Below are 141,986 nucleotides of genomic sequence, written 5' to 3'. Positions count from 1 at the left end.
AAACCCACCATACAAAAGGCTAACGATGCACCTATGGCCCCGTCTTTTCACCTTTGTCGTAAACTTTCGCACGACTTCGCACAGCACTCAAGCTAGCAATAAATCAATAAGCATTCTTTTGATATTCACCCTGCACGCTCGTATCTTCATTTCACCCACACGGGGCTTTTGTCTCGCACCTTTATCAAGCATATCCGAAAGAAACCGTGCACTTCCTGCATCCTGAGCAGCTTCCCGTTCCCGATGCACAACGGTTGCATTGAAGTCCAATTGGTATTGGTCTTTGTCTTACAGTGCCCTTTGATGGTGATGAGAGTGGCTTGGGAACCGTTTCGTGCTTTTTTGTACCGAACTAAAGAATAGCCGTACGTCTCGAAGCCAATGGACCAACAATGGGCCACCACTGCTCATGCACTACTCATGCTCACACCCAACGCATTCTTACCTGTTCCCGGAATGCTAAAGAATACCGAAGAATGCTTCCACACAAAAACAGTCACAAGCATTGGCTCATTGAACGAAGTGTGCAGCACTTCGATCGAGGACCCTTCTTTCTTATTGGCTATTTTTGCACAGTGAAACCCAAAATCTCACACCGTCGTACGACCGTCCAGGGTGGCAGAACGCTTCCGTGAAGCATGTATTTACGGTTTCCGGCGACGGGGCGTACGCTTCCACCGTTTGTTTGAGCTCCCTTTCTTTCATCGATCCCAAACCCAACCCAAAACTCGAACGGAAATGAAGTGCGCTCGGCATTGTGAACGTTGTGAAGCCGAATCAATACACTTATCCCTATTGTGTCGCGGGCACTAAACTGCATCGAGCGCACTCAGCTGTGGCAGGAAAAAATGTTTTTTGTATTGTTGTGGGGGTTTTGAAATGTAAAACAAAATGAAAAATGGAGCTAGCATAATGAACGAAATCCTCAGATGCTAGGGATTCACCAAGCGAAAGCAGTCACAGCCAGTAGTGCGCGGTATGTCTTACTCCACTCAACACGATAGGGAGCGATGTAGCAGCATGTTCTGTTAACATCGCAACAATTAAAACGGAATGAAGTGCTTCCACCGTCCAGCGAACGCTATCAGCACAGGAAACGGATCCATCGCGGAGACTAGGGTCGAAATGATGGAAGGGAATCTAATTCCTTTTCCATTTTAGCGCTACCATCTTCTTCGTGTCGCTCCTTCTTTCCATCCAGCAAAGTGTTTAGAGAGAGGGCGAAATTTGTGCCAGTAATTAAAAACCTCATTTCCCGCTGCCGTTTCGTGCCACTTCGCCCGGAACAGAACGGTGAATGTTTTTTTTCTATTTATATCAACTACCTCCTGCAAGCCACCTTCACGAGTGGATTATTTTCTGCAATTTTCTTTGCCCACCCTAGCCAACCCGATCGGTACGATTTGGAGTTTTAATCCATCCGTGGGCGCACGCCTTTCCGAAGCGTCCCAAGTGCAGTGGAAATGAGCCCAATGCATGCACTTTTCGCCTCACTTTCAAATGAATTGCAATCGGTTGAATGAAAATTAGTGGAACTTTGCTAACGAAACACGGAGCTTTTTTTCTTTCTGCGACGCAATTTTGCGCTTCATCGGTGGCATAACATTCCCCCAAATCAACTAGCAAGTCCTTGACAACCTTCACATAGCTAACCATCAGTCAAGTGCTTCCTGACACCCCCTCATTCCTTTGGACGCTTTCCCATCACCCATCAGAAGCACGAGAGCGGAAGGAAACCAAATTAAAATTTATATTATAAACAACAAACGGAAATATTTAAACTTTTTCCCCGTTTTCGGCCACAGCAATGCGCGAAGCGAAGCCCCGTTCGTTGCCTGCAGGACTGCGGCAGGGTTAGAGCAGAAGGTGTTAAATCCCGTGCTAAGGGTGGATGAAGAACGAACGAAAAAACAAAAAAAACTCCCGCGCGCCACTTTAACATTCTTTTGACCCGGTTTTGTTGTGCTGTTTTGCTTTCTACCTCTTTCGCGCTGGCGTAAGGGAACGGAAGCCGGGCACATCGATGGTAACTTTTTCTCATTAAAAACATTATTAAAGTTAGATCGTTTCGTGCGCGAATTTTGTGTCCGATTCTGTTTACCTTGTATTTTTATGCGCTCGATGGAGGAAGCGAAGCAGCAGTTGTCGCACACTTGTTATGAAAACGGTGTCCTGATTTTGTAAAGGAGCAGGGAAAATGAGGGAAAATGAATAGTGCAAATGCGGGAATATTTTAACATTACAGTGAGTTTGTTGAAACAAAATGAATTTTATGGAAATGTTAAGCCAAATCTTTCTTCTTCGTTCAGTCAAACCACTTTGTGGCATCAACAATCGTTTAAAAGCAATTTACAGTAAAAAGGAGTAAAACAAGGGGAAAAGCCGGTCAAATTGAGCATGCGGAACAAAATGGACACCCTATATTTGAGTTTTATCTCACAGGAGGGATACATTCCAATGCTCAAAGTGTATTTAGCGAAGGGTTTTACAGTCGTTGTCACTAAATTTTGGATTTGACTTACCTATCTTTGTTTTAAAAGCCAACGTTAGAGCCACAGTGAATTGATAATTAATTGAAATAATGATTAGCGAGAAATCACAAGGAAAAGTATTTAATTGATTAATTCTGTATGTTTTATATTCTAAATAGTTGGAAAATTTAATATCCTTACTTTTGGTGAACTATAAGCCATATTTTGATAAATATTAAATGAATAATAGCAAAAAAAGCCGAAAATTTCAAGTTCGCTTTCTCGCAAGGTCTAAGGCAACCCTAAGGCATTTTTTTTAGGGCGTATCACAATTTTTGCCTCAAATGCATAGTATTTTTTTTATTATTTTTGAACAATTTTCCATGGTGCGCATTATTATTAACTTTAAGGCATCAATTTTCGACAGTAAGTCAATCGTTTTTTTTTTACAAATTTTGAGTACCGACAGTTAACACCATTAAAAGCACTTGGGATGGATTTTCAATTAATTGGGAATTTATGATTTATTATTTATTTCACAAAAATCATCATCAAAATCAAATTACATGGTTTTTGGTAGTGTTTTTATAATGTTAAACTTACTTACTTACTTATTCGGCGTTACAACCGATTTGCGGTCTTGGTCTGCCTCAGGAATGTCCGACACCGCTCACGGTCTTGCGCCTTCGTCTGCCAGTTTGTAATTCCGGTCTTAATGGCGGACGAATCCGGTCTTGCCATCTCAGTTTGGGCCTACCATGCTTCCTCGATCCTTGTCCGTTTCCATGCGTACAATATGGCCAGCCCACCGGATTTAGGCAAAAGAACTCCGCAGGAGTCAAAGCCTCTCTAAACTATACTAACAACAACAGCCCACCGGAGCCTAGCGAGCTTGATACGCTGCACGACAGCTAAAGTCGCCGTACATGTCGTATAGCTCGTCATTACAGTGGCTTCTCCATTTTCCTTCCACACATGCGGGGTCAAGTATCCTTCTGAGAATCTTCCTCTCGAATGTGACTGACAGGGTTTAGTCAGATTTCGATAGTGTCCACGTCTCAGAGGCGTATGTGAGTACCGGTACTATATAGGTACTTTATAGTCCCTGCTTCGTAAGACGCGATAGGTTCTTTGAGGTGAACTGATTTTTCTGAACTGAAACAACTGGTTGATTGGCAATAAAATGAGTAACAACATGCTGTGTTTCTATAAATAAGAACAATTAAACTTCAACAACTATGCCAAAGCAAAACTCGTACCCTTAAGAACATTAGAAAGGAATAAAAAGTGTTGAAGGGTCCTACTCTTCCCCTTTCCAGCTGATGAGCAACGATTGTGCCAACATAATACACCCTGGTCGGGAAATCTCTTTTAGTCTGTTTTAATGTGGCAAGAAGGAAAAAAGCGCAACCCTGTGACGGGTGCGCTCAATGGTTCATGGCAAAATAAATGGACACTTTTAATTGAAAAGAACACTAGCGCCACAATGATAGGGGAGGAAGCAAGCAAAATCACTGTAAAAAAACACAACGACTGTTGTAGCAAAGCGGGCGGCAAACTCCCTGCAAGAGAGGTTGCAATGATGCAATGAAAACCGCATCCGAGGGCAGCAGTGACGACGACGACGCGTAGCGATAGCAACCACCATTAAAAGCACGTGGGTTTTATTGCTTTGCATTGCACGCTTGGGCCCGCCCGGCGGCCATTGGGATTTTTATTTCCTTTCTCCATGCTCCGCTCGGCTCGTACACTACTGTTTCTCTTCATTATCCCGCGCGCAAAGGTCTCGCAGAAACATGACTTTCTGTCCGGACGCAAATCCTTCTCCGATCGTATGTCCAGATCCTTCTGCAACCACTGCGCTTTGCGCAACAAACAGCATCAGCGGAAAATAGAAAGAAAAGCAGCTACAATAAAGACAGAGAGAGAAAGAGAGAAAGAGAGAAACGGAGGGAGAGCATTACTTCCATCGGGACAGGTAAGCAGTGTGCGGTAAAGCACAAAAGGAAACAGTGGATAAGACTAATGAGCAATTAAAATTATCAATAGCACCACTCGATTATTTCAAACATGAACAATGGCCGTAAATTTACCCACAAAGCAAAGAGGAACAACACGGCAAAAACAAAACAAAACAAAACAACAAAAAAAACGTCGACAACAACATCCCGGAAGACTGATAAACGTTCACAACATGATTCCACTTCCGCACGCACAGCTGTTCCTTGCGCTGGGAAAGCCTCGTGCCGGGCACTGCCCATCCCCCTCGTCCCAGCAAAAAGGAAGCTAGATGACATTCGCTGAAGTAATGACCCGGCGTCCTGAACATTAACCTTACTTCCTCCCTTGCTCCCGTTCCACATCCGCTCAGTGTGCTTTTCCCGGGACGCTTTTCCATCACAAAAGAAGCAATCGCACCCATTTGCGAGCCGGGCGGGCGATTGCAAGGAAAGATACAATTGTACAGCCTTCCGCTTCCGGTCGGCCGGCGAATCATAAACCAGCGGATCTTGATAATCGCCACATAAAGCACGGCCGGCGGGATAATCCATTGTTCCGTGTTCAGGGCTCCACCCGGCATAGCCCACCCGGATGCCCGTTGATTAACTGCCCATTGTGAGCTGCGCTTGGAGTTGTGTGGGAAAGAAACGGGAGGAGGTCGTTGATGGCGCGCTGCAGTGCGCAACCCGGGGAGACACTTTCGTCAATTGAGTCGAATAAATTAACAACGGGCCTGCACTGTGTGGGCGCACTGTTGCCCGGGCTGGCTTATTTGGGTGGTGGTGCAAGATGTTGCATTAAGCTGTGCAATTTGGGAAATGTTGCAGCGAAGGTTATGGTTTTTGATTTTACGAAACAAAGAACGCTCAACACTGCCGGGTTGATTTAAAGGGTAGTTGCAGTGTAGCATGTTGCTTACAAGGTTTGGAATTGTGATGTATCAATTACAGCTCCAGCATGATTATTTTGTGGTGAAAGTTGCTATTTTGGCGTCACACATCGAATAACATTGGTATGATTGTTGATAAACTAAAGGTACAGCCCCTGCATGTACTTGGCTGTAGTAAGAGATCAACGAAGCCAAGCGTAGAACGGTTATGGTTTGAACCAGCATTCGAAAGGTTTAATGGAACCAGCTTCAAACCGTAAATTATCATCATCTTCATCCCTAGACAAATTGAGCTATTTCTTTCTCTAATTCCTACGCTATTCCCATGCTGCGCATGAACTGCCGAGTATGGGCTGTCGTACAACAGAATCAGTTACTCGATTGGCATTAAAACTGTACCGCCTCAAGTTTGGTTCCGAGTCCGGAAATAATCCAGAATTACCTTGAGGGCTATTTTAGGGCAGATAAAGCTTCAGTATTAGTTCTAGGTCCGGTATGGGTTCATGATCATTATTAGTACCGTTATGGGTTACAGATTTTTTTCCATGACCCGTAAGGCATTCTTTTCCATGAGCGGTTCCAGGACTGGTATGAGTTCAGAACTGTTTCGGATTCGTAGTAAGTTTTAAGTTCGGTGTTAATTCATATGGGTTCATGATCGGTATGATTGAGGACCGATATGGGATCGTTAACGGATTGGTAGCAGTTCAGAATTGGTTCCTGAATCGGTATAAGTTCATTATCTGGTAAAAGACTGGCATGAGTCCTTTATTAGCTCGTGGAGAAGTATGGGTACTACATCAATTTTAAGACCAGTAAAACAAAAGACAAACGTAACTTACTTACAATAACTTTCCAACATACAACTCAGAACCAAATGTGCGAAACCCATCACATCTTTTGAGTAAAAATAAAACCAACTCCGACCATGGCAAGTCAGATTCGTTTGGACTGTCAGCATAGGACTATGCCCTTCCTACATCAATCAACTTCTCATTTAAAGAGTTTAGCTATGTCCCTCCAGCCAAGGTAAGGCTTCTAAACTCCAGCGTTTCTAGTAAGGAAAGCCCCTTCCAGGTTTCTATGATCATCTGGGCGTGCTAGTTTTGCGACGGTAACCGACGTCCAGTTGTGACGTATGTACGATCATCACATTACACAGCAACGGTTCATGATCAGTTCCATACTCGGTTCTTAGACTGTAATGGATTTTATGATCAGTTCCAGGACTAGTATGAATTTAGTATGAGCTGCAGGAAAAGTTTGGATTCATATGAAGTTTCAGGATCGTTATGAGTTCTAGATCGATCCAGAACCAGTATAGATTCATGATCAGTTCCGGAACCGGTATCGGTTCATCATCAGTTCCTTATTTGAATCTGCGTACATCTCAGAGAATGTGGAATCCTTAAAAATTCGTTTCATAACCCTGTAACCGGGACATAATAACAAATAATGCAGCAATACTTAGATTGATTGAAACCTAGGATGATATTAACATGTTCATTCTTGAGCGAGATTTTTTCAGTCGTAAAATGTTCAAATCTTTATGAAAAAGTATACATTCGTTGCTAATCCTTGTTCATCAAAAGATGATGTTGAACTTATATGCATACACATTTCAGAAGTTGTTTAATTATGCAACGTTAGCGGCCAAAACTGACTCCCACCCATCACTACGTTGATGGACAAATAACCGGAAATGCGTTGCTGAAAATAGCCCGACCATCCTACGTATTCTAGATGTACCCAAGCAGCAGTCCCTTTGCACTGGCCGTAAAATTTCCATAAATTTTATTCCTACGCATCAAAACCGAAACGAAATCTTCCTCCACCAGAGCGCAGCATCGCGAAAACCTCCACGAAAAACCTATTCCCCCACCCGATTGATGTGTTGATAAACGGGCAGCGCATAAATAACTTCCCATCACCGTGTTCAGGCGAAGGGAGGGGTTCGTTCGGCGCACGCTTCTAGGCTGCCGCTTGTTAATTCAAATAGTCAAAAGATACTCATCACACGCTGCTGACCGTAAAATGGCGTGTGTGCTTCAACTGGTGTGCACCAACTGAGCGGCTCCGCTTTTTTCCCCGATGATAAACCTGATTTCCACGGATATATTCGGGGTGAAATTGCATGGTTTTACTACAGCTTCAAGCGCCACTCTTTCCCTCTTTCTTCTTCGCCCCTCGATACGTCAACTAATAAAGTCAAAGGCACGCAAGGGTTTGCCTGTGATTGAAGTCAACCCACCGGTGCATTCAACTGTTGCGACAGCACATCCACACACACACACACAAAACCACCGCAACGCTGATGAGGTCATTTTGGAGGAAGATTAAAATTTATGCCATCACACGAACGTGCATTCATGGCAGCGGAAAATTGCACCACCAAATTTATTGGACATTTAGGGCATAGCGGCGGTTGGAAAAGGCTGGCTGGTGGTGAACACGATTCCACTCTGTGTTGTGATAAGCCATGATGGACAGGGTGGATCGTGCGGGAAGGTGATCAACCTCAGAGCTAAAATGACCAACGGCTGTACAAAGAAGACTGTGTCATTGGTACGGCGTAAACTAACCAACCAACAAACTGTACTACGATATCTTTGCGTTCAATACCGTTTGCCAGCCGCCTTTGCTGCTGAACGTTTCAATGGTAAAACTTTGCGAAACCCTATTTGTAAATCGCATTATAACACTCGCAAGTGACCTGTGCTTTTTGGACCGAGCCTGCACGAGCAGCTACTGTCAACAGTACATCCAAACAAATGAGCTTATGAATCACCTTTTTGTGCAAACATTTGCCAATCAACTTTACCAGAAACGAACAATCCTTTCGGAACTGACTGCCGTTTCCCGGAAGCTCGATTGCGCTCCGTTGCACTCAGTGTCTTTGCATCCATCAATGGACCATTCAAGTAGACGTAGTGACATCAACGTCCTTCTTATACGTCCTTGCTGCTGCTGCCGGCAACCCTCTCCGGATCTGGATGGTCAATGTTTCGGTCAATTCGTTTCATTTCAAGCTACCAACTATAATTCTCTCTCACACACATACATGCTGCTTCAATAATCAAATGCAAAAGTTATACCACCACCTTCCACAGTCACAGTCACACATACATCCTTCTCATCTCGTAAGAAGTGTCGTGCACAAGACGGAACCGAAAGGAGGTAAAAGAAAATGCTCCTCCATACCACAACGGTACAACGGTGCGAATGAGGGTTGAATGAGGTTCTGTTTACTTAACACACCGCCACCACCACCTTCGCTTACCCACACCGGCACTGGTTCCGGTGTAGTTTCTTTGCACTAACCGATACGATACTAGCATGTTCGGTTGTCTACCATTGCTTCTGTGTCCGTTTCGACAAGCCTCCATTGCTTTTATGGCCAACCAACCTAGCTTACTTTGGTAAAACTCTTCCACCTTCTAGCTTCTAACGAGGTGGAGCGGCTGGTACAACTGCCTTATCCTTATCGTGTTCACACTTGAGCTAAGCATCGGGCTCAGTTCTTTCCACCCATCCCAACCCACCCACCCAGAATTATTCGAACGCCTCGTTTGCTGATGACTTCTGTTGAACTTGCCGCTCGTGAAACGAAATAATTAAATAAGATCACACTTCCTAATGACATCTTGTCCATCGGTCGACTTGCTCGTCCGACACTCTATCAAAATCTTTTGCTTGCGCAACTGTAGTCATATCAGGTCTTGCTGCTCTCCCTCTTCCTCAAGCGTTCAGGAGTTTGTCGAGATTCTTTCCGGTTTTGTTTGTGGGTGTGCCTGTGTGCTCAGTCTTTCACTTCGTCTATTGACAGTGTCCAGAAGTTGAGCTGGAAGCCGGTAGACAAAACATCGAGCAGGGTCTAATAGCGGTCAAGTATTTACGATTCAAATAAGACCGATAGGCGTCATAGTCATAGTCACCCCCATGAGCTGCTTCAGAGAATTGTGATCTCGAGCCCGGACCAGTGCCGGTGCTGTTTGTAATCTTGGAGTTGGTTGGGAGTTTCTTCCATTTGGACATTAACGCACGATCGCTCTCGCTGTGGCTGAGTTTGCCGCTCATCGAGTGCGAATGATTCGATTAATTTGACGAGTGTTTTGCACCTCCGGATGTGAGTGTGTGTGTGCGTGAGCGGTACGGTTTTGGGTAAATACGGCTCACCCTCATCCTCCGGACACCTCGCAAAGCGATACGATAGCGTTTCGCCCCACACTCTGTAAGGGTTTGGATGATTGTATCGGCCGCAAAGAGCCGCAGCAACAGTGTGAGACTACAGGCTCTCAGTAACGCGCACGGTCGCACGAAGCGTTCGAATGCTTTACGCCTCGTTACCGGACCGACGTTTCCGGCGAATGCTCGTGGAAAAGCAATGACCATACCCCGGGAATCCGGGTGCTATTAGGGCGGGTTAAAGTGGTCATTCGGATTCGACATCCGAGACGTAACACTTCAAGGGAGAGTGCAGAGTGGTTGAGCCGATTGAACGCTTGCACACAATCTGTCTATTATCGGCGGTTGAGTGAACTTGATGGATGTGTAAGCCTATCGAGGTGACGGAAGGCACTGTAAAGACCAAGAGGTATGCTTTGTAGCTAGCCGATAACACGATGATTTAATGTCTTTAATCGTTCGAATTAAATAATCTAATAACAATCAGCAACATTACGAGAATTGGTATTTATTGCGACCATCAACCTGTTCGAAGTTTAATGAAACCAACTCTTGCGGCAAGAATGTCTGCACTATTTATTGATTTGAGTTTATTCCATTGACAGCATAAGAAATGTTAGACCAAGCTTTAAAAATAACTAGTGCTATTAGTTTTCCTCCTTATTTTTATTCTCATTTTACTTGTCTGACTCACAACATGTTGAGCTTTTCAGCACTGTTTTACTTTCACTTTAACCATTGATTATCTACTTGCTTTTGTTAGCATATTATTTATTGCTGTTCGATTCAATGGGCTTATGTTCAATTCAACAATAACTTATTTTAATTCAATTTTATTCTTTATGTCCATAGTTTACATATAGTTTACTCAAACCTATAGAGTACCAATGATGAGCAGATAGCTCTTAAGCGAAGTGGATCACTGAAGACTTTAGTATGAATCTTTAGTATGAATTTACGATTGGCCTTGTCTATGTACGAGTTGCGTTCCAAGGTCCCGGATGACATATTTACGAGCTAGCTGATGGTGGTTTAGGTAATAGGCGTAAACGATTGAATTATGTTTGAGCTTGAAGAACTCTACATTCATCTCATATAAAGATAATTAATTAAACGAACACCAGAGATCTTCCAGAGATCCTGTTAAACACAGGTTTTGTAGTTAATTACATATACTTGTGGTTATACTTTTAATTTCAATGAAAGTTTATAGGTTTCTTAATGCAAATACTTTTAAGTACCTTAATCTAAATATTGAACGTCAAACAAACCCAACTATGTTTTCGGTTGATCGACTACGTCGCTTCATAGGCCTTTCATAGACCCAATGCATTGCGATCATAGCAAACATTACAGCGCACAAATGACAACTTTCCGCGAACAGAAGCGCAAACCACCCATCCATACTATCCAATGGAATGCTCTCATCCACTCGAAATACACACTCAAAATCAATAGCATCGCAGCAGAGGCTGAGCACAACACAACAGGAAGCTTTCTGCACAAGGTTAAGTGCATTCATTGCTAATTTCGATACCATTCTACGCCCATAATCGATGGGTGTATTGAAAGCGTATGTAAATGACACGCGATTCCGCGAACCCGCTGTTACAATTCGCATGTACGTGTTGCCGTTGCCAATCTGTCTGTGTCTGTCTGTCGGTCGGCATGAACGTTCAAGCTACAACACCGCCCGACACGCCCGACTGAGAGACGTGACATTAACACTTGCCTGTGATGAAATCACGGACTGGTGGCCATGCCATGCTGATGATGTCGCTGATTTCAGGCCGCCCCAGAGCGTGGCGGATGTTTACGAAAACGAGATGATAGTTCCGTCGGCCCATAACGAACCCCGGAACCGAGGCAATAAAGATATCATTCCCGAACCGCAACAGACGCAAGCCACATTTTCCCTTTTCCTCCATAGCTTGCTAGGCGTATTTGGGCTTCTGCTGAGGCCATTCTTTCCACTCCTTTCGGTATGGAAGGGACTGCGATGGGGAGAAATTATCGACACCAGTGTGCCGTTTTACATTCGAACCCGGCTTCAATCAGCCCGCGTACACACACTTCCTTTTGATTGGTAAGCGAATCGACACGGTACCACCGCACCGTCGTTACTGTGGATGGGTTTTACCTCAGCATCATTATCGTCAGACCACCACCACCACCACCACCACCACCACCACCACCACCACCACCACCCGAAACGTATCGGTGAATATTATGCCAATTATGCTAGCAAACTTGCCTGTTTACCGCAATGAAATTGTTACGCTTCTTTCCTTCCTTGCTACTCCGCTCTCCGGCACTCCGGTGTTGTCTCGTTGAACGCGTCGAGCCATATGATTGGCTACGTTGGCGGCACTTGTCGTGTCGTTTCTTGCGGCCTGCCGTGCCTAAGTTTCGTTTCGCCTGGAGGGTGTATTTAAATTGTAAATGAAATGTATGCTAAATAAACCACCCAGCCCAGCTGGAAGAACAACGATCTCTTTTAGCGAAATGGCACAACTCACCACGTCGAGTGGTTGATTGCTAATCAAGAAGTTCCGGGCAAATTTTAATTCAATTGAGCGGAGGACGAGCGCAAATCAGAAATTCCCGCTCAAACCGACAATCAATAAGTCAACTAGACAATGTTTTCTACTGAAAATGGAGTTGTGGTTGTGAGCGGGAACGGAAGTGGAGCTTATTTTGCATCTAGGACACTTCAAAATCCGATAAAAAAACCGAGGACAAAAATGTCCAAATTTTAACTAAATAAATACAACGGTAGACTAAAGATTAAAATTTAATTAGTTCAACGTATGAAATATCTAGTTCTGTCTCGAAGTCCAGTAATTGTTATTCGGTTGCGACACGCGGAACAGAGCCAAACCAAATCATACACACTCGAAAACCAGTAAACAATTGAATTTACATGAAAAGGCCCACTTCTTGTTCTACAAACGGGAAGCATTGTTTGCACACAAAGTGTTCGATCTGAAATGACCTGCGGTTCTACCACAGTGCCGGATTATGGCAGCTGACGTTTTGTCATTCTTGTGGGTCTAGGGAGCTACCGCTGTGAAAGGGGAACCGCCTTTTTGTGGCACTTGTCACGAGCCGAAGAAAAGCGAAGCACACATAAATGGTGTGTGAATAAAGAAGTGAACTTACTTGCCAACAAAGAACAACCGACTGATTATTTCGTGTAAAAAAAAGTAAAAATATCACAACGTAGGGACTTTCACGGAACATTTTGGTGCCGTGACCAGGATAAGTGCCTGATTATCGGTTCAATTGTGGTAATCATAATTAGTGCAAAAGTTCTCGCTTGTTCTTTGCTGTGTGCGTGTGAGTGTGTGCTTGGAGCTGGCTAGGATTTTGTGTGCGTGTGCGCGTGTGCAACGTATTAAACAGTGTGTTTAACGCAAGTGTAACAATGGCGACGGCGCGAGAAGACAAAATTCGTGGCAAAGAGCAAAAAAGAAAAAACATTATAGATTCGATGCGGCGAATCGATTTATTCGTACAAACGTACACTGTGGACAAGATTCATGAGGTGACCACAAGGCTCGAGAGGCTCGAGAAAGTGTGGTATGGTTTTGAAGAAGTTCAAGAAGAGTTAGACAAGCTAACCCTTGAGGGAGACAACGCTGAAAATGAAAAGACGCGTGCAGAAATGGAGGAGCTATACATGAGTGTTAGATCCAATCTGCTACGGCTGAAGCCATCGTCTAATCCAATAGTCAGCGACGTTAAACCGGTACCCATTGTGTCCCAAATGAAATTACCAGTAATACAATTGCCTGAGTTTGGAGGTGATTTTAATGATTGGTTACCATTTCATGACACGTTTGTGTCCCTGATTGATAAATCAGATGAGCTTTCTGGTGTGCAAAAGCTACATTATTTGAAAGCTGCGCTCAAAGGTGAGGCAGCACGGCTAATTGAGCCAATTCTCACTACAGATGAGAATTACAAAATTGCATGGCAAATGTTGGTAGACCGCTATGGCAATAAACATTTGCTTAAGAAACGTCATATCCAAGCCATTTTGAGGCTACCGAAGATTATCAATAGCAATCTAGATTTATTGCGACGCACTGTAGATGATTTCCAGCGACACACATTGGTGTTAGAACAACTCGGTGAACCAATAAAACATCTTAGCTCATTCCTTGTTGAGCTTCTTAGTGAGAAATTGGATAGTGCTTCTCTTGCGGCGTGGGAAGAAGCACAAGCGGATAAAAGTTACACATACAGTGACATGGTTGAGTTTCTGCGTAAGCGTGTGCGTTTGTTGGAAACGCTTGCTAACGATACGGGTGAAACGAGTAAGCGACAACCGCGTGTAAAAGTGAGTGTGAACACTGCTGCAGCGGCCGAGAAAAAAGTGGATATGTGTGTTGTGTGTGTGGAAAGCAGGGGCATACAATAGTGAATTGTCGGCGTTTCAATGAATTCGATGCAAAGAAGCGCCAGCAAGTTGTGAGGCAGCACAAATTGTGTTGGAATTGCTTGCAGGGCAGCCATTTTGTAACCAGTTGTACGTCAAGGTATGGGTGTCAAACGTGTGGCAAACGGCATCATACCTTGCTGCATGCTGAACGAAGCGATAGTGTAATAGCAGATGATTCGGTGGGTTCTGTTAGTACGATGGTGCTTGCTAATATTCCAATGCAGTGCAACTCTACTGACCGAAGCTCATATTCTAATGTTATGCTGACAACGGTGGTGTTGTTTGTAGTTGACGCAAATGGTACGCAACATCCAGTACGTGCGTTGTTGGATAACGGTGCGCAGCCCAATGCGATAAGTGAGCGATTGAGTCAGCTTTTGTGCTTGCCGCGTATGCGTACCCATGTACCCATTACAGGTGTGGATGGAACGACGACTCAGGCGTCATGTGAAATGAAGGTGGAAATCCGTTCCAGATTTAGTGAATTTGCTCTGAAACTAAATTTCTTGGTTTTGAGCAAGGTAACAGCAAACACTCCAGCCACATCTTTCTCCACTTCATGTTGGAAATTACCTGCTGGGTTGGCGCTCGCAGACCCAGAATTCCATCAGTCTGGACGAGTGGATATGCTAATCGGTGCATCGCATTTCTACACGTTTCTGAGGGAAGGCCGGCTCAAACTTAGTGAACATGGTCCATTGTTAGTTGAAACAGTGTTCGGTTGGGTGGTAACAGGTGAAGTGCTCCGAGAAGAAGCTATAATTCAGCAACAAGCAGCTCAGTGTCATGTTATGTTATCGTCGGAAAACATTAGCGATCAACTTGAGCGGTTTTGGAAGATCGAAGAGCTGCATTTTTCGCATTTCTCGGCGGATGAGCAGAGATGCGAAGCTTATTATGAGCAAACGGTATCACGAGACGAAACAGGCAGATATATCGTGAAACTGCCTAAACATCAGCAACATTCTACCATGATTGGAAAATCAGAAACGACATCACTTAAGAGGTTTGCTGGATTAGAACGTAAGTTATTTGCTAACTCACAACTTCGTCAGCAGTACAATGAGTTTATGTTGGAGTACATACAACTCGGTCATATGGTTCCTGTGTCGCCTGACAACCTGGATGCAGCAACCTGCTGCTACCTTCCACATCACCCTGTGTTTAAGGAGACAAGTTCCACGACTAAAATGAGAGTGGTATTTGATGGGTCAGCACCAACTAGCACAGGACACTCTCTGAATGATGCGCTATTGGTTGGACCAGTCATCCAAGATGATCTTTTGAGCTTAATAATCCGTTTTCGTAAATTTCAGGTCGCGCTAGTTGCGGACTTGGAAAAAATGTATCGTCAGGTACTTGTGCATCCGGAGGATCGACCGTTACAGAGAATATGGTGGAGGTTTGACGATAACCAGCCCATTCAGGCGTATGAGTTGCGCACAGTAACATACGGTTTGGCTCCTTCATCTTTCTTAGCTACAAGAACACTTCAGCAGTTGGCTGAAGATGAGGGTGACGCGTTTCCTACTGCCAAGGATACGCTGAAAAAACAACTGTACGTGGATGACCTTATTGCTGGGTCAAATAGTGTTGATGGAGCTATACAGCTACGTGAGGAATTGAGTGCACTGGCGCAGAGAGGCGGTTTTACTTTTCGAAAATGGTGTTCGAATTCATTAGCCGTTTTATCTGACGTTCCCGCTGAACAATTGGCAACAAAATCATCGTTAAGGTTCGACGACAAGGAGACAATTAGTACGCTTGGTATATGTTGGGAACCAGAAATTGATACGTTCCAGTTCAACATTTCTATTACTACGAAATCAGAGAGAGACACCATGCGTAGCATACTATCAATGATTGCTCAACTGTATGATCCATTGGGATTGATTTCACCTGTAATTATTACAGCCAAAGTTTTGATGCAATCGCTCTGGCGTTTGAAGTTGAGTTGGGATGATACGGTGCCTGAGGACATTCAAAGGAATTGGATTAGATTTCGAGCAGAATTACCAGAACTTAAAGATTTTCGTATCCCTAGATTCGCTTTCGCTCATCAATATCGGCAAGCAGAAATACATTGTTTCACAGACGCGTCAGAGCTTGCATATGGCGCGTGCATCTATATTCGGTCTGAGGCTGAGGATGGAAGCATTCATGTTAATTTGCTAGCATCAAAATCGAGAGTGGCTCCACTGAAGGCATTGACGATTCCTAGACTTGAACTTTGCGGTGCATTATTAGGAGCTCGATTGCATGAGAAGGTAATGGCTGCAATGGAGATTAAGTTCGTTGCTCATCGATTTTGGACCGATTCTACCGTGGTGCTAGATTGGCTAAATGCTGAATCAAAGACTTGGAAAACATTCGTAGCAAACCGAGTTGCTGAGATCCAAGCAATTCGAGATGCTGTTTGGCAACATGTATCTGGACAAGAAAATCCAGCTGACCTTATTTCACGCGGAGTTTTACCGCATCAGCTCATCAACAATCAATTGTGGAAACAAGGTCCACAATGGTTATCAGAGAGAAAGGAGAATTGGCCCCAACAAAAAGAGAGAACAGGTCAAATTACAACAGACGAAATAAGATCGAATATCGTTTTAACAACGCAAATACAAGAAAAAAATGAAATATTTACAAGATATGGGTCATACCAGAAGCTAATCGACGTGGTTGCATATTGTTTTCGTTTTGTTCATAATGCTCGTCGTCTGCAACCAAGAATAAGCAATAGTGCATTGACGGTAAAGGAACTTGCTGATGCTAAAAAGCGACTTGTAAAACTTGTGCAAGCTGAAGAATTTACCAACGATCTTCATAAAATCCACAAAGGGATTCCTGTTGCACGAAGTTCAACGTTGAAGCTTTTAAACCCGTTTATAGATAATGAGGGAATAATCCGCGTTGGTGGCCGGCTCAGAAATTCTGATTTGAATTATAATATTAAGCATCAAATAGTTCTTCCTGGATTCCATCCATTTACTCAACTCCTCATCATGGACAAACATGTAAAAGCAATGCATGGAGGAATATCATCAACTCTTAACGCAGTTCGAGATGAGATTTGGCCAATCAATGGAAAAAGAGCTGTACGTAAGGTCATACGAAATTGTTTTCGATGTTGTAGAGCAAATCCAAAACCTATAATTCAACCTGAAGGGCAACTACCAGCAGAACGTGTTACAGTTAACGAGGTGTTCAGTTGTACGGGTCTAGATTATTGTGGACCTTTGTATTTGAGGCCAACACACCGCAAGGCCGCACCAAATAAGTGCTACATTTGTGTATTTGTCTGCATGAGTACGAAAGCAGTACATTTGGAATTAGTCGGAGATTTGAGCACAAATTCGTTTCTGATGGCACTTGATCGCTTTGTTTATCGGCGGGGTAAACCAAAGCACATTTATTCAGACAATGGTACCAATTTTATTGGTGCCAAAAATGAACTTCATCAGATCTACAAAATGCTGTTCAACGATTCTGCAGATAGCAAAATAGCAAAACATTTGGCAAAAGAAGAGATACAATGGCATTTGATACCCCCACGCGCCCCAAATTTCGGAGGCCTTTGGGAAGCGGCGGTGAAGGTAGCCAAAACCCATTTGATTCGTCAACTAGGATCATCGCGTTTATCATCGGAGGAAATGACTACTGTTTTAGTAAAAATAGAAGGTTGCATGAACTCGCGACCATTAGTTCCGCTTTCTGAAGATCCCAATGATTTGACGGCATTAACTCCAGCGCACTTTCTCATTACAAACAATTTGAAGGTTATTCTCGAACCTGACTTGAAAGAGGTGCCTATGAATCGTCTGGGAAGATACCAACTCCTTCAGCGGTACACGCAAAACTTCTGGATACACTGGAAACAGGATTATCTGAAAAATCTTACTGTTTTGCATCGGTCAGCTAAGCAATCTAAGCAATTATCTGTCGGAGATATAGTTATTCTGAAGGATGAGCAGCTTCCAGCAGTTCAATGGCCATTGGCACGTGTCGTCGAAATACACCCTGGAGCTGATGGAATTTCCCGAGTTGCAACACTTCGTACGGCATCCGGTATTGTGAAGCGAGCAGTATCTAAAATCTGTCCGTTAGAATGCAGTAATCAAAGAATGGATTGAAAACTGAGTGTTTCAAGGTGGCCGGTATGTTCGATCTGAAATGACCTGCGGTTCTACCACAGTGCCGGATTATGGCAGCTGACGTTTTGTCATTCTTGTGGGTCTAGGGAGCTACCGCTGTGAAAGGGGAACCGCCTTTTTGTGGCACTTGTCACGAGCCGAAGAAAAGCGAAGCACACATAAATGGTGTGTGAATAAAGAAGTGAACTTACTTGCCAACAAAGAACAACCGACTGATTATTTCGTGTAAAAAAAAGTAAAAATATCACAACGTAGGGACTTTCACGGAACACAAAGCTACCTTTAAAAGCACTCAACTTCAAACACAGTATCACTCGGTGACTTTGTGTACTTTGTGTGAGTGTGTGTGTGGATTGGAATGAACAAATTTATGTATTCATTTATTCTTCTATCTCTATTCCCCTTGTACCATCGGTCCTGCTCACTGTATCCAGCAGTCGAATAAGCCACTCGTATTCCATTTATCCGATGCTGATGGTAGAAAACTGTACTCTCTCCACCAAAACACAGCCCATCGCTCGAACATCGAGCCAGCGAGGCGAAAATGTGCGAACATTAAAACCGAACCCAGCACGGCCGGCCAACGGGCACACAGCCTTTCAACGCCTAATTTACAAACGATTTCAACTGCGAGCCCATAACTCACCCTAAATAGCCTAGAAAGTAGAGGGTAATTTATCACCGCTCTGCAAATGATGTTACTACCCCAATCGGTGAAGGCTTTTTCGTGTGCACTGTTGTGAGGAGAGGCGAACTGTGAATCGTGCACCGAATGGGCAGGGGAGAAGAAGACACAACTCTAGCAGAGCGTGTGCAGCCTCTAAAAGAGGCCTACCAGCAAAAGAAGGCCTTCCAGCAGAAAGAGCCCTGGCCAGCTTTTATCTAAATGCAAGCATACCGTTCCGATCCGGCAGCGTAACCGGGTAGCGTCCCGTAATGGAAAGCGATACAAAACCACCAAACAGCGCCAATGAATGGTGAAATGTAACATTTGGCCGGGTTTTGCCGGAAGCATTTATTACCTGGTTGCTATTAATTTAAAACACCCAATTTGGGGATTTTTCGAAGCCCATCCATCTGTCTAGGTGTACCGTTTGGGTACCGTTTTGTTGCACGCAGTAATAGATATCAATCGTTTCGCTTATTATTGTACAACTTTTTTTGGGGGTTTCTTGGCTTCGTGTACATCAAGATGGCATAATTAAAAGGCTGAACAAAAACAACGATGAGTCGGAATTTTATAAGAAAAAAAAGAGAAAAACACTCAGTTCTTTTTCAGACTGTATGCTGGAACAATATATTTGCATCGCTGTTCGCTATCTGTTTTGATTTTTCTTTCGTTTTGCGTTACATTAATAAACATAATAGAAAACTAAATATGTAACAAGTTTTGGCTGGTTATACAAAACACTTCTTTTTCGTCGATATAGATTTATTCTACGGTTAGATTATCCAATTAGATTCTTTATATTTTACTTTGATTTCTATTCCTTTTTACCATTTATTTATATACACATTAAATAAACAAATCATAAATTTAATGAAATAAGTGAGGAATAAAATATTTTTTATTTAATTAATTATCATTGAATGTAATAATTTAATTTATTTATTTATTCAGTTCTTAATTAAGGTTTAAGTTATCTGGCAAGTTACTGCCTACCTAACAAATGAAATTTTACACCTAAATAAAAGAAAACTTTGACACATTACAGTTTAATAAAACTAAACAAATAAATATAAAATATCAGAACAAGAACTAACAATTTTCCGCAGAAGACTATGGAACGAAATTCTGAAAAATAAACAATATTAAGGATAGAGATAGAGCAGAGCATAAGGAGGAAAGGACAAAAAGAAACAGCTAAAATGCTTGGACAGAACTCTGAACACTGAATAGTCATTGACGATCGGAAGGACTTTGAAATCATTACCTTGCGTATAATTCTTATTTCACTGACTGAAATCAGTTTCCTCTTTTTTATTACATTTCTTTGGTATTTCATTCTCCGCGTCTTATTTCAAAATCATAAATTATGGGAAACGCTTACAAAAACACAGCTAAACATACTTAAACTACATAAAACATCCATGTAATTCAATTACATTCTCTTGCCATAAGGATCTCGCCGTTGACTTGTGTAACGTGTAACCAACAGCGGTTCCGCAACATGATCTCACAAATTTCCTTCCCCACCCAGCCCAATGGAAATAAAGAACGTGTGAAAACATAAATTACTATTTTGATTGTGTTGTACGTGTGCCGCGATACTACATATCACCGTCTTACAGCACGCCGACAGTAATGCCCTCTCCGCCCCGACCCAGCAGGCACCAGCACAGCTCCCAAAACAATCGGCCCCCTGATAACAACTACATCCGCTGCATGAAACGCATTATCGTTCGCTCTCCTTTCCGCTTCGAACCGTTTATCGTTTGGGTTAGCGAACGATTATGGGGAAGGAAAGGCGTCGCTGTCCAACGTCCTCGTTCGAACAGCGGACAATTCCAATTTCTTAAACGACAGCATACAGATAACACACTACAAACACACACACACGCGATGTCCTGTCACTGTGCGAGGCGATAAACCGACCGAACCGAAATAAACCACCGGAAGCACCGCATCACTTTATTATTAGCGGCCACGTACAGTGATAAAAATAAACTTTCTCCAACCGACCGCGCGTCCGTCTGGCCATCGCGGGAAGAAACCATTTCACTACTTCTATTGTTTCCCCCTCACAGCACGGAATGTGTTGTACGGTGGTGTCATTTTTTGTTGTTGTGCTGCTCGCGTGGACAATATTCTATTCGGTCGATTGCCTGGTGACAGATAGATTGCTTCATTATTTCCTATTTCCGGCCAAAATAATTGAAATTTCTGTCGTTCTGTGTCGGCTGGCAAGAAGACCGTACAGTGAGTTTGCCAATCCACCAGTCGAAGGTCACGCTTTCAATGGCGTTCGGAGGAGGAGGAGGAGGAGAGGAAGAAATAAGAATCATATCGTTGCTTCAGTTTACCATCTCGTTTGTCTCCCTTTATGGAGCACTAGCTCAAACGAACGATGATATCAAACGATAAAGAACTTCAAGTGATATCATTTAATTTCATCGTTGTTGATTTTTGTTGTGGCTTCCCAGTGAAATTACTTTGGCTTGCAATGGATGAATGTACTTCGGTTCGCTCTGTCCCGTGGGCCGTGGCATTGCGAACTGCCAACGCAAGTTTGAGCTATCATAGTGGCTCGCTTCTTTGTACGTTTTTTTGCGCTGCATAACGAAACGTTGGCCACCGGACAGAACCTTGCCCGTTCTGTACCTTATTATGCCGATGCAACGAATAAATACATATTCAGCTTAACTTCAAAACCAACCAACATGAATGTCCGTCGGGGCAGCAATGCAAGAAGAGGAACAAGGCACAACACAGCGGTTTGGCAGTGTGGGGTTGGTAACCCCAAAACGAAACTGCATCTCATAAAATGCAATGCGCCGGCCATTATTCGCATCTCGTTTAACCTTCACCAAACCGGAACTTCCGCACTAATCGAGTGCGACCACGTCGTACAGGATGCGCCCGTAGCTTTCTGTGCAAACCGCTTCCTCCCCCCAGTGACCAGCCTCACAAACAGCGGCGGAATAAAACGGGAAAAATGTGGTTTTTTCTCTTTGTAAGCCTTTTTCCCGACGCTCGGTGCTGCACGACCACCACTGCTTAAACGAAACGGTAGACGTTCCGGTATCCTACTGTGATGCGATATTTACGTTTATGTCTTCCTTTTCCTCTCGAGCAAACCATCGACAGAACAAAAACGGATAAAAAATGGCACACGCCCCGTGCTCTGGCTCCCCCCCTTCGTTCCTTAAGGAAGCCCGGCCCAGGAAAACCTCCGAAACGCGCCTGTAACCCCGGAGAAATAGACGCCCGGAGGAAAAGTTGTTTCTTCAAACCACTTTGCAATTCATGACGCTGTGCAGAAAATTGTACACGAATACAGGCACACCAATAGGAGCAGCAGCAGCAGCAGGAGCATAACAAAAAATGGCAGAGCTGTGCGGTGCATTTCTTTTGACCGCGACGACACCAACCACCGGGCGTCTCCATCGCACGCAGCGCACACACACACCGTGCGCCTCCACCCGGTCATTAGTTTTGATCGTCGACCGCAAATTTTCGTTCGCTGACCACCCTGCACGATGTTTGAGGATGAGCATGGCTCAAACAGAAAATGGACAAACTATTGCACCACCACCACACCTTGCCAAATGGTCGGGAGTACCGTTTTGTACGGAATGGAAATGTGAAAGTTTTTTTTTTTTTAGTTTTTCGTTTGCTGTCTTGGTTTTGCTATTTTACGCTCCATTCATTCAATCAGCAAAATTATTCATGCCCCATCTGCAAGAGACCCTTTCATAAAGGTGATATTCATTTGCCCTACTGCGTTGCTAGCAATGATGAGATAAGGTAAATCAAGCGTGTTTGTTTTGGAAGGAGAAAAGGAAACGTCTGTTCATAGCATGTATGCTGAGAGTGATGATTTCTTATCGTCAGCTCGCGAAAAATACTGCAAAGCCACCAACAAAAATTAGAACATGATGAGTGAGCTGAAATATACAAAGAAATGTTAAATTAATGCAGGTACACACTCATTACCGTCCTACCTACGGAGGGTGTTCCCGCCTGCCGTAAGCTCTTGAAATGAATAATATGCTTCATGTAGGCCGTGCCGGAACATGGCTCTCGTGGTGATTAGTAAGCACTTTTTATTCTTTGGGAGAGTGAACCACAAGAGTACATGATTGGTCTTCTTATGCTATACTGACAAGCGGTCAGGTGAGTACGGTAAGGGATAAGGGTGCATGCCTTTTTTTGTGGGGCCACCGGACACTTGTTGTGGCTAAAGTTTATTTAGGGTAGCGAAAGGGCACATGGTATGGTTCTCCACATCAGCGTGCTTTCATCCACAATTTAGCTAAACAAGGGTTTTTGTGCGCATGGTATGTAATTTTTCATAAAGGAACTTTTGTTACTTCTAGTCAGCTTGAATGCGTTACCTTGTTACAAAAAATTTTAGGCAATGCTACATGCACGTGCTAAACAACCACTGTTTTCTCTATAGATATACCATAAGTTCATTTAGAAATAATCTTTTACTAAGCTTTAAACTTTCAATCATACTTTTTCGACGAACAAAACATTTGTAAAGCTTTAAATTGCAACAAATTTGAATTTTTAGGCACTTAAATCATGATGAGCATGCTTTTTGTTACGTTTACCTTTGACTACTATACTACCTATTTTGTGAAACATCTGTTCTAAGACGTTATCCGTAGAGTGATAATTTTCACGAAAATAAAGATTAAAGCTTAGGCATCATCCATCAATTACGTAACGCTGATAGGGGAGGGAGCTTGTGTCGGTAAACGTTACAATTTTTTACATGAGGAAGAGGATGAGTTAAACTTTTGTAACGCAACGCAAAATAACATGTGTGAAGTGTTCTTTATTTATGTTTTTTTAATTACAAATGAGCGATTTATATTATTCATGACTTCACAACCTTCGCGGTTATGTTGACCTAAAATGGATCCCAGACATTATGTATCACACAGCCCAATAGTCCGTCATTGCTAGGGACCGGTACATTCGAGGATTGAACCTGTCACTGAAGTTACCATAGACGGATGGAGGGAAAAACTTACCAAAGGATCGTTGCAGTAACGTCGCATTTTGTTACTGCCGCATTCGAGAGTAGAGGTACGCATTTCAAAGCAAATGGCACAAGATTCAACTGTATAGCTGGAAACAGGTGTTAAACTAATCCCAATTGCAATTACTCAATTCGTGCAAACTCAATTCGTTACAAACAAACTGTACGTGGAGTTAATGCTGATCATTGGCTGATCATTTAATGGATTCATCAAACATGTAGCCGAAACTAAAACAAACAGTACCGATTTTGTTCGTAAGACATGCATAACATATCAGACATCGCATGTGATGTGAAATAAAATAATCAAATTGATCACTTGTCGCTAGTAGTTTGATTTACTCATCAATAATGTGATGCTCTTATTCAGATGGCTTTAATACTGCTGAATTGTTCAGTGTTTTTCAAACATTTTATACCGTCGTTAAATGCTTGCCTTTCAGCAATTCTTTAAGGATCTCAACTTTAAACATTAACATTTAGAACAACAACATTAACATTTTAGAAATTTATTTTCAAAACACCTTCATGAGTCCATTTGCATTTCCATGTCCAAATGCCTTACATATACCCAGTCTCCAGTCTGTAACGCACTCATCAGCACTTTCTGCCGTGCGCCTGCACAGCACGTGTGCCGGAACCCCCGATGCTAAGCCACCGTGCTAACACCTCACTACCGCACAGCAATCCACCGGCAACCTGCAACCAGTGGCAATGGAAGCCCGGCAGACTCGTGCAGAATACCGTACCCGAGCATTATTGCACGCCTGCCTGCACGTTTCTAATAATTGAAGTTTAATTCCTTGAGTAAATTTATTATGCCAACATTGCCCAGTTTGGTCAGTGCAATCAGAAGAGTGCATTCACGCATCGCATCTCCACTTGCGCCGCCATCGCCGCCATCCCTCATCGACCGCCGTCCCGTTCGGCTGGCCACTTCGCCATTGTTTCCCAGCCCTCGATCGGTACAGGCCGATCGGTAAGCATGCGCTACATTGTTTTCCTAATGAATTTATAGCCGGTACGTATTTAATCCTGCACGAGCGCGTACAAGCCCGCTCCAGCAGCTCCGATTCGATTAGAGTGCAGTTTCGATGGGAATTTATCTGGAAGCGTACCCGATACCCGGCCCTGGCCAGCCTTCGTGTTACCACCTTTTCGTAGTCAAACCGGGGGTCCGCTCATACGGGACCCGCAGTTGGCCGATGTAATTGAAGGTCCCCAGTGCAGGGTTGTCCAAAGTGTGTGTGGCTGCGAAGCTTCCGGTGGGACAGGTTTTATAAAATTTGCCCATTTTCCAGTGTCAACCTGGTCGTTTACCACACACACACACATACACGCACATTCCCACGGGTGCGTTGATCACCGTATGTGGTCGATTCATATTTACCACCAGACATCGTAATTTAGTTGACTTTCGTTTTGTAATGCCATAAATGTGTCCATGTATCTGATTCTGACGGTTCGTACCATGGAGGATTGTAAATTGCAACTATTTTATCGTCCAGCCATAGTGCAGCTCCGTGCAGTTGCATGTTTAGATTATTTTTGTTATCCAGGAGAAGCGGTCCAAAAAGGCCGTATTGCTACGTGCGTAGATTATACAACTTACACGTTTCAATGCCTATTATTTGAATAGAAGCGGCAAAAACTTGCATAGGATAAAGATAATTTATTATTTCTAAAATGTTCAATACAACTTGAAGCAGGTTTTTACGTACGAATTAAATAAATTACCTCTTCCATAGTTTAATCCAAAGAGCCGAAATTTCAGCACACATCTGAAAATCGAAAGTACATAATTAGGTAAAGTGTTCGTCTCTTATAGTTGTAAATTAATGTGAAAAAATATTGTTGATTTTTTCTCTAAGACTTGTAAACAACCAGTTTTGCATGCTGTAAATTAAACTGAATCCGTTTAACACATGTCGTCAAATACTTGCTTGAATCCGCAACACTGTAATTGTGATATTGTGTATCGCTCTGGTAGTATCAAGTGCGAAGGTTGTCTTAAGCATGATGACGTTCCGAAAACAACTGTTGCCGTTGTCCTGTTGAATGTTGCGGTTGCATTAAACATTGCTAAGTCTGCGAAATCAAGTTAAAACCACTGTAAAATCTCCGTCAATTAATAATCTCCGTCGTTTATAAGAAGAAGCAGTAAGTTTCAATCAAAACATGAATTAACAAAAGCTCATTATAATCACTTCAATTTTATTTTATTTTTTCATAATGAACGTTGTTGTTAAACTTTTTTGTTTATTTATTTGAACACGAGTGCTAAGTTTTATGTTCCTTTTACTTTTTGACTAAAAAAGAATCTTTCTAACCTATGTAACTAAACTTGATATTTTATTCTAAAATTCTAAAATTAGTTCTATACAGAAATGTCAATATGTCAATTATAAAGCCTGTCTTCAGCAAAGTCAAGGGTTAAGTTTCATTAAGCTTTAATTACTTGAGTTTCTAGGTATTTTCACATTTTACTTAAAGTGTATGTCACGTTATTTGAATATGAATTCAACTTAATTTACTAATACTGAAAGGTTTTTACCATATTGTGTGGTACAATACAGCGAGGGTATTCTTTTCAATTCGAAAAGCTCCTCTCCCACTAAATTGTGCATTGTTGCTTTTCTAAGGCAAAAGGCAAAACTTGTCTGAGCATATACAACCCCCTTACATCCCCTTCCGCCTCCACCACCCACCCACCCATGTTACTTTCACCCATGATGGATGGTTTGCGAACAACAGGTAAGACTTCTTCAAACACAACTTTCGCACAATCCCTTCGTCTAAGAAATGCCACAACCAGTCAGCATAGCTACCTCGCCACAGCAACCAACACCGACAGCTCAAACGATTCCTTTTATTCCATTCCATTCTAGTGAAGTGCGTTTTCTGTGCTCATTATAGCGAGCAAAATTTCTGCGCTACATCCGCCGCCCACCCGCGTTCCCGCGGCAAAGCGGTTCGGTTCCCCAAGGCGCTACGGTAAATATTAGCCGCGCTGCACCATTTCCCTTTTTCGGGGTGGAAGCGAACCCACAGCTTGTTAGGCATATTATCACCCTGCCGCAATGCATAATACGCACGGAACCGCCAGAAAACTCCGGAAGCTGCCACGGTAACGCAGCACGGTGCTTTCCCTGAACAGGGGTACGGCGCGGACGGGGTGAGGCGAAACCTCCCGGACCCTCTGTTCGGTGCTGCGGGTTCCTTGCCTTTATTTGCCCCAGTACCGCCGGAAAACGCTGGTTGCTTGAGTAAATATCTGGTATTTGCATTAAATCAACACTCCTCGACGTGCTCACGGAACACGCGGTACCTTTTAGTTGGCATTATGCGGACGGAAGGATTTATCCGCAACATCCTTCACGTCTTGTACTGCGTAGGGGCGGGTTTTTGCCCTTCCGGTGAGCGCCGCTCCAAAAGGTACAAAAGCTACACTGCTACCTGCGATGCTAACTGCAAGGGAAGGGCGGGAAAGCTTCTTTAACGGTGGAGGCTACCCCTTTACAGACAAGCTCCTACGGTCGAGCGGGACGCAAGTCAGGCGATAAACATATTTATGAGGTTTTTACGTCAACTGTACATGATATATGCTGCCGGAATGTAAATTAGCGCTGAACGGTTTTGTATACTAGTTCGCGCACACTAGCGCGGCCACCACGCGAGCTAGAAGGCGGGCGTTTCGATAAGCGCACCACAAGAGAACGGTGTAAACGAAGCAATGTTCCACCTTTCAACGGGCGAAACCGACCAACGGTTGAGCGCTGGCAGTATTGGCAGTTGGGAGGTTGTTTGCACCCACCGGTATTCGAAAGTCTAACAAATGGATTTAGATTGCACCTGGCATCAGTTGTTGCACTGACGGGCGCGACTTAAAGTGCAATTTAGAGGTATGAAGGAGGTTCGTGCTCGTTATTGCAGAAGCTTATCTAAAAGTGTTAAACAAAAAATGAGAAATATCATTTTTGTACTACTTCTACTCCCAAAAAAGCTAAATGTTATGTGAAAAGGTTCCACGAATGAGTCACAATCTAGGAGCGTCCATTAAGTAACATAAAAATAATAACGATTAAGTTCCGTAGCGTTGTAAAGCATGGCCAACACAAGAATCAGACCATAATAGTGGTAAGAGTATTTATTAAATCGATCTAGTTCTAGCAAGACTTAATATCACGTCCGTCGTAGGATTAAGCTCTGAATGAGACCATGTCCCTCCATACGTAAAACTGACCATCCAGCTATTGCTAAACAAGAAGTCACTGATATTCAAGCCGTACAAGCAAGTATTGACTGCCAACAACCAATTATAATGATCATTTTATTTATTTATTTGTACCCATATTCGTCTTGCTTAATTTTTCTGAGACAACTGAAATATAATATTGATTCTACCCTATCTCTAACTCTATCGGGTTGTGCCGTCACCAGAGTTAAAAATTAAAAGCAAGTTTCGTTTGAAAGTATCAGTAGTTATGTTACAGTCGAAATGTTCAGACCATAGATTAAATTGTCGAGCCGAGGCAAGGAGCGGTTCATTAGCACCATGTAGTGTCCATCTAGTCTCGTTTTGCAATAAGTTTCTGGAACAGAGTAATCTCCGAATCTGACAGCTGTGCAATCGAAAGCGAAAATTGTGTCCACTTTAATAGGACGGAGTAGCTTACACCGTCTGACGTGTGAGCAAGTGATAAAAAGCGGTGTCTATTCAAAACGACTACTGTTATAAACAAGTGGACAGTTGTTTATTGGACTGGTAAATCCTGTAAATTGTAAAATGTTTCCTTTTGTACCCAGAAGGAGCCAGACTTTTATAAAATAATTGTTAAAATAATCAGGGTTACGTTTCATTCTCAATTCATACAAGTACTACGCATGTTTCCTATTGATCAAAAGTTATTGTGTTCGTTCCCTTTTCAAAAACTAAGAAAGTAGAGCTACGCTTAAATGCCACGGAACATCTAAATCATACTCGTTCACTACAATTGGAACATACACATATCATTGACCACTGACCACGTTAATATATCAAAACGCACTGTTTGTGAATTTAATGGCAACGCCAAATTAAGGCAAAAGTTATCATAAAATCTTCACACACACGCGCTTCTTTATAATCGACATAAACACGATTTTGTGTTCTAGAACATTCCATGAACGCATACAAAGGTTTAATGTTCTTCAACCATTGATATGCGTTAAATAAAATTTAGTTTTAATAGCATTAATTTCATACAATTTAACCTAATTAAAATTGAATATTTCATGTTGAAGTAGAGAAAGCGTTATTTACGTTTGTTCCACAAACCATAAATCTCACCTGTACATGCCAAAGGCATAATTTTACAACCAAAAACTCCGCTTCAATTAAGCCCTTTGGAAAGCAAAAACAAAAAAACTAAAAATGCACCAACATTTTCAAACTCATAAAACATTCCCCCAGTAAAGTTCGACCGGTTGTTGAACAACAAAAGACATGATTTTTTTCCGAGCGCCGCTGTTTTTACTTCTCAGAACTCAGCAGCATTTTCAGAACGCTCGCATTCCAGAACCTGCAGCACAGCAATCATCATCGATGTAAGAGTTTCGAGAGCGTGCTGTTCGGCCCCCAAACTGCTGTTCCACAAAATTCTAGCCCCACTACCGGCACGCGCACACACACACCCTACCACGCACCTTCCAAATCGCTTTCCACACCCCTATCAAATCGAAGCTGCTGGCCAGCGAGAGCGAGAGAAATAAGCTCACCGTGCCAAACATTAAATTCCCAAAATCAGGCCATCAGTTTTGCGTCACCATTCCCGCTTCACCATCCACCCCGTACACTGACTCCCAGCAAGCTCAGAGTGAGTAAGAGAAGAAGAAGAAAAAAATGGCATCATTGTGGGTGGAGAAAAACAATTCCACCTTCAGCGCTGGGCTGCCAGTGCCCGAGGACGGTACGCGCCTTGGATAAAGTGAATTATGCTGATTGCATTTGTTTAGTACCTTTTTACGGAGAAGCGGGCCGGCCCCAAAAACTAGGCCAAAGGAAGTCGGAGGCGGTTGGATGGGAAGGAGGAACAGCCTTTACGCCCCAGCAGCGAGCAAGAAAAACTTCGTCAATGGACAACTTCTCATCCGTCTGCAGCACAGCTCACACACACACACAGCACACGACGGGTAGAAAAACTGTTTTTCCAGATTTCCCCATGGAGCAAAACAGTGGAATAGCGGGGAGTGCTCAACCCGGACACATCGGAAATGAAAGCGAGCGAATGTCCTAAAACGGCGCGGCAGCACTGAAACGAAAGCGAGAACCGTAAATTTCATTAACAACATCATTTTCACGCCCCTTTTGGCGAGGGCCGTGCTCTCCGGTTCAGTTGCTCAGATCGTGGGAAACCTAAGGGGGGGGGGGGGGACCAAAACCACCTCTCCCCGCAGAAGGGCCGTGTTAATCGCTTGCCCGATGACCAAATCGAATACTTGACAAATTTCTCACCGCTAAACGGCCACCAACGGGGGAAACCACGCTCGGCCGGCCGGTGAAGAGATTTAACGGTTTTAATGATACGACTTAATGACTAATTAATACGAAATTTTACACTTTTAAACATCGCGCCTTTTGTGTTGGCGGGTGTGGCAAAGGAACCACACAGTGGCCAGTGGCATTGAGAAAATCATTTTCTCAAACGCAAACGATGATACGGACGCCGGCGCCCGGCGGAACCACCACCACCTCCAAGTGGCAATTAAAAGCTAAAGGATCGTACAGCATCGTTTGGGAGCAAAATTTATGGTAAGACAATCGAGTGAAATGCAGAGACAAGAAGGGGGAAGGGTCGAAGAAAAAAACACATCAAAGTGAAATGAATCCCATGGTGGCAGAGAGAAAGGAGCATAACCATGTTTTTTTACTTTCAAAGTTATAAAATTCCGCTCGCCAAGTAATTGGGTGATTTTATATCGCCCAAGTGGCGGAAAGTGAACCCCTAGAGTGGAAGAATATTAAAAATGATTCTTAAGGTTGGTTCGGATTTATGGATATGATGATAACACGCTGATTTATGGGATTGATTTATGAGTGGTGTAATGGGTTTGCTTTTGATTGAAACATTTGTCGAACAAAGGATTATGTTTAGTGTTCTTTTGAAGATCAGTTTCTTCTGTTTGCTCAAACCTTTCTTATTGCTCTTTGTTTGGCGAATGATTTTGATATTAATGCAAACAATGAATGATCCTATTCTTTCAATAAATTTAAAATTTGCTATCATAAAAGCCTTAAAATATCTAATTTTTAACCTATTACTTAAAATCAGGCAGTCAATTAAGTTTTCTTACATTTGTTCAAACCATTTTCCTTAGTCTTACAATTACTATTTGGTAGAGTATCGATGGAATTCTTGGTATTTCGATTTCCTTTTAACTTTTTAAGCTTTTTTTAGCTAATCAATTTAGGATAATTTTGTTGAACCTTTAGACTAATTAAGAATGACTTTTCATTTCATCTGGACTTCAAGGCTTTAAAAATGACTCCGAAAATATGTGAAACAACCTCAGAAGATAGGTCCAACCAGTGTATTTCGGAGCCATCCAGAATCGTACGAAGTCATCTGAAAATTGAGTCTGAGTCGTCCGTTGTCGGAGTCATTCGGGGTTGGAGTCTACCTCATCCCGAATCGAAGTCTGAGCGAAATGCCGACCCAACACTGACGAATTCTGGGCGACACCGGGTGACTCTGACTCCAGATTGATTCTGATTCCGCCTGACTTCGGCTAACTCCGACTCCGAACAACTCTGAAGGAAGAACTATTGGATCCGGTTTTGAAGGAGTCGGAAGTGTATTGGGACAATATCAGGAGTCGGATCGTTGGCGTGGGTGCGCCCCGCAGAGCACATCTCTAGTTTATGCCCACAACTTACCAATGGGGTTTCCATGTAGTACTCATTTCACTGTTTCCCTTAATATCGCTTTATTCTCTTTCAATGGAAAGATACATTACCATTATTTTATTTCACACAATTCTAAGAACAACATCAATCATCCAATATCCAACCCCGGCTACATGCAAACCACTGACAAAGTACGGAAAACTTTCAACATCCAGTACGATGCCTCTAGCAACCCACATTCACTATCTCTTGCCCAGTGGTTAGGGTTCGTAGTTTGGCAAATTGTGAATTATTCTCACGTTTGCTGTAAATCCATCGAACCCGTGCGGTCGAATACGAAGGTCCCTCGGTTGGCTAATGGAATCAAACTAGTACGAAAGTACCACTAACAATCGAACCAAACCAATGCCCAATGACAACCAAGAACTGCCCGGAAGCGGAACATAACTTCCAAACCGAAGCATGTCAGCACCCTGAAAAACCACTCATCAAGTGCACGAATGTAGCCTGTCCCTTGCGGGGACATTGTATTCTGCAGCCCACTATACCATCCAAAATTCTCCAATACTCTCGATGAATATTCAAATGGACGTTTCTGTTGTTTTTTTTTTTTCGTTACTCGCCACCGAGTAGATTCCATTTGTCCCACTCCCAACCGGCGAACCGGCTGCTAACTTACTACATACCAAAAACATCCCTCCCAGCCATGGCGGAAAATCGATGGCGAACGGATGTGGTCAGAGATCGATTTATACTACATCCGGTCAGTTCGGGCCGCGCGACAGCTAAGCTCGTTCACTGGCCGCCAAAACTACGCCAAAACGTGAACTGTCCAAACTGTCCGACCGGTAAGCCGATGCTTCGTGTGTTAAAGTGGTAGTAACTTTTTACCTGGTGGTTTGTCCCGCTCTCCGACACATTTTGTGTGTGTGTGTGAGTGTAGGACACGTGTAGGACACGGATGGACCAATTGCAGTTTGTCGGACCGAGACCGCCACGCCACGGTCACCGTTAATCCTGTGTGATGCGCCCGCACGGGTATTCGTGGCACGTTATTTGGAAGTTGACACTGTTGTACGCACTGTTGGTCCGTGGATGATACGGTGGTGCCACCACCAGGCGCATTAGTATTCATATCGTATTATGACAAATTAATCTCCCGTCCTTAGCGACACATGGTGATCGTGTTGGATCGATGGTGTTTCGATTGTTTCCCGCCACGAACGCAATAGCTCAACATTGTCTAAAGGACAGCCGTGTTTGGCAAGTGAAATCGAAGCATAACAAGGGGCCCTTTCAACGCGTCAGCTCAACAAAAAGTCTTCATCAAGCTGTGGCTTTCAAGACGTTTGTAGTACTTGTGTCCAGGTGTTCAGGAGTGACCATGACGTTCCAAGATAAATTAACGAACAACACTTTAAAATTTCATTCCTAACAGTCGTATGGTTGAAACCAAAATTCACCTGTTTATAATTATTATCGTTTTTTAAATAAATTAAACTTTACAACTAGCGCTAGCATTGCAAGAGTAAAACAAACCGTAAAAAAAAACAAATCCTTTAGCACTATTTCAAAATCCCGAAAGCGTAAGGTGAAATCATTTGAACTAACTGTAACACTACTTGTACTTTCCTGTCACTCCATTACCTTCACACACTTTGTCTTCGTGCAACAATTCCCGTTGCTTTTGATTCGTTCACAAAAACAACAGCAAACTTACTGCGCTTTGCCATCATTTGTCCGGCTTTGAGGTTTTCCGATTCGCTACCCGCTGAACGCAGAACTAGTGTGAACGTGATGGAATAAAGCGAGCGACGGGTTTTTGTTTTGTTTCTGTTTTTGCTGTACCTACTGCCAGTTAACAAAACAAAAACAGAAAAAAAACACCCGTACAAACTATACCTTCATCATCTTCTTCATCAAGTACGCCCGCTGCCCGCGATGGTTCAGCGTACCGTGAAAACTTTTCACGCCATCTCGGTGTTTTATTGTGCTTTCACCGTGGTAAAGTAATCCACGAATGGAGCACAAACTGTAAACTTATCAGTGGTGGAAAAATAAAATGAAAACACGCATTTGCAGCGCACCTTTTGCTAGTTCAGCTAGCCATTTCAGGCATGGAGAGTCACGGGTGGTTTGTTTTAACAGCACGGTCCTGTGAACAAAGTAGTAATCTACAAATATGTAACGTCAAGATGGCATCAGCTTGAACGATGTGGTTTTTATAAATTGTTGTTTTTTGATAAATGCTTTGAGATATTATAACAGAGTGAATAAAAAGTTCATATAGATAACAGTATTTTGAATCATTCAAGGTTGTTGTTTTATGTTATTACGAGGATTTTCAGCATTTTTATTTCGTAATTGACTAGATGTTAAATTCGAAAAATAAAAATATCAAAATACTTCTAATAAGAATAATGATGATTGATACAAAAATCATGAAAGGTGGAAATATACGTATGAATTCTGGAGCTTTTCCATTTAAGTTATGTTTTATATAAACATTCCAGTTAGCCCGGAAATCTTAGTTATTCCCTAACAACTAAAATGAAGATTTAGATTTAGTCGTAAACTTTCTAAGTGTACGTGTTTGTAAAGATTAGTATCCCTGAAATTTAAAAGCTTATCAATTTCAATGTATTTGTCTGACAGCACAATGTTCAAATGCTCTCCAAGCCTGTGCTCTTTCATTTTGGCAGAATATTCAAAACAATCGTAGTATCACATCCACAAAACAAGCAAGTTAAAGGCGTTTATTTTAGTCTATATGTATACGCAAGTCGCTGTGTCTAATTATCAGTTTTGTAACTGCTCTTTGTTTCGCTGTGATCTAGTGGAACGTTCCAAGATGCCGTATATATTTACAGCTTTATATGTTTATAACCGATTTGTTCCACATGTTTTGCCAGCTCTGATTAATCATTCAAGCTGCGATACTAATGATACAAATGTAGAGTAAAGTTCAGTTAAACAGAACTTAAGTTTGAATTGGTTTATGGTGCAAGCTTAAAGCTTCCTTTACTTCCAACCTTGTTCCATCGCTTTAACAAACAGCTACCGCAAACGTTCTCGCTGCCGTCACAAAACAAACAGCACACCGTGCTAACCCATCATGCAGGTGATCATAACGTTGTCAACAGCCATTAAAATGATATATCTCGGAAACGTTGCCACAACTTTACATTACACCGTCGTCGTCGTCGAGCAGTGTGACGGAGGTATCAAGGATTTGCGCGCACACTGGATGATACAAAGTAAGCGGCTAACGTTTACCGTCCGGCACAAGAGCAAAGCCCATCTTCAAACAACGCTCCGATTCTGCGGCAACGCTACACGTAGCAGCAAACAGTGCGCTACAGCACAGTGACATAAATAACGTTTATATAGAGAAAGTTTTCCATTCATCACACTTGGTAACAGAGCGCGGGTATCACACTTGGTTATGAGCATCGTGATACATACAGTAATCATGTACAATGATACCGATAAAATCAACGCAAAAACTGGAACTGAGAATTCATTTTCATAATGTTATTTTCATCTGTACATGATTATGTTGTTACTATATGTTGATTCTTCAATGATTCAATTTCACATAGCTTCAAGTTGTGCTCCATAATCTAGCATAACGATTATTAAGTGTGATCTTGTCTCTTAAATTGATTGAAATGGTCCTAATCAACCAAGGATCAAGAGAGTTTGATTTGACCACATTTGACCATAAGGTCACATTGGGTCATAAGGAGTCGATGTAACAGGGGGAAGTTTTATTGTTGATTGTTGATACTGAAAACTACCAACCAACAACCGATTGATAGCAAACGAAAACGATGCCAATTGCATTGTCATGAACAAATGGCAACATTCGATACGCACTCGTTTCCTTTTCCCCTTTTTTCATTCCAAGCCGACGGAACGAAATCAGAAAAGGAAAAAGACTAAAAGCCGATCGGATAATATTTACGTTCTAGTTCGGTGAGCTCGGTTGAAAAATTGAATGTAAACATAAAATGGACAAATATTTCTGTTCTCCATTTCAACGTTCATCACACACACACACAAACAAACACACAAAAGAAAAACGCAAACTAAACCTACTTGACCACATGGTCGGTTTCACCCGTGGGAAAAGACCCGATTCGGGCGGTAGTGGTGCCATATGAATGATGGATTACCGGATGTTTGGAGCTTGGATTACGAAAAAAGGCAGAAGCAAGACAGCCACACAACCATCCAGATGATCACGAATCGAGCGGATTTTAATGAAAAATGAATCCTTTTGCAGCACACACTCACACCGGTACCGTGCGATTGGCTGCGATTTCATGTTTGTTGTTCCCCGTTCCACGCTGGTTTCTATAATCCATCAACTACCACAAACGCTGCCCCGATTCAAGATTGCACTCGTACGAGCAGCTTAGCAGCAGCCTTTTGGGATGCACCGGTTGCATCTATGGTTGATGATGGGCAACAATGCTAACCCAATGGCGACCGCCGACCAGGGCCGAGGGTGAGCGCAACACGAATGAATAAATAAATGCATAGAAACTTGATTTCAATACGCTGCTGCATTAGTAATGCACAACCGGTACGGAAAGCCCTAGCAATGGTCGGCAAGTCACACACCCACACACTCACAAACACCAATTCCTGCTCGTCGTAAGTCAGCCGGGCTTACCTGGCCCGGGCTACAATTTAGCCACGTGTGCACGTCAGCGGTACATTCCAATCCCAGGCCTTATCATGGCGCTGCTGAAAGGATAATGAAAATTAATTAAAATTTATGAATAACTGCTCCCACCGGGCTCGTGAGTAGCGTATGCTCCTACCAGGACCAAAGCAGGATAAGGAGAAGCGCATGATTGCCATGCGTTCGGCAAATCTCCGTGCTACGTTTTCCGGTCTTGCCGGACGCGTGCCACTGTTGACGCAAAGACGCATCACGGATCGCACCAAAGACGCATTCGTGCAGTCGTGCCAGCTTTTCGGGTAAATTGCATTTCCCGCCCCGACACGCGCCAGAAATGGTAAGTGGATTTTCGGTGGTGTTATTGAATTTGAGATGCAGACCCACACACACACACAGACTCTAGAAGAGTAAGGTTTCCTTGACTTTGGATGGGATTGGCTTTCACGGTAGGAGGTGAACCGTGCAATGTGGTTGATGTGGTTAATTTTAGCATTGAAATCAAAACAACGCAGCTGCATTGCTTCTCGCGATGGTGCCAAAAGGGTGGGATAATTTTGGGTTCGTCAGGATGTGGATTTTAAAGATAAACCGAGCTGCTTAATTTTATGAGCACTATGCTACGACACTATTGCTAACGCATGTAATGATGTAAATTATGTTCAAGCAACAGTTCTTGGTATGACCGATATCATAAAGTGTTTCTACGCCTGTTAACAATCTTTAGTTGAGTAGCTTTATTCAGACTTTTCAGACCCCATTTAAACCGCTCCCTGATTGATCCTTATTTTGGAGTTGGAATTGGAGTCGTCTGAAGTCTTCAAGAGAATTCTTGAGTCAATCGGAGTATTTCGGAGTAGGCCGGAGTCGTTGAATAACAGAATTCGAGTCGTACGTAGTCGTCAGGAGTCTTCCGGAGTCGATCGGAGTCTTCCGGAATCGGTCGGAGTCGACCGGAATAAAAGTCATCTGGAGTCGTCTGGAGTCGTTCGGAGTCGTCTGGAGTTATTGGTAGTCGCAGTCATCCGGAGTCGTTCGGAGTCATTCGGAGTCGTTCGGAGTCGTCCGAGTCGTCCGGTATCGGTTGGAGTTGAAGTCATCTAAACTCCTGATCACAAACACATTGCCCCGGACGGCTCCATTGCACCGGACTTCGGCCAACTCCGATTCCGGTAGACTACGATCGACTCTTAACATTTCTGGAAGATTCCGGACGACTCCGAACGACTCCTAGCAGAAAAAGTGGTTCGGATTTTGACAGAGTCGGAATCTGACTAACAGTAGCCGGAGTCGAATCGAAGTTATGGCTGCGAGTTATTACTCTCCTAATATGAAATAGTATGAAATAATCCATAAATAAATGTGCTAAGTGCTAACATCCAATTATTTACCATGGTCAACAAAATTTAATGTCCTTAAGGGAGTCCTCTTAGGTGTTGTGTACAGCCCAGTGCAAGCAGAACCTTGCTGTACTTTTTTTGAATAAATCTTAATTTCACTGTGTTACAAATGGTATGAGAAAGCAAATCAATCTCTCGCTCTGGCTTATCCTACATTATTCTCAATCGCAATTATGCATGCCTATTCTATGGCATGTATTTCCAATAAAGCTCCCTTCAACTTTCTCCCTTTATCGACATTAAAATGCAAATCTTTCAAATCTTCTATGTAAACACCTAGCACGCGATACTGTGTGAGTGTGTTTTTTCCTCCCTCTTGCTCTCTTTCCCTGTGTTGGATATAATCCCAGCCAAGGGTTTCCGAGGGCAATAAATTCAATCCCTAATCCGGTAAGACGGCTGGCAGCTGTCCACCACGATAAAACCACGATTAGAAGTCAATCAATTATGAGTGTACTTCTTGAATCTCCACCCGCTCAACCCATCCGGTTCCGTCCGAGCCAGATTATCGGCAACCAAAACGTTGCGAAAGGGCTTCCTTTTCCCACCGAAGGCAAAAAGAAATCCATATGCTTATACCACAAACTCCCACCCACACACACACACACACTATTATGCGGCGTCTCGCATCTGATAATCCGCCAAACGTTTGCAATGGTCTTAGGCAAATTTCAATCAAACCTTTACCCACGCTCTGCCTGCCACACCACAATCACAACAGTTTTGCAGGTTTGGGGATTTTTCCTGCAGGATCAACAGACCCACACATAGCCAGACACACTAGGCCCCTAGAAAAAAAGGGCAAACTTCGTTGCCACGCGCTCCGAATGGGATCGGAATTGAATCAAATCGAAACTCGTGTCATGTTTGTTCGCTGTTCGATCCACCGGCTCCATTTTGTGCCCGGCAGGGAAAAGCGTTTGGTCGGGATTGAACCATCCCGCTGGGTAGGAATAATGGATGACAGCCACAATAGAACCAACAAGAGAAGAAATAGAGAGAAAAAACACTCTCACACACACACACACACCGGCACTCCAAGCGAAACCACCAGCGCCCGGTGCAGAGACGTTAAACAACGCGAGGCAAAATTTATGGTAATCTTCTGAGAGATTTATCTTTCGGTGGATTTTTATTTATAACTGATTTTGAGCCGACCGGGGCCTGGTCGCCCGATCTCGTCCAAAACCTCGAGGCCCCATTTACTTCGCTTTATTTCGGTTCGCGTTTGTGCTCTGCTTTGCATTATTTGCAATACAAAAATGGTGAAGGATTGTGAATTATTCTTGTTTTGAATAGCGTAATAGAGGTATCTTTACATGAGATCAATGAAAGAGTTCCCTATATTTTGAACAAATTTGAGTCACGTTACGTATTTTCAATTGGCAAATTTTGCAAAACACAACACAAATTATTAAAATATGACTGTTCCTTACAACCACCATCCCCAACCGAGCACAACAAATGGACTGTACCGATTGCACATAAACTATCATTCGAGAGATTTAACCGCATTCGCAACTGTTCCCGTCGTATATTTCCCGTGGCCTTGTTCGACTCTCATGTGAGGCTGAAAGCGGTTTGCAATAGATTTATTTATGCCTCGATTCCTGTCCGTTTCTGCCTCGTGGTACAGGCAGCGGCAGAACGACAGATCTAATAGTGCTTTTGTGTCGCCCAACGTAACAACGACTGCAATGGTTAGAATGTGAAAAAAGTGTAGAAAAAAGCATCTTCTTCCACAGCCAATGGTGGTTTGGTATTCTGATTCAGGCGAACGAGATTCAGCTGCATCAGTTGATAGGTTGACACATTTTGCAACGTTTGACGGTCAACAGTATCAAGGTCTCGAGCAAAAATGTTTTTTTGTACGATGCATGTTTTTCTTGCTCCGTTGCAAACCTATTCTGTACTGAAATGGGAAGCAAACTGACCCAAAGTTGGATGGCAGCTATTGCTAGAGTTAATTAAAAGTTCTCCTCTGATTTAGTGCTCGTCACAAGATTGAGCGATAAATTTATAACTGAGTTGAACAGATGTGACCCAAAATCAACATTGGTCTTTTTGTTTTGTTTTTTTTTTTCTATTTTGCCACACAATGAGTTGTAGCTGTTTCTTGATTCTCGAAACCTTGCCTAGAATAAGGTTTACTTTAGATATGCATTTATCAATCTACAGCCAGTACAATTGGTATGACGTTTGTGTTTCTTAAAACTTATATCACTTACTTCACTGTGCAATTTATTATTATTTCAAATGAAGACCTTCATCTTCTTTTTGTTCTATTTGGCGTAACGTCCTACGCGGCCTTGCTGACCTATAAAGGCTTTCTGGACTCAGTCAGTCCTTGCTACGAAGGGACGGTTCACATGATGGTAGAACCCATGATAGGTATGTTGTAAAGTCGTACGTGTTTAATGGGACCGCACAAAATGAATAACTTATGACTCATAGTATATCGTTATATTCTGATAATTAAGAAAATAGTTTATATAAATAAACTGAAAACCACCAGGCGCCTCCATCGTACGGAAATAGCCATGAATGAATGAATGAAGCAATGAAAAATAAAGTTTTACCATAATTTTAATCGAAAAATTGTAGAAACTCATTAAATTGCAATGATATTTTGATTCATATGCCGGACAACGTTTCGGGCTCATGTTTCAAATAACGGACATTTTAATGTCCACTTGTCATACTCGATCGATCGAAATTCCGGACAGCCTCAAAGTTTTGTCAATAATCTCCACTTTCACACGCACACTACACCTTATTTTGTTTTAACTTACTTTAAAATCCGGACACCCAATTCTGAGGATCTTTGCTCTCCTTGACCAACAGGACGACGGTCTTACCGACAACAGGGTTTGGGTACTGATTTTCTCTTATGTTTGGAGATGCATTTAACCGAAGTACTGCTGTCACATCTATCTTCAAATATCGTTTTTTAGTATCATCACTGTATGGTTGTTCTTGTTATTATCACCGCAAAATTAAATAAATATGAAGCTAAACACAATTTACTTTGGCTGAGTGGAATTAAAAATAATGTAAAAAAAAATCATCAAATCCGGACAGAATTAAATAAGTATTAAAATGAAAATCGCAATACAGTGTCCGAAGTTTGAAGCTGTCCGTAGTTTGAATCATAACGGCATCGCAAAACAATTTTTCTTAAAACTTCTTGGTACATTTTGCGAGTCTAACCGCAAAATATTCTAGCAACATTAATTCAAGAAAATGCAATTTTACATTTCTGCACTGCAAAGTGAAACAGTTAACCTGCACTAATAAACAGTAGAATAATAAAATCCAAAGTGGCGATTCACCACAACCCCATCAACTGCACCGCTTGATGATGGAAAGTTTCTTCATATCAATTAGTTTAATAGCTCGCTTCCATTCGAATGTCCCGCCGAGGGAGTTTACACAATCATGACGCTCGTAATACTCGGGCAGGATAATAAAAGTCATTTCCGCGTTTTAATTACCCACCAACGGATTTAACTTCACTGCTGTGCTTTCACTATCCTTTACTAGCCCGATACGAGTGCCCCTCCCTGCGCTGTGCATTCATTGCGAGTGTTTTTGTTTGCTTTTTTTTTTTTGTTTTGTGCCTCCGGTTCTCTTTTTCACCCCGGTGATAAAATATTTCCACAAGTTTCAGCGATTAAAAAACAAACAGATACATGTACCTATGCAAATTCCGGACGTCTGCATCGACCAACAGCTCAAGACTGGGTTAAAAATATTCGTTTCCTCTCCCCCAAAAGGGACAATTTAAAACCACCTCGGAGCGAACGTGAAAATTCTCCAACACTTCCTTCTTTTGCGCGCTCTCGCTCCCGTTCTCGCTCGTCGAGAACAGCAGAGCAGCTTTCAATTAAGCTCAACATTCGCGCTCACCACAGATAATTGAATTTATTAGAAGAAGAACTTTTAATTTTCAAACACTCGAACGAAACGACCGTGCACCCCGGGGACGCTTTAGTCGTTTGGTGCCGTCGTGCTACCTAGCAGTTACCCGGGTTTTAGTTTGTTTGTTTATCGCCATTCCTATTCCGGTGGGGTTTCATTTTCCACCCCTTTTGCTTCCGTTGCCAAAGCACAAGGGCGCTGATACTGTGTGCTAATGACTGCCCGTAGTGGCAAAACAAAATGACCATCAAGACATCGTGCACCTTACCTCGCTGGGTGGTGCATGGGGCAGCAGCGTTGGGGCACAATCCAAACAACAGCTCACCTCAAAGCCACTGTTGGCGCCTAAATGGCTGCAAATTTATAGATTGTAAGATTATAGGAAAAGGGTACATAGGATTACGTTAGTATTAGTGTTAGCAGGACTGTCAGGGTTATGACGAAAATATAAAAGGATTAGTAGCAATCAGACAGTCGACTCGGCAACATACCTTTGGAAACCACTAAAAAATATCACAGTAGTTTATGAGCTATCGTTCAGCCACGGTGGCACTATTCTTGGCTGATTAAATTGACGGCAAAACGCCGTTCTCGCAAGTCCACCACGATTAAAAGGATTGAATTTTCATCATCAATCTCTTGTGGGAAGGGAAGGCACAATGACACCGTTAAGAAATGAGCCGCCCTGGTTGAAGCATTTTTTGCCCCGTAACTCGAACCAGAAATTAATTATTTTTCATTAGCAGCGCGTCTCGTTGAGTGGGGAAACATTTGCAGCTTAAAAGTGAGGAAACGTTCTGATCAATTTGCCCATAATGAATGGGGCTGATGAGTTGGCCCTGTTTCGGTGTGGATCGCGCCTGACCCGCCAGCCCGTGTGAAATGATTGACATGAGGCACACTACGGGAAACTTCAATCCATCGTTCGCGTCTGGGTGCTCTGCTTGATTCGCAAAATTTTAATTATCTTTCCATGGCAGGCGGCCTGATGAAACGGCTCTCAAAATGCTGCCCCATTCAGTCGGCGCCGAAATCGAACGGATTGACTTCCGGAGGGGGAAAAACCCGGTGGTATACACAATAAGCAATGGATACGCTCGTTGGTGCTGCCATCGATACCTCGGCTAGTGTGTGACTCAAATGGATCGAGCCTGATGAGCGGACAGCCCTCAACGGCAGGTGTGGTAGTGTTCCGGTTTCGAACCCTTCCGTTCGTTGGGCAAACACATCAATTATCATAGTTAATGAGCAGTGCAGAAAAACGAACCGTTCGGAGTGCTGGCTTGCGGCTTCGACCGCTTCAACGAGTAATTGTAAAGTGCCCCAGCACAATGGATGGTATGTTTTAGTAATCATGACCTAAATGTGCGTTTTAAGTATAGAGTGCACACATTAGCACTTACGTTCGTGGCCACATCCGTAGGGTTAATAGTGTGTCAGTAACATTTTCAACCACAGTTGCTGTGTTTTCTTCTACACTAAGCTTCATCCAGTATTAATAGCGATTCAAGTTCTTCTGTACATTGAAGGCACTCTCAAAACAAACATGATTTTCACCAAATCATTCAACTTTCTTTGTCAACTTGATTCAACCAGTATAAGTTACTTACCGTGTATTAATTCTACCCTATATTAGTTTTAAGAAAATTTGTCGTCTTTTATGCAGCAAGGCAAGACTGTTTATGTCTCCCGGCTGTTTGGTCTTGGAAACCTGTCAGCAGGGATCGTAAATTCAAACGTCGAAGAAATTAGAATTAATGTATCTGTCTTTCAAACTTTAAATCTGTGTTGAATTTTATACTTCTACATTAAATATTTACCCGATATTGTGTCTGATCTTGTCCTGACTGGCACTTGGTACTGAATTGAACAACAAATATATTCCTTTTCTTGGTTGTAAGCTGTAATCTATCAATAAACATTCCAAGAATCGGGCGAACTATAAATATAAAAATATAAAATTCAGACATTTTTATGAAAAATAAACCATTTTATCGAGATGTTACATATGTTCAACATTTTCAAGCAGTGTTCAATGAATTAATTCATTCAAAATTTTGACTTTAAACTATATCCTTTATATGGCAAGCATGGCAATACACAAGGATGTTGTTATTCCTACAAACTCGCTACGAATGGTTTTTGAAGCTTGAAGTAGTGAAATTTCACCTCTCAAAAATACATTACTCACGAGTGAAAAACATTGGAATTATATCTCTCATACATACACAATCCCGTAAGCTGTCAACCGCCATCATCTCTTATCCCTCTCCAGGAGGTTTGCAAAAACCCACCCCCGTCCTTGCGCTATGCAAAAACCGATGCGTTGAAAGCACTTCTGATTGCTCCATTAGTAATGCGCCAATCTATGGTCTGACGGCACTTGCCTGCCTCTGTCAGCCCAGCACCAACTCTCAACTCATAAAATACCACCAGTAGCCAATTCGATTGTGACAATTTACCGAGCGGCGGGTACCCGTCGCTGCTGGCAAGCGCAAAGGCCGGAAAATGATCATAAATATTTCAATTAAAGTTAATGCTTCGCTGAGGTTACACAATTTCCGGCCACGCACGTACACGCGGCTTTGGGTGGATGATTTTGTTTTGTTTTGTTTTGTTTTTATCCCTTTTACAACGACGGTCACCGTATTTTTGTTACCCCTCCCCCACCCTCCCTCACGCTCACGCAAAACAGGATAACCAAAGCATTCAAAACATAAAACGATTTCGTGGTGATACGCTCCTTTCACCCCGTGTGCGTCATGTCCCTTTTTGTCGCAGTGACAATAGAGCAGGGTCAACCGCAAAAACCACAAACCATGTACCTGCCACCGGGGAAAAACGGTGAAATGAGAGTAAGCGAGTTGGGGGTGCGTGGGGTCTCAAACCACAAACCGAAACCGTCTTGAATGCATGCGGGCACAACAGACAACTACAGCCAGCACCAGCCACCCCATGTTTGGCTGCCAGGCGCGCGCGCCGGGATGGCGCGCTGGTTGTGTCAATATTGTGGTTAGTTTTGATGGATAACTTCCACAAATTTCATTTCATCCGACCGTCACCGGCACGGGGGATCCAGCTGGTGCGGCTGTTTGTTGGTTTTATATTTTTGCCCTTCTGCCCTCACCTGTCCGTGGTGTGAATTCATCAGCTTCAATTGTTTTATGATGCAGCTATATTGAAACGGTACCAGTGCGGGGATGGACCTGTGAGGGAAGTTATGGAAGAATTTTCATTTAACAATTTCGCACATTTTTGCGGGTGACTGGTATATGAACAGGATTGATTAAGGATGGGGAGTATGGGTTGAAGTGCATTAAGCGCACTGGATCAACGACCCAATGACGCCATTCACCATGCTCTTATGCACATTTCAATTAATTTGACTGTTTATCAGCGTTATACTTATAGCTGGATACCTCCATGGTATGTGAAAAAAAAACATTCGGCTTACATCTAATGCAACTTATGGTAACAATTCACCGAATTAGATTGTTGCTAACATGAGGGAAAATTTCCTGGTCACGGCACCAACGTTAATTCTAGGAAAAAAATAGTCTCAATTCTTGTGCGTTTTTTTTTTCATTAAAATGCTATCAATAATTACACATACTGTAACGACAATTGAAGAACGCCAGAGAAGAAGAGGGCGAAAAAGCCTTTTCGTCATCTATTAATAATTTTTTATCGCACCTGATATCAGCTCAAACAAATTCAAATAAACAGATTCGATCCGCTCCGCTTTGATCTATCCGATTCAAGCAGTTGCACCAACAAAGGTATTTAACAGAACATGAAATGACAAACAACTTTTTTCACATTGGTCTTTTTATAAAATCCTTTGTTTTTTAATTCCACAAAGTTTGTATACGAACAAAGGTAGAAGGAAACTTCTAATCATGATAACTATTCTCTCATGATTCTCATTCAGAATCACCATTTTCCAAGCGTCTATTATTATGCTGCATCATCACCCAACAGCGACACAAAGATCAGGTCCAGTAAGACTGCATTCTCTTCAAACATTTGACATAATTAATTAGCGCCCACAGTATCTCCTCATGAGACAGCTGTTGTTGTACAATCAATCGACACAAATTACCTTTTCATGCGCTTCCAGGCAACGCTAGTAAGTTGACGAACAGTTAGAGTGTTTGTGATAGTTCTCAGTCCAGATTTCCAACCTGTGTAGCAAGCGAGTGATACGAATACAGATTAGAAGATCAAATCAGCACACCTTAATGATATCGAGCGCATCGAGACGTCCCCGTTAGATGCTTGCATTGAGCGAAGCGCTTTGAAGCACTTCCCTTATTATTTCTGCATCTTGTGATGACAGCGCATCACTTTGGAGCAATCGATTAGGGCAGCAGTCCAAGTGGCACGCCATTATCGTCCGTAAGATCAAACGGGGGTTCGTTTGCAGAGAAGGCGATGACAATGTTGCTTCACCGGCACAGGGTGACAATTAGCTCGTAACGTTGTGGATGAAGCGAAACCCTGCACAGCACATTGCTGCCAGTACAGCCACCGGAGGAGGACGCGTGGTTGCTGCAAAAATGAAACTTACGAAAACTGTTAATAATTCATAATCGAAGAGTTTTCAATTAAAAATTCACCCACCTCTTCTCGCCCGCTGCAATTTCTTTCACGCAAGCATTCGGCACATAGTTCCAGGCGGTGCTGTGCTGCAACCTTCCGGGAGAAAGGTGAAAGGATAATTTATTATGCTAATAGCATTAATCGAGCAGCAGCACCACAGCTATTTTTGCCAACCATGCTTTGAGGAAGGAAGGGTGTATGGGGTATCCTATTCTTTCCCTTCGGGAAGGAAAGTTTTTAAAGCAAAGGAAAATGTGCTAAACCGCCTCTACGGTCTCTATCGCTCGAAACAGATTGCTCACTACCGGTGCAATATCGTGCTGGCAGGGAGGGGCGGCTACACTTTAATATAAATTATCGCCAAACGAACAATATGCACTTTTCGGTTGCGGATGAATGATGGTTGCGTGGTGCGAAGGGATGGAAATTAATACAGGTCCTTTTTAAAATTTGCTTTGCGCAGAGGGTGCCTTCGGTGCAGTGCGATGGGTTATGTACAGAGCCCAGCTAAGTGATAGGATGCTTCAGAGGGTGAAATTTATGACAAAGCCGCTGTGCTGGAGTGTTAGCAAACGAGAGGATTAATTGAAAGTTAGTGCGATGGAATCAAGCATTCTGAACCGTCTGTTTACCAAGGAGGTGGTGGAAAAAGAAAGACAAATTTGTGACGGCTTTATTTATAAATAACTTATAATAAAACTCCTTCACAAAACGTTTAAGATTGAGCATTGTTGAACTGTTACTACAATCAGATTCAAACATAAAATTTTCCTCAGTTTAACCCCCATTGAATGCCATACGACCGTTGCATTGTGAACTTTAATCTCGTTGAGCCTCAGCGTTGAAATGGAGATGCAGCGTTGAAGCATGTGATAATCGTTCAACCTTGCCCCGGGTGCCAGCAGGGCAACCACTCGAAACACTTCGTCCACTCAATTCTGAAGACAGCAGCCAATAAGATTGAGTGATACGGTTCACCAAGCACCAAGCGATCCGTCCACGGTTCACGCGCTCATTTGTGTACAAACAGTGGGCCTGAGCAGTAGTGTGAGGACTGCGGCCCGGTCCCCTATTTCAGCTGCGCTGATAATATCGTTACTGTTTGTGACACGTTCAATTAATTATTATGTCACCGTCGATAAGTACGACACTCGCGGCGATCACAGCACATGCCCTTGCCCCTTACCGCCCGCCGGCCCAGGACACGGGGGAGCTTCAATAGAGCTGTTGCTGATCCTTCATCACGTTCGTGTCAATTTAGACTGGAATGCAGCAGTAGCGTTTAGATCGAAGGGGGCGAGAAAGGGACACCCCGTGCAAAGGTTAACACCATTATCCGGGACTAACATACAGGCGGGGAAACTGGCGCCATTCCAGCGCGCAGCAAACGAATCCCATTGCTAATGGGAAGTGAAATTAATTTCCTATAGCAGTCCCCGGCACGCTTCCAAGCGTTGGTAAGGTGACACCGAACGGTGAGTGGATTGGGTGAACGAAATGCTGCAATCCTCTGGAAGCTATTTAGTTGCTGTGAATGCCGCATTCTTTCCACACCCGAATCCTAGCAATGCAAATGCTAAACACCGGTTTCGGATGCCAAATAATTGAGCGCACTGTTCGGGGAATATCGATAGGCAGTAGGCAGTGGTGAAAGGCTTTAGGATGGCTAATCATAATCAGCCCCGTTGGCGATGGTTAGGTTATGAGGCCGCTCAAGCCGGCCATCGCGATGTGAGGATTTGTGTTTTGACCGTTTCCAATGGCTTTTGTTATCTGTGGCTTTGGGGAAATTATTACTGGATTAGTCGAGCAAGTAGCGTGAACAATTGTCCGCCGTGTTCCGAGCGTTCATTAAACTGTGAGACATTACTGTGTGTCTAATTATTGGGCTCAACAAGAGTAATTCGATATAAGAGGTTCAGTTTAATAGAATGGCTATGGTATTCCATTTGTATGAACAATCTCAATTTGTAAACATAGTTAATACATGCAGTCCCGTGGTACAACCGTCAGCTCGCACGGCTTAACAACATGGCCTTTCGAACTCCTTGCCAAGATACTTCTGCACATAAATTTCTCATATGATACGCTAAATACAAGACGAAGACAAATCGTCGATATAGAGTCAAAATTGATAGTGTTTTGTCTGATGTGTTCGTTAGTTTATCCGCAGTAACTAACTAAGCGAACCCAAGGTCGTAACTTAGGTCCTTAAGCCATGGGTTCAAAGCCCGAATGGAACATGCCCTCAGACGTAGGACTGACTATCCTGTTATGGTAATAAATAAGTCACTGAATTCTGAGCCCACTGTACTACTAGGCAGGCCTTGACGGACATCGGTTGTTGTGTCCAAAGAAGAAGAAGAATAAGAAAAGGTAACTTAGGTCTGTTTTTGTTATTGCTATTTATCAACGATTTGATCACTTGTGTTCCACCCAATACATATCTGATGTGTGCTGAGGATGTTGAACTGTTTTAACCTGTTAAAATTCAGAATGATTGATCATTTATTACAACAGTTTATAGACTCTTTTAAATCTTGAAGCTTAGATAATTATGAAGAACTTGCAAATGTTAATTGTATGCCAAACTGTAGAGACCTTTGTTTGTTATTACATCTTCAAGCGTTTCAACATCGTCTCAAAATTAATGAAAGTGTGTTAATGAAAGTGTCAGCAAATTGTTAAAGAAAGCATTAGATGCACCTAGCACAAATATGCAGTACAGGTAAATGAATAAATAAATAAATAAACATGCCCGCGGTAGATTCAAGCCTGGAATGCACCTTCCTCCCGTTGCAAGGGCTGACTATCCGGGTGCGTGATACTGAATTAGTCTCGAAAGTCAGTAATGGCCGGCTTATCCTCCCAGGATATAAATACAAATAGGAGAAGAATTTAATAAATATCATCTCTTTTACATTATTTTTGAATAGATGATAATTGCACTGACTGCTGACACATGCTTTCGTAAATTTTTAATATACCTAATAATTACGACTTCCTTTCCTAGATTCAAACAATCGCTCATTATTATCACTCATATTGACGCATTGTTCATTTCACTTCAAAGCTTGAGCAATTATTTTTGTTTAGCTAATACGAAATCATCACTTCGCTAACCCGTATGTTATATTTAAGGTTTGAATAACTGTTGCATAAAACATTTCGAGCATCCAAACCATGCGTCGCGTGCGAGGGTTATGATCATAAATTACACACCAAAAAGTACACACTCATACGTACGTGAATGCATCCCGATGCTGACTGTGTTTTGCAACGAGATGATAGGGGTAGAGCTGAAATGAAATCAACACAACGAACAACAAAAAAGTCGCATAAAAATGCACGCTACTTCCATCTAACGCTGTTGGTGCTGTCCATTCCTTTGCCTGCCTGTCAGACAGATACGAGATGAATATGCAACATAAACATAAATCATATCGGATCCGTGGCCCACCCGTGGATTCCCCGCTTCGTGGGGATCCCAGCCACCGCGTAGGCGAGGAAGTCCACAAATGACCGCCCGCTCACCGCAACCGTTTTATGTGTGTGTGTGTGTGTGTGTGTACGTTTTGGTACGTGCAAACCGGTATGCGGTAGCAGATAATCCCGGTGCAGTGACTGGGCTACACGTGCGTCCCCCGATGTGTGTCCCCTGGACAGGGGAAGGATTTTTGAAGCTTTCAAAGCTACGCTTTCTTCCGATTGTCACGCCTGCGGTATTAAAGTACGGGCGGTGAGATTAATTATCCATCCGGAACGGGTGCACATGTTGTGTGTTGTGTGAAAAATGCAAAACCAGCTTGTTTAGAGTGCACTTTCGCGGGTTGTTTTTATGCATTTGAGTTGAAATAAATCCTGAACCTGAATATATCGAAATCCGATGCAATAAATAACGAAAGTCGTTCCAAACCGAGTGACAGACCATACGATTAATGCATCGGGAACAATAAGCTTTACTGTTTCGGGATATCCGATCGGTGACAACGATTACTGGTGTAAAACAAATTGATCTATGTGGGAAATAGGCACGCGTTCATTGTGGGATTGAGCTACTTGTGACAAACCACAAATTTTTGTCCGTTTTGTTGCTTTTATTGTAAATTTTGATTTTTGAATTTGGATTATAAGTATTTATGTTTTGGACTTTGAGTTTGGCTTTATGTTGGGGCTTTACTACGCGACTTTTTGAGGCATTACTAATTCATATTAGTCGTAGGCAACGAACATAAACCATTACGGCTCAATGGACTGTTTATCGAAATGGTTAAAGGAACTGATCCTTTCATTTTGTACTTATCAATGTATGGGTTTACATGAATAGCTGTTTTGTTTCCTGGATGTAAGCTCTTTATTTCCATAAATGAAGAGTAACGTTTTATGTCGATGTCATATTGTTTAGGCTTCAAAATTTCAAAATAAGTTTAACGAGTAAAACCTTACATTGAAGGGGGTTTCAACCGTCATCTTTATTATGAAATATTTCAATAATGAATTATGTTCATGATATTATTATAGTGAACCTCCTGCAAGATTCATTACAGTTAATACTATTTTTCTCGTCACTTAGTAAACACGATCTTCATTGCATTGAATTGCGCTCAATCATATGTAAAACTGGCAAAAGTGAAGCTTTGATACTCTCGCTCGTCGGAGGAAGTATCGCGACACACTACCGCAACAGTCATCAATATCTCATTTGCTTGCCCTTGCAGTGCATGTGTGCCGTGTGCTCGATAATGAATTTTGCTCTCTCCTTCCCCGCGTTGCATCGTTGCTCGGATGAACTGCAGCACTGCAAGGGGTAAATATTGCTTTAAGATTGTGCAAATTGTGACTACACCAGGTAATGGTGTGCTGATGTTTTTATAATGCGCCAAGAGCGGAAGATAATAGCCCCGTGGGACGCTGGGAGGGCGGAATGGAACGACCGAAAAACCCGGAATGGGTTCGGATTGCAAAAGGTAGGACTGGTCCCACTGGAACTGTCTGCGTTTATACGATATGTGGCAGATCACAGTAGCAAATAAAAGGTTTAAAAAAGACCACCACTAACGTGCCATTACGGTGTATGTATGAAATGTAATTATTGACATGTAGCAGGATTTAGCGGATGACGGGCACGACCATGCCGGATCGTGCCGAGTCGTTGCGAAAAGGGACGCGAACGTGCATACGCAACCGAATGGTTAATTGAAGGCTTTTATTAATATGTAATTACGTCGGTCGGTGCGTGAAGATGAAATTGCACTGATCGGTAGCATTACTAGTGTTTTTTTTATTTCATGAGCCTCTTGCCAGAATATGTTTGGTCATAATTAAGTGGTAATGTGTATTTTTTCATATTTTATTTTTGTATCGCGCATCGCGATGTCAATTAAGCTAGCGGTGGAAGGGTGTGATTGGTTCGTTTTATTAAACTTCATACTTTGTATCGCATACATATATTGAAAGCTTGTGATACAATATTAACTAGTAAATGTATATCTTTAAAATCAATCCGTGTATTTGCTTTTAATTTGCTACGTAGTTAGATTTGGGGTATCAATAATTATAGCATGTATGTTTCCTGCGGCACAATTTTCGTTTTCCTGAAGGCGGGGTGCCGTTTTTTGAACGAAATTGCTTAACTTTTTTAATTATACTGGTAGGAGATCGACTAACAGAGCTTTTCAATTTTTACTGCCGACTGATGGGCTACAATTTTTTAAAGTTCAATTAACATTTAACTCAGTGCGGGTGAAGGTAGACTCTGAAAAATTGATAATCTTTGTCCTTTTTTTTGGTTCAAAAGCTAAATACAACATTGCTTTCGTAAAATACCAGCAAAACCAACTTTTAAAACAAAACGATTTATTTTTCAGTTCTCAGCCGTGGCGATGTTCTATGAAAATCCTTCACAAACACATCAATAACTAACAAAGATCCAAAAGAATTGAGTTTCACGGTACATGCAGCCGCGACGTCTAATCTAACTACAATTAAGTAAACCAATCGCTTCATTGAAGAACCTGAAGTGCTTTTCTAAAGAACCGTGTCGTTTTAATTCGGTATTTGAAATACAACTTAAATATTTAAAGCAAAGTGATGGAACATGATTGGTTTTTTTGACAAATTTTATCACAAGCTTTCAAAATTGATAAATCACCATAATACTCATAATAAATTTCAAAGAATAAATAAATAATGTTATTGTAAAAGGTGCTATAAAGTAATTATAATGGATTTACAGGGTTTTCTTTATCCGATTCTACAATTTTTTTAATTCGTCTCAAAAATCAGTACAAATCATCCTAAAAATGTGGGCTATTTACCAACAAATCGGGAAAAGAATGTAAAATAATATAGAAGGCATCCAAAATCATTCCAGAAAAAGTGTGTTAATTATTTTACTTCCCTTCTCCATTCAATCTCTAATTCAAGCATTGCATACCCAAAATTGTCACTAATTCATTAGTATAGACCTGCTGATCGATCGCTGAAGTCCCAAACTAAATAGATTTCCACCAGCACCGGCTCAACCACCTCACGGGTACGAATTTCAATAAAAATTTGCTCATAATTTTCGACACCCTTTCCGCCCTCCAGAGAAAACCATAAACCTGTCACCCATGTGGGGCGGGTATAATGCTGCCACGCTCCATAAGTCATCGAGCGTGGCGCGAAATGGACATTAAAAAGTGGACTTTTGCGCGTTGACAAATTTCGCCGCGCCCGCTTACCTGTGTCCCTCAGCATCGCAATACATTTTGGCTGTATGCATGCATGTATATTGTCGATTGTTTTCACGTGTGTTGCGGCATGGTGTGCGGCGGAACTGCAGTGCCTGCAGCCATGACAGATGCACGAAAGTGTGTTCGCTTTTGCTGCTGCTGCTGTGCGCAGCACTTTTTGTATACTTTCCGGCATGGGTTTAAGTGTGTCCGCGGGTATGGTGGATTCATTTTTGCACCCCCACTCCTCAGCTTGGTGTCATAAATTAACTGATACGAAAAAGTATGCTAAATAGCTTGTAATAAATGCTTGCCGGCCCACCAGTGTCCACCGTTCCGCCGGCCACGGCTTACAGATGCTTCACATATGTAGCACACCCTCTTCGAGATGCGGTGTGGCATAACCCGCTAAAAACTACTACTGCAGCTGTGCCGGTTTGCCTTCCAAAAACACACACAAATTTTGTATTTCGAACAACATTTTCAGGCTACATTCTGCACGCTTGTGCAAAGCAAAGCCATAGCGCAAGCGGAGCACCGAAACACGAATAAAACACACCGAAATCATCCTCATCAGCCAGTGACTGTGTGTGAGATATGCTTCCGTGTGTGCTTCCGCCAAGATATGTAGACCTCGATCTGTGTCCCGCTCCTACAAGCGAGGATCGCTACAAAATGGAAATGGAATACTGAGGCAAATAAAAAAAAAACAAAACCAAGGACATTTCGGTCCAGTTTGGAGCATTGTCCAGTTTTGTATGGGTATGGATACCCGAAAAAAAATATGAAAAAGAAATCAAAAAAGTTGTTCCGAAAAAACCCCGGTGCGGAGAGAAAATATGAATGGTACCGCCGGGAGTTATTAGCATATTATAAAATTTAATTTTCATTTTTCGTTCCACGTACCCGTCGGGTGCTGTCACTTCCTTCCTCACACAGTGTGTTTTTTTTTTCTTGGATGGCCCCAAAACGCCACAAATGAAAAGCAAATTGGGCGCTTTGGCATTTGGACCGTTTCGGAAACGGTCGCCCCAAAAGGAGGTAGAAGGAGAAAGAGCGAGAGCGCATAGATACACGCCAAGCTTTACACACATTAAAAGGCAGAAAAATGCTAAACGCAAACCCCTCCCAAACCAAAGCAATGGTGACGCACGGCGAATGGTTTTAGGGGTTCGCAATACCTCACAGCACAGGCACGAAGGGCGGCAACCAGATAAGTCGAATCAAGTCGGAAGCGGCGATGATGACGAAGTAGGCTACCGGAAGTGTAGCGAAAAAAGCGAAACGGAAAATGGGATAAGATAAAACAGAGCACCGGTTACTTTCACCGGCAGCGTGGAGCGGCTGGGGCTGTTGCTTTCTTTTTCCTTTTTTACTTCACCATCCTATTTTGTGTCATTTTTTGTCAATCTACAGCAAAACCGAAAAAACGAATGCTCATCCGGATTGAGTGCTGCTGATTGCCAAACAAATGCCATTTGGCCAGTATTAGCCGCCACGCCACGGTTTCGGTGGAATGGTGAATAGCGATGAAAGCAGACAAGACCGTGATACAGCAGCAAAAACGACAACTTTTCAATTTAATTATCTCTTCCGAAATTGTAACATCACTGTCCCGGTCGGTGGACGATGAATCGGGGAAGTGTGCGGAAAGAGTAGCCCCAAAAAGGAGCGAACAAGGAAAGGTATGAAACACAACTGGCTAAACGAAATAAACAAAATTTGACCACATTTACATGGTCAAGCTGCGGTGCGATGACGATGAGCCCAACAATAAACGGGCGATGGAGTCGCACGGATGGTTGGAGTACTTTTCCAACGAAGACCGAGAGAAGGGAACAGCGAAACCCGCGAGCCCAGGATTTGTGGTGCGGCAGTAGATAAAAAACAAAAACGGGGGACAGCTTAGGATCCACGGACTGCGCCATCGGAGACCACTTTTACCTTGAGTGTGCGCACACGTGTGTGAAGATACTGGGGGCACCAAAAAGGCGCAAGAGGCATGAGAACGAGTAGGAGACAAAATCCTGTTTACCGAAAGCAAAAAGGCACTACCGTTGGGCCCCGGGAAGGTTTTGTTTATCTCAAGGATTTTGCAACAACCCCGAATTTTGACGCACTTTTCCAAGAGACCATCCGTTAGGGGAGGGTTCGGCCGCCACGGTTGTTGTTCACTGTGTAGGTTCTCTTTTTTGTCAAAAAACCCGTAACGCGCACCCCGAATGAAAATGAATTGTTGTACCCCCGAAAGGTTTTGCTCCGCTTCGCTGTTTAATGCTGTTTTAATTGTCACCGGATTAGGCGTTGGGAAGAACGGAATCCCTGCCCCATACGGGTCGCTGCTTCGCTTCGCGTGGGGGAAATTATGTGAAAATATTTAAACTTAAGATTCAAGCGGTTTGCTGCTCGTTTGGCGCAGAGAATGAAGTGCCAAATTTCGCTTCAGGGTGAGCAGTTTGTGAAGGTTCCGTGTGTGTGATTTAGGGCTTTGGGAGGGCAAATGTGTGTTGCTAATGATTGCTTCGGTGTGTGTGTCTCTTTGTTTGAAATGAGCGGAATTTTTCATATAGAATAAACCATGCTTTTAGTATATTCGATTCATTTAATACTTGTGGCATGTGATGGAAAGGATAAAAAATTAAAAAAAGGAAAATAAGAATGCTGATACTTCACCGCCCAACCAGATATTCCGCCACATAGCATCACGCCTTGAAACGTGAAGCCAAAATCGATTACTTTTCATGATATTCGAAGAAATATTCATATAAAAACAATCATGGGCATGTGGGCGCGTCAAAATTTTGATATTTTAGCGTTTGTAATCGCACCGAACTGGACGACAGCTGGATACACACATATAGGTGTTGCAATGTTTCAGCCATGTTGATTTTACCTATGATTTGACGCTGGATATCTAGATATGTCTGGGCGCACTGTTATAACGACTAACATTAGATTTAAATAGAGCAAAAATTGAGCTCATTTTCCTTGCGTTTGTATTTGCGCGAATCAAACTAAACCTTCAAGAAACATATAAAAAAGTCACAAACGTCGTTCACTGTCAGCAAAATCGTTTACTCAGGTAATGATTCTACGAACTGTGGTAGCGTTAATTACAGCCAGTCCAATCACTTGCGATAAACAAGGCCATGTGCTAATGATGAATGCCATAGACTCATAAGAGTACAACAGTTAGCCAGAAATATCAAAGCAGGATGGTCAGATTTATTAACGAGACCGAGAATGGGCATATGTATGTGTTTGAACCATTTCTCTGTACACAATCACTGCGAATGGTTTTGTGACACTTTCGTGACTTTTTCTTCAGGGAAATGAACTTAATATGATAGGAATTGTACTCTATTGAACCCTTTTTGTACAAATCAATTATTAATTTCCAATGCGACTGTCCATTAAAGGTGCTATCGTGTTCAATTTCCTTATGTGATGAGTTCATTTCCCGTAAAAAAGAGTCAAGAAAGTACCCCAAAATAATGACATTTTGAAAACTCTGTGGCGTTGCAATCTATCTTATTCAAAAAAAATGCGCATAATTGATATTTAGAAGAGGCAAAGCATACAAATTTCCTGTTTCTTAAATTCAACCTGTTCCAAATGCACCAGAAACTGATGCCATTGGGTCCAATTCCCAGCATGTAAAGTTCTCTTCCCATAAATAAGAATCAAGAAAGTGTCTCACTACTTTGAGGAGCCCTGTGTGTATAGTTATCATATAATAACGATTCCTAGTTTATTTTAACATTTTGAGTCTTTTGGGCTCCATTTGTCTCTAGGGATTGTTATCGTCAAGGATTATGTTTCATCATTCCCACGCTTATTATTACTAAAACATCTTTCCAATGCACGTTTCTTTTCCCCAGATGGTGACCAATAAATAAGCCATAAATAAATAAACAAATTGCACAATGTGCTGATAATAGCAGTCTCGCAAAAAAAAAGGATAAAGTTCATGAATTCATTTTTCCACTATTAGAAAACACATCACCCAAAGCTTCAACCCCTAGTGCCGTCAAGAGGAACTGTGATTATATTTTACGGCACCGTTTTTACCACGCCAAGGGGAAATGTTTTCCGGCCCAGCATTTCCATATTATTACCCCCGAAACGTAGTTGGGACATAATCGTTTTGAGCAACAAAAACAAAAACCATCCGCAAGCCCTAAAGCGGCCATTGAATTTCAATTCCAAACCATGTTTTAGACCCGGGCAGTAATCATAATTCCGTACGACGTGAAAACTGTTCACCAACCCCGCACCCGAACACCGGTTTGTTGAAATAAAACTTTTTCTCTCATTGAATTTATTGCAAAAAAAAGGGCAGGGAAAAGCGAAAAGAAAGAATCGCCCCGCAAGCCCTACATCGAGCGCAACCCTGCCAGGCGAACGATGGTCAGTTCGGGGTCAGTACACACACACACACACACACACACACACACACACACACACACACACTGACCCTAATGAAAGTGCCCGTTCTGTAGTGAAGGAAATGGATCGATTAGGTTTGGAAAACCGTTGCCCTAAGTTCCGGATGAAACTTCTAGACAAATCGTCGAATTCGGGGTTTTTTGTGGGGACGTGTGGGACGAGAAGGGAGCGTCGGTCTGACATCAATATGCTTGGAACATAACAATAATACAGTTTCATCCGATGAGCTAAATGAGAGTGGGGCGGAAAAAAGGTGAAAAAAATACGACACCGTACCTGAAACAGGAAACAGAACCCCAAAAGCCCATTTCCCGTAAATGGGCGAAATGGCGTGCGATAGGAAATAAAAGCGAAGAAAATAACAACGACAAAAACAACGGCGCTTCCTACGCTTCTTAGCTCATCTCAACTTTCTATCCCGCGATAGCCCGTGGGAAATGGTATTTCAAGTTTGTTGCCTTTCGCTTCGCTGGAAGAGAGCGAGAGCCCCGGTACTCGTACGCCACAGCTACCGTACCAGCTAAACGGGATGTTCGAAGTTTTCATCCTTCACCGGGGGCGAGCTTTTTTCTGTGTGTCTTGTAGGGGTTTTTTGCGCTACGATTTGTCTTATGTTTTTCAATGCTATTTCGAATGTGTTCTCTTATTTGAGCGAATTGCAGTTTTGCACGAGCATGAAAAGAAAACAACACATTCCACACTGTTTCTACAATTCGTAGTTAATTCTGTTCCCGCCAGGCGAGAAGCGTGTAGCCCCGAAAGAAAGAAGGAAAACGAATTCAGTCAGAACGATGAGTTGTTTCGTGGCAACTGGTACTTGCTAGCGGGACGGATGTGATGAACGATGCGAGGAAGTGGTCGAAACTTTCTGCAACTAGTTCCCGGTTTCCCTGCTATCGGGCGCTCATTTTCATTACAAGATAATGGCTACCGGGCGGGGGGGGGGCATACTTGACGAAAGCACTTTTCGGGTGCGAGAACGAGCTAATGAATGTTTGCCACCGTCTGCCTGCCGCACCAACTCCCTTCTCTTCTCTCTATTCGTATTATCTATCATTTACTTTGTCTAGTACAATGCAGAACAATACTTTGGCGAGGCCAGCAGCCAACACTGCCGACATCGTCTTTCAATTTCCTTTGCAACGTTTAAACAAGCACCATCACTCCGGTTGTTGTTGTTTCGGATGGCACTTTTTCCAGCGGGTTTTTTTTCTCTTTTCTTCTCCTTTGACACAGACAGTGTGTTGAGAAAATGCTGCAAAAAAGACACACACACCACCCAGCAATGGAGCGAAATGCGGACCAAGTTTAAAAGAGCTACTTTTGCGTCCGCCACTTGCTCCGCTGATGCCACGATGGAAGGCAAACCCTTGGCAAAGCCGTCTCACAGTGGGGTGGTGGCAAAACTTTGACCAAAGTCGAATAATTATAAAGAAAGCAATTCAATGTGCTATTGTTTTACCCGGATGGAGCTTTTCCCATTTTGTCTTTTGTTTTGCTTTGCGCCCACTAGAAAAAAAAGGGAAAACTGTGGCAAGCCGACAAAACCGTGGGCACAGCAACAACACAAATGGTGCTTGTACAATCAATTATAACGAAGGCTAAAGCGTTTCCAAGAAGTGAAGCGAATGCATCTTTCTCGGGTGCAATATTTGTGCCACTGTCTCGTCAATGCTTTCATTGTTGGGCGGGGTGTTGCTGACACTTAACGATCATTTGGAGCAGTTTGTAAAAATTGCCCAAAACCCCGTTCATGCTCACACTGCGAGTGAGAATGTAAAAAGGAAGCGAAAATTTAAAGTCGAATCGCGGAAGAGCTATTTAAAAAGGATAATTTTTACCCCATTTTACTTAAAGTGTATACAGCGGCAGGCTCGCTCCCATCCCCATACATTGGTAGTTAATATTTTCCGTCCAGGGGAAAATAAAACATTAAAGTCGAACAGTAAATGGTTGCCGCACCAGTCAATTGTTTGCATCCGGCACCGCGCCCGCTGATGACACCGTGCGACCGATGGTACGGTAATGACTAACGCTTTCATCCGGGCACAGCTGCGCACAAAAACGATGCGCCCTGCTACTGCTGCTGGACATTAGTGCCGATTATGTTTTATGTTGCTGATTTCCGCTCTCTCGGTGCGGGCTGCCTTTTTGGCGCAAGAAACGCAAAAATGTACGCCGTCACCGTGCTGTTGGGTGCTGTGTATGTTTGCGTACCGTATCGGACTGGCAATGAAATGCGCTTCGTGGACCATGTGGCGATGATGATTGTATTGGGCGGCGAAACGTGCTCGATCATTGCCATTTGGATTAATCATTATGCGTTTGGGGTGGTCTGCAGGGTGCGGCGGCTTGGCGCGAGATCCTTACTCCACCCCGATCGACCGGGGGGAAGTAAGTAAAAGGGAGATGATAATGGGAAGAGGATAAAATGAATAGCAGTTTTTTTCTTCTTACTCTCTCTCTCTCTCTCTCTCTCTCTCTCTCTCTCTCTTTCTAAGCTTATAATCATTAGCAATTTGAGCCGGCAGCAATAGAAGATTGAGAGTGGAGAATTTAAAAGTGGTGGAGGTTTCAGTGACTGTGTCTGTAAGTAAATTACAGGAAAAGATTGCCGTTAGTTTTTATAACTGTTACAACGTTTCTCAGCAAATTTTCAACAGATTATAAAGAAGATAGCGCAGCGTTTTATTCTTGACTTCTTTATATCGAAGCGTGATTTTTTTAAGAGGATTGTGGTCATGACGCTGAAATACTGTTTATAAAAACACCCATTAAGTTAGAGCAGCTACTCAATTTATAAAATGAGCTTTTCACGTGCCAACATAGTGCAAAATAAAAAAAAATTTACAAGATAGATTGTAACATTTATAGGAAATAAAGCTTATTAAGAGTTTTATTAATTCATAGTTTTATCGTTTTTTTTTAGTTTGAATACAACGATTGGTTACTTATTCATGGTTCAACGTATGTTTTATCTATTTCCACTATTTTTCACATCTTTAAAGTAAAATAATGGATCTCGAATCGTCGTGGATGTTGGACCACTCACCTTTCATCGACCTTTTTTTCATTTAATCCTAGTTGAAGGAGTGAGAGATCATGCTTCATCGACCAGAACAGACAGAAGCTATGTTTAGGCTACACAGTAAGTGGAGCAGATCTAATCATTTCATTGTTTAAGTATTAGCTTACCGTAAGGGGCGCCGTACCGTTGGTCGTTAAATAACAAATGGCATTTGTTGTTTCTGGACCTCAGTGAATATGGGACATTCTAATTATTTGTGCAGGATCTTCATCAAGCAATGCTCTTCATCAAGCAAAGTGTAGTTTCACTCAATTTCGTAGTGGTTTGTTCGTTGTTTTCTGATTCAAAATTCAGCCGGCATCATGATAGAGTAGTGAACTCCTCATATGGATCGACTCTCCTATACGTTAAACTGATCCTATCCACTTTATGATACACCAATCAGCCATAGATAGCCAAAAAGCCCTAGATTGACTTCGGTTGTTGCAGCAAATAAGCAGCAAAATAAGCCTTGTTTTGCCATGTTTAAAACATGATATACCACTGTGATTGTTGCGTACGACCTCATAGGAAAGTAAAAATACATCAAGTAAAAACACACCTCAAGCTTCAGAAACGCAACAAACATATACACAGGTTAGTCAGCTATTCTCATGGTTCAAACGTGTGAGTTACCTTACGCAATTCACAAACCAAACAGCGGTACATGCCGCATTAAATTAAAATGATAATTTGTTATCAAAATAATCATAGTTACAGTTAGTTGACCTATATACGTTGAGGAACTTCATAGTATATAAGAGATCACAACCTAAATAAATCAAGCGTATTCAGACACCAACCACAGAATCGATCATTCTGTAAAGTCCGGCGGTGGGAGCTACGACGGAGCAACACTTCCGCCAGTAGCTTTAGTGACGATAAAAACATGACAAACAATGATATATTCATTGTAGCAAATTATCTGATAGTTAAAACGAAGTTCAGTGTTGATCTGCTGCATGGTCCTAAAGACATGTAAGCACGAAAATTGGTACTCTCACGAAATAACTTTTGGTACACATTCTCGTTACTATGAAGTATATTCACGAATATTACAAGACTGTTATATTTGAGTGTAAATTTGATGCATAAAGCGTGCACCTTAATTGCCGGTCTGTTTGTAACCGGATATCCATTTGTTCCACAGCTCATTACACAATTCATTCAAAGTTCATTCGTGTAGTTCGAGCAGTTCATTTCGTGCAGTCCAAATTAGTCAAGTAGTTTAATTTACATGCTGTAGTTTAGTTCCTTCTAATTAATGTGTGTTTTCTCATTTTAATTCATATTCGAAATATTGTATAAACCCAAAATCAAACAGTTACATTAATAAATAAAACAGCGTTATGTACCAATCATTATAAAAAAATACTGTTATAAAGATACATTCATATCTTCACACCTTTTAGTTGCCTCTCTCTAGCATGGATTGTTTCAAATTGTATCCATTGTATGCACCAAACACAACCCCTCGTATATTTCCACGTAAATGCTCATTCCAGGTAATTCCACCGTAATTTATGTACAAATCGTTACAATCGTACCGATAGAAAATGAGTCGACAAAAGTCAGCCATGTATGCGATAATTAAAATTACAAAACAAATCAATCGATAGTTGATAACTGCTGCCGGATGGATGTGTAGCTCGTACGTTGGTACCCTTTTTCCGTGCGAAAACTGTTGATTCAAATGATTGCAAATCAATTGCACCATTCAGATGCATTAATTCTACCAATATCCCCGATATCCGTCGCTTCCCTTCCCCTTGGTTATGGTATTTGTAATGGATTACGCAAATATAAACGTCATGCACGTTTATCGTTCGTAATGCTTCATTTCATACCTGCTCGTTGTATCCATCACCTGCCCCGTTTGCACTTGCATTGCATTGATTTTAATAAACCGGATTGAATTGTTTACACCGATAGCTGAACGGATAGTTGCACCTGTTTGGATTAAGGAAAAAGTCGAAATAACTCTACCCATCTGTCGCGTATAGACAGCTGCAGGAGCTCTTATCCCCCTCGCCGAATCTAACTCCTCGGTTCACTAACAGCCAGCAGTGACTGCTGGGCACAATGTAATTATCGATTTCCAAATGATTGTTTGCCTGCTGCTGTATCCCGCTGCACATTTACACCATACACATTCTGCCGCCCAGCGAGTGGCACATTTGCACATCCATCCGATTAACGGTTACACAACCGGAACCGCACGCTATGCAAATGACAACGACTCTACCAGCGCCTTACCAATTCGGGGAGTTGACAAGCGAGCTTAACTCATATGTTCCACGAATTGCTTTTGCATGTGGGCAAAGTTTCTCTATTTATTAAAAAAAAACACACACGAATGCATACAAAAAACCACTCACACCACCACCAAACCACCATTAGCGAGCTTTACCTATTGCCATCATAAATTATGCGGTTTAAAACCACTCTTGCGATGACCGCAGCAACAGCGGAGTGGACAGAGTGGACAGCTCGGCCCGTTCCGGAGGTAATTCATTTAAATAACTCACCTATTCGCCCGTAATGAACTATGTTAATCAGCTCGGGGTCATTTTAGCGAGTTTAATTATGGCACTGGGCTGGACAAAACGTGTCGCTGTCGCGTGATGCTGTCCCGGGGACCCGGGGGGGGTGAGTTTTACGTTTTGGTGCAAACAGTTATTTTATTTACAATTCATCTCCCTGATCCTCTTTGCCCTCCACGGCACGATGACACCACCCCTTCCTTCGCTCAGCGTCATTTAGTGCATTTAGTTCAACCTGTCCCATCGCCTCGAGGTTTGGCTAACGTGTTTGGCAAGCTCGCGTCCATTTGGTGGTCATTTTATTCCATCCGGTTTGTGTCCGTTCCGTTCGCACCAGGGCACAATCGATCTGATTAGTTCGCTTTTGCTTTTCCAACCAACCAACCTCCCTCCCCTTCCAGGTGTGCATTGTTTTATTAATAGTGGCCCTGTCGATACGGCGGATAATGCATGTGCCGTGGTCGTTGCTCCAAAAGCGAGCCCAATGAGTGCTTGTCGCTAGCAGAAAGGCTTTTCGGTAATGGTTCTGCGTATCATTGTTACTATTGATGTTTTGAGGTTTCCCAGTATGGAAATGGGTTCTTTTATATCATGATTTTATTACATATTTTTGGATCCTTCGATAACGGTATCTGATCAGCAGATAGGTGGGCATTTTATGAACACAATTTTAACGTTTTCTAATTAATAATAATGACTTTTTGTCTCAAATTTGTTGACCTATTTTACTTATCGAATTGAGAGTTGCGTATTGACAAATTGATGTTTGAAGTATTGTCTCTCTATCGATTCATGATTTAATATCAGCTCTGTCCTAGAAATTCCATAAAATTTTACAAAATCTATATTATATTAACACAAACAAACGATGAGCATTTCTTGCTGCTCTTAGAAGTTACTATCGCGGGGAAAGTTACCATTTTTGTTATTAAATCCCCTTTTGAGTCTCTGGAGTGTCTAAAACGAATTTCAATTTCAATTTCGAAAGTTGCATCTAATATCTTATTCTGCTTATGATAGCAATTGATGTAGGAAGATCGAATGTACCAGACAGCGCGTGGCCACGTGTGGGTCCAGTATTTTGCATGAAGCCCCGTTCGGTTAAAGGCACGAGCCATTCTCAAATTACTGTAGGTGTAGGTTCTGACGCCGGTACAGCACAAACTAACATCAACACGATCATTCGGAACAACTTAACGAGAAACGAAAAGCAGCAATACAAACCAACCGGCGCTTTTGTTTTCTTTTATTTTACACCAATCAAAACAGATTACGCTAACGCTAACAGATACCAAACAGTGCTGGCTGTTCCTGTGTTGTAAACGATATCTCAACTGCATCGAAGAAATAATACATCAATCCACCCTGTAGCAATTGCACCAGTATTGACGCAAACGAATCCATCTTCACCGACACCGTTCAATCAAACGCGAGCTGCAGCTAAAAACAGCTCACAAAAGCGCCGCTCGCTTTCTACTCACTCCGCACGCGATAAGTGACGTGGCAAACCGACTCTCCGGTGCGTTTGCTCCCTTCGAGCAGACTACGGCCACACTGTGCTTGTTTTCTCGTCAATCGTCCTTAACACCAACACAACACAGCAAGGGAGCGCTGCAAGTAGGCGTCGATAGTCGTTGTCAAGCTTGACGAGCTTAGCACCACCATTAGCAGCAACAGCAGCGGGCACCTTCTTCCCTGCTGCTTGCGTACTGCTATGAGTATCTCCTTTTTTGCGCTCCTCCTGACCCGGCTGCGACTTCTTTGTTTTTGCACTCGTGGTATGTGTCTTTCCGTTTAGCCATGTCAGCCGTGAAAACCGACATGATTTGATACGGTTCCGGGGTGGTATCGAGCTGAACTCGACGCTGCTGGTGTAGCTAAACAAGGACCTAGTGCGCTACACCACAAACCAGCAATCGATAGCGACCAGCACACTAACGCACACAACCCCTTTCGCACCACGCAACACCAGACAGACATCTGTCTCCCGGGGAACATGGTTGCGGTTGGCAAAGCCCAGACACTGCACAAATACTGTCCTGCTAGGCGAAAGCTTCCCTCCCCCTCTCTCTCTCTCTCTATCGAGCCACGAGTGCAAAAGTCAACCCCGTTCGGGGCCGACACCGATTGGCCTATTGCCGAGGTGCTATGTGGCCTTAACCGACCGAGGCCTGGGCGAGAGGTGAAGTTGTCAATTAAAATTTATTCCCACTTCGCACGGCAGCTGTTACGAATTCATGTTATTATACCAATTAACCTGTCATTCTGACCGCTAAACATCGCACTATTTGTAAGCTGCCCCACCCATCAGGCACTGCAACGGGGCTGGAATGTTGAATTTTACGCCAGAATGGACACTAAACACCACCAGCCTGTGGTTGTATCGCTATCGCTTTTGCCGGAACCTGTGTAACAAGGAGAATGCGATGGTCACGCAGAGGAATCTTAAATCCGGTAACGCTCGATTGAGTCTGATGAGACGTTCGGAAAGGATACTTTGCCCTTGCGATACGAGACATGCCACTAAAATGAGGTCAACTGTGCACTTCTTCGAGTCATTTTTATCGTTTCCCCTGCAGCTGCATTAAGCACACTTACTTGCGCAAAGCTTTTTGCAAAGCTTATCCGGCTAATTTAATCGCCTCTAAATGACGCTCGTCTCGTCTTCAACTGCTGACAACTCGTCCCCTTCCCTTTACAGATATCGTTCCAAGCATAATCCGAATGCAAACGGCTAGCACGGCCCAGATCTATGTCCCTGGATGGTTCCATTTTCCCGCACCCTTGGAGATTATCGTTTCCTGTCAGTTTTGGTTGCATTTTAAGGCGGGTGAGGGTCACAAGAAATTTAAACCATCCTGCTCATAAAACTGTCACAGCCTGCATTGGGTGTGCTTCATGGTCCCATCCCATCCAGGGTCATAACTTTCTTATCGACCAGAGTGCATCTCACCCCAGTGCTTGCGACGGAACCAATCTCGTTCCTTGTTCAAGAAGTTTCAAAGCATTGATTCGGGCAATGACACTTGCACCAGGCCGGGAGCCCCCAAAGTGCAGTGTAGTGCTAAATTGAAACAAAATTAAACATTTCCTTCTTTTGCCAGTCGTTGGCGTTGTTTGAAGCTGCCCCTTTGCTTTCCAGTCTGCCAAACCCCGAAGCACAGCTGAGCTGCTGGTCTCAAGCTGGATCGGGTTTAAACCGTCTCGTACAAAGTGTAAGTTTACCTCCCTCCACTCTCTCTCTCTCGTTTTAATGGTGCCGATTCCTTAAGAGCCTTATGGATATTCCTGGGTGATGATGCTCTGCTTGAAACTTTAAACCTAAGAAATGAACTTTTTCACACACATACACGCGCGCACTGTCTGCTGGTGGCCCTGGGTACAGAGAGAGAGAGCGAGGTCACCCGGTACGTACCAAAGTGTCAGGTTTTATCATCGAATTTCAAATACATAAAACGAACCGCCCCCGGTACCAATGCTGCAAGACGATACGAACTCAAAGTCTGACGGCGAGTGTGTGGGCGAGAGTAAGGGGAAGCTTTCCTGTGCAAATTTGTCCTTCGGGGAATTTTCCTAATCTAGCACACGCCACCCCTTCTTCCTTGTCATTCCCTTCACTCGCTCGGAGTTTCCCTCAGGATGACAGTTCAAACGATGTGAAACTTTCAATGCACCCGTCCTGGCTGTACGTGTGTGTGTGTGTGTGTGTAGGAGTGTCCACAAGCCGAGGCCAAACCCGAGTCCGCCCATGTACTCATTCAGCTTTCCTGAACGATAAATAATTAAATCCACAACTACCTAACCAGACAAAAGCAGTGCCCACTGTGGCCCAATCTCGGTAGCACCGGTCCGAATCCGAATGTGGGTGCATCGGAGCTCCATTGCAGCATCACCTCCCCCACCCTGCCGTCGCCTGTCGAATGCAATTTAACATCCTTAACAGCACCCGGGGTTTCCTTTGAACTAGCTGGCTAAAATAAATGCTGGATTAATTATACACAGTTCATTGACAGTGACCATTACTTCTAAAAGTCATTACGCAGGAAAATGGCTCGGGTTTTTCATATCATTAAGCGGTGCTACTATTGCCCTGCCGCAAGCACACTTCTCCACTCCATTTGGAGAACGATTTTTCAATGCACTCTCTGCGGCCGGGTACGTTGAACTGCCTTCCAAATGGGTGCTACTGTAGTCAAAAGGAAGGGTTGACTGTTTTCAACATACCGAGGGGTGCTCGGTACACCTCAAGCACAGACATCATTAATTTCCTTCGAATGTGCGCTGTGTGCCGGTCGGTGAGCTGTATTTGAAAAGCTATTTTGCATAGTGCTAAAGGTACACAGTGCACAAAGTGTAAGTGGTGCTATAATTAGAAATGGTTTCATTTTTTTTAAAATAAATACTACTGAAGGGGCATGTTTTTGCGTGTCGAGCCCCTCCAAGGGACACATGTCATGGGTTGTTAGTGAGACCTTCAAGGTCGTGTTTCATGAGGTGTCAATTAACAAAGATAACCTACGTTGCTCTATTCCATTAGTATAACTAGAGAGTGCATTCAAAAACTTCATTTGGATTCAAAAGCAGCAATCATGTTGGATGTGGTGTCGCAGAAAGATTAGTGAAGGAGCATGACAAAAAAGCATAGAGGAAATAATGAGCTCCTTTGATATTACCAATACTTACTTACTTACTTACTTACTTACTTACTTACTTACTTACTTACTTACTTACTTACTTACTTACTTACTTACTTACTTACTTACTTACTTACTTACTTACTTACTTACTTACTTACTTACTTACTTACTTACTTACTTACTTACTTACTTACTTACTTACTTACTTACTTACTTACTTACTTACTTACTTACTTACTTACTTACTTACTTACTTACTTACTTACTTACTTACTTACTTACTTACTTACTTACTTACTTCGGAGCCCTCCATAGGTTCAAGTCACAAATGGACTCTGTCTCCAAACGTAGGACTGACTATTCTGCTGTCAGTAAATTATGTGTAATCAATAGATCACAGAAAGCCAAGACCACCAGTGATACAGACAGGCTTTGAACGACACTGGTTGTTGTGCCAAAAAGAATTAAAAACACAATAAATAAGCATGTTCACACATTTCTTTCATCAAGAGATAAAACAGACATTGCATGGCGCAAATATAGCAAATTTACTTTTCAAATTCGTTCTACCCGTACAAAATATAAACAGAATTTTACTTGTTACTACTCGATCACACCTCATCACTACCATACAGCGTATACTCGCACTACTTCTCACAGAACGTATACCCTGTGGTACTGCTGATCCAATCCAGATACGACGTAACTCTCGTGTTCACACTCGGGAAGCTCGACGCGCAGGCCACACCGAACCCTACCACACCGATACTGTAGACCAGTTGGCTGTTCGGATCGGTATAGTACAGTGGACCACCCGAATCATTCTGGCAGGTATCATTACCGGCAGCGAACGTACACATCTGCGACGCAAGGATCGTGCGGGAGAGCTTCGTGCCGCAGCTGGTGGACGACACCACGGCCAGCGTTGTCTGCAGCAGTTCTTTCGACGATGGAGCACCGAAGTCGATCGCGCCCCAACCAAGCGCACTGAGCCGTGCATTCTCGAAGCTAGACGTACCGAATCGGAACGGGAGACACACCCGACCAACGCCCGGATTAAAGACGATCGTGTCAAACGTTTGCACCAGTGCGATGTCGTTCGCTTTGGATGTTGGATTGTAGCTGGGATGTTTTATGAAGGTGGACACAAGCATGCGCAATGTGTAGGGGGTTTCGTTGGTAATATTTGTGTTCTGTTCGCCAACCAGAACGCGTGTGCCTGCTGCAGTTCTATCGAGCAGACAGTGAGCGGCAGTAAGCACATGACGATTGGTAACTGCAATCGTAAGTAAATACTGGAGTGAGCTTCTAGTAACCAAATGGTACATCGACTATGCTACCTACCGATTGTGGATCCACAGAACACCCTTGACACACTGTTATCCCACAATCCTGCCATCATCGGGTACTCGTTTGTCAACGTGGGAAATCCGTTGACGATCGTGGGCTGGTGGAACGATAATAAAACAATTTCGTTAACGATCAAGATCGTGCATCACTACATACTTCTCTAATACAACACTTACCGTTCTGTGACGTCCACAGTCGCAGGCAAGCTTGAGCGCCGTAATCTGACAACGGAACCTTCCCCCGGACGTACTCGTGCTGCCCAGCAAAGCCACCACCAGCTTGTTGTACTGGCTTTCCACGTTGAATGTGGTCGTTCCGCAGCGTACAATCGCATCGCTCAGATTGGGATCGCCGAACCGCGAGATGGCCAGCTTGTCGTAGTAACAGCCCGTACTCGACGGCAGATACATATCGTAGCACTGCGCGTACAACGTATGGCCCACCGGGGCATTTATTGTGTACCGACACTTGGTGCCCGGTGTATAGTAATTGGAAAAGTTGGGTGACTCGATAAAGCTCGTCTGACCACTGGTGTAGTTGTATTGCCGATCACACGAACCATACTGAGCTGTCACAATTTCAATCATCAGCATCACCAGCAATAGGATCACTCCACCAACATTCCAAACGAACTTCAGCATTTTCTTTTGATTGATTTACTACCTCTTCTTGCTCCAGTACTTTCACGACTTGATCGCGAACGATCACTAACTCGTTCTTCCGCACGTGTATTAGCATTTTAAAGCTTCCCCCTCTAGATGGCTAACGCAATCGCATACACTTGAGGTACGTTTCGGAGTGTGTTTTGGAGGGGCGCACCAACTGATCAAACATATCGATCCGATTGACTTGACTCTCTTATCAAGCTGCACTCTGTCTCGAGTTTGTTAAAAGAACATTGTACTTTTAGAACACATAGTATCATTCACCAGTCTGTTCCAACGCGTACTAGACGCCTCTGGGCATATATTTGCCAAATAGTGCCAAAAGTGAAAAACATCCAACTCTAAAGAAGGTGCCACAAGACCATAACATCTTCCGGATGTGTCTTAGGGTATGTTTATGAGGTAACAACTCTCTCCTTAACGTTTGAGCATATTGTCACTCTCAGGCCAAGCAAGCACAAAACCCTACAATGGGCGCTACTGTTGCTCACGGTAATGGCCAACTGTTTTCACCAGGTGAAAGAAGCTCGGTACACACAAGATACAAACATCATTATTTTATTTCGATTGTTCACTGTGTAAAAACCGCTCAGCTTTATTTGAAAAGAAACACTGCGTACTGCTGGGCATTGGAAGATGTTACTATTTTCACTTAAACACTGCTGTGATTGAGTGTTAGATACCCAAGAGCTATAGGTTGTTGCATGGCTTTCTTGCAATAGGTGTTGTTTAATGTTGCCCCAAATTATGAAAATATCTTAATGCTTTCTTGTTCAATATTTAACTACAGCTGGTTTTTAAAAGCACTCTTTTTGTATTTATGAGGTCATTAAAGAGCTAACAACAAAAAAACATCGCTTTAATCCATGACAGCGCCATACTTTCCTTGGTACAATTTAGACAAATGCTGTGATATTCTCTGGTGTTCTGTGGTGTTCTAGGATTGAAATCCAATACTAGTTCTTTTGTTCTACATTGTAATATATGCCATTTTAATTCTGATATCGTTTAATTTCAGGAAATCGTTGCAACATATATTTTGCAATAAATATAGTTTTACATGGCCATCCCTCTGCGTTACTCGTATTAATCGAGTAACACCTTTGAACATTGGAGATGCTTTAAAAAGCCAAGTATAATACACCTGTTTCACAGTGCGAGCGCTTTACTGTATACTGCTGACAACATTGGGATCATAAATTGCATGCTCTTTGTGTTAATACTACAACTATGAAGTACAGTAAACTCTACATTTGCAACACACTTTGGAAACAATATGTTTTAGCTTATAGTTGTCATTTTACTAATTTTTATGAGATTTATTTAATTTTTTCACTGATAACCGTTACTGATTGTGACAAATGCTGAAATACGCTTCGGTACTATGCTGGCAACGCAATTGCAATGCCCAGAGATTATTTGTCGTGGAACTGCTGGACAACTCTGTTGACTTACCGGCGCTACTTTCCAGCCTAAAATTTTATGTCCCTTCGCTCCGACCCAGGTCGTTGCTTGACTTAGATGATTGTCCCTAAGAAAGAAGCCTGCATTGGCGATTCTGATCCCTTTTTACGTATTTGCCGTGCATTGAATTTTGGTATGAGATTCTACAGTTGTCATTAACGGATTTATTGCATCGTCCAATGTCGTCCGAAACGTGTAGCTTGGCTGTGGCAACCCCATATTTAAACACATCATTTAATTTATGATTATGACGATTATAGTTTAAAATTACAGAACAACGTTTAGACGATCCATTACAGGTGATATTTCTAATGTCTATACTTATAATCTTTAATCATACCAAGACAAAATGGATCTCAAGCATAACTAGCTACAATTGAATATGTATTCCACTTATAACTCAACGTCAAGAGAATCTTACTTATTACCATTACTCGCACTGTATTATCACTATTAAACCCGAATTACTTCTCACAGAACGTATACCCTGTGGTACTACTGATCCAATCCAGATACGAGGTAACTCTCGTGTTCACACTCGGGAAGCTCGATGCGCAGGCCACACCGAACCCTACCACACCGATACTGTAGACCAGTTGGCTGTTCGGATCGGTATAGTACAGTGGACCGCCCGAATCATTCTGGCAAGTATCGTTACCGGCAGCGAACGTACACATCTGCGACGCAAGGATCGTGCGGGAGAGCTGTGTGCCACAGCTGGTGGATGACACCACAGTCAGCGTTGTCTGCAGCAGCTCATTCGACGATGGAGCACCGAAGTCGATCGCGCCCCAACCAAGCGCACTGAGCCGAACATTTTCGAAACTGGACGTGCTGAAGAAAAACGGAAGACACACCCGGCCGACGCCCGGATTAAAGACGATCGTGTTGAACGTTTGCACCAGTGCGATATCGTTCGTTTTAGAAGTAGGATTATAGCTCGGATGCTGTGTGAAGGTGGAGATGCGGTAAAGCGACGAATAGGGGGTGTCGGAGCCGGTGCTTATGTCCTGATCGCCGACGAGAACGCTTGTACCGGTAACTGTTCTATCCAGCAGACAGTGAGCAGCAGTAAGCACATGACGATCGGTAACTGAAACCACAAGCAGGACACTTTAATAAGCTTCAATAATTGATCCAAGCCGTGCCACCTACCGATTGTGGATCCACAGAACACCTTCGCCAAACTGTTGTCCACTAATCCTGCCATCATCGGGTACTCGTTTGTCAACGTGGGAAATCCGTTGACGATCGTGGGCTGGTGGAACAGTTCAATAGTACATGAGGTAAATAAAACGGATAATTCCAGTAACGATCATGAACTTCCTCAACAACAAACATTACAACCATCGTACACTTACCGTTTTGTGACGTCCACAGTCGCAGGCAAGCTTGAGCGCCGTAATCTGACAACGGAACCTTCCCCCGGACGTACTCGTGCTCCCCAGCAAAGCCACCACCAGCTTGTTGTACTGGCTTTCCACGTTGAATGTGGTCGTTCCGCAGCGTACAATCGCATCGCTCAGATTGGGATCGCCGAACCGCGAGATGGCCAGCTTGTCGTAGTAACAGCCCGTACTCGACGGCAGATACATATCGTAGCACTGCGCGTACAACGTATGGCCCACCGGGGCGTTTATTGTGTACCGACACTTGGTGCCCGGTATATAGTAGTTGGAAAAGTTGGGCGACTCTATATAGCTCGTCTGACCACTGGTGTAATTGTACGTCAGATCACACGAACCGTACTGACCGGTCACCACATTGGACATCAGTATCACCAACAGCACCAAGATCGCTCCACTGTCATTCCAAACGAACTTGAGCATTTTCTTTTCAATTGTTGCCCTATCTCTTGCTGCACACGTACTTTCACTACTCGATCGCGGACGATCACTAAACTAATCTCCCCCTCTGACATTAGCATTTTAAAGCCTCCCGCTAAGCTGCGATGGCTAACGCAATCGCTTACGCCTACGATTGGAGTAAGATTTAGAGTGGGCTTGAAAAGCCAACTGATCAAACATATTGACCCGATTAACTTGACACTGTTATCAAGCTACATGGCGTCTCGAGCCGGTGAAAGGAACATTGTAGCAGTACTACACTTGCTCTCATTCACCAAGAAGAGCTAGTTGCAAGAAGTACTAGACGTCCCCGGACACGTGTTAGCCAAACAGTGCCAAAAGTGAAAAACATCCCAATCCACAGGAGGTTCATCAAAACAAAAACATCTTCCGGATGTTTTGCGGCTCGTTTTTTAAGGGATCACATCTCCCACAAAGGTCTGATCGAAATTTCGTTTCAAAGTTCACTAACATGCACCCTCTTGCGCTCTAGATCCAAATACGCCTCACGGCCACACGCGGCGTAGCGCGGTAGGCTCGCTATCAGATAGCCAGTTCTTGCCAGTTTAGAACGTAACATGTGTTTTTGAAAGTTACAAAATGTACACCCCATTGTTTGCCCGCCGTCATCGCATACACAGATCGATCGCAACAGGTAAGCGAGGTAAGGTGTGGGGCGATGAAACGATACAGCAGTTAAGATAATAAGTCGTCTTGTTGCTCGTTTATCACATCGCAAACCAGCCCCCCAACACAGGTTCGGGCAACGATGGGGACGGCACAGTACGCGCTATCATTTGGCAATGTGCGGAAGCAACGTTCTTATCGCGTGGCTGGTCGCGCTGGTCGCGCTGGCAGTTTCGCCCGCGGTAGGCCAATTCACCGGCTGCGATCGGCAGAAGACACTTGCTGCCGGTGAGGTGTTCTACGTGGAATCGCCGAGCTTTCCCAACTACTATGCGCGCGGTACCAACTGCCGCTGGCAGCTGGCGGCACCGGCCGGCAACACGATCTACGTGAACTGCTACGACATGTATCTGGCTGCGGTAAGGCTACGAGTGTTAGCTCCCTCACGAAGGTACGTCTCTGACATTTTCACAACGTTTCACGTTCGTTCCAGTCAACCGGATGTACCGCGGATCGTGTGGAGATATCGCTGCAGAATGATCCTACGCTCGCGTACGCCACCAAGTACTGCGGACAGCGTACCTTTACGCTACAATCTACCGGCAATCGGGCGGTGTTTGCTTTGCGTACGACCACGACCACATCTGGAGGACGGTTCCGGTGCCAGGTGGTAGCGCAGGCTCCCAAATGTAGTTGCGGATTGCGCCGTACGTCTAAAATTGTGAACGGTGTACCGACGCTTGTGAACGAGTTTCCCATGATGGCCGGACTGGTCGATTCCTCCTCACGGAGCGTCTTTTGCGGTGCTACAATTAGTGAGTATACAGGCTTAAAGTGTATCTTTCTCTCCAGGCAGTGATAAGTTTTGTTTTATGTGCATCCACAGTTTCCGACTATCACTCGATAACGGCCGCCCATTGCATGCGGGGACGCAGTCTATCCGCTTCCGGGCTGCTGGTCGGTGATCACAACCTAAGCGTCGGTACGGACACGAGCTACTCGGTGCTGATGCGCCTCGCCTCCATCACGAACCATCCACAGTACGTCGTCAGCCCGTCGCGCAACGATATCGCGCTCGTGCGTACGGCCGACCGGATCGCTTTCAATGCCGCCGTCGGACCGGCCTGTCTGCCGTTCCGCTACTCCACCTCCAACTTCGCCGGCTCGATCGTGGAAGCGACCGGCTGGGGTACGATGGACTTTGGTGCACCGACCTCGAACGTGCTGCGCAAGGTGTCGCTCAATGTGATCTCGGAACAGTCCTGCCAGTCATCGATGCCCAACATTCTCGCCTCGCACATCTGCACGTACACGCCAGGGAAGGATACGTGCCAGTACGATTCCGGCGGTCCGCTGTTGTTCACCACCGGTGGACGCGTCTATCTGGTCGGCGTCGTCAACTACGGTGTATCGTGCGCTTCCAGCAAACCGTCCGTCAGCAGCCGCATCACTTCCTATCTGTCGTGGATTCAAAGCGTTACACCGGGCGTTACCTACTGCACACCGTAACGGCCTGATCGTTGAATAAAGCGTTATTCTTTACTTTGCAAATGAAGCAGAATCTTGTGTTGGTGCTTTTTAATTCATCCATCAAACTACCAGTTGTTTGATGTTCTGGCGAATGAATTCGTTAGTTAGGCGCGTACACCCGTTCAAACAAAACATTCATTTGCGTAACGTAAATAGATTCGGGCGCATGCTCATGCGCAACGTGAACGAGTTTGTTTTGGGGTGCTGGTGGATGAACCTGAAAACGGTCTGCGTCTACTGCGCAAGGTGGTTTTCGTTGGCGCTTGGCATCACCACTACCTGTGCGTGGAAGATACAAGGCGCTGTGGTACAGTTGTTGTTTGGTATGACGTATTTGGTTTGATGTTTGATGGTCATGTAAATCATTATATTATTTCTGATTGCTTCTTTACTGTTTCTTTTTCGTGTAAAACTCCTCCTAAATGCTTGCAGCTTCTACAAAGCACAAACCGTGCTTGTATTAGTTTCATCCCATCCTTGCCAGTTCTCACCGATCCACACTGACCAGCACAACCGTCCCCTTGGCCGCTGTGGTCAGAAATCGATGAACGTTTGTACGCCAAGCGCACAAACACACCGGCGATCGGCGAGATCGCCAACTCAGTCGATCGTGAGTTTTTGCGCGCATAAGATCAGACTGCAAGCGCTACGCACAGGAAGCAAGTGTGAATTGCCAGTGATTTGCAGTACCATTCCCCAATCGCAAACGCATCCATCGATCGGGACCATTAGTTGATGTTTTTTGCAAAGTGTAACGCTACAGCAGTAACGCTACACACCCACGATGACGAAAGCTGTAAACGCCGGCTGGAAGCTGGACAGCGATGATAAAGGTATGAACCGGGAGCATGAAGTGTATCGTAATTCTTCATCCCATAACCATCACCAACCGATGCTGGACAGCCGCCATCAGGAACACCGCCATCAAAAACCACCTTTGTTACACAATTTTGCTCCACCACCGTCTGCGTCATGTGTGTGTGTGTAGTGTAGTGTGTGCGGTGGCAAGCGAAAACCCCCCTTTTCGGTGATTTCGCAATTTTCGCCATTTTTGTAACCCCGTCGTGTCAGTCGGGCCAGTGTTTTCAGGCGTATACTGCGTGCTTGTTGTATTTTTAAACCCACCCCGAAGCCGGTCGGCGGCCCGTAGCGGGAAAAACTAAGATAAATACAGCGTGTGTAGTGGTGTTGCTGTTGCTGCTGCTGTGCTCTCGTTGCAGTTCGGCACAGCTGTGTGAATTGAAACGTGTGCCGAACGCGGTGACCGTGAAATGGTGTGAGGAAAAGGGGATGAATGGGAAAATTAGAACGACGCAGGAAAAACAAATGCCGGTGTCGGTGATCAAGCAGTGTTTCGGTTTGCCGCGAGTGTATATCCATCATGGATGGGCCCAAGCTAGAGTTTATTAAATAATATTGAATGAACGCTAAAGTGCTAGTTTGAGAAATCCGTTATGTGGTGTGAAATGAGTTCATAATTTCTGAATCAAAAGAGTAATATAAGGAACAAAATAACTGATTCAAGTGATCTGCTAATGTTATGCATGCAGCGAGAAAAAAAAACATGAATGATTGCGGTCTGAAACAACTTTAAATTAAATAATATTTCACCTTATGATGTCCATCGCAAGCGAAAAGTTTCTTTAGTATCATAGAACAAAAGACAGTTTGGAGAAAAAAATGATCTCCAAGAAACTGATTGAATTAACGCCATTACATTGTTTCCTTCAAAGGGTTTATCCTCAATTTAATAAAGGATGTTTGGTTAAAAAATTGCACATTCCATTGACGCTTAACGAACCGTCCATTAGACAAGTGCATCTGTCACTGCTACCACAAAGAATTCGTTTGAGATATGAAACATCAAAGGACATTTGCATTCTAATGGAATGTTTAATTTAACATGCCTTTTCAATTGATTGCGCCTGTCATAATCTTTATTGAAACAAAAAAAGTGACGAGTTAGTTTTGCTGGAACGATTTTCTGCAATGTATCACATAAAATGATACATAAAATGATCACGTACAAAAAATATGAGCAATATTTATGGTCTATCACAGATTTATGATCTTTTCAAATATCTCTCAAATGGAACACATGTGGCATAAATGAAACATACTAAACCAAAATTTATTTGAAAGCTGATATCATTTTTTATTTGCCTTTATCAATCAACTCCATGCGGTGTAAACGTCTTTAATCTCATCTTAATCTTTTCTTCTTTCCCGAGCACACGGACATTCCACTGTTAATCCCTCGAGATGCTGCTGTCTACAGGTTTAGACTTTAAGGCTAGCCGTTAGATAAGTTAATACGTTGAGTGAAATATTCGACACTGAAGACTGATAAAGAAGACAATACACTGAGGCTACGTGCTTTGTGTATTTTTGCTTTCACTGATCTGCTAAATTCAACCAAAGAGTGAGGATAACCATAATTTTATCTTTTTCTTCTTACATTGTGTTCCGATTCAATTTCCAATGTCAACAGCATTTTTCATTGCTTGCGAGAAGTTTTTCAACAGCTGTCAAACATTTCATTTGCATCACAATAATATTTCAATTATTGCACATAGTGTTCAACACGACTCAAGCTGGATTTAGTTTGACAGTTTTTTTGTGTTGTGTTGAAAATCATGTGTTAGAACTGAAAATTTATTCTGATTCTGATGAATACTGTGTGAGAGCTGTTGAAAAACATCTTGAATCGGAAATCGCTGAATAATTATGTGCACATTCGAAGGTGCCTTGAAAAACCTTGTTATTATTTCAATTCTTCTACATGATTTTCCACACGTCTCAAGCTGGATTGATTTTTAACAGTTGTTTGTGGTGAGTTGAAAATCATGTGTAAGAACTGTAATTTTGTTTTTAAGCAGATACTTCAACTTCGGAATCACAAGCAGTGCAAAATTCACAAGTTTCACAAGCAAAATCAGTCCAGAAATCTCCATAAGTATGGATCGTTTACAAGTGAATTTTGATTCTTTGCTTATATCAACAAGTAGCATCATTCGATCCAAATGTCTATTTATATAGAGATGCCAAATTTAACTCCAATTTCGAAGCCGATTCTGATTTCGAAGCCAAATCCGATCCCGAAGCCGATTTCGATTCCAGAACCTGTCATTTTTCCCATCACTACAGCTGGTCCTTCTTGATGAACATGTGTGGATTTACGGCAGCTCCCGTTGGAATCACACAATCTGATAACTCATTACCCGAATTATTAAAACCTCCAATGTGACATTTAATTGACAAAAACCGTACCTTCGTAGACAAGTCATTACCAGAAATGGCGAATGTTTACAGCTGGATCTCCCATGCCGCTGGGTTTGCTCACGCCACGCGTACCAATCAGTCCCCAAAGCCATAGCGACGAATTCAATAATTCCGTGAGTGATAAATTCGATTTACACTAAATACACCCCTTCACCACCACCACCGACACGAGAAACGTTCAGCAAGCAACGTGTAAAAACGAAACTCACCTGCACAGGGCACGAGGACACGTTGACGAGGCACGCTCGCATCCGCAATCAGACCCAGCGGCTGTAACTCACTCACCCCGAGACCGAGACCGTGAGAAAGCCAGCGAAACGATAATGTCCCTACCACTGCCACACAAGGGGGGGGAGGGGGCACACGTTTTAGCTTAATTGAAGGCAGTGGAAAACTTTGGTGCGAACCAACGGCGTTGAGGGTGCGCGTGTGGTGGTTTCTCGCCCGACTGTGTCTAATGGCAGTAGTGCCGCCTAAATTACCGCCATCGGGAACCATCGCGATCCCGCTACACCCGCGTTACGACCCGCGCACTCAACTCTCAATTCACGCGGGTGCAATAAATAGCGAGCGAGCGAGCGAGGAAATTATCCTCCAGCTTGGGTTTGGGACCTTCGCTCTCGTAAATCCGCCGACAGGAAGGGGCGAATAAATCTTGATACACACCGAACCTACCGGCGAACGTATGCGAACGGGTGTGAACGGGCGATGCCGTTCACTCGACACTGCGTGAGGTGCATGGCGCTTAATCTAGCCGGAAAGTGGTGGAAGGCGACGGCCACGTTCGGTGTATTACGAGCGAATAATTGTGCATAATTGCTTGCTCGATTCATGCCGTACGAAGGGTTCAGGGAAAGGATCGCTTTTCCACCACCGAACAGAGAGCCAGTCCCATTGAAATGGCACATTTTTTTTTTAGTCGCTACTTCCGCGACGACTCTATTAAGGCTTGAAACAAGTCATCGGAATGGTTCACCACCGCACCGGCGCTAATAATTTGCTCACAGATACACACCTTCATTACTCAAGCTGTTCGCTTTGGCGGTAAGGGCAGAACAAGGCATAACATCCTTTTGTCAGTGGAAGGGAGAACAAGCGAGTGGCTACTACAACTGTTCGATCTCAAATGACCTGCGGTTCTACCACAGTGCCGGATTATGGCAGCTGACGTTTTGTCATTCTTGTGGGTCTAGGGAGCTACCGCTGTGAAAGGGGAACCGCCTTTTTGTGGCACTTGTCACGAGCCGAAGAAAAGCGAAGCACGCATAAATGGTGTGTGAATAAAGAAGTGAACTTACTTGCCAACAAAGAACAACCGACTGATTATTTCGTGTAAAAAAAAGTAAAAATATCACAACGTAGGGACTTTCACGGAACATTTTGGTGCAAGTGACCAGGATAAGTGCCTGATTATCGGTGTCAATTGTGGTAATCATAATTAGTGCAAAAGTTCTCGCTTGTTCTTTGCTGTGTGCGTGTGAGTGTGTGCTTGGAGCTGGCTAGGATTTTGTGTGCGTGTGCGCGTGTGCAACGTATTAAACAGTGTGTTTAACGCAAGTGTAACAATGGCGACGGCGCGAGAAGACAAAATTCGTGGCAAAGAGCAAAAAAGAAAAAACATTATAGATTCGATGCGGCGAATCGATTTATTCGTACAAACGTACACTGTGGACAAGATTCATGAGGTGACCACAAGGCTCGAGAGGCTCGAGAAAGTGTGGTATGGTTTTGAAGAAGTTCAAGAAGAGTTAGACAAGCTAACCCTTGAGGGAGACAACGCTGAAAATGAAAAGACGCGTGCAGAAATGGAGGAGCTATACATGAGTGTTAGATCCAATCTGCTACGGCTGAAGCCATCGTCTAATCCAATAGTCAGCGACGTTAAACCGGTACCCATTGTGTCCCAAATGAAATTACCAGTAATACAATTGCCTGAGTTTGGAGGTGATTTTAATGATTGGTTACCATTTCATGACACGTTTGTGTCCCTGATTGATAAATCAGATGAGCTTTCTGGTGTGCAAAAGCTACATTATTTGAAAGCTGCGCTCAAAGGTGAGGCAGCACGGCTAATTGAGCCAATTCTCACTACAGATGAGAATTACAAAATTGCATGGCAAATGTTGGTAGACCGCTATGGCAATAAACATTTGCTTAAGAAACGTCATATCCAAGCCATTTTGAGGCTACCGAAGATTATCAATAGCAATCTAGATTTATTGCGACGCACTGTAGATGATTTCCAGCGACACACATTGGTGTTAGAACAACTCGGTGAACCAATAAAACATCTTAGCTCATTCCTTGTTGAGCTTCTTAGTGAGAAATTGGATAGTGCTTCTCTTGCGGCGTGGGAAGAAGCACAAGCGGATAAAAGTTACACATACAGTGACATGGTTGAGTTTCTGCGTAAGCGTGTGCGTTTGTTGGAAACGCTTGCTAACGATACGGGTGAAACGAGTAAGCGACAACCGCGTGTAAAAGTGAGTGTGAACACTGCTGCAGCGGCCGAGAAAAAAGTGGATATGTGTGTTGTGTGTGGAAAGCAGGGGCATACAATAGTGAATTGTCGGCGTTTCAATGAATTCGATGCAAAGAAGCGCCAGCAAGTTGTGAGGCAGCACAAATTGTGTTGGAATTGCTTGCAGGGCAGCCATTTTGTAACCAGTTGTACGTCAAGGTATGGGTGTCAAACGTGTGGCAAACGGCATCATACCTTGCTGCATGCTGAACGAAGTGATAGTGTAATAGCAGATGATTCGGTGGGTTCTGTTAGTACGATGGTGCTTGCTAATATTCCAATGCAGTGCAACTCTACTGACCGAAGCTCATATTCTAATGTTATGCTGACAACGGTGGTGTTGTTTGTAGTTGACGCAAATGGTACGCAACATCCAGTACGTGCGTTGTTGGATAACGGTGCGCAGCCCAATGCGATAAGTGAGCGATTGAGTCAGCTTTTGTGCTTGCCGCGTATGCGTACCCATGTATCCATTACAGGTGTGGATGGAACGACGACTCAGGCGTCATGTGAAATGAAGGTGGAAATCCGTTCCAGATTTAGTGAATTTGCTCTGAAACTAAATTTCTTGGTTTTGAGCAAGGTAACAGCAAACACTCCAGCCACATCTTTCTCCACATCATGTTGGAAATTACCTGCTGGGTTGGCGCTCGCAGACCCAGAATTCCATCAGTCTGGACGAGTGGATATGCTAATCGGTGCATCGCATTTCTACACGTTTCTGAGGGAAGGCCGGCTCAAACTTAGTGAACATGGTCCATTGTTAGTTGAAACAGTGTTCGGTTGGGTGGTAACAGGTGAAGTGCTCCGAGAAGAAGCTATAATTCAGCTACAAGCAGCTCAGTGTCATGTTATGTTATCGTCGGAAAACATTAGCGATCAACTTGAGCGGTTTTGGAAGATCGAAGAGCTGCATGTTTCGCATTTCTCGGCGGATGAGCAGAGATGCGAAGCTTATTATGAGCAAACGGTATCACGAGACGAAACAGGCAGATATATCGTGAAACTGCCTAAACATCAGCAACATTCTACCATGATTGGAAAATCAGAAACGACATCACTTAAGAGGTTTGCTGGATTAGAACGTAAGTTATTTGCTAACTCACAACTTCGTCAGCAGTACAATGAGTTTATGTTGGAGTACATACAACTCGGTCATATGGTTCCTGTGTCGCCTGACAACCTGGATGCAGCAACCTGCTGCTACCTTCCACATCACCCTGTGTTTAAGGAGACAAGTTCCACGACTAAAATGAGAGTGGTATTTGATGGGTCAGCACCAACTAGCACAGGACACTCTCTGAATGATGCGCTATTGGTTGGACCAGTCATCCAAGATGATCTTTTGAGCTTAATAATCCGTTTTCGTAAATTTCAGGTCGCGCTAGTTGCGGACTTGGAAAAAATGTATCGTCAGGTACTTGTGCATCCGGAGGATCGACCGTTACAGAGAATATGGTGGAGGTTTGACGATAACCAGCCCATTCAGGCGTATGAGTTGCGGACAGTAACATACGGTTTGGCTCCTTCATCTTTCTTAGCTACAAGAACACTTCAGCAGTTGGCTGAAGATGAGGGTGACGCGTTTCCTACTGCCAAGGATACGCTGAAAAAACAACTGTACATGGATGACCTTATTGCTGGGTCAAATAGTGTTGATGGAGCTATACAGCTACGTGAGGAATTGAGTGCACTGGCGCAGAGAGGCGGTTTTACTTTTCGAAAATGGTGTTCGAATTCATTAGCCGTTTTATCTGACGTTCCCGCTGAACAATTGGCAACAAAATCATCGTTAAGGTTCGACGACAAGGAGACAATTAGTACGCTTGGTATATGTTGGGAACCAGAAATTGATACGTTCCAGTTCAACATTTCTATTACTACGAAATCAGAGAGAGACACCATGCGTAGCATACTATCAATGATTGCTCAACTGTATGATCCATTGGGATTGATTTCACCTGTAATTATTACAGCCAAAGTTTTGATGCAATCGCTCTGGCGTTTGAAGTTGAGTTGGGATGATACGGTGCCTGAGGACATTCAAAGGAATTGGATTAGATTTCGAGCAGAATTACCAGAACTTAAAGATTTTCGTATCCCTAGATTCGCTTTCGCTCATCAATATCGGCAAGCAGAAATACATTGTTTCACAGACGCGTCAGAGCTTGCATATGGCGCGTGCATCTATATTCGGTCTGAAGCTGAGGATGGAAGCATTCATGTTAATTTGCTAGCATCAAAATCGAGAGTGGCTCCACTGAAGGCATTGACGATTCCTAGACTTGAACTTTGCGGTGCATTATTAGGAGCTCGATTGCATGAGAAGGTAATGGCTGCAATGGAGATTAAGTTCGTTGCTCATCGATTTTGGACCGATTCTACCGTGGTGCTAGATTGGCTAAATGCTGAATCAAAGACTTGGAAAACATTCGTAGCAAACCGAGTTGCTGAGATCCAAGCAATTCGAGATGCTGTTTGGCAACATGTATCTGGACAAGAAAATCCAGCTGACCTTATTTCACGCGGAGTTTTACCGCATCAGCTCATCAACAATCAATTGTGGAAACAAGGTCCACAATGGTTATCAGAGAGAAAGGAGAATTGGCCCCAACAAAAAGAGAGAACAGGTCAAATTACAACAGACGAAATAAGATCGAATGTCGTTTTAACAACGCAAATACAAGAAAAAAATGAAATATTTACAAGATATGGGTCATACCAGAAGCTAATCGACGTGGTTGCATATTGTTTTCGTTTTGTTCATAATGCTCGTCGTCTGCAATCAAGAATAAGCAATAGTGCATTGACGGTAAAGGAACTTGCTGATGCTAAAAAGCGACTTGTAAAACTTGTGCAAGCTGAAGAATTTACCAACGATCTTTATAAAATCCACAAGGGGATTCCTGTTGCTCGAAATTCAACGTTGAAGCTTTTAAACCCGTTTATAGATAATGAAGGAATAATCCGCGTAGGTGGCCGGCTCAGAAATTCTGATTTGAATTATAATATTAAGCATCAAATAGTTCTTCCTGGATTCCATCCATTTACTCAACTCCTCATCATGGACAAACATGTAAAAGCAATGCATGGAGGAATATCATCAACTCTTAACGCAGTTAGAGATGAGATTTGGCCAATCAATGGAAAAAGAGCTGTACGTAAGGTCATACGAAATTGTTTTCGATGTTGCAGAGCAAATCCACAACCTATAATTCAACCTGAAGGGCAACTACCAGCAGAACGTGTTACAGTTAACGAGGTGTTCAGTTGTACGGGTCTAGATTATTGTGGACCTTTGTATTTGAGGCCAACACACCGCAAGGCCGCACCAAATAAGTGCTACATTTGTGTATTTGTCTGCATGAGTACGAAAGCAGTACATTTGGAATTAGTCGGAGATTTGAGCACAAATTCGTTTCTGATGGCACTTGATCGCTTTGTTTATCGGCGGGGTAAACCAAAGCACATTTATTCAGACAATGGTACCAATTTTATTGGTGCCAAAAATGAACTTCATCAGATCTACAAAATGCTGTTCAACGATTCTGCAGATAGCAAAATAGCAAAACATTTGGCAAAAGAAGAGATACAATGGCATTTGATACCCCCACGCGCCCCAAATTTCGGAGGCCTTTGGGAAGCGGCGGTGAAGGTAGCCAAAACCCATTTGATTCGTCAACTAGGATCATCGCGTTTATCATCGGAGGAAATGACTACTGTTTTAGTAAAAATAGAAGGTTGCATGAACTCGCGACCATTAGTTCCGCTTTCTGAAGATCCCAATGATTTGACGGCATTAACTCCAGCGCACTTTCTCATTACAAACAATTTGAAGGTTATTCTCGAACCTGACTTGAAAGAGGTGCCTATGAATCGTCTGGGAAGATACCAACTCCTTCAGCGGTACACGCAAAACTTCTGGATACACTGGAAACAGGATTATCTGAAAAATCTTACTGTTTTGCATCGGTCAGCTAAGCAATCTAAGCAATTATCTGTCGGAGATATAGTTATTCTGAAGGATGAGCAGCTTCCAGCAGTTCAATGGCCATTGGCACGTGTCGTCGAAATACACCCTGGAGCTGATGGAATTTCCCGAGTTGCAACACTTCGTACGGCATCCGGTATTGTGAAGCGAGCAGTATCTAAAATCTGTCCGTTAGAATGCAGTAATCAAAGAATGGATTGAAAACTGAGTGTTTCAAGGTGGCCGGTATGTTCGATCTCAAATGACCTGCGGTTCTACCACAGTGCCGGATTATGGCAGCTGACGTTTTGTCATTCTTGTGGGTCTAGGGAGCTACCGCTGTGAAAGGGGAACCGCCTTTTTGTGGCACTTGTCACGAGCCGAAGAAAAGCGAAGCACGCATAAATGGTGTGTGAATAAAGAAGTGAACTTACTTGCCAACAAAGAACAACCGACTGATTATTTCGTGTAAAAAAAAGTAAAAATATCACAACGTAGGGACTTTCACGGAACAACAACAACAACAAAATCTCGATCATAAATATCCGCACACCACACGCCATTAAATCTTGCCACCCGGTATCGCTTCACTCACAATCAAACGCAAACGGCAAGCGACCCTGCTACCGAAACGAGATTCTTCCACAAAAAGGGTAAGGTTTTAACAGCGACCAACTGCCAGTAGATGGAAGCGAACGGATACGCTAACGGTTCGACTTACCGCGAGGGGAACGAACGACCACGACGGAAACGACGACGGATGGGCTCAAGAAAGCTACTACTCCGCTACTCTAGCCTTGCGGAATGCGAGACGGGGCGTAGTATAAATTATGCACAAGCGTCGGAATTACACTCGCAAGTACTTGCAGGACGGGGAAGGTGGATTTTAAATAATTTAAGCGAGCTTTTTCGCTCCCCGCTTTTGTTCTTCTCACTCACCCCTCCTCTTGACATTTGCAACAATGCGGATTGCCCCTCGGGAACGGGTTGGTGGGCGCTGCGCACCATTGTATTTCCCAGCCCGGGAGAAGTGTTCCGCTTTTCGCGAAAGGTATGCAGCGAAATGGAGTGTTTCTCATTCCCGCTATTCCCGCCCCTCTTCCCATTCCCACACACACACACACACCGCACAGCAAAGCGGAAAGTTTCATCAAAGCGCGCGAAAAGTCATAAGAAGCTCATTTAATAAGTTTCGTACCCATAAATCCGAATGTTAACGAGGCCCGAAACTGTGTTCCCGGTGTTTCACCCAAAATCTCACCTGAGCCTTTCGTGCGCTGCCTCGCTGCTGGCGGAAACGATTGTCATAATCTTCCGCCGTGAACCGTGGCAAAGCGGGTGAAAGTAGCCGGGGAAGCAGCCGGATAGCGAAAGGGGTTCTTTTTTCGCCCACCAACCACCAGGAGCAAGTGGAATCGTTATGAGTTTTCACAAAAATTACCACTTTTAAAACAGACACGTACCCGCCGCGGCACGCTGGATTCCACGAATTGTCCCACTACGCCCTGGCGGGGAAAGGACGGGGCTGCCACTTGTGTTAGTTAACAGCCTTTGACAGCAGGGCTGGCTGGCTGGGCTTTGCTGGCGTGGGGTGGCGCAGCACTTTACGCGAGCATATTTGGCCTGCCTGCCGTGCCGTTCCGGGAGGGCACGCTAGCCGGTATGAGATTGTTTGAAATCGTAAAAAAAGATTGCCCAAAGAATGTAAGCGACAGTGCGACAAACTTCACTTTAAATGCTTTAAGCGTTGCCGGGACCAGCCTGGGGGAAGTTTGACAGGAATGATTGCGCACTTTAAAACTTCAGACACTGAAAAGGTGTTGAGTGGTTTTTCGGGACGCTTTGGGTGTGGGGACGGGAAGTTCGCCTAATGGATAATCAGGCACGTCTTAACGTTTCCTACCATTAAAGCATTAAAGCATATTATTGGATTTTGCATTTCTCTCCCGTTGTTTTGGTGTAGTTTTTCCCCATCACGGTCAATTATAAATGCCTTTTTATGCTTCCAACAAGCAGCTCAGACTGCAGGACGTTTTCATTTCAAAGTTCCTGCTCATCACAGAGAATGAACACTTTGCCGGCTATTCTTCGTTGCATTCGCGCGTGTGCAATGAAGAGAACGCTTCATTGTAACGATGGTATTTTGTAATAATTTGCTTTGCACAGCTTTGCGAAAGCTCATAATCCTGGGCCCAAGGTCCAGAGATGGTTATGGTACAAAAAAACAAAGAGGCGTAAAGGGGTCTAGTTACGCTCGTTGTCTAGAAGAGAAGCGTCCCCACTATGGATAGAGCTGGTATCAAAACATTCTTGGTAAACTATTAAAATGCTTGGGGAATGATTATTTACTACTTTTAAGACCTTTAAGAATGCAAAATTAAACGCTTCGGTACAGGGTGAAAACGATACATTTGACAGCTCGATAGCATCGCCGAACATGTCAACACATTATTATTCAATATCTCCCTGAAAGAGTCAATGATATGCTCCACCAAATCAACAACTCGCTGAACACGTCCATAATACCATCGAAAACCCTGTCTCAAAGCGCCTTAAACTATGCAATGCGTTGAACAACACATTATTTTTAACAATATCATTCATTTTGGCCTCTTCATTGCATTTGTATTTAGGTTACGAAAGACCTAGAAACCTCAATAAAGTCAAAATCTGGGACAAGTAGACAGTAGTTACATACAAGTTTCAAAATAGTTTATGGCTGTAATATCCTACGGAATGGTCAACTGAAGGATTAACTAAGACATATCCGTAAATCTGTCTATAGACGCGTTAGAATTTTAATTCGAATTTTTGCAACCCTACCATTCTTTAAGGCTCAGCCATATTTCGCTCACACCATTCAAGACATCTTTATTGTAAAATTTGCCTTAAAAAATCTGAGACAAATAAAATAGAGTTTAAACCATTCCCGTCGCTACGAAAGCTCGAAAGCAAGAATAGCCTGTAGAGAAAGCGAATTAAATTCACAAAATATACATCACCTGAGAAATAAGACGTCCAAAATCACTACTGTGCCACCGCGTACGCTGGCACGCTAAACCGTTAAACCACCTGTATTGCCCGCAATCCGGTGCAAAAGCAAAACTGCAACACCGACTCGAGCCCGTCGTCCTTATCGTCTTTATTTCAAATTTATTCTCAATTTATTTCACTTCTCTCACGCTATGCTAGGTACGCGAAACATTCATATCAAAAACGATTGCACCGTGCCGGCCCGTTGCTGCCGGACCGAAGGCACTACCGGCCCGGCATGAAACGCTAGCCACTGAATTGGAATTATAAATATTTTATTCTCATTCTTTTCTCCTTTCTTTTCCATTTCATGCGGCGTGCGCATAACCCACGTCCACCACACACATACACACTATCTATGGCGATTCCGAATGCCGTACAGCGTGCTACATCGAGGTGGACGAGAATGAGAACGAAACCGTCGACCGGTCGGACGAGAACGATTCCAACAATGACGACCCGGACCATTGCTGGACGCAGTGGAGTAATTTACCGGATCACATCCTCGAGCGCATCTTCTCCCATCTCACCATCAAGGAGCGGTACTATGCGAGCCTGGTATGATGCTGTATAACCCTCGCGAGTGTGTGTGTGTGCATGTCTCTTTTGCCCGTGCGTCCCAAACGCAAACGATGAGAATGATGATGATGACGATAATAACAATGATCACCTGGGCTCGGTGTCTGAGACCACTACGCTGTAGCCCCGACGGTGTTCAGCGCGACCAATTGATTAATTGTGTACTCAAGGCCTTCTCTCTCTCTCTCTCTCTCTCTCTCTCTCTCTCTCTCTCAATCGCACTCTCCGCTCTGCAGACCTGTTCCGGTTGGTATCGCGCGTTCTATCTGCCCCACGTGTGGTCTAACTTTCTGGTCGAGGACGCGACGCTCGGCCGGATGCGGTACAACTACTACTCCGGCTGGCAGCCCGTGCTCGATCACGCCCGCCTCCAGAGCTGCCTGCTGTCCGTCGGTCACCTCATACGCGGGCTCGACTTCCGGCCGCAGGTAAGCTTCAACAACATGTTCCAGTTCATGTCGCTCATCTCGTGGGCGATGGAGCAGAACGCCCGGACGGCCGGGTGTCCGCGCGAGTGGGTCGGCTGCGGTTCGCGCATCCGCTCGCTCAATTACCTGTTCCCGTGCAATATGGCCATGAGCGAGGATCCGGAGTCAATCAAGCTGTTCGGTACGGGCGGTCAGCTGCTGGCCGCACTCAAGCGGCTGATGCTCTGCCTCACCAACCTGCACTCCCTGTCGCTGGTCGACCTCTTCCTCGAGCGGTACGAGGCGAACCATCTGCTGGACGAGGTGCTCGAGTCGTGCTGTCTGGTGCTGCGCCGGCTCTGCCTCGTCAACGTGACCAACGTGCACTGTCCCATCATGCACATCGGACTGTTTCTCAATCTACAGGTGAGTGATGACGTGCTGGCCCTAAACTAAATTATCTTATCCACTGCGGGGTGGTACGGCACCTGCGAAAATGAGGTTTCGGAACGTTCGGGTGAGTCGCAGGTGAAACCTGATACCAATCAGCACGGACTACACACCCACGGCTTCTTTAGCTGGCCCCAAAATTGTCGAGCTCATCCGGAACACACCCTAGGATGTATTGTCAACGAATCGTTTTTCAACGCCCAGTCCGAACGGTGCTGATTCATCGTACAACGGTACTGCCCCCCGAAACCGTGCAGTGTGCGTACAGCCTTGGCTAATACCATTACTTTATGATTGTGAGGTTCCGTGGCACAAGTGAAAAAGCAAAACCGGCTCAAGCTATATCTACTTTTCATCATCAATTTCACGCCCGCTTTAACAAGAACATACACACAGACAGACGGACAGCAGGCAAGGAACCCAACGGTACGTTCGAAACGCTACGGTATGTGTGTGTGGCGGGTTGCCTAACATGCAGGCGCTTTAAGCAATGCCCAATTTGCATAACCGTTCAATTTGTAACTCGACCGTTCCAGTCCCGACCAAAGGCGTGCAAAATGTATACTGTGTATGCGTTAGTGTGTCCCGAGTGTGGCCAGGAGAATTGACTCACCCAACCGGGAACTTATTATTGACTGCTTCTCTATCTCTCGTACGCACCCGTAGACGCAACGGGACACAACCCAAGGACAAACCGAGCGCGACAAGATATTTAATAACCGAAAACGATTAATCACCCTTGTCATCGTCCGTCCGTCCGTTAGTTTTCGCTTCGCTCATCCGGGCTCACTGCCCTCCTTTCCTATTTGCCTCGACGCCCAACCCAGGTGCTGGTCGTTTCACCGCAGAACATTGACGACGATGTGCTGATGCTGCTGGCCGACTCCAAGGTGAAGCATCTCACCCTGCTCCAGAACCGCTACACACCGCCCGCCCTCGCCATCAGCCCGTGCTCGGCCAAGGCATGGCTGACGGTGCGGCGGGATAACCCGAAGCTGCGCGTCCACCTGTGCGTCGAGTCCACCACCAACGCGGTGATCCTGCTGCAGCCCGAAGCGCCCGTCGCTAGCATGATTTATCAGACGCCCAAAACAATGGTAACTATAAACTCACGTGTGTTCTTGCCTGTGTGTGTGTGTGTGTGTGTCGCTTCGAGTGCATGTGGCTCGCAATTTCGCTATGACAGTGCTGTCGTCGGGCTGGCGGGTTCAGCTTGACAGCAGGCAAGATGGGATCGGTAAAGCTTTAGTATGGGATTTATTAAACATCAAACATCTCGAAGGCAAGTCAGTGGAAGGGAGTAGTAAAGTGATCCTGGGAACATGGTTTATAGAAACGGATTTCGAGTTAATTTCTTTTTCAAATTCAATCACGACCTGTTTCACGCAGTGTATCTTGTATAAAACCTTCAAACTTCTTGTATAAATTAATCAAACTTTATATTTTTTACTTCCAAAATTCGTTTTAATCAATGGCATGAAGTGAAAACATGTTTCTTTAGGTTCATTACAAAAAAAAATCACTTTTTAACAAATTGAACTTATTTCACCAAAGCTATCATTACAGGGTTTTCCAGCAGTTCTCATAGCTGTCGGACACTTTATTAACTCTTTCTTCCGTGAAATGAACTTAATATAATGGGAATTGGACTCTATAGCACCCTTGTTGGACAAATCCAGTAGGAATTTCGTACGATCCTGTCTAAAAAGGGTGCCTTCGTGTCCAATTTCCAACACATGAAGTTCACTTCCAATAGGAAAGAGTCAAGGAAGTGTCCCACAACTATGAGAACCTTTGGAAAACCCTGTATTCCTTAATTTTTTCAAAAGACGTTAACTTGACATATTCAAATTGAAAAATCATTTAGGAGTAATGTTCGATTGAAATTGATTCTTAGGCCACATAGATCAAGCTCGTGTGCTGCACGTTTTGTTCGGGGTCACAGGCTCTTCATGCATGTTGTAAGGTATGACTTATGTGATAGGAAATTATATTAATGTTTGGTCATTTTCCGATTTGAGAATTGCCTTTCGTTTGGTTTAAACATAAAGTAAAAACTTGGACATAACAATAAGGGAAAATTTGTTTATGGAAATAAGTACAAGAAGCAAAAACAAATGGACTATAATTGATCCTTACTCATTTAAAGAGTAATGAAGATTAAGAGATTATTGTCAAAATAATTTTCCATTTAATTAAATGCGCTCAACACAAATGAGTAATGAGGATTATTAATAAGGGATAATTGTCCGAATAATTTATCACAAATAATAATTTGCTCATTTAAACTATATGAGCGAATAGTTTACGACAAAACTAGAACAATTCTAAAACAAATGTGAGGTTTGTTGCATTTTACTAATATTTACATCGCTTGAAATTCATTTTCTCCATTCCGATTTTTCGCGCAACCAAAGCCTCCGGTATGCAAATATTCCAATAACTGTCATACAGCATTTGTTTGCATTTGACTCCAGTGTACCTAACGGGTTTCATACGTGAAAAAATACGGTAGGAAACCCGTCTCATCAAGTTATGCATTCAAAAACACAGTAATGGAAGACACAGCTTGTTTTATCATTTCCATTTTTTCCCATAAAGTAAATCACTTCTGAAACTAACCCAAGCTAGTTCTGAAACAAAACATACACACACACACACACATCTGTAAGCTCCCTTCCTCCGTCCCCTATTCCGGACAGCACAAACAAAGCGAAAAGTATTCGAGTGCAAAGCAAATAATAGCAAACCACAAACCCACAACCCGCCGTATCCACTCCAGCCATACCGGTGTAAGGTAAACAGACCATAACAAGCGCAAACACACATCCCTACCGTCGACAAACGATTGCGATAAATTATTTCCTGCACCCCCACAGTAACAAACCGGCACAGAAAGCTCAACCGGCACAGCTTACAACCACCGACACGAATATGTTACATCGAGCAAAAGAATCATGGCTAACGAATAGACAGATAGAGAGAAAGAGACAGCCACAGTAGCACCGACAAAACGGGCTCCCTGTGCAATAGAGTGTTAATTAAGTTTTTGGGTGGGCGATAAGTTTTGTTGATTATTCTTATTCATATGCAGAGAACGCTGTGCACCGAGCCCGATTGTACTGCCGGCAATTGCAATTGAAGGAACAATGCAACAAGCGGCAATCTCTCGAGCGGAATCGAGTCGAAAGTTTATCATGCCGAGGGAGCTTTTATGCAAAATCTCTAATCTCTTCGCAGATTACTTCGGACCAGCTGGTGGCGGCCGTCGATGCCTACAAGTACACGCTGACCGTTTACGGGCACGAGCAGCTGCCCGCGACCACGGCCGAAGCGGTCGGCGACGGCGAGTTCCAGGAACGCCCGGATAGTTTGCTCCTGCTGCTGGCCCGCTCCTGTCCCGGTTTGAACGCGCTGGTAAGTTGTCCTGCCACGTGCCTTTGTTCGCACCGCTTCACTCACCCACTTTGCTTTGTACCGCAGATGGTGCGGGAGTGCATCTCAACGGCCACGATCCTGCTGATTGCCACATCGGCACAAAACCTGCGCCATCTCTACATCAACCGGGCCCAGGTGCGGTTGGGCTGCGATTGGCCCCGCAGCCCCGACTGGACGGACGAGTTCTACGGCTGGCTGCAGTCGACGGCGGCGTCGATCGAAGCGACCGAACAGGAAGTGTCCCGCATACTGGACCACCCCTACTGGCATCTGCTGTCCGAGGAGCAGTTCCAGATGGCGTCACTAACGCGACATGTAGCCGTTTGAGTGTTTCAATCCCCTTTTTTGTTGTACTCCGACCTCGTCTGTTTCTCTTTGCTGCGGAAGTTGAGAAGCAAAAGTATACGGGTGCTGGACACCGGATTACATCCTCCATATATCCCACCGATCCATGAAGAATACCGCGGGACGATAGGGTGGAATGGAAAGAATCGACCAAAGCTCACGCTCACTCCCGCTGTGCCAAGTTCACCAATGCCCCGTGGGCACACACCAATGGGAGTGAAAGAGTTTTTAATTAAGCAAAAATAATTGAACAATTTTTCTTCCATCACAGAGAGAAGAAGGCAGGCAACGAGAGAGAGAGAGAGAAAGCGAGGGAAATTATTTTATCAGCATGGCATAATTATGCTGCTAAACTTTCCGCCAAGTACCGGAAGCGAAGGTCCCGACATAAGACCTTTTCCTTCCGCTCATTGCCATTAAAATGGCTTCGGATGTGTCCTGCAGAGAGAAGATTTTTTTTTAATATTTTTTACCAACTACCATCGGTCAAGCGTGCAGCGGCGCACTGTCGATGAGGGGGGGAGGTGAAACATTCTCCAAACAAACACACTCACACGCCAACTGCAAATGTCAAAGGTTGATGGTAAATTAAACTCAACTTTTCCATCGCCCGGCTTCATTATTCACGAGACACTTTTCACCACCTGCCGGCCTGCTGGGGACGGGAAACGATACAAGTCGCTTGACGAATATGCAACACAAGGTGCAATGAAAAATGCATCCATGTCAGCAAACTTTTCGACCAAACATCCATCCATCAAGTAGAGAAAAAGGGAGAGGGAGACAGTTGATGATTCGTTAGAACCGAGAGTGACCGAAAGCGTAAAGCATACGACATTGGTTGCCGAGGGCGTGGGCTGTCGGGATGCAGAACTGGGAACTACTTTTTCGCCAAAAACTCACACACAGGCATCGGCACAAAACGGGAAAGATATTCGGTTTGCGGGAAAAACTTTAACAGGCAAAATTCGTCAGCAGTCGAGTCAGCACGCCTCAGCAGGATAAGGGTAGGGGGGGGGGAGGGGAACTAATTGCTAACTATTCAATAAAATTTTCCTATCAACAAACACACGGCGGCAGCTAGGGGTTGTGATTGTTGAGAAGAAACTTTCCAACCCAAGGCGATGAGAAAAGACTGCATGCTGATGGTGATGGCGATGATGATGGAGTTTTCTTTGGAGCACAACCATAATAAATGAGTTGCGGAAGAACAGCGGGAAGAAAATAATTTTAAAAGAAGAAAAACTTTATAGGTCATTTGACAAACAAGCGTTAAAGAGTTTTCAGTTGCTTTTCATTTCAATTTTATTAACAGCTCATTAAAGTGACGCTTGCTGACATTGGAACGTTATTCGATGTGTCGCGCAGCGGCGACTTTTGAACGAGGGTTTTTAGTTGAATCAAGTTCCATCAAAAGCTTTATGAAACAGTCATTAGTTTTGCTATAATCAAGTTGGAATGATGAACTTTTTTTTTTTGACAGAATGTTTAACGCTTTGATCGCATGGTGAAACGAGTCGCTGGGACATTTCGCTGATTTGTACCCCAAGGCAAACTGCACTCGGACCTCACTCCATCACCATTCCTAGTTGAAGGGGAATGTCCTTACTATTTAAACAGTTCTGCCCAAAAGCTATAGGAAGCTTTGAATTATTATTTTATGAAGAATTGTTTTAATCAAGTTCCTGATATCATAATGCTAGTCGCATGGTCATTATTGCACAAATTAACACTTTTTGAAATATTACATGCAAGTTAATTATTTCAATGGCCTAGAATTGGGAGTAACAATCCAACTCTAAACTATTTTGAATGAACAATCTATACGTTCAGCTTACAATTGCTGACATTTGTGGGTAGTTGTATTAAAATATTGATATTTTACTGTTCTTGTTTTGTATTATTAAGAGCAGAAACACCATTCAGTGTTTTATGGTATAATTTCTTTTTAAATCTTTTTGTACGCCTTATGCTTTAGTTATACACTTTTGTAAATAAAAGAAGTGTTAAGAAAGGTACAGGTGGATCTCGAGATACACTATATTTGACAGTTCTTTGAGCAAATTGTACTGATTTGACTCAATTATCAATTATCAAATGCAAAATAAATTTTCTTCTGGTTGAACTTTATTGTGTTTTTATAAAATAAAGAAGATTTAAAATTGTTATATGAATTATATCTAATAATTGCTAAACTTATTACGCCACTTTTACGATATTAAGTGATACATTGGCGAGAAACCGTGAAATTCGAAACATGCGGTATTATGCGGCCGTTTTCGGTCCGCATTAACTGTGTATCTATTAACCGTGAACCACTTATACTACAAAACTAATTCGATACTGTCTGAATTTACTAGTTGAACATCAATAGTGTGCCCAATTAATTAATTTGATTAATGGAGTCCTTCAAAATTCTATTCAGCTTTTTTTTTGTATAGAGTTTGACAGTTGGAGGCTGAAATCATGTCAACACTCCATACAAAACCACTAGCCTCAAAGCTAGAATTAAATTCGAGTACCTGCTCGAAAAAATGGCATGTTTTTTATAATCAAATTTGAACATCAGTTTATGACAGGACGGGTGAAAACTTTTGCTCAAACAAGCTTTCGGGAGGCTTGACGAATACCCAAAACAGTCTCAAAAGCTTCATTCAGAAACAGAAGCGATAATGATCAGCCTTCTAAATTCATACATCTTTGGATAAGCCCTCCTGTATATTATACCTCCCTTAGATAGCTGCTCGAAAACTGCTATACAATACTATACAGCTGACAAGCTGAAATTTCAGCCTACAAACTTAAAACGGAAAGGTGAATAGGTTTTTTGCTTTTAAAAGTCTTTCTTTCTTCATCTCTCTCTTTCTCTCCTTTCCTCTCGCTCCATATCTGTCTCTCTCTCTCTCTCTCCGTCTTAGACTAAACAGATGGGATTATGACTGAGGTTTGGTCACTATGATGACTAATAATTGTAATGAACTTTGAGAGGCTGAAAAGAGCAATCATCGATGGAGTACTAACTGTATTAGTTTTTTGTTTTGTATGTTTTGTATTTCTATTCTTTTCTGCTTTCAATTTAACCATCGAAAATTGGTATTTCCAAGAAAATAAACTTGTTAACTCATCAATCGACAGAAATGATTCGAAGAATCGACACATGTTGTAGTGGTGCTCCTGCTCGTGACGTATTGCACAGTTCTTGTTACTGTCTGATTGATCGAGAAACATCAAAAACAGCATCGGTTTTTGGGTTTAGATATTTTTTTTATGCCAACTTCACCTGACAGTTATGGATGTAGAAGCGCTATGCTTTGCATAGCTACATTAAACAAAAAAAAAACTGCTATCATGCGATGCTCGTTGATGTTTACCATACGTAGCTGTTATTTATCTTTGCACGCTGCAAAGTATGGGCTTTTTTGTTTTTCAATCGATGCCTTAGCAGTGATACCTAAAGCGGCATGCTGGTACCAAATGCTTGTTGCAAAAACAAAGTCCTTTTCATGTTTTTATTGATACAAAACTAACACATATTAAATAAACACTATTAAACACTATTTATACAAGCTTAAACATATTAGTAAACAAAACAAAAAACATTTCAAAGAGCGGCATCAATATTTACCCATTAAAGGATACATTTGCACGAATTCATCTCCCATCTGTAAATATCGCATCCACTCCACCTAGGTTAAGAGGAAAATTCGAACCTGTATTCAAACGTTAGCAAACACAAGGGAAAGCAAAATAGAGAAAAAAAAAATCCTCGCCGAATCCGTGCCTCGCTCATTGCCGCCTGTATATTGGAAATAAAATCTGTTTCATGTTTACACTTTCAAGTTCCGAACGCTGATGTTCCCTTATTTCAATACACATCCACTACGAGGAATGCGAAATCACACGACACACACACACACAAACCCAGTCTATCTATTTGCATGATTAATAAAGCAAAGATTGATCGAACAGTGAGTGTATGCCCAACAAATACATCGTTTTTGAGCTCCTGGCGTTCTATTTTTTTGTTCCGCTCATAATTTATTCCCCATTTCTCAGCATCGTTCCGAGATGTAAGTCGAGTGCGTAAGCACTGTGTCACTTAGCTGTATTAGGTACTCATCAAATTTTCACGCATCGCTACCTTTGCGCTGTGTGTTTGCGTGTCATCGTCTTCATGAATCATTTCCCCGTTATTCAGGCAGTTGGACTGAGCGAATGTGTCGAAGCGTCGAAGCGTCGTGTTCGCACGCTCAATGGTAAAGTTTTTCGATTTCTCGTCCATCATTTCATCGCTTTTTTGGGGTTCTTTTTTCGTTCGCTTTCGCACTGCTAAATAACTTTTACACTCATCCACCCGGTGCGAGGTACGAGGAACCGCTCCACTCGTGGAAGTTAAGTTAAAGTTGTAACGTTTTTTTTTTTCTTTTTTTGTATGAATTGTGCTTCCTTTTCACTCCATTGCGACGGAACGCGACGCCACTCGTTTTTTTTACAACCGTATGCCATCCATAATGCATATTTCCATTTTGGAGCCATCCATTTTTGACAGTTCAAGAGGCTTCAACGAGCAGCCAACAACAGAAGGAACAAAAAAAACTCCACAAATATGCAACAGACGGTGTGTGTGTGTGTGTGTTTACAGATTTTACAGCTTCTGGTGAAGCCTACCCGTTGGAGAGAAGAAGAAAAAAGAAACAAACAAATCATCCCAGCTCTTCTCACCGCGACCGATTGCGCTTTCCGTAATAGCGACCGTTTAAGTAAACATGCGAAAAACAACACCAAAACATAGCACAACGAGCACTTTGCAGCGCCAATTGCCGTGCTGCCGTGTTGGTCGGAAACGTCCACTAGAGATTCCTCTTCGACGCTTTTTGCCAAAATGACAAATTCAATCAAAAGTTGTTGTTTTGCGTAGCGGAATTTTAGGTAAAATAAGAGCTACACAAAAAAACGATCCGTCCAGTCGGACAGGTAAACGATGGGAAGTGTAAACCAAAAACGGGTCTTAAACTAGCTGCGCCAATGTTGATGATTTATGTGACACTTGATGCCTCCATTTGGCGCACTCTTTTGTTTGTGGACACCTCCAAAACAATACAAAAAAAAGGTATTTGCACAGCTCTGAATGTGAAGTGATGATTTCCTGTTGGCTTTGATAGCACAATTCATGCCTATTGACAGGATATTTATTACAGCTAAATGGGTAAATAGGATTTGCCATTCTATTGGAAAGTATAATGTTGCGATGTTGTTGCAGCTTAACGGGATCGTAAACAATGCACTTGCGCGATTGTGTAATGACACGCATTCAATCGGTAATGAATTATTATTTTTCATTTGCAGTGTGTTATTCTCGTTTGCCTGTTGGCAGTGGTACTGTATGTTGTATGCTGTAAAATGTATATTGATTAGTATGTTTTTTTTTGTAAAATAAAAATCATTTAAAAGTTTTTATTTAATCAAATGTCTATACAGGGTTTCCCACGATTTTTCTCATGATCTCATGATTTTTTGGTTCGTTCCCATAATTTTTTGGTATTTTCCGATTAGATATCAATACAATTGGACCAAAACATTCTAGGAAACGGCCAAAAAATCGTGGGAATGAACCAAAAAAAATTGGGAACCTCCCAACAATTGATGGGAACCAACCAATAAATCGTGAGAAACCCTGTAAGGCATACTTTGAGAAGATAAATTTTAATGGATTTATCTTCACCCACACTAACGAAACGTTAGCTGCACTTTCAGTAATAGTATCTGAGGAGTCTGCAGTCAAAATTTAACACATCTATCAGTCGAACTCTAACCATGATGGCCAAAAAAGCGAAATTTATTTTCACCGGGTTTAATTATCAATTATTTGAAAGTGTTTCAAAATAAAACCACTCAATTGATGTAACTAATTGAGTTAATTACGTAACTAGCATTGCATTTGATTACTATTTACTGTACCGGGCAACACAATCAATACCTTTTTTCCCTTTTTTGTATCTTTTTGTACCAACGCTTACACACCAATTCCGTTGCCAACAAGATTGGTGCAATCTCAACCGACGATCGAAACGACGTGTCGTACGTGACACAAGCTACAGCACCAGACGTGCTGAACACCGTATGAGTTCAATTAATTTAATTGACAATAATCTCGTCACCAGCGTGAAAGAAAAAAAACCAGAGCACACTACAAAGGGTACAGCTCGACAGGAGCTGACGTGGCGTACCAGGCGCCTCCATTCGGGGGTGGTGCGGATGCGCTTGGACGAAAGGAATGCATGGGCAATGCAAGGAGCGTATTACAAGCATTATTTAAATGAGTTCCAAACTCAACACAATTCCTGCAGCATTAACCGACAGCAGTCAGGTGACGAAAAAGCTCCACCAATGAGAATACCACGGAATGCCAGCTCGTGTCGAAGGTACATAAATATCATCTTTCACCATGCACACAATGCACGTAAAAAAACTGAGCAAAAAAAGTGATCGTAAAACACGGACAGGAAACAACGAACACGCAGCAGTGGCGCAAACAATGTATGCAAATAAAACTGTACACCTTTCCAAAACCGGAGCCCGGAATTACGGCACAAACCCACGCGCGAAGAGCAAAAAAAACGGAAAAGAATCCAACCGACAACAATTAAATTTCCCTCTACTGGATTTCAATTTAATTATCACCCATAAATCAAAGCCCCATCCCGAAAATGCATCCTGCCCGCTTGTACACCGTTTGCCGCAATGAATGCATCGCGTGGAAGCAGAGAGAGAGAGAGATGGTGAGAAACGCACAGAAAAGAATTAAAATCTCACCAAAAGTCCAACCTCAATTTGGGGAGGATGTATTTAAAAATGCATCCTAATTTAAAGCACGTGAAAATTCACTCTTTTTTTACAGCAACAAAAAGCTCGTAAGTCTTAACATCAAATCAGACCAACCATAAACAGCTTGAGCTCTTTAAACTCCCTGCCAGCCCCGATTGTCGCAGCTTGCTGCCATCGGTGCTGCACCAGTACTGTTATTTATTTTAATTTAATCCATTAACGAAACATCCTAGAGCGCCACGTGGCTCCTGCGTCCTCCGCACCGCACCGTGTCTCATTATCTGGTGCTGAATTTTTACGTGCCGCTGTGTCTGTGTGACTCTCTCTCTCTGTAAAGCACACTTTATTTTGCAGCACCGTGAAGCACCGTCACGCACCACGCATCGTAGCATCAATTTTATAAAAAAAAACACATAAAAAAGGTGAAAAGCGAAAAACCACGCCATCCGCCACCGACCTGGGATCAAGTAAAAATGGCGCACAGATAATGGCGCCGGGTTTCGCGGAGATGATTCCCACACCCCACCACACACACATACGCATTGTCAGCCCTGCCGGAAGCTTACGTTTTGTTTGGCCGTTTTGTCCCAAATGCGACCGCACACAAGCACACGAACACACATACACACAGATTGCGTTTATTTTACGTGTGTGCTTACGCCTTTTCTGCCACCTAAAAAGGGGATGAAAAGAGGCAGCGGGGGAACGGGAGAACGGGCAAACCCCGCCGAGCAGCGCACATAATGAAATTTCACTTCACCATGCATCGATGGCACGTGGCCGCTGAAGTGAACAGCGGCCCACACAAGTGGAACACCGGTTGCGGTAAAGTAATGAAACGCTTCACAAACCAATTTCGTCGTAATGTGAACTCGAGTGTTCGGCCTTGGGTGGTGGCTTGGGAATTTCGGTGGGGGTTCTGGGATGTGACATTGCATCCTGTCCCACCGATGGGGAAGAAAAAAGGCGTGCCCCACCAACAACAACACTGTTGCCACTCAAACTAATGCACCTTGTAACAGAGTGTGAGGGGAAAGAGTCAGCTCTGTTGTCCTTTTTTGGTATGCCACGTTGTCATGACCGCCTGAAACACCTTCAAAAAGAATCCTTAATCCACTGCACACAATGATGGCCAAACTGTAATCGGAACGACAATTTAATGATGACACAGCCCTGGCTGACATACATACACACATACAGCCCTCCACCATTCGATCAGGTGGATTGAATGACAAACACGCTCACCCTAATTTGCTTGTTGAACCAAATTGATGCACCAGCTCCAGCACCAAAAGGGTCACGTGCTACAAAACCGCGCAAATATTCGAATGCAAGGCGAACCGCGGCCACTCTCGCCGTCATTGTCTTCTGTCCCGGGAGGTGACGAGGGCTGGGCAGGATTAGGATAATTTGGTTCTGGGGAGTTAACCTGATGCTCCCGCTCATGACATGACGCGTCCCAAAAGGGGTACGAGGAAAGATCATTATAATGTGACCGGATACGGTGGGATTTTGCGTGCTGGAGCGAGAACAAGGCGGCATTATATTCTGGTAATTGATTTTTGTAAAAGATTCCCCTGCTTTAGGGGGAAAAGCGCGCCGGGTGTAATTAGCGTTTGTGTTTTGCAAGGTGGATTGTATGAATAAATGGGGGATTTGTTTGTAACCGTTAAGAAGTGAGAGGTATCAAACACAAACAGGAGTACGTTGATACTAGATACTAATTAGTGAGTTGGCAAACTTATTCGACTTATTTCAATCATTCTTAATACGCACTCAAATGCTTTGGATAGCTTTATGGTTTGAGTTGTTTTTCCTTTAAATCAGTATATCAATGTTAAAATTAAAACAAATTCAAATAAAATCACACACAAGGGTCATTTAATTGCTGAACCAAAGGTAGTTATTATTCAAGCCAACGAATTGTATGTTACAGACATCATCTTTTGTATTCTTCTGAACCCCATTAAGATCCAAAAGTGATATTTAAACCTTAAAAGTAAATAATTGTTATGTAAAACTGCTTGGGCCAAAAAAAAATTACTAATATTTACATATAGTAATTTATGGTTATACATTCACAGCAAATTACGGTATGCTAATAATTTAAAGATTCACTAACCCTTCATGCCAATTATAGCAGAGAGAATAATCTTTTATTTATCCATGCTTTACAAGGACGATTAAACGACTCTCATAGGGGAAGGTAGGTAAAGACGGACACGTTAAGGGAAATGGTCAAAATCTAAGCATATATAGGTGCAACGACCATGAAAATATGCATACATTATCTTACACTCATGTTTTATCAGAAAATGTGTTGAAACTTTTAAGTTTCCATCGATTTTTGCGTTTTTTTCATGAATGAAAAACATGATTTTTTTTCGTGCAGTTTTGAAATGTTCGGGTAAGACGGACACCTGATATGGGAAAGATGGACACCATGAAGGGTAAGATGGACACCTTTAGAAAACGTAGGAAATTGAAGAGTTTTACAGTATTTTAACAAATTCTATCGCTTTCCACGTCCTGGTACGTTTATAAACCAATTCTTGGCCAATTGCAACGACGATTCATTCAGCCGTGAATTTAGGAATTGTAAGCATCGCTTCTAATAGAACGCAGAATGCAGAATCTATGGCATCTTTTTTAATATCGTGCACTAACAGTGGAGGTTGCACCAGATTACAGAACAACAATTTAAAACTTCGCTATTAGAAATTATTCCGCGGAAAGTCCGCGACCACAGCATATTTGAGGGACTTGTTAATGGTTAAGATCCAGCCATTTCTTACTTGAAGATTGAACTTTTTGATATCTGTAAACCCATAGAATCTCTCATCTATTCCTGAACGATTTGATATCTGCACTTTATCTTTTTTTTTTATTGAAGTTGTCCAAGTCGTGACAAAATATTGGATTTCGTGAAGAACCTCATCAGCGTCGAGCGAGTAATATCATAACGCATGACTGCTATTTTGACCGGTGTTTCATTTCTCGCTTATTTGTTACTTTTTCTAGTTGCGTAATGGTTTATAGCTTCAAAATACCCTAATTTAAGGTGTTTGAAGAAATATATTCATCACCAATTGATATAAAAAGTAAAATAACTCAACAAATTCGGTGTCCATCTTTCCCTATAACAAAGTGTCCGTCTTTCCCACTTTGGTGTCAGGATGTTTAAACCAGCAGAAAACAAGATTTTTTTTATTCTTCCATTCTCGTTCTTTCGCCAGTTTTTTGCTTTACCATCATGACAAATCGTTCATGTAATGAAACTTCCGAAAATATAAACAATGCAAGATACAGAGCTTAAGACCCGCAATAATCAAATTAGATCCACAGAGGAGCGCACGATTGAAAATTTGTTTTGTTCGTGAATTTAACCAATTTCGCTTATATTATACGAAACATGTTCTCAAATGTGTTGTTTTACCTTCTTTTTTTATTCTACCTTGTTGAATTACATGAAAATTACCTTTATCATGCATTTATGAGAAGTGTCCATCTTACCCGCAGTGTCCGTCTTTACCTACCTTCCCCTATAAAAAATGAATTTAAAAAAATGGAGTGGATTGGAAAAATGGGGAATGGAAGTTTGTGAAACTCAACATACTAACACCGTCTCATTATGTTCTTTTTCAAATTGTTGTTAAAAAAGGCTTAGAGAGAGAGGACGGAAAACTTCTCGAAACATTGATCGATAGTCTAATTTATTCCCTAGATTGCGGTTGTATTCAGCAGCGACGGTAAAAAATTGTCTTTGGACATAGTTAATTGAAAAATAAATGGTCAGTGTTTTGATCTCTTTTTTTATTTTTTTTTTTTTGTATTACTGTAACGGATCAAACTCATTTTTAAATGAACAATTAAATTGTATTTATCCTCAGTGTTTACAAAAAATACTTTGAAAATTGTTATGCGTTAGCGAAATTACTCTTACCTCTTTTTTGTTCCTATTCCTATTCCTAATACGGAAAGCGGGGCAAAAGGGGGATGTTAAGCAGTTTAATTCATTATTAATTATTTAATTAAAAATTAATTTATTTATCCATTACAATTTAAAAAAAAACAAATATTCTTATATATTCCTCTACCATTCATGGGGCATATGGGGCAAAAAAGGCAAAACACTGGGGCAATATGGGCCACAACAGCAGCGCCTAGGTAATGGTCAAAGCTTTTGTGCACGTTTATCCCTTGCAATTGATCTTTGCTGTGAAATAATGCTAAAATAAACGATGCTAATTTTGCCCCGTTTACGCTCGATTCTTTTTTCCCTTTATTTAGGGAAAAATAAGCTTCATATTTTCTTGAACTACTAGCAGACCAGCCAAAGAATCGATCAGGAGTTGCTGCTATGTGCTATCAGCTGGTCTGCTCACAAAACAAAAACTTTCAAACCAAAACGTTAAAACAATTACACGTTAAACCAAGCAATTTGAGCAACCAGAATGATTGTTTCCAGAACAAACCTACAAAAAAATCTATTGAATCTTATAACAAAACATAAAAATGATAATACAAATCATGCCATCTTCACGGTTAGTTTCCGTTTCGAGAAAATAAATCTTTCCATCCATTATTCAATACCGAAAACGGGCGATGCATTATTCATCTATCGCTCCATCGTCCATCATGCCCGAGCTCACGCTCACCAAACAACAATCCTTCGTTGGCATCGTTGCTCCCATTTTTTTTATTCCCTCCATCTCACCTCAACGATGCATTTGACTGTAATCGCTTCCAACTAAAAAACAAAACCCCCCTGCAAAAATCACATTCACATTCCTTTCCAAAACGCGTCGTGCATGGTTTAACTTTTTAGTGTCGAGAAAGAGAACAAGGGCAGCGTTACCCTGTTTGAACGCAGCCCTTCGATCCGACCCGTCGACTAATGAAAACGATAAATTCAACATTCACCATCGAGAAGGCAGCAAATCTCAACCCTTAAAAATTGTGTAAAGAACAAGAGAAGAGATTCTTGGGTGCTCAGCAAAGGGAGGGTTAGCAGAAGCTCACGTGCCTTTGGCGTTGCGTTTTGCGCACCATAGTGAGTTTGGTGAAATGAAGAAGAAAAAAAAACACCAGCCTCAACGTAAAACAGTAAGGAATTTCTTTTGTATGCCCTTCACGACGGGCCAGGGGCGGGCCAGCGCTCGTTCGCTTGTGTAAAACTGAGCGATTTTTGTGTTAACCTTCTGTCAAAATATTCTTATCACACAAAAATCCACCTCTTTCTCCGAGTCCCCGCAGTCCCATCCCGGCCAAATAAAAGGGCGCACCAAAACGCACCGAATAGAAATCCCGTAAACGATGAAATGATATAAAACCGTGTTGTTTGCTCACACACGGAACCACCGGAAATCACCGGAACGGCGTGGCCCAATGGCCTCCCACGACAAGCAAAAACCCCTTGAAACACCTCACACAAGCAATCACACACACACACACATTGAAATGCATCAAATTCGGTTGGTTGGAACGAAAAACCACCGTTGCAACAATCTGCAATAAATTTAAGCCCGTTCGTTTCGAGCGGGTTTTTCTTCGCGCACGCACAGCACGTGGGCTGGGCGGGCTTTCAGCGCACACCAGCGATGAGGATGGTGCGAAAAAGAAGGTAAAGGAAAAACACGTGCAAAGCCTGTGTTGGGCGCTGCTTCGAATCATAAATAAAAACCCAACTGCATGGCCTCCTGTGCGTTCTCCAACGAAGCGACTGCACCTATTCGTTACTGGCAGCAGCAGCAGCAGCAGCAGTAGCAACATCAGCAGGCTGGCATGCCACCCCTGTCACTTGCCACACCGCAGCGTGATGTACTATCATTTCCACGCTAATTCCTTGCACCATCCGTTCCCGGGGAAACGCTTCTTCCATCGCACGTTTTTGCTCTGTTGTTGTTTTTCATCTCTCCGGTGGCATCATTCCATGCTGCTCTCTGAACGATTGCACTCACTGTAACGCAGGCGTGTGCACCCAAACTCAAGGGTTTGAGGCCGTTTTTCCCTAGCCAGCTCCTTCAAGCTTTTCGTGCATTGTTGTTCATTACACACACATACAAACATGGGCATGTTTTGGTGTGGTAGATTCAGAAAAAGCACACACACACCGCGGGTAAAGGCGCGACCCGGTCCAAACGTTGTAAAAACACGTTCGCGCAACCGTCAAACCGGCCCAATCTCGTAACAAGGAACACAAACCCTGACTCCTACTCGTCCTTCCGCCCAGCGCCGGAGGACTATGACAGAACGGACGAAAACAGACCTTACCCAGGCCAGTCCAAGCGACTACACACCAAGCAGCCCTTCACTTTAACGCACAACATGTGCATCTGTCCCCTGCACCCCCACGGGGGCCCCCGGAAATGCATCCCGGAGATGTGTCGTCTATTTGATGTGAAAAGTTTCCCGAAAAACCGGTGTGCAGATTGGATAAAAGTCAATCCCGGGCGACTGAGGGTCTGAGATTTGCAGGAGGCCCCAAAAAACAGCTTCCCGCGCAAGAGGACGGCGTTGCGCATAAATCTCACTACTATGCGGTGCGCTCTGTGCCTCCAGTTTGGCCCCAGAAACCAACTGTCGGTAACAGTTGGTTTTAATATTTATTCCTGGGTGGGTGGTTTGGGAGGAGGTTGTGGTAGATTTTTCCAATTGCGATTCGCGCAACGGCGCAAAACCAAACGCGCTCGTTGCTGCACATGGCTACAATCATGCTGATGTGATGACGATGGTGTCGTCCTGGGCGTTCCGCTGGTCGCTAGGAGAGTGTTTTGTTGCTAACAACTGTTCTTCGGGCCAACCTTTGGTACGGAATGCTCAAGCAGGAAGTTGAATTTATTTTACATAAAATTAGCACTAAACAATTTGTCATTTCTCCCGCGTGCAGCCCAGCCCAGCCCCCTACAAAACAGCAAAAAGCATTCCATTTTGAAGAGTGTAAAGAGATGAGTTTGTTTTACATTAGGAGTATCAATACGTTCGTGTCGTTTCCATGGTGAATGTCACCAATATTTTACTACAAGTTTGCATCATCTTTACAGCCTTTCTTTTCCAGATTCTCATTTAGCTACACTCTTCTCTGTTGTGTTTCTTCAAGTTTCACGGTATTTTATGTTTTATTTATCACAAATAATATGTTTTAGTCCAGAGTTCCGCTCCTAATGACTTCATATCAATAAAACGTGTACGATGTTCATTTTACTTTCATCAAAGATTATGGTAACCGTGCCCTATCTGATGCTGTAGGGGAAAGCGGGGCAAAAAGGCACTGGTTCAGGTTTTTGCTCTATATCTCATTGGGTAAACCATTTCACAGCAATCGTTGCTTCAAATTATATTTCATGTAACAAAAATAGTAGTAGACGTATTAACAACAAACATAAGTGTATAAAATGAAAGTTGCGAGGTAAAAAATGGTTTCGCTATGGGGCAAAATGGTCATACACAAAATGCCAAAACACATCAAAACAAAGGAGCAAAATGGACCGCAACATTGAACTTTGGTTTGGAGCTCTTTGGCTTTGATTTAAGCTCTTGCACCTAGGTAGAATTATAAGGGTAGAGTTTTAAGTTTTGTATTAAAGTGTTTTGGTAAATAGTTTATTAAATTGCTGGATTGATAAGGCACGTAATGTCAGTAATTTTTCTTATCGATAGAGTACAAATATATCGAAAACAATTATATTGTTGTCGATCATTTTGCCAAAGCTTAATTTTAAAAACTTTATATTCAATTTAAATGTTTACTTTTTTTCACGCAAATCATAGATCAATGTCATGTGCCTGGATAAACATCCTGTTTTTCTTCAATTGCTTTTTAAATTCTAACGAAAGTTTAATTTCGAGACGGTCAAAATAACGTCGTTTTGAGCAATAATTTTATTTTCATATTTATTCATCTATTTACAAATCTTAGATTATAAAATGTTTATAGTAAGCATGAAATATTGTTTTGTGATGTGATATGGTAATGTTTATAAGTCATTATATACGTCTATTATTGTCAATAATGCAGATGACCATTTTGCCCCACTTTTGCTATATGGTTGGCATGGTTTGAAAGTGTTAATTTTGATTTAGAATAAAAAAAAACGCACAAAATCTTGTGTTCTATAACTAGAGACGATGCACAAACACACCAAGAACGCACAAAGACACATGGACTGTCTCGGCAAAACATCTCTCATCAATTAGAAGCAAAGAAAATGATCCAAAAGGTAAAAGGTTAGGTCGGTGGGATATTAACTGAAGCCTAGAGACGCCATTTACTCACCTCTCAGCACCTGATGCTTTTACATCGCCTGTAAGAAAGGATGCAACAGATATAATTCTATAGTCTGCCTAAAGTCTTGACATTGCTTGTTCGGATTACTGTCCGTTCTGGCCTATGGAGCATAAATGATTGTCTACCATCCATGCAAAGTCGATAGTTCTCAAAAAGCCGTGAATTTTTTCGATTAGAAATCCGTACATTTCATCAGAGTTTAACAAAAAAGCGCAACGAACTTATTATTTCACCTAATAAACTATATAACTCCCTGCCAGTTTATTTATCGCACCTTGATAAATGATACACAGTCAACATTGTTGTTTTTGTTGTTGTAGAATTAAGCAATCCAAGACGCCCCCCACCCCCTATGGCTGATAGCAGTAGAACGATCCAGGAGTGTTGACCATAATCCAGTCCAGATACTCAGTCACTCGCGTATTAACGCTCGGATTTGCGGTAGCGCACGCAATGCCGAAGCTAACAATGCCCACATCGTATAGCAGCCCGTTTGCGAGGTTCGTGAAAAACAGTGGTCCTCCGGAATCACCCTAGAGACAGCAGACAACAAAAAAAGTCCACCAAAAGAATGAGAAGCCACTGAAGTGAGATCCTTCAAGCGAAACACCCGTCAAGAAACGCGTGCGAGATTAACCCATACCTGACACGTGTCCCGGTTGGCGGTGTAGGTGCAGAGCTGCTGATACGGCACGCTCGCGCTGAGCCGCTGGGAGCACTCCTGATTGCCAATAACGGCCAGCTGCACCTTGTTCAGGGCGGTGGCCCGCGGTCCACCGAAATCTAGATCGCCCCACCCGGTCGCTTCCACCGTGCGACCCTCGAACGATTGCGTCGTGTAGCTCCAGGGCAGACAGGCCGGACCGACGCCCGGATTGTACTGAATCGGTCGCCCGGTGCGTACCAGCGCAATGTCATTCGCCACCGGCCTGACCGTGAACCCGGGATGGCTCATAAACTGGGCGACGATGTACACCTGCGAGAAGGAGGTATCGGTTCCGGTTTTGATATTGTGATCACCCACCAGCAGCACCGTATCGTTGACGGTGCGCTGCAGCAGACAGTGGGCCGCCGTCAGCGCGTAACTGTTGGTAACTGTGTGGAGGAAGCGCATCGAACATCGGATGTAATAATACTACCGCGAGCAAGCGAGCGACAGCGATCGTGTGTGTGTGTGTGTGTTGTAATTGTAGCTGGCAAGCTTACCGATAGTGGCCCCGCAAATGACAGTTTTCGTTTTGACGTCTATCAATGCCGCCATCATAGGGAACTCGTTCACTGCCGTTTCCACCCCGTTCACGATACGGTTCTATTAGAACAAAAAGGTGGAAGGAGTGAGTTGAATGAACCAGAAACACAAAAGCTAGAACACTAAGTAAATATAAATTCACTTCAAATGGTGAAATTTGGAATGGAAAATATACCAAATAATCTTTCCTTATCAAAAATAGCCCATTCTCGTCTTGTAATGGAAGAAACAAAAGACAAAATCATGTTTCAAATGCTCTTTTCTATCTATTGTGGAGATATTGCTCCGTTTTGTGATGTGCACACTGAGTAGGAGTGAATCGGTGAGTCCCGAGGGAGTTCAACTCAACAAGAAGAGGAGATCTTCTTCTGATTCAGGAAGTATGTTCCCAAAAGAGTAAATTTCTATTGTGCGGATAGAGTGAGTAACTTTAATCGCAACTCAGTGAGAAAATCGAATATTCCTTTTTCTAGTTCCTGAAAAAGCATGTCAAGTCAAGTAAAGTAATAATAAACTCAAACAGAATTGAATATGATTGGAATGTCAAATAATTTTGTCGCTCTAAACAATGTAATTAAGTTGTTACACAACAAATGCAAAAATTATACAAATATTAATGGTTTTTTCAATTATTTTAACTTTATAAACGTATGAATATTATCTGTAAAACGTAGTTGCTTTGTATAGAACTATAGACTGGATTTAGGTAGCAAATTACTAATGGGCTAAGTACTCAGTTACTAATTACTGGTTGTTAGTATATATTTCGAAAATTTTCATCTTTGTTATGAACTTTGATTTGAACTGTTAAAATTAGTTACTTCGTTTTATCAGAAAGACTTTCTTGGTATGTAAAAACATGCATGTAAAATGGGTGGCAGCTAAAAAAAACAAGATTTATCTGTTTGAGCGTATTTTAAAACTATAACATGTGTACTTGACATCACTTCGAAAAAAATGTAGAAATTGTATATTTTGAAACAAAAAGCATTAGAATTGTGTAAGGTGTCGAAAAAAGACTCAAAATAAATGAAATTAATGAGTAACAACATCGGAAGATAAAGAAGGCATACATTAGGCATAATAATAATAGTATGGGAAGAGCGACAGAATGTAATGGTGATAGAGAGATGAAGACGGAGTGAGGACGAAAGATATTAAAGTGTTGGTAACAAGGGAAGGGAAATCATGAATATAGTTCCCTGCCAGTCATTATGCAAATAACAATATAACTAAGCGTTACCAATCCTCGAGCATTTCGGTATTTTGAGGCAAAAGTTCCCAAAATACTGAATGCTTAAAAAAGCACAACAGGCCAAACCACCTTTCACCCTAAATGTAATACCCAAATTTTCTTTAATTTTTCACGAAGATATTTCGCAAGCCGGCATACAAAAAGCAGTTCTAAAGAGCGTTCTTACCAATTTCTTTTTACCGCACTCACAGCTTTGCTGCGGGATGCTGAGATTGCACGAGAACAGCCCGCCCATACTGGTTGGTGCCGACGTTAGCCGGATCGTCATCTGATTGGTGTCCGATTTTTCCTGTAAGCGGCCCGCCCCGCAGTAGGAGTAAGCATCGGCCAAGCTCAGCGACCCAGTGCGGGACACACGGAACGAATCTAGCTGACAGTCCGTGCTCTGTGGGAGCGAGAGAGAGAGAGAGAAAGAGAGAAAAACAAAGGTTACAATAAGGTGTTTGGTAACTAATAACTAACTCAAACCACCCTCCCTTGCCCAGCGAGCAGAGAGGCAACAGTGTTTTACAGGATTATGCATCCACGAGAAATACAAACACACACACACACACACTTACGGACGGTATTTGAAACGTGGGACACTCCAGCGAGATGCGGTAACCAAACGGTGCGCGTATGACGTACGTACACTGCAGGTTCGGCCCATACCGGGAAGGATACCGGGGCGAGACAAGCTGATACACCGAGCCAAACTTCATATCGAGCGTGAACGAACACTGCCCCTGCACTTGACGGGTAGCGGAGGCCAGGACAAGCAACACCCGTACCACTGTTGACCACCCCGAGTGCCACATGGTGTGTGTGTTGCTGCGTGAAACACGGTTGCACACTGTACGACGCTCAGAAAACTCGCGCCGGAACACACTAACGCTGCTGGGGCGCACTTTGCATACTTAAATACGGTTTTGCACCTGGCTTGGCGCGTGCAAACTCCGCCAACCTTTTAAACAATGTTAGCCGTCCTATTGTGTGTGTGTGTGTTAGTGTATCTAGCGAGCGATCAAAAAGTGCACCAGGAAAGCGAATCATGCATACACATGTCTTAGTGATGGGTGAGTCGACACGAACCTACAGGGTCGAAGCCATCCAAAGCGCTCCGAGTCGTAATGTTGGTTCCAGTAGGTACAGCAAATCATATGCGATTCCCACCCATGGGTGCAACGAGTTTAATAGGTTCGTACGAGTTTGGTAGGTTTGGTAGGTGCATAGGAGTTCAAACGGTTCAGTAGGTTCATATGTAGTTAAGTAGTAGTTAAGTAGAACTTGTTCGAGCCCACTGAACCCATTGAACTCGTAAGCACCTACCAAACTCGTATGAACCTACCGAACTCATATGCACCTATGGGTCAGCTTCACATACGCTGGGTCGAACTCGATTCCGACCTAGCCGCTGACCCGACTCCCGGTTCGCTCGGTTAGTAGAGTCATACAACCCAACACTAATGTGCATGAAACAAAAAACAAGACCGAACGGGCCGGAAAACAATGATGCCATCGGGGCTTTCGGTGACTACGACTACTTGCAGGAAGCATAAATAATGGCTTCCGATTGTGCTCCGGTGGAGTGTTTTTTGGTGGGAGCGATGGGGTTCAAAAACAGGTTTCTAACCGAGCCCCGCCAGGTCCGTTTGGCGCTTTTTGGTGGTTTTTTGATTAGTTTTTGATTGACGTAGCCTAAAATTGAACACAGACTAACCCGGGCCCGTTATCAACTTACTTCCCCGGCTGGTTTGGTATGTAGTAGGACCCTCTCTCTCTCTCTCTCCCTCGCTCTCTCTTTTTTGTAGGACCGGTTTGAAAAAAAACCGTCCAATTTCTAGTCACACATGCATTCAGCACCGCAGCACTAGGTGCATTGGGTGAAAAGTGGGACACAACGGATTTTGGTAAAATTACGAGCGGTTAAGCGATTTCACCTGTCATTGTGGGGGCATGGCGGAACACGCGAGTTATATCGTTACCGAATTTTTGATATTAAGCCTTCTCACACCTAAAAGAGTTGCAAACCGACGACGACGGGTGGATCATTCAAATTAATGGATTCGCTTTTGTTTTAGCTCCGAACGTCACAAGGACGCGTTCTCATACGTTTTTTTGGAGGTTTATGCTTGTACTCTAGAGGAGGCAGAATATACTCCTAAACTGAAGCCACTGCTAGATTGAACTAGGCATTTTCTATTTTTTTTTTTTCATTTTTCCACTGTCAACATCCACCGGGATTTAACCGCTTCGTGAGCTATTGTAGAGTATAAAAAATAGTGCAAAAAAACACTTTTTTTTGGCCAGCTGGCCTACAACCAGGCTACCCGCTAGCAGGTGGGCAGCCAGATTCAATGATGCTGAAAACGGTTCCATAAATCATCGCCTCGGTAAGGGACAGAGTAAAATGCATTTCCGAGAACACCAGGGGAAGGAAGGTTATTTTTGTTTTTTTTTCCCACAATACTGCACCATCAAATACGCTGAAAACCAGCCCCATGAACGTGCTGCGTATTAACGTGTTAAAAACTATAAACAACGATGCGTATTAAAAACTATTATTCCGAAAGCCTGTCACCCTGCTTCGGTCGCTATGGTAGCAGCTAACCGAATGACAACTACACAAGAACACTACAAACAAAACACGAACAGCAGCAGCAAAAAAGTGTGAATATTAAACTGATAACACACACCCACCTACTGTGGCAGGGGGGGGGGGGGGAGGGGGGAGTTGTTTGATATAAGCTATTTAAACAAAGCAAAACAAAAGAACACAACAATTGCGGCGTGCATTAATACACACACACGCGAGCGCGCGCGCCACACTCCGTACCCTGTAATCAGCTGGAAACGCGTGGCACTTGCATCAACGCCTGCTGCCATACTTTGTTACCCCTTCAGTTGCCGACCGTGACGGAGCGCAAGCAATTAAATTCAATATTTACGTCCGTAATGGATTCGCGGAAAACGGCAAACGGCCAGGTCATTCGGAGAGCAGCAGAAAGAGAGAGATAGAGAGAGAAGAGGGTCGTAAATTTTCGTCAACTTAGTTGTGCGTAAAATTAAATTTTTGTCAATCGATTTCATTTTACCTCGTAATCGCTGTTGTTGGCAGCGTGTTTTTTTTTGTTTTTCACCCTACCATTACAATCAATTGGCTTGAATGTATAAAATCCAATAGCATTTTTTTTTGCTGCCTCATTAATACATTTTTATTATGCTTTGTTCAATTAAATCCATTGCATCCTGCAGTGTGATTGAACAACCAGTGTTTCAGACCAAATACCAAACAAAACAATCTATTAATTATTTGCTTAACATTGTTTTTTTCAAATTATTGTTATTGATCGTAGTGCGGTGAGGTTGTTGAACTGGTCCCGTTGTAAAGATGTTGAATGGAGTGCTTTACACCATGTTGAATAAGTTCGAATACATTTTTGAAATGTGTTTAAAAGATAAGTAAACACGATATACATCTTATGCATTCATGTCAATTCCTATGGAAGCCATGTTTATTGAGAATGTTTAGGGCATATTGGTGGGGAGCACACTCCCTTTGTTTTTTAAAATTACGAGCTTAAGACGCTTCTCAAAAGAATGGCACGCACCTGCTACAACATGTATGACTATAAGATGTCCAACATGTCAGCTCCTGGGCTGTGCTGGGGCCGCAACCTTCTCCAGAACCTCGATCTTGTAGTACGCAGCTGAGATTTTCACGTTTTTCTCCATGAATACCAGTGGGAGCTTCCCTCGTTTGAATACACCTCCCCAAACCATCACTGAATCGGCGTTTTGGAATTTTGGGATGTTTATTAGAATGCTAGCCAACGTCGGTGACCACAACCGATCATATTGAACCTTGTGTGACTGTTACAAGACGAAGAGAGTGTCTCATCAGTGAACACGCGTGCCGCGAAAGTAACGGTTGGGCTCTGACCAGCCTTTTTTTTGGCTGTAGCCTCCGTTACTCCGTGAACCTTTACGTTTTTTGTACGGCTTGCATCCTAGGTCCCTCGTAATGATAGTTTGAGCAGTCCCGATCGACACATCCAGGTCAGCAGCGGTCTTCCGGATCGAGCGGAAGACGAAACAAATGAAATTCCAGCATTATCCGGAGTCGTTCGGAATCGGTTAGAATTGTCCGGAGTCGTCCAGAGTCGTCCTTAAACGGTTGGAGTTGTCCAGAGTCGGCCTTCGACGCAAAGGCCTGTATACAAAGTGCACGCGCATTGTGAAAGAAACAGAAAGACAACGAAATGAAATGCCTGATCACAAGCACATTGCACCGGGCGGCTCCTGGTGAATCTGGCCAACTCCGTTTCCGGTTGACTCCGATTGACTCTAGACGACTCAGAATGACTCCGGCCAACTCCAGACGACTCCGGACAACTCTGGCCAACTTCAGACGACTCTGGACGACTCCAGACGACTCCGGGCGACTCCAACTCTACGCAGAAATAGTGGTACAGATTTTGCTAGAGTCGGAATAGGACTAACAATAGTCGTAGTCAGATCGGAGTCATGGGGGCGATCCAAAGAGCTCAATACTAGTCCACAGTTTGTCATAAGGCGCAGGGGAGCACAGCGATCAGGTGGGGCGAGACCTGCCAGAGATCGGGTGTCTGCATGAATGGGAGTCTGCAGCCATGGACCGAACACCCTGGAGAATAATTGTTCACCGGGCCATATCACGACGACATATGAGCAGGCCAACGAGAGAGAGAGAGAGAGAGAGAGAGAGAGAGAGAGAGAAAGCTACTTAAGGAAAATAAACTACTTACTTTACTTTTTGTCTAAACTTCCTATCTCTAGTGCTCACTTAATCACAGTCACAGTAAATTCGAGGCACAAATATGACACAGAAAAGGTAAAACGTTCAATTAGTTTTAAAGCAATTAACTAGTATGATAATGAAACAAGTTTTGGGAATGGCAGCAAACAAAAAGCCTAATCATTTCTATCTGCAAAAAAAAGGTTCCCAAGCCATTTCTTCGAAGCGCTCGCTGTAAACCATGCGATGCTGATATTTAATTTAGCTCATAGCAGGGGGAAAAAAGGATACCAATTGTCCCAACCGGTCAAAAGACATAATACAATTTAAATTACAATCTCAATGGATTGTGGAAATGGTTTTAAAAAAAAGAGTTCCAACCTCCAGCTCAAAGCGGTTCGATCGAGTTTATTTCAGCACACCCGATGATGCGGCGTATAACAGGAACCAAAAAAACACCAGCCCAATCAACCCCGAAACTCAACTATTTTGTTCTCTTTCTATTTCTCTCTCTCTATCTCTCGCACTCGGCAAACCATCCCACGCAGATAGAGCATGATATGGGTGGGTATGCAAGGAGAGAGGTTTGTGTGTACCGTCTTGTGTGTTGTGCTTTCTTTACTTCTGGGTCACATAAAACCCGCTACTGTATGGCACATCCCTCCCTGTCCATGCGGGGGAGAGACCACCGTTCGACCAACGCCACCCCAACAAACACACATGATGATATGCAAAATTTATTTGCACCTCCACCAACAACACCAACGTGAACAATAATGTGTGATTGTTGTCTCAGTCTTGTTTTTTTCGGTTGGTTGTTTTTGGAAAGGCTTATCTGTGTTCTCCCATGCAGCCAACGTCCGCACCCATTTGTTAACATTCTGAATTACTGTGTCACCATGCTCCTGGAAGCCCGTACCTATCGCCACTACGTATATTGTTTGTAGCTTACGGTCGAAAGATTAGAAGTATAAAAATCATATCATGACATTTTTTGTTTCTGTTTTTTTTTGGTTGCATGCAATAGATGGGTGATTATTATGCGTGTGGGGAAAGGGGAGCAAAATGACAAAATTATTCTTATCCATCAGCAAACAACACGGACATATTTTGACCTCATTCCACGCATCACAAGCACACAACTTTCTACAGCGAAAACGGACACATAGCTTACATTATGACCATTTTGCTTCGTTCTTATTTCCACTGGTATGTGTGCGCCTATTTATCCCTTTTAATACTTTTCCTGCCTTCCTCACTCACCAGCCCCCCCCCCCCCTTCTTTTCGTGCATTCCAGCAGCCTTCACGCTATAAAGCACGTGATAGAATGTGGCCCACACGTGCTGGCTGGTGTGGCCCCCCGGTCCCCAGCACTAACGTGGGAGAGGAAGAAACTATGCGAAACTATAAACACTCCCCCGGCACTCTCCCTATTTCCCAACAGATGAAAATATGAAAGAGAAAGAGAGAGAGAGAGAGAATGAAAAGCAAATAACTTCTCCCCTGCCTCGGTGGAAAGGAGCTTCCTTCCGACGCAATTTACACTTCCGCAGCGGTGCAAACTTTTCCCCGCACACAAAAGGGGGCGCTCCAACGACACACGCTTGGTGTATGTGTGCAGGAGGAGGAGGAAGCACGGGTGAAAGTATTTGCAAAAGTTGAAGGTTTGAAAAATGAAAATGAAAATTCCACCCGCCTGCAGCGTGTGAAAAAGGAATAAAATCTCACTTACTATCATCAATTGGATTCGCTTTTTCTCATTTTTTGTCTCCCCTTGCTAGTGCGTTCCTGCCTGCGCCTGCCCACGATGCTTGACGTTTTGGTGGTGTAAATGTATATTTACTTCCATGCTTTTTATCTTTATGACTGGCCGGGGCCAGTAGGAGGTCCCATATCCACGCTCGAGACGCACCGAAAACCCATGTCAGCGCTGTAGACAAAACCCGGGAAGACCTTTCGTCTCGGTTCATGCTTATCATGAACGCTTGGTTATCTCTTATCCCCCTCCTGGCTGGAATTGCATCGCAAAGCCGGACTATGGGACTATAAACGCGGAAGAAATTATCCCGCCAGCTTCAGTCCGAGCGAGCATCCGTGGTTCGGGGCCACCTTCCGGACAGTTAATTGTGTCTGCTGCCCAGCTTTCCCACAGGGGAGCAGGGAAACTTTGCGAGCTGGAAGACGTTTTGGCATTCCAGCAGTTCTTTTTTGGTGTCCGTAGTTTTATTTAATTGTGTGATTTTTGTCTAGTGAAAGAAGCGGAATTAAAACTGTGCGAATTGTGTGAGCAAAAGGACTAAAAAAGAAGCTAATAAGCTGAACGCTGAATGATCAGCGCTTTTATGCTGTTTCCCGCCCGGCAACTCGGTTCGAGTGGCTTTGATGAATACAGCAAAAATTAATAACAAACGGAAGGAAAGAAGCAACAAAAAGGGGCGACAATAAAAAAAACAATCCACCCGAGTGGAAGAATTGGACAGCAAAGGGACTAGACCACCGGAACACCGCTGTAAAGCAGCGGGAGCGGATAAGCAAAATGAAATTAAAATTATCCTTCGGTAAATAGTCGTCAGAAGTGGGGAGGGGGGAGTAGGGGAGAAAGGGGTAGAAAGAGAGAGGGTGAGGTCACAGGACAACACACAAAAAGTACACCAAGTATCGGAACTCATCGGATACGGCTTCCGGGGAGGAACCATAATTAAATATCCACTTCTCTATCGCGGCGTGATCGCGTATAAACGCAAAGGGGACGGAACCGAAGGTTAATGAGCGTTTGTTTGGTCGTGCTTTTTTGTTGTTGTTGTTGTATGACCGGAAGTTCCTCTTCAATCTGTGGCTTTGCTTTCATTTACATTTACATCCGGGGAAGGCGCTTTACATTGTATATAAAAAAAACATCTCCATTCGCCACATCCAACAACGAAAAGCACGGAAGAATGTCAATATTACGGATTAAATAATAGCTCCAATTCTCGGTAGCTCCCCGGAGCCTAACGCCGTGGAAACGTTGGACAAACATTTAATTAAGACTTCGTTCTTCTTCACGCTTCACGTTGTGGTTGGGCTTCCACCACTCTCTCTCTCTCTCTCTCTCTCTAGGACCGGCCACTTTATGGCTGTTTGTTTGTGCCGCGCTTGATGCGGCACTGATGACCAACGCTCAGTATGCAGGGTGTGACTACACGATCGATGTCGCTAGCGGGCAGTCGTACTCGATCTACTCACCGTACTACAGTGGGTTCTATCCCGCCTACACGCAGTGCCGGTGGACGCTGACCACGACGCCCGGGTCCCGGATCGCGCTGTCCTGCAGCGATGTTGCAATCCCGCTGGTAAGATCGTCCGTTCGTTGATCGTTACAAACATTATATGTTTTAAGTGAGAACTTGGTACCATCCTTTGCAGAGCACTTCCTGCGCTGCCGATCGGCTTGTCATCTCCAAAACGGGACAAAGCAACCTGGCCGATGGGCAGGCGTACTGTGGTTCCGGCGTGCTGAGCACGGAGTCAACGTACAGCGGGCTCACGATCGCGCTGCTCGTACCCGGCACCTCGAAAGGGGGACGGTTCTTCTGTACCGCCACCAAGATCGAGTGTCAGTGTGGTATGCGTCGAACGGTAAGGCGAATTATTGAGCTTAAAATGAGCTTCAAAGGTTGCGCTCATACGGAATCACTTACTTTCCGCGTAGAGAAAGATTGTTGGCGGTGAGGAGACGCTGGTGAACGAGTTCCCCATGATGGCCGCCCTGGTGGATGGATCGAAAAGCGGCGAGGGCATCTTCTGCGGTGCTACAATCAGTAAGACACATTCTAATAATTCTTTTTGATTCATTAAATTCAGAGCTCATTCAGTACCGAGTCGCTTAAGGGGCCTGAATCGTTGATCATGGAAGATGCATGATTTTAACCTTATTTCCAGCTTATGTTGATCTGTTACCAGCTTTATTTAAATCTCTTGACACATGTTTCGAATCGAAAGCACGATTTTGACATCGGAGAAACCGTTCGTTTTTATGTGTACAAATCAGTTCATTCTTTTAAACTGTCCTGTCCAATCAGTTCGTCGTTCAACTATTCGTTAATAGATTCATTCGTCGCATGGACGGATACTTCATCAAAAGAACTTCCCAAGCGCCACAAATCCACTAACCGACCCCTAAATGGAGCCTAAACGACTCAAGCTCTAAGCTTAAAAGGAACCTTAAAAGACTCCCCTTAGTAGACGACTGGCGCATTAAAAAAATATCAAACTAATTGTGGCGCCATCTGTTGATGGGATAGCTATTCTTGATAGTGTTCACCTTCCTCTTGTACTGTTGTATGGTTTTGCATTAACATACAATTTACCAGTCGTTTAGGCTTAATCTGTGTCGCCTGGGAATTGTCGTTTGTCCGGTCAGTTTTGAACGCTTATTGGTAAACGATTTACATTTAAGCAATTTTGTGGACGCAGTACGATCTTCCGCTTGGAACGAACTGATCAGATCTCGTTCATTCTTCCCATCTCTTTTTGACACCCTCTACTGAGAGCAAGATTGTAGTCTTGTAGAACAGGGGTCTCCAAACTTTTCAGATCGCGGGCCGCATTGCTTCACATAAAATGGTGTTGATGACCATCTTTCCGTTGCCTGTTACTAATGCGAACGTTTAAATTTCGTCTTTATAGGAAAATACTAACATGATATACAAAACTTCTACAGCTTTCTAATATTTAAGCTTGGTCTACGGCTCGGAATAGCAACAATTATATTTTCTTTACAAATAGTCACAATAATCAACTATTTCTTTTAACCTTAACTAAGCCGCCAAGGGCCGCATAATAGGCTCCCGAGGGCCGCATGCGGCCCGCGGGCCGTAGTTTGGAGACCTCTGTTGTAGAACATCTGAATCTTCTAGACTTCATGGAAACATAAAGATCTTTAAGATCTCTAATCATAAAGATCATATTTTTAGAAAAATTTAGCACACACTCCAGTTCATGTATCTTTAACGATTCTTGAATTCCCCTAGAACGAATTGCAAATTCATTCATTCTTCTCAACATAAAAAACATCATAATTCTGGATAAAAATCACTCAACGTGATCCTCCCTTTTCTTTCCAGTAACGAACTATCACGCAGTAACGGCCGCCCACTGCTACATGGGCCGCTCCATAGCAAACCTGGCGCTGCTCGTTGGCGAGCACGACATTACCACCGGTTCCGAATCTCCCTACACAGCCCTACTCCTGCTCGCGTCGATCAAAATCCACGAAGGATACAGCAGCACCACCAGCTCTAGCAGCAACGATATCGCAATCGTACGCACGCGCACGGAGATCCTGTTCAATGCCGGTGTTGGACCTGCCTGCCTACCGATCAAGTTCGTCGGTGCCTCGTTCGTCGGCATCCAGCTGGAAGCGGTCGGCTGGGGTACGCTCGATTACGGCGCTCCCAAATCGAACGTACCGATGAAGGTCGCCCTACCGGTGGTGAACCCGTCCCAGTGCTCCGCGCTCTATCCGACCTTCTCCGCCCAGCAGCAGCTGTGCACGCTGACCCCAAACAAAGACACCTGCCAGAGCGATTCGGGCGGTCCGCTCTTCTACACCGATGCGTACAACAAGCGGGCCTATCTGCTCGGCACGATCGGGTACGGTATCGCCTGTGCCACCGATCGACCCAGCGTCAGCACGAACGTGCTCTACTACACGCAGTGGATAATGAACAACACGCCGGAGTGGAACTATTGCTATCAATAAAGGAAACGCAAACGAACGCTAACACGCTAATTCAATTTCATTTCGCACAGTACGAAACTTCCGGTGTATTCTGACGGATCCAGCTTAGGTAGGCCGTGACGCGCGTTGCTACGGACGGTGTCGAGGCAGCACAGGCCGACCCGTAACTAATGATACCGATCGAGTACATGCGCTGGCTGCCCCGCAGGAACAGTGCGCCGCCAGAATCGTACTGGCAGGAGTCACGGCCCACGGCAAACGTGCAGATCTTCTGATCGTTCACGTACGGCGCGGTACAGTTCGCGTTCTGCAGCACATTGAGGGTGGTCTTGCGGAGTATCGTCGACATCGGTCCACCGAAGCTCGTCGTGCCCCAGCCGGCAATGTCGACCGAAAGCCCGCCAAAGCTGTACGTACTGTACGTGAAGGGTAAACAGATGGGGCCTACACCCCGGTTAAAGTCCATCTCGGTGGAAGTTTTCAGCAGCGCAATGTCATTGTTGCGCGTCTGCTCATTGTAGTACTCGTGCGAGATGATCTGCTCGATGTTGTAGATCGCCGAGTACGGTGTATCCAACCCGGAACGATAGTCATGATCACCGACGAGAGCCTGCACGCGGCTCACGCTCGGAATGGTGCGGGCACAGTGTGCGGCAGTAAGAACGTAGCGTGAGCTTACTGCAATAATGGAAGGGAAGAGACGTCAGTAGGACCTGCAAGATCATCTTGGCCATCTCGACTTACTTATTGCTCCGGAGCAGAACACGTTCACCGTTAGCGGATCCAACAGTCCCACCATCGCAGTGTACTCATTAACACCGGCCACACTACCACCCACGATTTTGGCCGTACGCGACCACCCACAGTCACACTCCTGCGGCTGCACCACCAACCGACACGTGAACGAGCCCGAGTTCGTCGAGCTGGACGAAATGTACGAGATCGTCAGCTTGTTGAACAGCGACTTGCGCGCGATCTGTCCCTTGCCGCAAAAGAACTCGCTGCCCACCGGCGAGGCAAAGCCTTCCGTTGACACGTACAGAAAGTCCGTCGTACAGGCGACCGTTGGATTGGCCATGTTAAGCGTACACGTGGCCTGTATCGTGTAGCCCGGTGGCGCACGTACCACAAACCGGCACGAGCTTCCGGCGGGATAGTTCGAGGGATAGAAGGGTGAGTTTAGCGTGACATCTGCCACGCTGGTGAGCTGAAATTGTCGATCGCAGGAATCGAACCATTCGGCACGGACCGGTACCGAATGGGCAAGCGTTGCCAATACTACCGCACACAGCCAGCGCATTTTGACTACTAACAAGTTGAGGGACTATGAGTGGAGTGCTCAAACGATATTTTAATGAAGTATCTGGAAGATGCAACAAGACAGCTATTGATGCGCATTTTTTGTTAAAGCCAGCTGTGTAAACAGCTTTCCCTCACTTTAAGTTCAAGTGTAGTAGAGGGGCTACGGGGAAGACTACGAGGTCAGTTCGATCAATGACAAACTATAGCTAAGGCTGTTTCGTTAAGCATGACTCTTTTCATTGTCTCTACCGATTCATTTCGAACATAGACCAGCACTGGACGAATTATTGGTTGAAGACCAGCTCCACGATAGATCCGGGAAATTTTCCAAATCTGCTTTGGGCCTCTTTCTAGAACCGAAAGTCTAGGCAAAGGAGCTGTTCTAGAGCAGGATCGTGGATCCATGTTATTTTTTGAGATCCATTCGGATTTTTGTTCTAAACTAATGATGACTAGGGATTCGTGCCAAGCCGTCTAGAGTCTTTTGAACTTTGAGTCGTCTGAAGTAGTGATGTGCTGTATGGAACGCACCCACGGCTCCGATCCGACTCCGACTATTGTTAGTTCGATTCCGACTCCGGCAAAATGGAACCACTAGATCCGCCCGGAGTCGGAGTCGTTCGGAGTCGTCCGGAGTCGACCGGAGTCGTCCGGAGTCGACGACTCCGAACGACTCCGGTCGACTCCGGACGACTCCGAACGACTCCGAACGACTCCGAACGACTCCGAACGACTCCGGACGACTCCGGACGACTCCGAACGACTCCGAACAACTCCGAACAACTCCGAACCATTCCGAACGATTCCGAACGACTCCGACTCCGAACGACTCCGGGCGACTCCGAATGACTCCGAACGACTCCGAACGACTCCGAACGACTCCGAACAACTCCGGACGACTCCGACTCCGGACGACTCCGACTCCGGGCGACTCCGGACGACTCCGAACGACTCCGAACGACTCCGGACGACTCCGACTCCGGGTGACTCCGGACGACTCCGGACGACTCCGGGCGACTCCGGACGATTCCGGACGACTCCGGATGACTCCGACTCCGGACGACTCCGGACGATTCCGGACGACTCCGGATGACTCCGACTCCGGGCGACTCCGGGCGACTCCATACGACTCCGGACGATTCCGAACGACTCCGGATATTGCAGCGCGAACCTACTTTCCGGAGTCGATTCCGAATTTATCGGAGTCGGATCGGAGTCGACTCCGGATTTTTTGCCAACTTTACCCATCACTAGGTTGAAGTATAATTCATCCGGAGTCGGTAACCTTTGAAGTCATAGTAGTCCAGAAGCGAAGTCGTCCGGAGTCGAAAGGATCCCGGACTGGTATAGATTAAGGGAGTATCCCTGACCGGTAGGGGGGTTATGGAGTTAATGGGTGGTTCCTGGACTGGTATAGGTTCAGTTTCCCTTTCAAAGACCATATGGGTTCAGTATCAGTTCCACAATAAGTATGGATTAGACATCAGTTCTAGGACCGATATGGGTTCAGTATCGGTTCCGGGACCGGTATGACTCCATGATTGGTTCCTAGACTGGTATGGATTCAGTATCGGTTCCAGGATTGGGATGGGCTCGGGATCACTTCCATGTATAGGTTTGTATTCTACCAGGTCCATGGTAGTGATGGGTAGCCGGAATCGCACCCACGGCTCGGAATCGCTTCCGAGCATTGCTACTCCGGCTCCGATTCCGAAAATTTCAAACCGTCGATTCCGCCCGGAGCCGTCGGAGCCGTCCGGAGCCGTCGGAGCCGTCCGGAGCCGTCCGGAGCCGTCGGAGCCGTCCGGAGCCGTCCGGAGCCGCTAGTCGGCAGCCGGAGCCGTCGGAGCCGTCCGGAGCCGTCGGAGCCGTCCGGAGCCGTCGGAGCCGTCCGGAGCCGTCGGAGCCGTCCGGAGCCGTCCGGAGCCGTCCGGAGCCGTCCGGAGCCGCTAGTCGGCAGCTGGAGCCGTCGGAGCCGTCGGAGCCGTCCGGAGCCGTCGGGGCCGTCCGGAGCCGTCGGAACCGTCCGGAGCCGTCGGAGCCGTTGGAGCCGTTGGAGCCGTTGGAGCTGTCCGGAATCGTTGGAGCCGTCGGAGCCGTCCGGAACCGTCGGAGCCGTTGGAGCCGTTGGAGCCGTTGGAGCTGTCCGGAATCGTTGGAGCCGTCGGAGCCGTCCGGAACCGTCGGAGCCGTTGGAGCCGTTGGAGCCGCTAGTCGGCAGCTGGAGCCGGTCGGAGCCGTCGTAGCAGTTGGAGCCGACGGAGCCGGTTGGAGCCGTCCGGAGCCGACGGAGCCGACGGAGCCGTCTGGAGCCGGTCGGAACCGTCGTAGTCGTTGGAGCCGACGGAGCCGTCGTAGTCGTTGGAGCCAACGGAACCGGTTGGAGACGTTGGGACCGTCGGGGCCGCCGAAGCCGACAGAGCCAGTTCGAGCCGTCGGAGTCGTTGTAATAGTCGGAAGTCTTCTGAAGCGCATTAATTTCCCAATATCAGCGATGATTTCATTTTAAAAAAAAACAGCTTACGAGTAAAAAAATAGTCTTCTTCATTTATTGCTCTGAAGTTTTTTTTGTATTTTTTTTAAACAATAAAGTCAAAAACAATTGTTTGCTCCGTATATATAGGGAAAAACTATGAATCAAACTATTATTGATCTTTATTTTCATAAAAGATGGACGGATGATTGATAGTTATATTCTTTGTCTTGTCCATGTGCCATCATGTTATTCGGTAAAAAACAAGTGCGGCCTAAACCATACACGTTAGTCGATGTAAACAACCGTGCAAAACTGCCATAATTACACTCGTCTGCCTCGTTCGTATTTTATCAAACCCACCTCCCGTCATAGTTCTATTGCTCCTTGACCTCCTTATTTGAGTCATTTTTTTTCCTATGTATATATACGGAGCAAACAATTATTTTTGGCTTTATTTTTGAACAAAAAAAAAAACACACACACACAAAAAAACTTCATATCAATAAATGAAGAAGACTCTTTTTTACTCGTTAGCTGTTTTTTACAATAAAATTATCACTAATATTGGGAAATTAATGCGCTTCAGAATGCTTCCGACTATTACAACGACTCCGACGGCTCCAACGGCTCCAACGGCTCCGACGGCTCCGTCGGTTCCGGACGGCTCCGGCTGGCTCCGGACGGCTCCGACGGCTCCAACGGCTCCAACGACTCCAGCGGCTCCAACGGCTCCGACGGCTCCGGACGGTTCCGACGGCTCCGGACGGCTCCGGCTGCCGACTAGCGGCTCCGGACGGCTCCGGACGGCTCCGGACGGCTCCGACGGCTCCGACGGCTCCGACCGGCTCCGGCTGCCGACTAGCGGCTCCGGACGGCTCCGGACGGCTCCGACGGCTCCGGACGGCTCCGACGGCTCCGGACGGCTCCGACGGCTCCGACGGCTCCGACCGGCTCCGGCTGCCGACTAGCGGCTCCGGACGGCTCCGAACGGCTCCGGACGGCTCCGAGGTCGGAGTTTCGCACCTACCTTCCGGAATCGCTTCCAATTTTGGCGGAGTCATCCGGAAGCGATTCCGGATTTTTGTTGAATTTACCCATCACTAGTCCATGGCCGGTATGGGTTCAGTAACAGTTCCAGGACCGGTATGGCTTTGGTTTCGAATTTATGACTTTTGATTGGTTGCAGTCAGTTCTTAATTTGAGTAGAGTTTAAGAGCTTTTTTTGCATACTCTTCAGATAAAAAGGAACGTTAAAATTTCGAAACGCCTGTAGCCGAGCACCATCATTAATTAATAACGAACAAATTTGAAATTTCCTTTCCTTTTCGCAAAAACATAAACCATTGTGCGTGGTACAGCTTTCGCTACCATCCGCTTGGAGCGCTCCCGTGCCTTCTCTTGCAAATTTGACAGCGAAGCAATCGCCCCCAAAACCACAACAGAAAGCGCGTCTCGGCATAAACAAACACACCGCTTGTGGAAAATCGCATTCCTGTTAGTGGAAAAACCGCCCGAAAACAACCTCCCTGCCGCACGATGGGCGATCGGTACAACATCCACAGCCAGCTGGAGCATCTGCAAAGCAAGTACATCGGTACGGGCCATGCGGACACTACGAAGTACGAGTGGCTTACCAACCAGCACCGGGACTCGCTTGCCAGCTACCTCGGGCACTACGATATGCTGAGCTACTTCGCGGTGGCCGAGAACGAATCGAAGGCACGCATCCGTTTCAACATCATGGAGAAGATGCTGCAACCCTGTGGACCTCCGCCGGAGAAGGTGGAAGATTAACTTTCATGAAGCCGCCCGAAATAAACGTAATTTAACGACGAAATGTACCAAGTGTGTGTGTTTTTATTGTGTTTTATTGTTCTCTTTCCATCATCGATCTTCCCCGGAACCCTGGGTTGACGCTTCGGCAGCACCTTCCTCCTTGTCCTGCTCAGCTTCCTCCTCTTCATCACTCTCCAGCTCCAGCTCCTGCAGATGTGTTTTCACTTTGCTCACCAGCAGATGCTGCACTACCGGCACGAGATCGCCACAAGCCGCATTCAGCTGCTTGCACGTGTCCCACAGCAGCTCCACATCCACGAACCCGTACTGCCAAATCTCCGGCACCTGGTCCAGCGTGGGCAGCTTCGCCAGCATCACCAGCCCATGATTTTCCTCCGTGTGGCCGGCCAAACACAGCGCCTCCTCCTCCGCTGTAGGATCCATGACCACACGATCCCCCAGCACGCCGGCCGTTGCCGCCGTCACGATGTCAAACATTGGGACGCACGCATCGCCCAGCGCAAGACCGGCCGCCGTTATCGCCACCGCCAGTGCCGATCCATCATCTTCCAGCACGTTCGCAAACACGTCTATCTGCAGATTGGGAAACAGATGCCGGCAGACGGATGGGTTCAGGGCGCTGGTCAGTGCCGCGGTCATGCTTCGCTCGCGCGCATCCGTTTGGTGCGTTTTTCTCACTGCCGGGGCGAAGGGCGAAAACTTCAAGTCGCAGAACAGCTCTCCCAGCTCGCAGAATTTGTTCTGCTTTGGTATTTCGCGCGGATCGAACACGGAAACGATCACTTTCGTGTTGCCCAGCTCGACGTACGCCGATCCTTTGGCCGTTGAAACTACGCCGATTTTCGCATCTAAAAACGAGCGAGCAATTGGGGTGATTTGTGTTCGAAAGGAAATGTGCTGTTCAATACGTTGAATTACATACAATATTTGCGGCTTTCCTGCAGGCGACGACCATCCTTTCGTTTGCCGTCCTTTCCGAGGGCTTCCTGCAACCGCTCGTCGAACGGTTTTGGCGCGTTGGCTTTGCAATGGATCCGGTACGATCGGGTAAATTCTGGTCCATTTATTCGCTTCGTATCTTGCGGCATGGCGGTAAATGCGATTCAATTCGTTCGCCCAGCACCAAAACGTGTTTCCCGGTCGCGATGTGTTTTGTTTTGAAATTGTTGTGTTTTTTTGCCTTTTGACACTTGACATGGTGGCGCCACCTTGCGGAAAATTTGGAAAGTGTGAAATTTAAAAAAGCCGTTGCACAGATTCAATATGAATCAAATAAAATGCAAAAAATAAAAGAATAACGTAAAAATATTTGTTAAACTCGACTTTTCTATTTCAAACGTAAAAAGAAAAACGAAAACCACATCCTCCTTCAAAGGTACACGACACTCGCACGCTTGTTCAACGCCATGTTTACCAGGAAGCAACAGTTTATGGGTGTCGCTGGAAAACAGTGCATTATTAATTTGTTTACAAACAAATTTATAGCCATTTCCTTTCGTTCCCTTCCAAACATTACAAGCATTTGGCTCGCCTGCTCTCGCACACCGTCTCCGGCAAGGATACAGCCGAGGGGAAAACGGCACATGCGCAATGGCCACGCTACATCCTTTTCCATTTTCCCCCACTTGTGTATCCTTCACAGACAGTTGTCAGTTCTTCCTTACCCTAGAAAACAATTCTAATCTGCTGTCTCGTATTTCGATAAACTATTACTTGCTTTTTGAACCTTCGTCCTTTCAGATCCGGACAGCAGCATGCTCTCCGTACTCCGTTCTAGTGCTTGAGCAAGTGAAGCAAGTGAAGTTCGCGACCGGAAACACAACAAAAAGTCCCAAAAAATGGCCGCACACAAGCTGAGCAGCATCAAATCGATGAAGCTGTTCGTCTGCCTGATTGGCGTCACGTCCTTCCTGCTGCTCATCTTCTGCCTCTACACCACGATCAGCACGCCGGAAAAGGAGGTGGCGCCACTGTCCCTGCCGAACGATGGCTACCAGAACGTGGTCTCGTACGAGCTGCGGCGCAGCCAAACGATCGTGCCGGAGAAGTACAACGAGCACCAGGTGAAGGCGCGCATCATCCGCGACAAAATCAAGCGCCTGGTCGGTAGCGGAAATCCCAACACCGCAACCGTACCACCATCGGAGCACCGGAATCGAACGTTCCCACTGAATCGGAACGTGCAGATCCACTACCACGGTACGGTGGCGTGGTACAAACCGCGCCCCACACATCCGTCCAGCGATCGGTTGATAGCGCGCATCTACGAGAACAACTCCGTGTCGTTCAAGCCGAACGACGAGCCGGTCATCAACACGGCGTTCTACCCGAAGCGCCGGCTGTACAACACGAGCGAATCGATCGTGCGGGAACACTTTAACGAGATACAGAACTGTGGCATCGGTACGGTGGTGCTCGGCTGGCAGCCCAACTTTTCCGAGTACCTGCTGCGCACCATCTTCAGGGTGGCGGAGCAGTACGATCTGAAGGTGGCGATCGAAATCCTCGACTACGCGGACCGCACGATCGAGAGCATCCGCAGCAACATCAAGTACTTTGTGGATGGGTTCGGGAAGGGGCCGGCCGGGACGACCAGCACGCTCAGCTACTACACGGTGCTGTCGAAAAGGCGTGACCTGCCACTGTTTTACATACGCAAGGCGTACCGTATAACGGATCCGGAATGGAAGCGGTTGCTGAGCCGCAACGGCATACTGACCATCCGGGGTGCTGCGAGCTACGATGCCGTACTGTTGGCGCACATCAGCTCCAAGGACCACAAATCCATGGTACGGCGGGCAGGGTTCGACGGGTTCTACACGTACCTGCCGAGCAATGGGGCGAACTATGCATCAACGTGGAAGAACTGGAACCAGCTGAAGAAGTTTGCGGACAGCTATCGGCTACTGTTCGTACCGACGATTGGGCCCGGGTACTACGATCGCCGGAAGTACCACCGGAACGTGAACCAGAACCACGGCATTACGAACATCAAGCGGTACCGGTCGAATGGTCAGTACTTTGACGTTGGTTGGCGTACCTCGCTCAAGAACAATTTGCAGATCATCACGATCAACAGCTACAACAACTGGGTGGATGGGACGCAGATCGAGGCGGCCATACCGGTGTTTGGATTTCGGGACTATCTGCCCGGACCGCCGGAGAAGTATCTCGATCTGACGCAGGCCTGGGTGGAGGAGTACATCAAGTACAAGCTGAACAACATTAAGCTGAACAAGAAAACGGAACTTACGCTGAGCTGTTACGATTTTATTAACAGCACTATATGTTAGGCAGTTAGGCGCTATGCTAACTAGTGGTGGGTAAAAACTTGCCAGAAAGCCGGTGTCGGCTCCGATAAATTTGGAATCGCCCGGAGTCGTCCGGAGTTGTCTGGAGTTGCCCGGAGTCGGAGTCGTCTGGAGTCGTCCGAAATCGTTAGGATCCGTCCGGAGTCGCCCGGAGTCATTCGGAGTTGTCCGGAGTTATTGGGAGTCGGAGTCATCCGGAGACGTGCGGAGTCGTTCAGTTCGTCCAGCCGGAATTTAGACGACTACGACGACTCTGGACGACTTTGGACGACTCCGAACTACTCCGGAAGACTCTGAACTACTCCGGAAGACTCCGAACTACTCCGGAAGACTCTGTACTACTCCGCAAGACTCCGGACGACTCCGACTTCGGGCGGATCTAATGGTTCCATTTTGCCGGAGTCGGAATCGGACTAACAAGAGTCGAAGTCGTGGGTACGCTCCAGAGAGAACATCACTGATGCTAATTATGTTGTGGTACGCCACGTGTCCATTAGATGAAAGCGCGCCACCCGTTGTACCACGATAGTTGAAAAAATGTTTAACCGCTCAAATGCTGATACCAAAATTCAATGCCAAAGTTAGGATGCTGTCCGCACGCGTAGTGTATAGCACGTGTAGTGTTTGTTACATAAAAGAGTTGCGACGATATATTTTACCGTATGAGTGGATTTTCGGAAGCGTGTAGAAAAAGGCGCTTCGTAGAACAGGAACTTTGATGGAATAGAGTGTACAGATGTGTTTGTTTTTGTTTTCGCCTTGAAATTCGCAATAAATTATTATTGGTTAAGGTTTTAAACGATAAATTATAGAAGCAGATTTATGAATCAAATATAAAAATAATTACTAAAAACCATAAATCAGACGTTATCCACCTAAAAGATCGCCTCAACGGTTGATTTAAAAAAATATCATCGCTCCACAAAATAATAAAGGTCAGCTGACAGCCATAAACGAAATAAAAAACATCGCCAACCAGTTTGACAGGTACTGCTGTGCAATAATAGACGAATGTTTACAAACTGGCTGGCGCCCTGAAAAATATGACCTTCGAGGAGGATTTAATTGCAAAAGTTCGCGCTAACGAGGTGCTGTACAACGTGAAGAACGTAAACTATCGAAGGAAAAACGACAAGGAACGGCTGTGGCAGCAGATCGCGTACGAGCTCAATTGCTCCGGTAAGCTTTTCCCATCCCAAGTCCCTGCTGCTGCTGCTGCTGCTGCTGCTGCTGCTGCTGCTGCTTGTCCCCTTGGTGCCGGACATTGTCCCGTGTTGGCCACTGTCCAAGACAGAAAGACGCACACACGAAATGATTATTACGTGCACTTTCTTTTCTTTCTTCCGCCTGCAGTGGAGGTGTGCAAACGGCGATGGAAGAGTTTGCGGGACAAGTTCATCAAGCTGAGCCGGGCGGAACAGGCGGCCCGCGGCACGTCCGACGAGGAGCAGCCGAAGAAGTGGCGCTACTTCGACAGTCTCTCCTTTCTGCAGGGCTACAACAAGGCCTCGCTGTGAGTAATTGCTACTAATGCTTTTTATTGGGCTCCTCTTACATTTTCCTGAACACTTCCCTTTTCCCTCCTCCCCAGCACTACGGCCAACTTCCTGGATAGCATGTACCCGGGCGAGGAGCGGTATGTCGACATCAAGTGTGAACATCCGATAGGGCGGCAGCAGTTTGTGCGCGACGATCCCGCTTCCGCGTTCGTCGACTGCGGTACCGGGCTGGTGGCGGTGAGCGAGCGGTTTGCCAACGCCCGCCCCAAGGCAACGCACCATGAGCAGCCGGCGAGTGAAACCGGCAGCAGTAGCCGCAAGCGCCACACCGATCTGATCGAGTCGGAATGCATCAAAATCATACGGACGGCGGCGGAAGCGGTGCAGCTCGAGGCGCACGCCCATATTCGCCGCAGCAGCACGCAGCTACTGTTCGAGGCGCTGGCCCAGCGGATCGACGAAGCGAACCTGCCCGCCAGCCGACTCAATGCCATCCAGACTGCCGTCACCAATCTGGTATACTCGTCCTTATGAACGGGTGGTGGCGGGTGGCCCGGCTGGGTGCGGCTAACCACAAGCAAAACGGCTTCCGGGTTTGCCGGATAAATGCTGCAATATGATGATGCATGGGGGAAGGAAACCCTTTGACCTATATTTCGCTGTATGTGCGGTTTCTTCTCCGCTCCGATGGTACAGAAATTGAACAATGCTCTCTTTGGCTATGGCGGCGGTTGAATACGTAAATTAAACGATAAAATGATAGGGAAACTAGCGTAGGTTTAGTTTGTTACGTTATCTGTCTTAGCTAAGAGACACTGATTTACCTGTCGCTTGTACTTGGTAAACTAGACTTAAGCTCTCGGATACACCCGGTTTAGCGTTTGTTCTCTCTTGAATGCTCGGCAATTTCTATTTATATTTCCGTTTGCTAGCAAATATGCTTTAAGGTGCAAGAAAAAGGCTTTTTTCGATTCAAACCTTTTACTTCCAGAATGAGCGCATGGGACACAATAACTTAACTATTGATACATACAGTAACAAAAACAAAAGAACAAAACAGATTGTACAACGTAAGATAAGCAGCTAAGAATACACAGCTAAGCAGGCAATAATAATAAAGCGTACATTACTCTACGTGCTTTTAAACAACTGACAATTTTCAACCATTCGATGGACGTTTCTTTCCCACAGTATATGTATGCAGTTAAAGCAAGGCAAAAGAACAAAATTCTGTTGTAGCTTTCGGGTTAGCTTTGTTATTGATTTGTGTAGCCCAATCGATAAACTTTATTCTCATTAATGCCACCCTCCGCGTGGCCATCTCTCACTCTCTCTCTCTCTTTGCAGTTAGACGAGGCAGCGAAAACCGGGTTGGATGATGTTTGGAAACTGCAAAAGATACCTCAAAATTGAGACCACAATTTAACCGTAACCCCCGGAGAACCCTGCTGACTCTGCCTGTTTATAATGATCGCCGAGGATCGAGGATTCTCATATTGATGAATCGTACAATGTGTTTCATAGGTGTGTTTGTGTTTACCTCAAACACAACACATAAGCGTGGTGCCTTGTTTTACTTTTTGCGCTCTGCTTTTAGTAGCTTAGTGGCGTAGTTGCGTTGTGTTTGTGTTTATTTTTGCCTTTAATTTGTACTCAACAATCCGTGTGTCCGTGCAGTGTGTATGCTCAGTTACTGCGCTACCTCTACCAACGAACCCACGTGGTTCGTGTGCAATGTGTATAGATAGCTGCGGACCTGCCAGTAGTGGTAGTAGGTAGTACATATCCAGTGGAAGTAGTACTTGTAGTGTGTAGTGTAGTCACCGCAATAGTAGATTAGTCGCCAGACATAATTACACGACAAATGCAATCCTTCCTTTCAAAAACAGAGCACGCGCGGCTGGTTTAAATTTTGATGTTTCGAATTTTTGCACTTTTTGTTTCGCTTTCTTTTGCTATTTTTTATTATTTTACTCTCGCGGGCACACCCATGTGCAGTAATAGTAGTAGTAGTAGTAGTAGTTTTGATCATGCAAATTTGATCCTTCTTAAAATGCCCCGCTCGCCTTCCCGGCTCTAGTATGCTCAATACTTATTAGAAAGAAAAAAAATCAAAAATGTATATAACACGCCGTTTTTTTTAACAGAAATTCTAACAATCAACAAAACAGAAACCTCGTTGTGCATTAAAAAAAAACACACACGCACACATATCTTGCTTGTTTCTTTAAAGATTTGTTTCTTTAAACGTTTGCCTAATTCAATGCCACACAAAAGGAAAGCAAAACAATTGTTCCCCGATACCTGATCACATACACACACGCTGTTTCTCACTCGGTGCGTTCCTCGTTTCACTCTCCAAGCATCGTGCCCCGCGCGTCAGTGACTAAATCATTGCAAAATACTTCATTTGTTTGTTTCATATCAAATCTAGCTATACCCTTCTTCCGTGGCACAACTCATCCCACACAGAGGGGGGCGCGCGCAGGACGACATCAGACATCAAAATTCGATCGAACGATAGTAAAAATGGCAAATGTAGAAAACATTAATTCAATTACATGTTCGCTATCCGTTTAAACTGCCACCCTGCTGCTGCTAATACATGGCGTGACACGTGTGGGGGGCTTTTTCCTACTAAGGTTCGTCGCTTTCCCTCGCCGATCCTCTATCATAAGTCGAATATCACACATCCACACACAGCGAAAGAGAGACAAAGCTCGACTCTCGGCATCTTTGACCTAATGTCCCCACCTCTCGGGCAAAACTAACTAAATTGTTGTCCTCCGTCTTACAAATTTGCTTACTCTCCCTTTCTCTCTCTTTCGGGAACAAAGGCGAAGGATGAACCATCTTAAAAAAGGAAGTGTAACGACATAACTGAACGGGAAAAATGAAACACATCTATTCTGAAACGTTTCTCTCCTTGGCTTGGGGCGGGCTCTTAAGGAGGAAATTGTATGCTTTTCTCCTTGGAAAACAGGGCACACACACACACACGCGCGTTTCCCCATTTACGGCTACATATAAATATCTACAATCGCGCCGAAGAAGACACCAAAACTGGCTATGGCCAGTAACCGGCGGCTCGATCCTTAGTCAGAACGTGAAACTCTAACGTGTTGGTGGTGTTGTACTACACTGCTGTTTTTGGCGCTCTTCTCATCAAAGCGCGATAAATATTTCAAATACAGGAACAGGAAGGAAAAATTGCGGAAGGAAAGGTTTCCGAAAAAGGGGGTGCGCGTTGGATTTTGCTTATTTTTTGCTTCTGTGAATGTTTTTAAACTTTCTAACGCTAATCTATCGTTGCACCGTGTTACACGTCACGTCACTGTGTGCTCTTGCTTTCTCTCTCTCTCTCTATCTATGTATATATCTCTTCGTAAACCCTTTCCATAGGGTGATGATGCCTATCCACTGTGTGCGTCGTGCGTCGTATTGCAGAAAAAACGTGCAGATATCGTTCGAACTACATATGCTCTACATACTATCTAAAATAAACCGGAAAAAACGGGTAGTAGTAGTAGTAGTAGGTGTGCAAATACACGGTGCAAATTCGTATCCTTTTTTCCGGCTTGTAAAATTTACCATATCACACCCACACCCAACGCTGTGTTTTTGTGTAGACATTTCGCGGATTCTTTGGAAAGTGATCCATTTCACCGCCGAATCCGTCCCTCAAACATTCAATAAGTTACCCAATCTTTGTGTTTGCATGTGTGTTTGAGAGAGTTTTTTCAATGCAGCTCAATATCCTTCGCTGCCTCAAGAGTCCTTCCCGCAGTGTGTGCACAGTCCCAGTACAATTAGAGTAAGCCCCTAGCTATATCCTTTGTTTTCTTTGTTTCTTTAGTTAAGTATTGTGTGTTCCACTATCTATTAATTTGTATATATATATAGATATCGTTCGTGCCGATTCGAATCGAATCCTTTTTGTCATTTCATCGCCAATCTCATCCCGCCGTGGGACGGGAGTACAAACGTTTCTTACTTTTCAATAATCGCGCATAGCTAAAAGTTCTCCATCGCACTCCCCCCTCCTCTGAATCGTACTATTTCTTTTTATCCCCTAACGATATATAAGCCAGATGCGAGAGATGCCTCTCCAGACCTTTGCCTAACGTTCACATACAAAGACGAAAGGAACTGTACAGTGGTGAGCCAAAAAAAACAAGCAAAACTCGTTTCAACTCAAGCGCATTTTCTAATTTTAGTTGTTTATATCGAAAACTCTCATACATTTAAAAGAGAAAAGTATGAAACATTGAAACGGAAAACTCGAACAGCACACAAACATAGGGGGGGTCGGCCTAACACTGGCTATCATCCCTAACATTCGTTTGTTTCCCCCTCAGTAGGATTGGTGTTTGCACATTTTCCATTCGCGACACGCGTCGTTTGTCGTTTGTAAACGTGTTCCCTTTTCCTTCCGCCCATTCTCTCTGTTCTGACCACCCAGTTCCACTCTACTTCTTGTACATAAGACTCACCAGCGAGACGAACCGATCGTACCAGTCGACGAACCGCAGCTTCATTAGCCGCACGTTCGCAAACTCGATCTGGTTCAGGCGCGCCAAGCTTTCGCCGATCATCTCCTTCGCCTTGTCCGTGCTGCTGTCCACGTGCTCCTGCAGGAAGCTCTGCACCATGTCCTTGAACGTGTGCGGAAAGCAGCAGATCACGGTGTACATCGCCTTGTACCAGTCGCTCGTATTGTTCCAGTCGATCTTCTGCCCGATCGTCATGTCGAGCATCAGCTTGAGGAAGGACTGGAGCAGCTGGGTCACGAGCGCGTCCGGGTTCTGGTGCAGCCGGACGACCTGCGCGAACGCTTCGATAAACTCGACGCACTTCAGCTCGACCTCGGACGTGAACGAGGTGAGCCCGAGCTCGACCGAGGCGACGAGCTGCTTCAGGAAGTCGGGATGCAGTGCGGGCACCTGGGGAAGAGGGATTGAAAATACAATTGAAGAAAAACCTCACGGTTTCAAGGCGCATATTTCTTTTTCTTTTTTTCGCAAATTTTCTTACCACGTATGGCTTGGAGTCGACGAAGGACGTGATCGTGATGTAGTACTGATAGCACAGCTCCGGGTAGCGTATCAGATCGGCCGTTATTAGCGGCACAATGTTCGTCAGCCCGTAGATGCAGACGTCCGACGCCTGGTTGATCGTTTCCGGATCGTTGCCGACGCGGCTAGCGCTCAGCCCGTGGATCAGCTTCAGGATGAGGATCAAATCCTGCGGATCGCGCTCGTTGTTGGTGGGATCGAGCGAAATCCGGTTGCTGTTGTTCTTCACGTACACCCCGATCACGTCCATGCTGTACTGGTGGAGGGCAGCGCGCACCTCCTTCACCTCCGCCGACCGTTCCAGCTCGTTCAGCAGCTCCAGCACAAGCTCCACAATTACCTGGGAGGGAAAGAAACGAACCCATTAGTAACAATGAAAGAAAATTCAAATGAAAAAAATAATAAAATTTAAAAAAAATACGTAACGGCTCCAAATACGTCTTCGGAATCGACTCCGGAATCGAATTCGATTCCAACATCGGAATCGTCTCCGGAATCGGAATCGATTCCAGCATCGGAATCAGCGTCGAAATTACCCTACCCTATAGCGTAAGGTGCATTTGGGAGAGTTAGTGAGAATAATGCTCCCAAAACACGGCGATGTGACGAGCATTGCATTTTCATAGCCAAAAGTAAGCGACTTCAATTTAAAAAAAGGTGTTATAACAAAAAAACCATCCTCACCGTATCGTTCCTGTACACCGACATGAACGTGCTGAGCTGCTTGCAGATCGGCTGCACCTCCTGGTAAAGGATCAGGATCAGATTGTCGTACGCACCCTCCACGCAGCCGATCGTTTCCTCCAGCACCTCGATCACCTTCTGCTTGAACTGTTCGCTCTGGTGCAGGTGGGCGTGCTGCTGGAACGTTGCCTGCAGCAGGCCGAACTTCTCCTTCGTCCCCTGCACGATGCGCATAATGTACTCGGTGCGCACCTCCTCGCCCTCCACGCTGCCGCCGATCGTGACGAAGCCGCGCAGCAGCTTGCGCTTCACCGTCAGCGGCAGCTCGAAGCTCTTCAGGTCGCAGATCGAGCGGAAGTACTCGGAGTTGAAGATGGTTTGCGCGCGGTACCGGTTGCGCTGCAGCGCCAGCAGCAGCTCGATCGTTTCCTCCATCACGGCCGGCTCCGCCCGCAGGTGCTGCGCGTTCAGGCAGATCTTGTTCAGCAGGTAGTTGATCACCCACAGTGCCCCGGCCGTGCCGACGCCGAACGCATTTGCGAAGATGTGGGTGGCGGTCGGCTCGTACGCGGACATTACGTACGTGCCGCACCAGTGGCGCAGGAACCACATGGTGGTGGCGCTCAGCTCGGGGCTCAGGAACTGGTACATGCGCACCTCGATGGCGGTCTTTTCCAGCTCGCACAGCCGAAAGCCGGCCGCCATTAGCCGTATCACCGGGTCGGTGTTGGATTCCGCGTTCGCTATCTCCTGAATGTCCTGATGGGGGGAGGCGAGCAGCTTCAAGCTGTTCGACACGTCCGTCGCACCCGACTCGACCTGCTGCTTGCTGAGCACCAGTATCGGCTCCGGTATCATCGGCGTCTCGCCGACCGATTCCATCGCTATCACGTGCCCGCTGATCAGCAGCAGCCAGTGGATGTCCTCGAACAGATTCTCCAGGCTCATCCCGTCCGAGAGCGACAGCGTCTTGGACGCGTGCAGCATGTGCAGATGGGTGCCGAGCTTGCGCGTTCGATCCTCCAGCAGCTTCGCCAGCAGGCCGAGCGCGTGCTGCAGTATCTGGCGGCCGAAAAATCCCATCACAGTGAGCTGCTCCCGGAACCGCTCCCGGTCCGACTCCTCCAGCTCAGTAATTTCATTGTCCCCGTCGCCCTCGCGCCCGCCCGCACCCCGGATGCCCTGCGGGGGTGCCAGATGGCACTGGACGTACTTTTCGAACATCTGCGTGATGTAGGGCAGCATCGGCTCGGTCGGATAGTTGCGCTTGTCGTCGAAGAAGGACAGCCAGATGCCGAGCATGTTGCTGAGCGCATCGATGTAGCACGCCTCGTCCGGTGCGACCGATTCTTCCGCCGCCGACTGCTCGAAAAACTTCATCGTCAGCGTGAAGCACTGCTGCATGGACGCGTCGAACAGCGAGTTGGGCAGCATCTTCAGCATGTCGGTCGGAAGGAACTGGAACAGCTTGCGCAGGATCAGCGAGAAGCTGTACGCTTCCTTGTCTTTGATTTCGATGCTGTTTAACGGGAAGGAAAGGAAAGTATTATAATAATTGGGGTTCTTCCTCCACGGCTTCACACTTACTTTGTCATCAGCGAGAGAAAGTGCGTCAGGTAGTTCGCCAGGTAGGACATGCTTTCGTCAATGTTTTCCGATATGATCGGACCGCGGAGCGTCGACAGCTGCAGGATGCAGGTCAGTGCCTTTGGCTGCAGATCGTCAATCTCGCGCATCTTCCAGTAGGTGTGAAAGAACACCTCCAGCACCTTCGGATCGAATATGACACTCTTCCACTGGGCCTGCAGGCGTAGCGGCGGTGCGTGCAGCGCCTTCGTCACCGTTTCCGACGTATCGATAATGCTCTTCGAAAGCGAATGCCGGACGCGCACGTTCCGCAGATTGGGCAGCAGGAAGCCCCACGTCAGCACGGTTTCCATCACCGTCAGCAGCTGCTTGAAGAAGTACATCTGCAGGCTGTTGGACGTATCGAACGCGTTCACAATCTCCACCATCGCCTGCAGCGTCATGCAGAACGTTTTGAGCAGGTCGGAGTCTTCGAACTGCTTTTTCGCCTTAAAGTGCTCGAGCGTGTTCAGCCCGGTATCGTCCGACCGGACGATGTTGCAGTACTCCTCCAGGATGGCGAGCATGATGCTGCAGCTCAGTATCTGCTGCTTCAGCTCGCCCGACGTGAGCATCTTTTTCGTCTCCTCCAAAATTTGACCCCGCTCCGCGCCGTGATCCTCCAGGCTGGCGCGCTTGATCATGATGGCCACCACCTGGAGCAGCTTGTCGCGGATAAACACCGGCACGTCGCGCTGTATGACGTAGCTGAGCAGGTACTGGCGCAGCGAGGCCCGGTCCTGCTCGGCGATGAACTTCCACTCGCCGACGACCGCCTTCTTCAGCACGTCGGCCGCCTCGAACAGCACCAGATCGACGGACGATTTTTCCAGTATCGCCTGGCAGAGGGCGTACGGCGTTTTCGTCCTCCGGAAGGTGGTGAAAATGTGCTCCGACTCCTGCCGCTGCTGGTTGGTGATGGAATTCGGCGGTGCCTAATAAAAGGGGAGAGAGCGTGTGTGTGTGTGTGAGAGAGAGAAGCGGTAAGAGAGATAAATCAGAAACAAAACAGTTAAATTATTACTACGCACGACTCGCTGCTGCTGCTGCTCCACGCCACACTGTGGGCGAAAGGAGGAGGCCACCACACACAGCGCGAAAACAATCGCAGGACGAAAAGAGACGCAATCAAAACAAAGAAAGTGTTTTCCTTTTGCGCAAAAAAAGGGGAAAAGGGGGGAAAGGGTAGCAAAACAACCCGATATCGATTTTCTTTGCGCCCGAGCAGCAGCAGCAGACCAACCAACACACGCACCGCGCACGCATTCCAAGGTCCCTCGGGTGTTCCTTTGTTTTCCTTGCCCCTTCCCACCACCACCACCACCACCAGAAGCAACCCTGAGAAAAAAGGGGAGTGCTACTTCGATTAGCCTTACCATGATGATGTGGGCCGCCGTTTCGAGATTCTTCAGATATGTTTCGTCCATCGTTGTAGTGATTTTTCGCTTCGCATCAAGATATGGGCGAGGACTTCCCCTGTACCACGACGGGCTGGTTGTGTGTGCTCTGTCTATGCCTCACTGTGTGTGTGCGTGTTTTTCTCTACTCCTCCCGCGATGCGTTTGGCTCGGCTAATGGGCTGGTTGCTTCGTCTTCTACCCTGACCGACGGCGACACTTTTCCTGTGCCACCGACACACAGTGGCAACAAACACACTTTTTCAACACACGGCTGGCGTGGTGTGACCTTTCTCGCGACATAAACAACCACGGTTGTGCTGCGGTCGCTGCTCGACGACTCGACCGATTCTTCGGTCTTCGGTTCCTCGGACGTTCGGACGACAAAGAAGCGACGATCCTGCCTGCCTGCCTGCCTGTCTGGCTGCTCCGTACGGTGCGCCTTCGTCGTCGTCGTCGTGGTCGTGCTACGCACACCCGAAAATGCGCGACTGTTGCTTCTGCCCGCCGTTTGGCTGCGCTCGCCTTCTCTCACAACTGTCCGCGGGACGGTGCGCCGTGGGGGGTTTTCGCTTGACGTTGATGCAGCTTTTCACCAGCCACCGGGGTGCGTTTTCACATAGCAAATGTTTATGGGTTTCTCACTGCTTCGTCACGGAATTTGCACGGTACCGGCAGGTGTTGATTTTTGTGCCTGCCGTGCTGGGAGGGCGAGCTGGACGAAAAGCGGTGAGACCATCGGTATTTCTGTTGCAATTTCTTTCGCGTCAGCCGTTTGACGTTTGGGCACAACTATTGATAAAACAACAGCGCAAGTTTTTATGGTTTGGCTTTTCATGTGGTATTTAGATTGAAAAATTGATTATTTTGAATAACTTAAAGCTCATATCATGAACAAATGTATTTATTTCACCCTTATTTCATCAAACTCTTGTAATCAAGAGGTTTTGTTGACGAAACGGTTCTGTCAACTGTCAACTCGCAATGATCCAGCCTTGCGTATCTGGCCTCATGTAAACGGCACAAGGTAAATAGACACACATTTTCGCAGGTTCAAATAACACAGTTTATAAAATGTGTAATTCTTCCAACAATTTTATCAAGACACGATTTAAGTAAACAGAAATAACATCACATTTAGCTTCAATTAATGTATTTGAATTGTGGAAAACAGCCCACATCGTGTGAAACACATCTTATTCCTTTTGTATATATGACACTTGGTTTGCGAGCGTATGCAAACTGTCAAAAGACCGCAGATCATAACAACTGGCGTTTGAAAAACAGATGCCAGCTTCGGTAGTGTTTGTAGTAGTTCCGTTTGCTAAGAATGGATTATTCGGTAGTTTTAATGTTTGTAACGCAATCTAATGAGCTAATATTCTATTTGTTCTATTCCCGTGTTCACCACTTCGTCGCTAACTTTGGTTGGAATTGTGTCTCTGTTC

General features: G+C 44.5%; 12 protein-coding genes across 13 annotated transcripts; 6 read left to right on the top strand and 6 right to left on the bottom strand.

The window, feature by feature from the left end:
- Positions 1–68,306: 68,306 nt before the first annotated feature.
- LOC120903978 (venom serine protease-like) lies at positions 68,307–69,814 on the bottom strand. Its single transcript, XM_040313667.1, has 3 exons — positions 69,295–69,814; positions 69,113–69,215; positions 68,307–69,044 (listed from the first exon to the last, which is right to left on the bottom strand). The coding sequence occupies exons 1-3, from the start codon at positions 69,757–69,759 to the stop codon at positions 68,416–68,418; spliced, it is 1,197 nt and encodes a 398-aa protein (XP_040169601.1). The 5' UTR covers positions 69,760–69,814; the 3' UTR covers positions 68,307–68,415.
- Positions 69,815–71,082: 1,268 nt separating this feature from the next.
- On the bottom strand, positions 71,083–73,167 carry LOC120903977 (venom serine protease-like). Its single transcript, XM_040313665.1, has 3 exons — positions 72,609–73,167; positions 72,403–72,505; positions 71,083–72,340 (listed from the first exon to the last, which is right to left on the bottom strand). The coding sequence occupies exons 1-3, from the start codon at positions 73,074–73,076 to the stop codon at positions 71,712–71,714; spliced, it is 1,200 nt and encodes a 399-aa protein (XP_040169599.1). The 5' UTR covers positions 73,077–73,167; the 3' UTR covers positions 71,083–71,711.
- A 41-nt stretch (positions 73,168–73,208) lies between these two features.
- On the top strand, positions 73,209–75,276 carry LOC120903976 (venom serine protease-like). 2 transcript variants are annotated; one of them, XM_040313664.1, is made up of 4 exons: positions 73,209–73,749; positions 73,839–74,140; positions 74,215–74,536; positions 74,608–75,276. In XM_040313664.1, exons 1-4 carry the CDS (start codon positions 73,695–73,697, stop codon positions 75,228–75,230), a joined length of 1,302 nt encoding a protein of 433 aa, XP_040169598.1. In that variant the 5' UTR covers positions 73,209–73,694; the 3' UTR covers positions 75,231–75,276. The 2 variants fall into 2 exon arrangements, with proteins under 2 accessions (XP_040169598.1, XP_040169597.1); XM_040313663.1 differs by having other exon boundaries at positions 73,209–73,758.
- A 541-nt stretch (positions 75,277–75,817) lies between these two features.
- On the top strand, positions 75,818–95,766 carry LOC120902722. Its single transcript, XM_040311704.1, has 6 exons — positions 75,818–76,084; positions 88,440–88,615; positions 88,873–89,469; positions 90,321–90,590; positions 92,734–92,910; positions 92,977–95,766. The coding sequence occupies exons 1-6, from the start codon at positions 76,036–76,038 to the stop codon at positions 93,256–93,258; spliced, it is 1,551 nt and encodes a 516-aa protein (XP_040167638.1). The 5' UTR covers positions 75,818–76,035; the 3' UTR covers positions 93,259–95,766.
- Positions 95,767–108,615: 12,849 nt separating this feature from the next.
- On the bottom strand, positions 108,616–111,773 carry LOC120903509 (venom serine protease-like). The gene is made up of 5 exons (XM_040312987.1): positions 111,453–111,773; positions 111,059–111,277; positions 109,595–109,697; positions 109,032–109,483; positions 108,616–108,921 (listed from the first exon to the last, which is right to left on the bottom strand). Exons 1-5 carry the CDS (start codon positions 111,687–111,689, stop codon positions 108,739–108,741), a joined length of 1,194 nt encoding a protein of 397 aa, XP_040168921.1. The 5' UTR covers positions 111,690–111,773; the 3' UTR covers positions 108,616–108,738.
- Positions 111,774–117,739: 5,966 nt separating this feature from the next.
- Positions 117,740–121,414, top strand: LOC120903508 (venom serine protease-like). The gene is made up of 5 exons (XM_040312986.1): positions 117,740–118,207; positions 118,749–118,981; positions 119,055–119,267; positions 119,341–119,449; positions 120,755–121,414. The coding sequence occupies exons 1-5, from the start codon at positions 118,186–118,188 to the stop codon at positions 121,390–121,392; spliced, it is 1,215 nt and encodes a 404-aa protein (XP_040168920.1). The 5' UTR covers positions 117,740–118,185; the 3' UTR covers positions 121,393–121,414.
- Positions 121,415–121,422: 8 nt separating this feature from the next.
- LOC120903510 (venom serine protease-like) lies at positions 121,423–122,688 on the bottom strand. Its single transcript, XM_040312989.1, has 2 exons — positions 122,116–122,688; positions 121,423–122,049 (listed from the first exon to the last, which is right to left on the bottom strand). The coding sequence occupies exons 1-2, from the start codon at positions 122,669–122,671 to the stop codon at positions 121,430–121,432; spliced, it is 1,176 nt and encodes a 391-aa protein (XP_040168923.1). The 5' UTR covers positions 122,672–122,688; the 3' UTR covers positions 121,423–121,429.
- Positions 122,689–126,573: 3,885 nt separating this feature from the next.
- On the top strand, positions 126,574–126,990 carry LOC120899955 (splicing factor 3B subunit 5). The gene has a single exon (XM_040306352.1). It carries the CDS (start codon positions 126,686–126,688, stop codon positions 126,941–126,943), a length of 258 nt encoding a protein of 85 aa, XP_040162286.1. The 5' UTR covers positions 126,574–126,685; the 3' UTR covers positions 126,944–126,990.
- On the bottom strand, positions 126,989–128,123 carry LOC120899953 (exosome complex component MTR3-like). Its single transcript, XM_040306350.1, has 2 exons — positions 127,869–128,123; positions 126,989–127,794 (listed from the first exon to the last, which is right to left on the bottom strand). Exons 1-2 carry the CDS (start codon positions 128,032–128,034, stop codon positions 127,034–127,036), a joined length of 927 nt encoding a protein of 308 aa, XP_040162284.1. The 5' UTR covers positions 128,035–128,123; the 3' UTR covers positions 126,989–127,033.
- A 458-nt stretch (positions 128,124–128,581) lies between these two features.
- Positions 128,582–130,388, top strand: LOC120899952 (glycoprotein endo-alpha-1,2-mannosidase). Its single transcript, XM_040306349.1, has one exon. The coding sequence runs from the start codon at positions 128,785–128,787 to the stop codon at positions 130,237–130,239; it is 1,455 nt and encodes a 484-aa protein (XP_040162283.1). The 5' UTR covers positions 128,582–128,784; the 3' UTR covers positions 130,240–130,388.
- An 859-nt stretch (positions 130,389–131,247) lies between these two features.
- Positions 131,248–132,905, top strand: LOC120899954. The gene is made up of 3 exons (XM_040306351.1): positions 131,248–131,436; positions 131,611–131,770; positions 131,849–132,905. The coding sequence occupies exons 1-3, from the start codon at positions 131,301–131,303 to the stop codon at positions 132,288–132,290; spliced, it is 738 nt and encodes a 245-aa protein (XP_040162285.1). The 5' UTR covers positions 131,248–131,300; the 3' UTR covers positions 132,291–132,905.
- Positions 132,906–134,637: 1,732 nt separating this feature from the next.
- On the bottom strand, positions 134,638–141,252 carry LOC120899951 (exportin-4-like). Its single transcript, XM_040306347.1, has 5 exons — positions 140,518–141,252; positions 139,103–140,076; positions 137,516–139,034; positions 136,791–137,171; positions 134,638–136,699 (listed from the first exon to the last, which is right to left on the bottom strand). Exons 1-5 carry the CDS (start codon positions 140,566–140,568, stop codon positions 136,226–136,228), a joined length of 3,399 nt encoding a protein of 1,132 aa, XP_040162281.1. The 5' UTR covers positions 140,569–141,252; the 3' UTR covers positions 134,638–136,225.
- Positions 141,253–141,986: the final 734 nt, after the last annotated feature.

Source organism: Anopheles arabiensis, chromosome 3 (assembly GCF_016920715.1).
Source record: "Anopheles arabiensis isolate DONGOLA chromosome 3, AaraD3, whole genome shotgun sequence".
NCBI classification, from domain to species: domain Eukaryota; kingdom Metazoa; phylum Arthropoda; class Insecta; order Diptera; family Culicidae; genus Anopheles; species Anopheles arabiensis.
Note: the sequence above shows the minus strand (reverse complement) of the source record. Positions and strands in the feature narration are given on the sequence as shown.

Excerpts from the sequence above, each read along its gene's own strand:
- LOC120903510 (XM_040312989.1), bottom strand. The coding sequence starts at position 122,671 with ATGCGCTGGCTGTGTGCGGTAGTATTGGCAACGCTTGCCCATTCGGTA. Across the intron at positions 122,050-122,115 it reads GTTCTGCTCCGGAGCAATAA|TAAGCTCACGCTACGTTCTT; the intron begins GTAAGTCGAGAT and ends CCATTATTGCAG.
- LOC120903978 (XM_040313667.1), bottom strand. The coding sequence starts at position 69,759 with ATGCTGAAGTTCGTTTGGAATGTTGGTGGAGTGATCCTATTGCTGGTG. Across the intron at positions 69,216-69,294 it reads ACTGTGGACGTCACAGAACG|CCCACGATCGTCAACGGATT; the intron begins GTAAGTGTTGTA and ends TCGTTCCACCAG. Across the intron at positions 69,045-69,112 it reads GTTCTGTGGATCCACAATCG|TTACCAATCGTCATGTGCTT; the intron begins GTAGGTAGCATA and ends TTACGATTGCAG.
- LOC120902722 (XM_040311704.1), top strand. The coding sequence starts at position 76,036 with ATGACGAAAGCTGTAAACGCCGGCTGGAAGCTGGACAGCGATGATAAA. Across the intron at positions 90,591-92,733 it reads ATCAGACGCCCAAAACAATG|ATTACTTCGGACCAGCTGGT; the intron begins GTAACTATAAAC and ends ATCTCTTCGCAG. Across the intron at positions 92,911-92,976 it reads GTCCCGGTTTGAACGCGCTG|ATGGTGCGGGAGTGCATCTC; the intron begins GTAAGTTGTCCT and ends TTTGTACCGCAG.
- LOC120899954 (XM_040306351.1), top strand. The coding sequence starts at position 131,301 with ATGACCTTCGAGGAGGATTTAATTGCAAAAGTTCGCGCTAACGAGGTG. Across the intron at positions 131,437-131,610 it reads GTACGAGCTCAATTGCTCCG|TGGAGGTGTGCAAACGGCGA; the intron begins GTAAGCTTTTCC and ends TTCCGCCTGCAG. Across the intron at positions 131,771-131,848 it reads GGCTACAACAAGGCCTCGCT|CACTACGGCCAACTTCCTGG; the intron begins GTGAGTAATTGC and ends CCTCCTCCCCAG.
- LOC120903509 (XM_040312987.1), bottom strand. The coding sequence starts at position 111,689 with ATGTGGCACTCGGGGTGGTCAACAGTGGTACGGGTGTTGCTTGTCCTG. Across the intron at positions 111,278-111,452 it reads CCACGTTTCAAATACCGTCC|AGCACGGACTGTCAGCTAGA; the intron begins GTAAGTGTGTGT and ends TCGCTCCCACAG. Across the intron at positions 108,922-109,031 it reads CCAACCGGGACACGTGTCAG|GGTGATTCCGGAGGACCACT; the intron begins GTATGGGTTAAT and ends TGCTGTCTCTAG.
- LOC120899951 (XM_040306347.1), bottom strand. The coding sequence starts at position 140,568 with ATGGACGAAACATATCTGAAGAATCTCGAAACGGCGGCCCACATCATC. Across the intron at positions 140,077-140,517 it reads CGGCGGCCCACATCATCATG|GCACCGCCGAATTCCATCAC; the intron begins GTAAGGCTAATC and ends CCCTTTTATTAG. Across the intron at positions 136,700-136,790 it reads TCGACTCCAAGCCATACGTG|GTGCCCGCACTGCATCCCGA; the intron begins GTAAGAAAATTT and ends CCTCTTCCCCAG.
- LOC120899952 (XM_040306349.1), top strand. The coding sequence starts at position 128,785 with ATGGCCGCACACAAGCTGAGCAGCATCAAATCGATGAAGCTGTTCGTC.
- LOC120903977 (XM_040313665.1), bottom strand. The coding sequence starts at position 73,076 with ATGCTCAAGTTCGTTTGGAATGACAGTGGAGCGATCTTGGTGCTGTTG. Across the intron at positions 72,506-72,608 it reads ACTGTGGACGTCACAAAACG|CCCACGATCGTCAACGGATT; the intron begins GTAAGTGTACGA and ends CTGTTCCACCAG. Across the intron at positions 72,341-72,402 it reads GTTCTGTGGATCCACAATCG|TTACCGATCGTCATGTGCTT; the intron begins GTAGGTGGCACG and ends TTGTGGTTTCAG.
- LOC120899955 (XM_040306352.1), top strand. The coding sequence starts at position 126,686 with ATGGGCGATCGGTACAACATCCACAGCCAGCTGGAGCATCTGCAAAGC.
- LOC120903976 (XM_040313663.1), top strand. The coding sequence starts at position 73,695 with ATGTACACCCCATTGTTTGCCCGCCGTCATCGCATACACAGATCGATC. Across the intron at positions 74,141-74,214 it reads ACGACATGTATCTGGCTGCG|TCAACCGGATGTACCGCGGA; the intron begins GTAAGGCTACGA and ends CGTTCGTTCCAG. Across the intron at positions 74,537-74,607 it reads CTTTTGCGGTGCTACAATTA|TTTCCGACTATCACTCGATA; the intron begins GTGAGTATACAG and ends GTGCATCCACAG.
- LOC120903508 (XM_040312986.1), top strand. The coding sequence starts at position 118,186 with ATGAAATTAAAATTATCCTTCG. Across the intron at positions 118,982-119,054 it reads GCGATGTTGCAATCCCGCTG|AGCACTTCCTGCGCTGCCGA; the intron begins GTAAGATCGTCC and ends CATCCTTTGCAG. Across the intron at positions 119,268-119,340 it reads AGTGTGGTATGCGTCGAACG|AGAAAGATTGTTGGCGGTGA; the intron begins GTAAGGCGAATT and ends CTTTCCGCGTAG.
- LOC120899953 (XM_040306350.1), bottom strand. The coding sequence starts at position 128,034 with ATGCCGCAAGATACGAAGCGAATAAATGGACCAGAATTTACCCGATCG. Across the intron at positions 127,795-127,868 it reads GCAGGAAAGCCGCAAATATT|ATGCGAAAATCGGCGTAGTT; the intron begins GTATGTAATTCA and ends GCTCGTTTTTAG.